A 144,179-nucleotide genomic window follows, 5' to 3' on the forward strand; every position below is an offset into this window, starting at 1 on the left:
TCCAAATGAATCAAAGAATGCAAGACTGTTCTGATTAATGCAGTATAAGCATCCAACTACTTGTGTACTAAATCAGAAAAGAAAAGAAAAAGCTTCTCCTCAATGTGGTTCAAAACAAGTATATTTGTTCAATTAGAAATAGGCTCGCATTAAGCACATCTCAGATGTAAGGATGATGAAAGGCATTTGCCTCTGTTTAACTAAATGATCCTATTTGGTTAAGATGCTCAATTATTCGCCGCCCACATTCCCAAAGAAGAGGGGGTTGATGGCACCTTTTGCATTAAGTTCCAATACAAGTAGTACAAATCAGCATTAAAAAGCAAAAGAAGAAGAAGAAAATCCCCCAAATAAAAGGTGCTCACTGCTCAGCTGTTTTCAGGAGGGAATGGGGGACCAGTAATTGCAAAAGATTTCTGAAAAAGAAAAGCAGGGGCAGTAATTTCACATGAGCGGAGATAGAACTAATGTAACCATCTCCATTTAGATATTCTTTATCATCCCAACTTTCAAAATGTTATACAATGAGGGACGTTGACAGTGCAGGCATTTGTTCAAGCAGCTTATACTGATTTCACCAGCAGCAGAAGACTTTGATAGACTTCTGATAAAATTACAAAATTAATGAATTGAAACAGAATGGAGTGTTTATCTTCAATTAGCAAACTATTTCAGTATTTCTAAACCTCCTAATGTTCAAATATATATACATAAAACATATCTGCTCTCAGATTTGATGGTATTGACAAAATAAGAAAGCGCCATGTGATCCATTTTGAGAATAAAAGAATATCCATAAAAAGCCAAATCCCATTTGGGAGTATGATAGCGGAACAAGTGATTGCCCAACACCCTTTATTGTCTCCTCATAAATGCCTATCACCATCAGATAGTTCGTAACTGAACTAAGCTGTGAGGTTGAAACTTCTAAACGCACCAGAGTCCATCAGAAACATAAGATGAAGGATGCCACAGAACATTAATCCTCCAGGACATGATTGTGTAATAACACGCGAGGACAGTGAGACGACCATGGAGAAAAAAGACATAATAAGCAAGAAGCTGTGTCCAAAGCAAATGAATTGAGTTGTGAAAGAGACACAACTATATCCGGATATCAATTAATTTTAACCAATTTTACCGAATCAATACAGCTAAACTCTATAATATCAATTCCATCAAATGTTATGTATTTACATATTCACTCTGATCTCCTAAAAATTCCTCTAATAGATAAATTTAACCAGTGTAAAACTTTAGATATTAATTTTGATCAATTCTACTAAATCAGCAAAATTAAATTTTACAATACCGAATTTTCATTTGCCGTGTTAACTTTGAAGCGATAATTTCAGTCTAATCTCCTAATAATTCCTCCAATGACTAATAAATAATTCAAAAATTCCGCCTTGATAATTCAAAAAGACAGCACACCAATGATTCAAGAGAAGCCCACCCATCAGAATAATCAAACAAAATTTTCTTTTATTTTTCTTAATATTAAACCAGCGTCAAAACACAATAGTGTTATTTTTAAATTCCATTGAACAAAAATTATTTAATTATTTTAAATTTTTTATAATTAAAATAATTTCGAAACAGCTTAACAAGGCCAAAACGTTGCTTGTCTTGAACGATTTTGCTGAATCTCCACGTCACCTCCTCTCTTGCGCAGTTGTAAATCTCCTTCTTGTGGCCGTCCTATAAATTTCTCTCTCTCTCTCTCTCTCTTCTTTGCCTCTGAACAGTAGACGCAAAATAAAACAATAATCACTGTCTGCTCCTGGCCAAGCCTCCGTCCTTCCAGTTTCAACTTTCAACCCATATCATTGGGTCAAAGGCCTAAAGGTTTGAATTTTGAACCGTTTTTAACTACCGCCATCCCCCCATTTTTCCCATAAAAAGACACCGCATCATCTCTGTAACAGCTCTGCATATCCATTTCTTTTTCTTTCCAGAAAAGCACCACCTACAACCACAAATCGCTATGCTTTCCTTTTTATCCTTCATTCCAGTTCCCTCTCTCTCCACAGTGCTACCCTACATAGTATCATTTGTTATTTTCCTTCTTTTTGTTGAGCAGATCTCTTATTTGATAAAGAAACGCCAAGCTCCTGGTCCGGCTCTTGTTCTTCCATTTCTTGGCAACGCAATCTCCTTGGTTAGAGACCCCACCAATTTCTGGGACGCTCAGTCTGCTCTCTCTTCTGGGTTTGGTTTCTCTGTTAACTATATAATCGGGAGGTTCATCGTCTTCATTCGCGACACTGAGCTCTCCCATCTTATTTTCGCAAATGTCAGACCCGATGCTTTCATGCTTGTTGGTCACCCTTTTGGTAAGAAGCTTTTTGGAGAGCATAATTTGATCTATATGTTCGGCGAGGATCACAAGGATCTCCGCCGTCGGATTGCTCCCAATTTTACTCCCAGGGCTCTCTCAACCTACTCCGAGCTCCAGCAGATCATCATTCTCAAGCATTTGAAGAAATGGGAAACGATGGCTAAGGAAAATACCAACGAACCCATTTCACTGCGTCTGTTGGCTCGCGACATGAACCTTGAGACTTCCCAGACTGTAATGGTTGGCCCCTACTTGAGCCCTGAAGCTCGAGAGAGGTTCAAGTTTGACTATAATTTATTCAATGTTGGCACCATGAAGCTGCCTATTGACCTCCCAGGTTTCGCCTTTAGAAACGCCAGGCTCGCAGTTGACCGCCTTGCCCAGACGCTAGCCGGATGTACTACACAGAGCAAAACCAGAATGGCCAACAACGAGGAGCCCACTTGCTTGGTGGATTTCTGGATGCAAGAAACGCTCAGGGAAATCTCCGCAGCAAAATATGCCGGAGAACCTATACCGCCTCATACCAGCGACGCCGAAATCGGTGGCTATCTGTTCGATTTCCTCTTTGCTGCTCAGGATGCTTCCACGTCTTCGCTTTTATGGGCAGTGGCTCTGCTCGACTCCCATCCCGAGGTCTTATCTAGAGTTCGAGAAGAAGTTTCGAGCATCTGGTCGCCAGAGTCCGACAATCTGATCACTGCTGAGCAGGTCAGGGAAATGAAGTATACACAGGCAGTGGCGCGTGAGGTTATTAGGTACAGAGCGCCGGCTACCTTGGTGCCCCACATCGCCGCGAGGGACTTCCCATTGACGGAGTCCTACACAATTCCGAAGGGGACCATAGTGTTCCCATCGGTGTACGAGAGTTCATTCCAAGGTTTCACTGAAGCAGACCGGTTCGATCCGGACCGGTTCTCGAAGGAGCGGCAAGAAGATCAACTTTTCAAGAGGAACTTTCTAGCATTTGGGGCCGGGGCTCACCAGTGTGTGGGCCAAAGGTACGCCTTGAATCATCTGGTGCTATTCATCGCCATGTTCTGTACATTACTTGATTTCAAGCGCCGTAGAATCGACGGCTGCGATGAAATTATGTACAATCCAACGATCAGTCCGAAGGACGGGTGCACGGTATTCCTCTCTAGACGTTGCACACGATTTCCCAACTTCTAAACAGAAACTGTGGTCAAGCATGGGTCGTTTTAAAAAAATGTTGGTTAAATAAGTAGTGTGTACTTTCTTTAGTGTGTGAGAGTGTGTGTATAGATGTGATGGACGGGTATGATTCTTTTGATTAGTAGTGTGTGGGAACATTGATTGGTGGAAAACTGGGGTTGGTGTGAAGTGGGAATCAAAATAAATGAGTGTGCAGTGGATTTATTTATATGAGATTATATTCTTAAAAAATAAAAAAATTATTTTTTATTTTGGGAATTTTTTTTGTATGTTGGTGCTATAGGGTAGGCTGCAACGAAAAGTACGTTGGTAGCCAATGTGTTTCTACTTTCATTGTCTGTACTGTACGCTCTAGAAGTTGACAGCACATTGTTCTAATGCTCTGGGACCTTATTATTACTGATATGCCCTTGGGTAAAAAGTCAAACAACAATTTTCAATTCTATCGAAAATTTGTATCCATCGTGATCATGGCATTGCTATCTATGATTAAATTAAAATTGTTGAAATTTGTATTTTCCGTACATGCTTTTTATTCATTCAATTATTTCACCCCATACCATTCCTGAAAAATAAGAGAAAAAAAATAATGATAATAAGATAGTGACTTATTTTTATTTGAGAAGGAGGAAAATTAAAAAGAAAAATAATCACTTATTTTCCTTTGGTACAATCTTCCCATGTTAGAGAGATAAAAGAATATATATATATATATATATACAATTAAAATGTTGTCAAAGAGAAATGTATTAATAACTCACGCATTTAAATCACTTGTTAATGTGAATTGCGTGTATTATCATATGATTTATATGTATTAATTTTATCGCTGTAATTGTAACTAGTACTCTTCAAATTATTATCAATACTTTTCTGTTATAATAATATATAAAATAAAAAAGAAATTGAGGAAACAATTATTAAATTTTTAATAATAATGTAGAACCCATTTCAAATATAATTGAATGGTGAATGAAATTTATATAGCAAATCTCAATTAATTTAAAATTAAATTGTTAATTTTGTTCTTAAATTATTGGGATAATGTTAAAAAAATCTCGAAGGTTGAGGTTTTTATAATTCTACCTTAAATTACTGTTTTCTAATAAAGATATTTTGAATTTTAAAATTTTTTATAATTTTATCATGTCATCTATTCCACTTTTAATTTTAATGATAAAAATATATAAAAAAAATCTCAAATTTTATATTTTTTAACAATTGTACTATAAACTAATTTTTTAATAAATATACTATAAACTTTTAAATTTACTATAATTAAACCCTCGCCGTTAGTTATTTCAAAGAATGCTAACAGAAGTGTCAAATTAGCACTATTAATCTCCAAATTAAAACTAATTAAATATAATTTATAATAAAATAAATTATAATTAATGAATTAATTGATCCTGTTTTGGGTTACTAAAGTGAGTCTGATTGAATTGTTGAAATGATATGTTAATAGAAAGTGAACTTGAGTCTTTATAAGGATAAAATTAGATTAAGCAGAGGTGAGCATCATAGAGGTGGTGACCATTGAGATGATAAAATAGTGGAAGTGATATTAGTTTTGTTGTAAATGAATTATCTATTTTTAAATTGTAAATTAAATTTATTCGGTATCGATTTAAGATTAGAAGTATTGACTAACACCGTTGTTAATTTTGAAAAAGGCAACAAATAATATAATTTAATTGTAGTAAAATTTAAAATTCAGGATATATTTATTAAAAAAAATTCAAAATTTAGAGTATTTTTGAATAAAAAAAATAAGATAAAATTATTAAAACTCAAAGTTCACGATTTTTTAAATATTACTCATAAATTATTAGGCTATTAGGGCTCCATTTTATTTTATAAAATATTTTTTTTATTCAGTTTTTGGTGTTAAAAACGTTATTACCCTAATTAATGCAATAATTAAACCGCTTTAAAAAAATTACTTTAGAAAGAAAAATATTTTTTCTAAAAAAAAGATAATTTTTTTTAAAATAAAAAAGAAATTAAGATTATCAACATGTTTATATTAAGAATGACATGATTTTAAACGCAACCACACTAATAACAACGCTTATTGTATATATTACACAAAAAACGAAAAAAAATCCTGACTTATTTGATTTTAATACAAATTTTAATTTTTATCTCAAAATTGAAGACTTTTATTTGTACAGAAGCCTGCTCTCTACCCAATTAATGCCTATGCTGCTTTTCCATGTTCCATTGGCTGCCAAAAATTTGCATAAATGTCGTGTTATATTCCCAACAATGTCTTCATTGAGCTCCTTTTGGTTTATTGCAAAAGACAAATTCCTTTTCCTCTCGTGTTTGTGGTTTCTTTGCTGAAGATCCAAGGGCCATTTACAATGTAAACCATGCGTGGGTTACAGTTGCACAGCCAACCACATTCCATGGGGTTTGGGTAAATACATATACAATGAAATTAATTAATGGCTCTGTTAATTGTTATTATATATTTTTAAATAGAAGGACATCATGACTAGTATTTGAAAAGTCCCTTTGCATAGTTTGGATTCAAATTCACTTCCTGGAGCAGCTGGAATGTTTGAATTCTTAAGGGGATTTCCCATTTTCATTAAGACCTAAGAAGATTTGATTTCAAAGTTTTTATTTTTCTACAGAATTAAATCAACCTTTTTGTTTTCTAGAAACATAGATTACTGTTTCCAAATAATAAAATATAAAATTATTCAAAATTGTTATGTGCCATTCCCAACTAATGTTTGACACGCAACCATGTCTTTTTTTATCCTTAACTAATTATAATTCAAATATTGTTTCATAAACTAAAAATTAAATTTAATGTATTTATTTTGTTCTTAATTACTAGCTATGGAGATTAAATTATTTTTTAAAAAAAACAGGTCTTTCTAGTCAGGAAAATACATATTCTCCAAGCATTTTCTAATCAATATTTATTTATTTATTTATTTAAAATAAGAAATAATATACATAATTGAATTAATAGAAAATTACAGAATCAAACAACAAGAGTAGTTGCGTTTATCAAGAGTGTGTATGTATGTATACGTATATTAAAGATCAAATTATGGGAAAGTAGTTGTTATAAATAGCTTGTATGTTAGATAGTATAGAGAGAGAATTTCTATATTGTTAAAATATAAGAAAGTGAAGGAATGACAAGAGTGAAATATGTATAGAATTATATATATATATATATATATATATATATAATTCAATATATATTATTCTATTATGGCACTTAACAAGTAGATGTGTCTGTTAATAGACAGACATATCAATTCTATACAAAACAGTCACAACTGTTTGTATAGGTATCTGTTAATAAACAGACATGTCTATTCTATACAAATAGTCACAACTATTTGTATAGGTATCTTTTAATAAACAGATATGTCTATTACATAAACAGTTGTATCTATTGGAGATAGACAGATGTGTCTATCTAGTAAAGGTGCCATGTCATTCTTTATAAATATGAATGAGTTTTTTCAATCTAGATATACTACTTCTACTTCTTCTTTTCTTCTAATCTCTCTAAATTCAGTTCATATAAAGAGTTCTAAGGGAAATCTTCAGGAGTTGCTGTCTGCAGATTTCAGGATTTGTTGTATCCTGGAGGTATAGTGGGGGCAATTAATACCTTAAAGATAGTGATTCATCACGCCTCAAAGCCTATTCTACACCCATTGCCTCAACAGTTGTTAGATTGGAATCTTTTAAATAACAATATCTCTTAAAATAATTTAGCTTAATATATATATAATAACAGAATCTATTGCATTCATGACTTTTGAATTATAGATTGATTTATTATATATATTTTTATATTTTTGTATGTATTGTATCCTTTTTTTTTATTGACATGCACATTTTTCTTCAACTTAACACTAAATAATGAGATAAATTATATTTATTCATTAATAATTTGAATAAATTATTTTTATTATTTTTTAATATAAATTTATTACGAGTAAAAAAACGCTTTTTTTTTTTTATCAACTAGTCTGTCGTAAAAATTAATTTCTCTAAAAGAATGAAAAACATGAACACACAGTAGCTTTTTAAATATTAAACCAATTTGATTAATCAACTGGCAGACACAACCAGGAGGGAGGGGTCAGCTCTCCCAAAATAAACTGAAAAACGCTGTTATCATCATACTCCACGAGCAGCTGCGGAATTTCCAAGCCTCAAGCTAACTTCAGACGCTCTAAATCAGCCCAAGCCTCAGCAGCAATAATAGAGCACCTCCCCAAAGTTGATTCTTTCAGTTTTTTTGTGCGGATCGTAGCCAAATTTTAAATATAATTAATCACATCTTAAAATTAAGAAAGTCTTCCTCTCCTTCTCCTTTTTTAGTTTCCTTATTAAGAGGTTTTCACTATATTTTTCAACCAAAAGCCATAAGGATTTTTCAATATTTATTCTGTATTAAGAAGAATTTATTTTTGAAAATACTGTATTAAGAAGATATTACATCAAAATTTAAAATCTCTACTCATATGGAAGTTAATTTAATACAGTGCGTACAGTTTAGACTGGAAATTTTTTTTTTTTTTCTGAAATTGGGGTAAAAGAATATGAAAAGAGAAAGCCCAACCCAATCCAATAGATCCCTCTAGGTTGGGCCCCAACAACACAGATTGTACATGATCTACCTGTGGCCCAATTTGGTCTAGGTGTGACCAAAAGTAATGATTAGGCTTGATAGGCTCATAGAGCTCTCAATTATCGTAAAAAAAAAAAAAAAAAAAAATCATTTATTCATTCCTTATATTTTTATTCTGCTCACTTTAGACTTTTTTTTTTTAATAGTAATACAATGAAGCCCACTTCGCATATACAACCATTCTAACAAAGGATAAATTAACATATAAAATTTGAACTGATTCATTTATATAGAAATTAAAAAAAAATGAATTGTGATAAATTGAACCAAAGAAAAATAAAGGGGTTTGTTTGCATATTTGATGAATGGGCTTGTGAATACATTTGGGCAAACAATGGATATTTAGCCGAGGTCCAATTGGCTTCCATTTTTATGTTTCATGTTTTAGCAGCCCATAATCTTTCATATTGCATATTCCATCTTTAATTTAATTTAATTTAAAAAAAAATTATTAAGAACTAAAACACTAATATTCTTTTTACGTATTTTTATTCTAATAAATTGCTTAATTTTAAAAGTAAATATTAAAAAAAAATTAAACCTAATCCCAACCAAGAAAATACCTATAAAGAAATCAGGAAAATACCTATTGCTTAATTTTTTTAAAGTGATTTTATAAAATTGTTTTTTTTTTGTCTTTTATATTAAACTAAAAATAAAATAATAAATATTAAACAGCAAACAGAACCTACATTTCAAAAATCATAAAAGTAATTATTAATTAAAAGAAAAATTAGAAATTCATATTAATAAAAAAAATTATTTTCTAAATTAAATTTACCATTAACTTAAAATATATATTTAAACCTACTTATTAATTTATAATAGATCAGTGTAACACAACAACTAAAAAAAAGCTTGAAGTGGTAGACATTTATGGTCCAATGAGAGACTTTCAAGCCATAGAAACAAGTGAAAATCATTGAAGTGCAAACTGTGGACTAATAGCGTCATACCATATGGATACATAATGAGCACACATCACAAGGAATCATTAACCCTTTCATTACATGACACTTAAAATTTTCCACAATCAAACAGAAAGCAGTGAATTTTGTTTTAAGGTATCCAATGCTCTTTCAACTTTCGATTTTCCTCTTTATTTTCAGGTGAAAAAATGGGAATCCTAAGTTCTTTGTCTGAAAAATGAAACAAAAGATGCAGAGAAGATAAACAACAACATTTTTTTTAACACCCACATGCATACACAAGCATTAACATAACCAAATCCAACCCCACCATGTGCAAGTTGGTTTGATGCAATTTCATTGGCCTCTTCTTCTGTGATAGTGACCTCTTTCTAATTTTTTTTTTTTAAATAATTGCTAATTATCCTTTCCGTGTTAAGATTTATTTAGGTAAAATATTTTTTTTTTAAAATATATTTTTTAATTTTTTAACATTTAAAACATTTCAAAAAATATCAAAAGAAATTTTTTTATTAAAGAAAAAATTAAATTATTTTTAAGAAAAATAATTTTATTTTTTTAAAGAGAAAATTATTTTTTATTTTTAAAATTTTAATAATCTTATTAAAATGTATATATATATATATATATATATATATATATATATATATATATAATTAATTTAACATTATAATCTAATAATGAAAAATATTTTTTTTAAAAAAAAATTTATATGTAAATTATTTTTAAAAATAAACAAAACTTTAATATAAAATTAGTTTCTTAAATATATTCATTAAGAGATATTAAAAATTAAATCTAAATGTTAAATTACTTTTCTATAATAAAATAATAACTTTTTTTTCAAAAATACTTTTTTAGCTTTTCAAAGTTAACTCAAATGGCCTAAATACTTTCTTTTTGGGTTTCTCCTTTGCATGTCTTTTCTTCTTGTGTCACTGCTCTGCAAGTGCGATAACTAGTGCTACCCACCGCATAACATGGCTCCCATTAAACTTAGGAGACCCAAGAGGTAATTGGGGAGGCATGTACTGCACTGAGCAGTGGATAGGAAAACATGCAGCAGTATTGCTTGGAAGTTTCTTAATTCTCATAAGTTGGGTAAGAACATACAAGAACCATTTATCTGTAATTTTTTGTTTTGTTTTGTTTTGTTTTTGAGTACTGAGATTTTGGGTTTTGATGAATGAAACTTCATGCCCTTCAAAAACCAAGTTTCCTGATTATTCTTTTCTTGGTAGTTTCCCTTTCTTATAAGAAAATGATGGAAAATATTTCAAGTTGTCCTCCGTTAGATCACCTGCATGGAGATCTTTGAATTTCTGAAATTCGAAGGAAATTTCCCTAATGGTTCCGTCCAACTTTAAATTGAAACCGGATAAAATTTTACGTACTCAAATCAAATTGAAATCATTTTACCCCTGAAATTGGATTAAAATTGAACCAGATGGTTTTGTTTTGATCCCATTTAAACAAGTTTTTTTTTTTTTTTTCGGTGTTAGAATTTTTTTTAAAGCCCGGTTTAGGATCTTCAATTCCGTTGACGGGACAGGTCCACGGTTTAAATTAGGATTTCCTTTCATTTCCTCGTAAATTACAATGTTACTAAGAATACCGTGGTGCCATGTCTTTTTTGTTCATTTTGTAAATTGAACATTGTCAATTGAACATTGCAATTGAAGGAGAGGATTGTTTGATTAACAACTTCCAAGCATTTCACACTATTTCTGCAAACAAATAGCTCAAAGAAAAAGAAAAAGGAGAAATGTGGAATATAGAAGACAAACCAAATATCTTGCAAATTCAACTATAAATTAGTACAATACACTTCTCAAATGTATACCCATCATCATACACTATATAAGATTAGGTAAAAACAAATAAGACTAGTATTATAATATAAGGGCTGCGGGCTTACAATTTTTGTTTAGCCGCTTCAACCCCTAAAAGCTTCACAACTTAGCACACCAAACCCACCAAGCATAACCTCAAAAATAACCCGTTTTCACTCTCTTTTTAGTCCGTTCCCCTGATGCCCAAATACCCATGTCAAAATAAGCTGCTGCTGCTTTAAAAAACAATTGAACCAAAAAGGGCAATAAATGGATATAGATTATGACGGGAATTTTTCTTTTTGGGATTTGGTTAAAATTAAATTAATTGAAATCAGACTCTGAAATTCTTTCCGGTGAACGTTTGACCAAACTGCCAGTGGGCTGGGACTATGTTCCATGAAGTGGAAGTGCGTCTATCACTGCCCGTCACCCTGAAGGAGAGTGACTGACCAACAAGAACAGCATTTGACTGCCAGTTTTGCCCCCAGTTACGGCTCATGCTCATCCACCCAGTCCTCGAACCCTTCACGCTAACCTTCACGATATCCCCTGCACCCGCGACATTGGAGATCAAAACCAAATTGAAGTAACGGAAACCGTTGATGGTGAACCTGATACCGCCTCTCTTTCGGCATGGCACCCTACGCAAACAAACCACAAACCGTAAGGACAATTTGGTAAATTAAATCAGAGAATATGTTAACATGAGACGCGGGGCGTGATTTTAGCGTGGGACACCAAACGTGGACCCTACTTTCTATCCTAAGGGGCTAGTAAGGATTTGGGGAACAGCGTTGGTGTTTGACGAATGCGGTGCTTTGATTTTATAGTCAAAAAGTGCGGTTCGCCCTTCGTAGTTACAGGGGGAAAAAATTACATATATGGATCGCTCTCAATTCTTGCATCATCAGCAAAGTAAATGCATGCTGATGTATATATACATGTGCATTGTCAAAAACGGCAGTGCTTTTTACTTCAACTAATGCAAATCTCTGTTCTGAGGGTAATCCGTTCCTTTATGGAGGCAAAAAGAGGGAAAACTAACAACCGAAAGTGACTATAAAGGGCCCAATAGCTAAACTCTAGTAAACGACGGAATAGGAGAAACGGCTGTAACCAACCCCAGCATAGGATTCGTCAACACCAAATACAGTGGGCATTTCAGTCATTTTAGCAGTAACTAGATAGCAACTTTTCCCGCGGCATAGCAAAAGCAATATACAAAATCCGACCCATACGGCTCCTCCAGACCCTGACCCACATAACCCGCTCCAAAAAAATAATAATTTTCTTCATTAACTCTGAAAAACGTGTATTAGCGCTTAAAAAACAATAAAAATATTTTGTCATGTAAAATAATGTGCATGACTATGTCATTTAGCTATTAATTGAAGTAATGGGAGAGTGTGCTAGTAATGTTAAAATGAGAAAGAAGAAATTGGCTTACCGGCGGTAGGCAACAGGGACGATGCCGGAACGGTACTCGGCGATCTTAAGGAACATGGGCATGGCGAGGTCGAAGTGGGGGCGAGGAGGGTTGCACCATCCACCATTGTCATTAGGAAGAGCATAATTTGGTGGACAAAAGTTTGTAGCAGTAATGAAAATGGAAGGGCTGCCTGAGTGACACCATTGTGGCTCATTTGCGCACTTGATTTCATAGCAAGCACCGCAACTAAGACCATTGTTGAACAGAGCTGTGCTCAGCGCTGCTGTGTTCACCCCATAGCCTTGGCTGTACAGGTTGCCATACCCACAAGCCCCACCTGAGGGGAAAAAAAAAGGATTTTAAGCTTCGGGTTTCCAGATTTTTAGAGAACGGTAAAAATCCAAGAATGTTGAAGAGAACATTATAAATGAAGTCAAAAGATGCTCATTTACAAGTATTTTCTCAAAAATCGCACAATGAAGGTACATGGAGGGAAAGAAAGGGACATACCCATGGTGCCGGAGGCATCAGCACCACCATAGAAGGTTGCATGAGCACTTTGCCAAGCACCACCACTGTAAACACCTGGAATTCTAGCTTCAGCCACCCACATTAGCGACATTACTAGAGTTGCAATGGAAATTACACTACCCACTGCCATTTTTTTCTTCTCTCTCTCTTTACTGCCAACACTAAATACCAACTCCTATTCTGCTCTGAGAAGGGGAGAGAGAGAGAGAATGCGTGTGTTAATGGAGATGTGAGGGTCTGAGGAGAGGAAGGGCAGAGTACTTAAAGAAAAGGCAAAGGGGTAGCCACAGCTACAGGGACATTAATTGGAAATTTCTTCAGACCTATCATTAACATTAATTTTTTTTCTTTTTTAGGGACGGCTCTTAGAATATTTGTGAAAATCAATCTACTCGTTTTTAAATTTGGTTAATATTTTCAAAATTTGAATCTATTTTAAATTTATTTAAAATTTATTCTTAATTATTTAAATTTATTCTAAATATGATTATTATTATCCAATAAATACCCAAATTCATTTAATTTTATATGTTTCAATTAAAAATTATATAAAAAATAATTTTAATTAATAATTTATATTTTAAAATTTTAATAATTTTATAAAATATTTTAATTTTATTTTATATAAAATAAAATATATAAAAATTTATAAATATTATTATAAAAATATATATTTTATATTTAATTAAATATTTATATAAATAAATATACATAACAAATATTCAATATATAAAATTTAATTTTCACCTAAATCTCTTATAAATATTAAATTTTAAATTCAATTAAATATTATCTAAACTTATCTTATAAAAAATTAAATTAAATTAAATAATGCAAAAATCCTACTTATTACCATCCACATATACTCCTTCTCATGGGTGAAACTAAAATGGATTTTTATTTTTAATTTGTCCGCTGTAGGCTTCTCCCACTCTCTTTTCTGGCATGTATTAAGTACGCACCTATCGTTTTTAATATATATACGGATAGAACTGGGTCTACCCTACATGATTTTAGTAGTACACCATCTCTGATCTCTCCCTTTAATTGGAATTTTCCACTCGCTCTTAATGCAAGTGTTCAACTAAAAGTTACTCTTTTTTTTTTTCTTAAAGAAAAAAAAAACTCTTTTAGAGGTTGTTGCCTATTTTCTTCTTCCACATCCAATTACTTTGTCTGCCATTCTCTTTATTGGCACATGATCTGTCATATGTACTATATAATTTTTTTCTAAAAAATTCTAATTAATTTAATTCTAATTATTATGATACAATTTATTTATTTTAATTTTAATATTTATTTAGTTAAGTAATTACCAGTTATTTTTTATTTTTAGGCTTCCAACTCATGATTGAAAATGTTTGCATTACATACATACATACGAAATTGCTTTTTTTAAAACTTACTAATAAGTTGAAACACACTTTTTAATAATATAAATAATTTTAAATTAAATTAATGTATAGTAATTACAAAAATTTTGAAATAATTAAATATTTTTTAATAATTTTTAAAATGATAATTTTAAAGAATATATATATATATATTTTATCAAACTCAATCCAAACGCGGTTTATTCTCGCGCAACTACCTAGATTGCGTGTGGGCGCCACCAGTCACACTGTAATGTAGCAATGCCCAAGGGGGGGAATATGTTTAATAAAATAAGAAAATCAGGACAAAAGAAAAATCAACAGAAATATTCATTTGGAGAGACACTTTTGCAGTAAGACAAAACTGCCCTTAGATACTATTGCATGTATGACATCACTTAAGAAACCACAGGGACAAAAGTGGATAGGAGCCGAAAAGAGCACATATCCTGTACACGATTAATTAAAAAAAAAAAAGTAAAGTAAAACAACAAAAACAAGGCGCGTGGAGGGATTAGAATTAGCGTAATCTACGGCTGTGATTGGATGGAGAATTTTGGTCCGGGGTCTACAGGAAGATCTTATGGGATATGAGATGGATGGATTCGGGCATTAAAAAGGTGGGCACCAACGAAGAAGAGGAAGAAGAGGCATCCAACGTAGGGGGAAATGGGACCCAGTGAAAGGAAAAGATAGCCGTAATCATCGGTCCATATACTCCGGTGGGCTTTAACTGGAAGTGGGGCACAACCTCGAGACGCACGCAGACAATCACTACTCTCTACGCCTTTTAAATTTTGGAATAATTTTGTTGATTTACGGATGCATGTTGTTTGAGGGAAAGAGTAAGAAGAAACCAGTGTCATTCCATTGGCTTTAGCTTTATGGCTTTAATAATGAGCTGCACTAAATATTTCAAAATTAGGTAGACAGATGACCAAATTTGGTATAGACAATTCAAATCAATTCTACTCATATTTATTTTGCCATTTTGCTTTGGTTATCATCTTTATCACTCTCATATTTAACAAATAAATAAAAAAATATTAATGCAAATGATATTTTCCAAAGAATGAAACCTTATTGAGTGGAATTGATTGTAAATATCATCTTTATATTGTTTTAAAAAAATAATATATATATATATATATTGCCTTAATATTTTGGACTTTGAACTCAGTAGCCTAAGGGTTTTTTTTTTATATATATATATAATTATTGGGAGGATAATGGCAGTTTGATTGCAATATTAATTTTATACAAAGTCAAAAACTTGTATTTAAACCAACTTTAGATACATCATCTTGATATATAATTTTTTTTATTGAAATCTTGAGGAATTTTCTACTATACAAGAGAGAATAGATTTCTTCTTTTAAAAAAAAAAATGTTTCACTCCTTAAATCCATGAATATTTAATATACTGAGATTTTAATTTAAAATTCCTGTATTTCACACATCTTCAGATATCTATCTTAGATTATAAAAAATATATATATATTATTTTTCTCCGCTTGATTGAATATGTCACGACCCAACCTATGGGCCGGACCGGCACTAGGACCTGGGCCAGCCTAAAGCCCCCGAGGCCCGTAGTAAGCCTTAACTATTCATTTACCCAACTCTAAGGCCCATTTGGGCCCAATTTCAAGAAAACAAATGGACAGAGTCCGGCCATAAAATGGACTTACCAACGGGGAGTTTTCGACTCACCCGACCTGTAAACACAATATATAGTCATTTGGGGAGCTCAGCTCACCCTCCACATACTCATCAACATAAAATAAATGGGAGCTCAGCTCCCTCATCCAATCCATCAAACATGCATAGCATATTTAGTTTACAGGTCCAACATGATAATAATATTACAGACCAAATTCAAATAATTACTACTAACACATGCGGAAATTCTAGGAGTAATTAAAATTACACAAATATTGATAAACAACCTGCGAGGTAGAAAAGCAGGTTAACCCAGAACAAAATATCCTCCTGTGGCCTGTAAAAATTTTTGAACAGGAGTGAACGTTCGACTCAGAGAGTAAAATATCAATTTTAACCATAATCTCTATAACTATCTAAAACTCATGCAACCTGTGGAATGAAATGCAACATCAGCAATAAATTCATATCATAGCATCAAAAAGGTAATTTGGAGCACTCACGCACCCTGTAGCATCAATCATAACATATGGGAGCTGATCCCTATCTGACTCTCTTAAATCCAACTTTGGTGCGTGAAGAACTCATGAGGGACTTTCGCTTAATAAAGCAAATGGAGGGTGACAGTTAAGAACTCAAGCCGTGACTACCCCTCGAAGGATCGGGTCCCAGCGAAGAACTCAAGCCGTGACTACCCGTCCTATCCATAGTCCACACCACATCACACGCACGCCAACGCACGCACACTGCTCCAAATTACCACAACAACATCACGGCACTTTAACATTTATCAATGCATCATAAATAGTGCCTAGAGTTTAACTACATAAATATATGCATATAAGTGATGCATGGGCATGTTGAACATATAATAATATCGAAATTACAATTAAAATAAATATTTTACTAACAGACTTGGTGGTCACCGAGGCGGTGGGCGGAGGAAGAAGGTCATCCGGCTCACCTGACAATTTTATTACAATCATTTAATACAAATGACTCAATACAAATCAAGAAAAGACCTAATACGTCCTAAGTCATGCCGAAAATCCGGCAGAGTCTCCCCTATACCTAGGACCTACCCAACCTGTAAAAGGGCTCAAAACACACTTCTATATCCACAATCCATATATCCACAACTCAATCACATCACACAGCCCCTACTGTTCCAATCAAATCAATCATCAATAAAAATATGTAAAATTTAAATTTAGTCATTATAATTGATCATTTTTGAAAAAACTGATCAAATAAGCTCTAAAAATTATAAAACTTTGCCTCATGGTCCTTAGAAATATTACTAAGGTATTGCAAAAAGAATCGTATTTTTATAAGATAACACGAATATTTTATGGATTTTAAATCCTATTTAAGGAATTGAAAATTAAGATACAGCAAGGTTCGGGTTTACCTTTTCCGATTCCTACTTCGGGAACTTGCTCGGGATGACTAACAATGGTGGGGTAGCCAAAATCTCGATCCAATTCAGAGACTTTTCCATAGGAAATTCACGAATCCGGACAACCGAATTTCCGCGAATTGAGGATACCTACACGAAGCCCAATAATAATATATAAAAATCGGGTGTTACATTCTTCCCCTAACAGAAAATTCGTCCTCGAATTTTACACAAGCGTAATAAAGTACATGATTACACATTGAGCAGATAGGGTACTTGCTACGCATGTCCCGTTCGACTCCAGTGCACTCTTCCACCGATGGCTCCTCTACAAAACCTTAACCATAGGGATCTGTTTTGATCTTAGTCTCACTTGGTAGTCCACTATGGCTACAGGTTGCTCCTCAAATGTCAAGTTCTCTTTTAGCTCTATTACATCTGATTGTAGTACATGAGAAGGATATGGAATGTATTTCCTGAGCATGGAGATGTGAAACACGGGATGAACGTGAGAAAGGTTGGGTGGTAGCTCCAACCGGTAGGCAACTGCTCCAACTCTATCAGTAACCTCAAAAGGTCCAATATACGGAGGTGCCAACTTGCCCTTCTTTCCAAATCTCATGACTCCCTTCATCGGAGAAACCTTCAGGAATACATAGTCGCCTACTGCAAACTCCATATCCCTCCGTCTGGGGTCTGCATAACTCTTCTGCCTACTGAAAGCTGTTTTCAATCGTTCCCTGATTAAAGGAACTATCTCTGAAGTGTACTGCACTAGGTCTACATCATGCACCTTCGCTTCTCCCATTTCTGTCCAACACAGAGGAGACCTACACTTTCTTCCATATAGTGCCTCATAGGGTACCATCCCTATGCTGGAATGGTAACTGTTGTTGTAGGCAAACTCCACCAAAGCTAGCTGCTCATCCCATTGACCTCCAAAATCCAAGACACTCATGCGAAGCATATCTTCCAGTGTCTGGATTATCCTTTCGGACTGTCCGTCTGTCTGAGGGTGGAAGGCCGTACTGAAGTTCAACTATGTGCCAAGTGCCTCCTGCAACTTTCTCCAAAACCGAGGAGTGAACTGGGGCCCTCTATCAGATATTATGGAAGCCGAAACTCCATGCAATCTGACTATTTCTCGAATGTAGAGCCGGGCGTACTGTGCCACAGAATATGTAGTCTTCACAGGCAAGAAGTGAGCTGATTTGGTTAGGCGGTCTACAATTACCCATATCGAATCATATCCTCGCGTGGTACGAGGCAACCTACCACAAAATCCATAGAAATCATTTCCCACTTCCATTCGGGATAGGAGCTCTTGCAACTTCCCCGATCTCTTGTGTTCAAACTTCACCTTCTGACAAGTCAAGCACTTGGACACAAAGTCTGCTATGCCTCTCTTCATGCCATTCCACCAATAGCTATCTCTCACATCATGGTACATCTTGGTGGAACCTGGGTGGACACTGTACAGTGTATAGTGTGCCTCTCGCATGATTTCATTCCTGAGGTTGTCCACATTGGGCACACATATCCTAGAACCTTGCACAAGGCGCCATCATTGGCAAATCCAAACTCACCACCTTCACCCTGCTGTACTCTTTCTATGATCTTCATTAATTGTTGGTCTCTGTGTTGGGAAACTCTAACTCTATCTCGCAAGTCTGGCCTCACTGAAAAATGAGCCAACAAGACCCCCTCATCTGAAAGATCTAGGATTAAACCTTGATCCATCAACTCATGTACTTTCTGAATCAACGGTCTCTTCTCTGCTGAAATGTGAGCCAAACTGCCAGAAGATTTTCTGCTTAAAGCATCTGCTACTACATTGGCCTTCCCATGGTGGTACTAGATGGTGCAATCATAGTTTTCCAGAAGCTCCATCCATCTCCTCTGTTTCAAGTTTAAATCCCTCTGTTGGAAGATGTACTTCAAACTCTTATGGTCGGTGTATATCTCGCACACTTCACCATACAGGTAGTGTCTCCAGATTTTTAGTGCAAAGACTACAACCGCCATTTCCAAATCATGGGTGGGATAGTTCTGCTCATGCCTCTTCAGCTGCCTTGAAGCATAAGCCACTACTTTTCCATTCCGCATCAAAACACACCCTAGGCCAACTCTGGAGGCGTCCACAAGACAGTGTATCCTTCACCGCTCATAGGTAGTGTTAACACAGGGGCAGTGGTTAGACACTCCTTATCCTCGTCATTATAACTGACTCTATCGAGCTCTCTTCCTGTCCTTTGCATCTTATCCACTTCCCTTTTCCTATTTTTGGTATTGTTGGTATCTTTTCAACCTGCTGTACTTATTCCTTAATTTTAGTCCTATCTCATCCTTACACCTTTTCCTTCAAAGATGTCTATCCCATCATCAACTTTAACTTTCTTTTTATTTCTTAGTCTTATCTTGATTACTAGTTTCATTACTGAGAGAATTCTAACCCTATGATTTACTCCTACCAGCACATTCTTCACCTTATGTAACACTTATAATTACCCATAGAAAATTTTTCTTGTATCCCCTTTTTTTCAACTTAACTATCAAAACATTATCATTCCCTACCAGCCTTAGTAGGAAATTGCTTATCCTGGATGAATATGAGCCCCATAAACTATAACTTCCATCTGAACTAACACGGCTGTAGGAAATATGTGTCATGCCTTAATTCCAAACAAGATACTTCACGTGTTCATTCTCCTTAATATAATCATATATACTGCCCATAGCTTTCTAAACTTCAACCTCAAATTACCCATCAACAACAATTTCATCTATTGAAACTCATCCATAAATAGTACTTCATCTAGCTCATAGTTTAAAACAGTCGCAAGCCTTAGTAGCTAACTCAATTTAACTCCTGTCATTACTCTGATCGTCCTTTCATACTTAACACTAGGTATGTACTTACTGTCATTCTCATATCAGGAAATTGTATATGAATTGGTGCCTATCAAAATCTCAAATAACTAGGTCTCCTTGCCTCGATCTGCTCCTTATATAACGCTCTGGAATCAAAAACACGAGCTAAACTTGAAAAGAAAGAAAAATATCCTCTATATTCAACTACGCCCGATTGTCCATATAATAACGTTTAACCTATGTTTCTTAGTCTCTCTTCAAATTTCATCATCTCCTAGCACAATTGTGCTCTACCTATAAGGTATCATCTGCATGAACCCTTTACTGTACCATCGTCCTTCCTGACATAATATTTTATAATTTATTAACTTTACTTATACTCGACCTATGATTCATATCTATCATCGTTTATATTGTGCCCTTAACCCTTGTTGAATCCTGAAAGATTTCTCTCGCTAATAGATTCTTTCAACACTAATTCCACCCTTATCTATGGTCATTAATTTGATCCTTAAACTTTCTAGTGATTTTTACCATCCATACTTGTTACTTTTTATTCTACCCCTCATTTGCTCTGTTGTTATTGCTTCACCGCAAAGTGATTACGTTGATCACACTAAAAATGTTTGCCTGATATTCATAACGAACCTCTAACTACCTTCTCACTATCTCAAAAGTCTAACCTAAAACCTATGTGTCATTATCTATCATTCTTTTCCTCTCATCATACCTATTTGATCCCTTAGACTGACTTTTATTCAACTTACTGCTTACTAACTTCTCTTTCTCTACCTATTTAGGTAGTCCGCAATACCATCGCACACCTTCTAACATTTACTCATTATTATTGTATTCCATACCTCCATCACTTTTCTCACTAATGTGGTCCCATTTTGGGTTTTCCATCCTTGTCATTCTCCTTGCCAAGAATAACACTTAGCCTATCCTATATCTTAACTTTGTTCCTTTTATTATGCGCTCTTTAGGTTGTCCTTTCATTTATTTCCTTTGTCTTACCCAAAATAGAACTTGACTATTCTATCCCTGGTTCCATTCTTTTTCCTAACATAATAGCTGTACTTGCTAACTATATCTTTCAGAGTCTCTACCACATTATCACATATCTGTGCTACTCAGATTTGGTCCTTTGATCACTCTAGCTAGTACTCCCACTGGCATTTAAATTATATTGTATCTGCAATCAATTGTCCAAACTTTTATTCTGCACTTTCTTTATCCATTGGCCTTCTATGATTTATCTTCGCTAATTTATTACTCTTAATACTATTATAATTAGATTATATTATTGTTTTGAAAAATATGAAGTTAGAAAGGAACTCAGGAAATTGCAGTCATACTTTTATCGTATGATTTCTATTCTTATCCTTTAGCTTACATAATACCCTTACTACCTCGAGAATTGATTCTGCAGTAATTTTTATTTATTATTATTATTATTTTCTATGTTTACTCAATTAGCCAAAGCTCAAGATTCCGGGCACCCAAACCCGTCATCCAATTCAAAGGATTTACATCCATCGTGATCTGATTATATATGATTCCTATAATGGAACTTGTATCCTCTGCAGGATACCCAAGCCAATTACTCTCTACCACACTCTACAGTCCCATCTGGGGCACTATTTGGTTGGTCACCATTATTAGTAATAACTTTCGATCCCTTCTGAAAAGATAGGACTACACCCTAACTTGCTGCAACAAAGGTACTACATTTACCACCTTGCCCAAACCATGTCAAATTAATGACTCTCCTATCATATCATATCTCTGTGAATCCTCAATTCATAGTTTCGACCTTCCCTAGGTAGTAGGGTTGCACTTTACATCTTGCTAATACACACAAGGTATTCTATTCTCACTAAGTTCTAAGCAAAACGTCTGTCATTCTGCAAACATCATCCAAAATTCCATACCGAAGACTAGATGGTCTCACTCTATAGGTGTCATTTTTTTACTTTGCAACTAGTCCGAAACCTCTGGTCTGATGGCAACTTTTACTGTAACTCTAGCTCATGCTGGGGTAACTGAGTCACTGACTCTAGTTATCACCCAACTGTGACATTTCAATATTCTAACTCTAGACCCCTATAATCAAGAGTTTCCAACTCCTCTGCAGATATAGAACTGCATTGCAGTATTATCAGCCAAAGCAGACGCTCGCAACATCCTCATCATAAGCACTCTGGAAGTACGCAGCTCTACACAATAATCCCATGTCGGTACTGTAATCTGCAGCTTACAGAACAGATATCGAGAACATTGTATAGTTACTACGATACGTCCTGACAGACTAGGTCTCCCAATTTCTTATCTCTCTTGAATCTTTTATTATCACAAACTTATTATGACTGGGTCATCTACTGATGACTGCCAGCAGTGGTATCCTCATCCTTATCTAGGGCAACTGTACTTTCAAGACTCACCTTTATGTATTCGTGACTTGCACGAAATGGGCACACCATTTAAACCCATACAGACAGAAACATAGCATTTCTTGGAGTACGTATCCTCATGATAGATCTCATATGTCTACTAACTCTATTTCACATTTCTATGAACTCCACGAAAATCAAGACACTAATTGAGGAACTTTTATATTTTCCGAGGTATAACGCAGAATCTAGAAACAAAGATACAGAAAAGACAAAACAGAATCCTATACTCCGCATGTAACATCCTAACAAGACTCCTTTTACACTCCTAATTATATTATTTCCCATGAATCTAGAGCCTAAGCTCTGATACCACATTTGTCACGACCCAACCTATGGGCCGGACCGGCACTAGGACCTGGGCCAGCCTAAAGCCCCCGAGGCCCGTAGTAAGCCTTAACTATTCATTTACCCAACTCTAAGGCCCATTTGGGCCCAATTTCAAGAAAACAAATGGACAGAGTCCGGCCATAAAATGGACTTACCAACGGGGAGTTTTCGACTCACCCGACCTGTAAACACAATATATAGTCATTTGGGGAGCTCAGCTCACCCTCCACATACTCATCAACATAAAATAAATGGGAGCTCAGCTCCCTCATCCAATCCATCAAACATGCATAGCATATTTAGTTTACAGGTCCAACATGATAATAATATTACAGACCAAATTCAAATAATTACTACTAACACATGCGGAAATTCTAGGAGTAATTAAAATTACACAAATATTGATAAACAACCTGCGAGGTAGAAAAGCAGGTTAACCCAGAACAAAATATCCTCCTGTGGCCTGTAAAAATTTTTGAACAGGAGTGAACGTTCGACTCAGAGAGTAAAATATCAATTTTAACCATAATCTCTATAACTATCTAAAACTCATGCAACCTGTGGAATGAAATGCAACATCAGCAATAAATTCATATCATAGCATCAAAAAGGTAATTTGGAGCACTCACGCACCCTGTAGCATCAATCATAACATATGGGAGCTGATCCCCTATACAGCTCTCTTAAATCCAACCTGGTGCCAGCGAAGAACTCAAGCCGGACTTTCGCTTAATAAACCAAATCGAGGGTCCCAGCGAAGAACTCAAGCCGTGACTACCCCTCGAAGGATCGGGTCCCAGCGAAGAACTCAAGCCGTGACTACCCGTCCTATCCATAGTCCACACCACATCACACGCACGCCAACGCACGCACACTGCTCCAAATTACCACAACAACATCACGGCACTTTAACATTTATCAATGCATCATAAATCGTGCCTAGAGTTTAACTACATAAATATATGCATATAAGTGATGCATGGGCATGTTGAACATATAATAATATCGAAATTACAATTAAAATTAATATTTTACTCACAGACTTGACGGTGGTCACTGAGGCGGCTGGGCGGAGGAAGAAGGCTGTCCCGGCTCACCTGACAATTTTATTACAATCATTTAATACAAATGACTCAATACAAATCAAGAAAAGACCCAATACGTCCTAAGTCATGCCGAAAATCCGGCAGAGTCTCCCCTATACCTAGGACCTACCCAACCTGTAAAAGGGCTCAAAACACACTTCTATATCCACAATCCATATATCCACAACTCAATCACATCACACAGCCCCTCCTGGGCCCATCAAATCAATCATCCATCACAATATGTAAAATTTCAATTTAGTCCTTATAATTGATCATTTTTGCAAAAACTGCTCAAATAAGCTCTAAAAATTATAAAACTTTGCCCCGCGGTCCTTAGAAATATTACTAAGCTATTGCAAAAAGAATCGTAATTTTCTAAGCTACCACGAATATTTTATGGATTTTTAATCCTATTTAAGCACTAGAAAATTACGAAAAAGCAAGGTTCGGGTTTACCTTTGCCGATTCCGACTTCGGGAACGTGCTCGGGATGCCTAACAATGGTGGGGTAGCCAAAATCTCGATCCAATTCGGAGACTTTTCCGGTAGCTGGTCTGTCTGGCCGGAAATTCACAGATCCGGACAACTGTCGAATTTCCGCGAATTGAGGATACCTACACGAAGCCCAATAATAATATATAAAAATCAGGGGTGTTACAGAATATTAAAGAGAAAAATAAAAAAAAAATTAAAACTAATTTTTAATAGTAAATATCTATTTTATTTTTATTTAAAATTAAAATAAGTAATTATAAAATAAAAATGTATAATTTCATAAATTTTTTACTCACTCCCTTTCTAAATTGAAAAGAAAGATCCTATACTATATTTTAATACCTTATTTCATTATCTTCTTTTTTTTTTCTTCAAAAATTTTTTTACATATGATAATTAATCAATATTACATAATTTTATAAAAAATTATGTAATAAAATTATATATATATATATATATATATATATATATATATATATATATATATATATATATATATATATATATATATATATAATGTATGTAATTTTAAATTATCTCAAACAATTGTAATATTATAAATATTTTTTAAGATTATGCATTAAATTTTTTTTTATAAGGGAATAAGAGAATGGGCTTGTCAAAATAAATTATGTGTTTTTAACTACGGAACCAAATCTGACTAAGTCATTGAAATCTCCCTATTAGCATTTATTTATTTATTTATTTTTGAAAAATTTATTTTTTATTTTTTTAAATAATTGAATTAATCCGTCAGTCACACCGGATAACACGAATTAATAAAAAAAAATTACTTAATTTTTGTATGCGTCGATTATTTATTTGATTCAATTGAAAATTTAGCTGAATCATCGGTCTATCAGGTCAAATTGGCAAACCAGACCGGGTTTATTGTCCCTTGTCACATTCATAAATCCCTAAAATCATACTCACTTTCCCGTTTCCCCCGTGTGCTTTCCACTAGGGGACTCAAAGTAGGAAAAAAAAAGCTTTTGTTAAATAAAAAAAATAATTTAAAAAGTAAAAAAAAAAAAAAGTGAAATGGGCGAATTGAATTGAGCCACGTAAGGGTAGGGTGGGATGCAGAGAGTGGAGTGTAAGTTGGAAGCATGTGATGTGAGTCCCAACTGCTCAAAGTCAACTTTGACTCCAACCTTTCACCTTAATCATTTGCAATTCAGCAACTTGCTCTAATTATGCTTTTATATACGCAATTTTCTATTAATTGTTTGCAGGGGTGAGAATGAAGTGAACTAATTTCCCAATTTTTTTTATTTATTATTATAAAGATTAATTAAAAATGAAAATAATTTTGCATTATATATTTTAGGGATATCAATGGACTAATACCATATTGATTAAGTATTTATTTAGCAATAAAAGAGGTTTAAATTTTAATAACTCTCTTCTGTCTTTAAACAATTTTAATATATCAAAAAGGTATATATATTTATAATTAGTGGAATTGCATAATCCAATATTAAAGCCTTTGACAACTCTATCTGAGGGTGGGCTTTAATTATGTTGTTATTAAAATCGCATTAGCTTAACAATATTTGGTTAGTTATAAAGAGGTGATTTATTTTGTCTTGGCTTACATAAAATGAGAGACATTTGCCTTTGATAGGGCAATTGGCTCATTCTCTTGGTTTAGCCATTTTGGATATATTATTCTTGCTTTCTAATCACTTTCCTATTGTTCTTTTCTTCTGGGGGTATTGCAAGTTTAACTTGTTAATTTGTCTACGTACCTTTTGACTTCTAGATCATCATCTCTTTCGTCTCGCCCTTATTTGAACTTGACTTTCTTTATATAACTGGTTTAACATTCTAAGTGTGTACCTAATCTTTGAATTCCTGTCTGTACCTTACCCACATTAATTAAAGCCTCAGAAGAAGATTAATACCACATGGGTTTGCTACCCTTTTTCTCATGGAAAAATAAGGCTCCAAATTGCGTTACTTGCAGGGAAGTGTTTTAGGTAGGTTGGTGATTATTTGGCAACTCTGCTGACTTTGATTTCTTTTAGTTTCTTCAAGAGAGAAAGAACAAATATTTTTAAGCTTATTAAATTTTCTTGACTCTCTTACATCTTATCCTCATGAGAATAGAAAAATGAGATCTCAAAGAGGCTTTGGTCATATGATTACCACCAATTTAGGCATGATTGCTGAAAATAATTAATTAAGAGCCTTAAATTATAAAATACTTGCAAATACACTTTGGTTACAACTGATCATGTATTTGCAAATACAAGGTTTCATAATTTCCTTTTTCAAATTTCCTTTTTCTTTTTAAATATGATATAATAAAATCAACAACTATATATTAGCCTAATAATTCACTAATTGACTGCCTATTTAACAGTAACTTAAATCCCATTAGTCCTTCCCTTTAAAAAATTTGCTTTGCATAATTAAAATTAAAAATACACTAACAGTTTCCCTAGCCTGCTATGTTGATGACCTATAAGAGTCAAGATTCTGCAGTATTTGGTAAGAGGTAGCCATCTGTTCTGCAGTCTTGGCAACTGGCTTGTTATCATTTTTCTTTGTTGTATTAGGCACCTTACCTGGTTCTTTTTGAGCTTCTCACATATGATTCTTTCCACACACACACACACACACACACACACACACACACACACATATATATATATATATATATATATATATATATATATATATATTTGGGATTAGGCTCAATTTCATGGTTATCTTCAGAAAAGAGTATTAATAGATATGATATCACATGAGATTGCAACTTATTAGTTCCTTACAAAATGTAAAGATGACCTTTAATTTGTGTGAAAGGGGGGCTACGACAGGAAGGGATGATATCACATGTTGTGAACACACATGAAGGAGGGTGAGAAAGAGGTCATAAAGCAGCAGGGTTAGGATAATAGAAGAAGCAAAGGTTGTATTTGCATGTGGGCGGAGACAACTTGCCAAAGAGGACAAGTGAATGTCCTCCCACCATCCTTGTCTATGGTCCTTCACTCCCATGTGATCTTCATACATAAAATAAATCCCTAATACATCACCTTATTTGTCAATTTTGGAGGGGATATATAAAAATATGACCCAACCCATGGTGCTATCCAACAGAATGTGACCTCATTAGGGCAATTTATTTTTTATAAAAAAAAAATTATGACAAATAATCCATATTTATTTTCAACAATCGGATCTTATAAAATAAAATAAAATATATTGGATGATGGAGATGTTTTAAAGATGTAAAAAAATAAATTTATTATGGCGCAAAAGAAAAAGATGGGATCATTTGGAACGGTGTGATTGTGAACCCATATAATTAGCAAGAAGAAAAAATCCAATCCCCACAGTTGATGCAGTGATGCAGCACGAGATCAAAATAATGCAGGTGTTGAACTGTTGGGTTACAGAAGCCAACCTGAGCAACAATCTTTCTGGAACAAAGTCTTACACTTTGGAATAAGTGTATAGGGACATGGTTCCCTTTAAAGTCAATTTTTGACTAATGAGTGTCAGCCAAAGTAGACTATTGATTGCTCAAAATTGAGACAGGAATTCCACCATGGAAAATATTATTTATGCTTGTTCCTGCACTCCCTCGTCTAACAGTATGGGCATATGAGGTTTTTGTTACCCAACTTTAGTCTCTAGGTGCAGGCTCAACTCCAAAATTTTGGCAGAATCAAGAAATGGGTTTTCCCCCCTATTTCTTTAAAGAAATAAAAAAAAAGAGGGAAAATCAAAGCAAATTTTTACTCAAATAATGTGGCAGAGACTGGTTAGAGACCAGGGGAAAAAATGATGGTCAAAGTGTAAATGATAACATGTCTCCTTGGAGAGTTGAGACAAGGGAATTTGATTTGGTAGGACTTCTCTTCTCTTGAGGGTTTCACATGGATGGGGTACTCAAGATTTGCTATGCCTCACAAACAAGAAAACACCTGTCAGCTCTACATTGGGGGATAAAAATAAATAAAGGGATAAGATAAAGTTAGCTGTTCTGTTAGCCTTTTAAAATCACAAGAGCATTCATACCGCCGCTGGAGAGTAGCTAGAAGAGGCATTTATTGAAACTGCTTCTCTTCCAAGAGTATATATCTTATTCACAGTATATGATGATTTTGATCTGTAAATAAGAAATATATACCTGGAAAGATGGTTCGTTCAGAATTGAATATCTTGCCATAAGTGAAATTTTCAATAGGTGTGTCAGGATTGTTGATAACTTGAAGTGGCACTTTGTCATAAATGAGAGATTATTTAAGAACTCATAATGTGTGCTTCAACATAAATCAAATGTCAAAATTTTCTTGTCCTAATTTTGATGATTAAGGGTTTGAAAATTGAATCAAAACCAATAATTACAACTAGCAACAATAATGATATTGTTTAATAGGTGAACTGAAAACAGCATGCAAGCTATCATGAACAGCCTTTGGCGGGTCTTTATCAATCTGTTAGTTGAACGTGGGGACCAATAGTCTAAATCGTGCAATTTCTATTTTTGATGAAACCATGCATGCCTCAAGAAACTGGTTTTCAACTTTACGCAATCTCTATTTAAAAAAAGGGCTTAAAATGTTTCACAAGCAAGAAAAGAAAAGATAGAATCATATCCAAGGACTTTCTTTGTTCCTACATACAACACTAGCTCCATCACTACATTACTGATCTTAATATGTTTTCTTTTGCTTTAAAGGCAAAAGTACGATATTCTTGCTTACAATATTCCTACACTGGCTTAGTTACAGGAGTAAAGACAAGACCAACCACTACAACTACCAGCTTAACTAACCATCATCATGTTCTACTAGCTCCAAAAGCTAAAAACACAAGGAAAAGGATTTCATGGCACAGGGGAGAGTGCTGCTAAAGTAATTGATCGAAATCATAGATATCCATGGCCAAAATGCATGCAAAAGAGAATAAATTATGGTCCAACCCAACTTTATTTGTACACTATTTATATGTTTGGATTGAGAGATTTTACTCATGGATTTGAGTAAATTTATTGTTTGAATATTGTAAATGAAAATATATTTGAATTTAATCAAAATCTCATGTATGAATAACAAGTTTAAAAATTAAAGATTTAACATAACCTTTTATCTTATTATTTCAAATCTATCCCACAACAATTAAATATTTAAGCTCTACATGATATCAAAACTTTTAGGCATTTTCATAAAAATTCCTTTTATTAGCCAAATAAAAGACTTTCAAATTTTAAAATTTTAAATTCTAAATTTTAAATCAAACATTTGAAATCTAAAATCTTAGACACAACCAATATTAATTCAAAATTTCTGATGTAGTATGACAAGAAATTCATTTCTTTCACCTAACTCTCAACAAAGTGGGTGTTAATTCATTTTAGAAGTACCTATATTATTTGTTGATGAATTATTATTATTATTTTGAGATTTTCATTAAAAGTGGGTTAAAGGTACAAGAAGCCTAGGGCTAGATATAAATCGCAAAGAAATGGTTCCTACATCATCAAAAAAAGAACAAAAATAATTCAGACCTAGCAGCTAGCCTAAAAAAAACGGCCCATAAGCCCAAGAACAAATGAACCCCAACGCTACCATCTCTACCCAGCAGGAAAAGAAACGCCGCAGTAGCTCCATCTGCGTTCTCTGTTGATCGGAAGAAAGCTGTTGTCGTCGCACCACCACCATAGCACACCTGATCCAAAATCAGCAGAGAGGGCTTGGGTTCTTTTTAAGGCAGCAAACGGTGATCTGCAAGAACTCTGAACGGCAGAGCTACGCGGTAATCTCAATCTCTTGGAGCCATTTGGGTCCAACAACCAAAATAGAGCAGGCCAATGGAATGACCCCCAAGATATCTTTCAGATGCATAAAGGGAGAGCTCTTTCTCATAGGGTTAACCACACTCAAGAAACAAGCCACACCTACGGGAGCTAAAAAGCTTATCCGCAACAGATCGAAATCGTCCCTCCTATGAAGTTCAGTCCGCATGCTAAAGAAACATACACAACAATCTATCTACAGTCCCGCCCAGAGGTGAGGAAGGAGAGACTCACTCCCTGGACAGGAGGGGAGCCATCCTCTGCCCTGATGGGGCAAAGAGCAGCCAAAAATCTCGTCAAGAAAAACTGGTTGAGTAGTTGTTTGATATTGAATTTAAAAGTTTAAAATTTTTTATTGGATAAAAGTTTTATTTTAAATGTTATAAAAAATAATTTCAAAAATTATGTTAAAAATTTATTAAATTTAATTTTAAATTATTTTTTAATTAATATATTTAAAATAATAATTTTTTCAATTACAGGTTTAATAATGTTACCAAACAAATTCTAAGATTGTGTTTGGATTGAAGAAGAATAAGGGAGCAAAAAAAATTTGAAAGTTTTCACTCACTTAATGTTTGGTTAGAGAAGAAAATAAAAAGGAAAGAAAATTTTAAAAAGAAAATAATAGTTAAAATTTTTTTATTTTCTTTCTAAATTAAAGAAGAAGTGAGAAAAAAATATTTAAAATTATAAAAATATTTTTATAATTTTTAAATTCTTTTAAATGTCTATAGTATTATAATTTTATTCTTAAAAAAATAAATTTTCTCTTAATATTTTTTTTCTTAATTCAATTATAAAATAAAAAAATTATTTTTCTCTTTAATCATTAAAATCTTTCATTTTCCTCATTATTTTCTTTTTTCCCCCATTATTTTCTTTTTTCTCCGTCCAAACGTAGTGTAAGAATGCAGAAAAGAAGGCGAGAGGATTTTTTCCCCAAAAATCTTGACAACAAAAACGGACTTTACTCTTTCTGTTGATGAATTATTTATTCACAAGTGCAGTAAATTATCATACGGTTCAAGTTATAATAAGTACATATTCTAAGAAAACAATTCCCGTGGGGTAGAACCAGGAATGGAGGGACAAACCACATGGAACAAGTGCCACCGTACAGTTGAGGGCTCCAGCACAAAAGTTGAACAATATTTTATCTTCTGACAGACTCTAGATTAGTCAGAGAGAAAAATCTTTGCCATATCAGGACTGTTCCATAACAAGAAACAGGCAAACACTTAGTCACAGACACTTGCTCACCATGGACTGAATTGTGGAAGAACATCAATATATTTACTTCTTCTCCTCCTTGTACTAACATTTGTGGCACCAATTGAATCTCAAGATAGAGGAAGCACCAATGTCAACGCCAGAGAGAAATTACATTTAGTAATCTCTTAACCAATACAAAGAACCTTAAGAGCTAAAACTGGAAGCTTACTAAACAACGTTTTCGAAGTATCAAAAGAAAACCAAATAAATTCCAGGTAAGAATATTATTACATGATGCTTTTAAGCTAGAGTATTTCGTGTTTCAAAGATAGTCCAAATTTTGCACTAAATACAGTCAAAAACTGAAACTAAGTAGACAGGCTTCATAACTAGTGGTATATTTTGGACTCAGGACTCGAGAAATTTCCACAAATTCAAGGTGGCTGCCACGAGTTTCATACTTTCAGAAATCTTCTGAGTTCTCAGTACCAGGATCTAGCACCAACATACCGATCATATAGACCTATACCATGTGGAGGAGAAGCAGGACGATGTAGTGTCCTTGTGTAAGGTTGGTATTCAGATGGCTGGGAAGCAGAATATGAGAGATCATGGTCCCTGTATAGAACATCGGGATCACGGTGTTCAATCTCCCCCCGATACCTCATTTCTGAATCTAGAAACCATCTATCATGATGCTCATGGAATGGGTACCTTGCATGCTTAATCTGCTCTCGACGCCTCAGCTCCAAATCTCGAAATAGTCCGTCCTGATGTTCAACAGGTGGATCCATTCTATAATCATTCCTTTCCAAGATCCGTTCGTAAGCATATGATTGTGGAGGGGGTACAAGAGTTGGTGCTCGGGGTAAAGGTACACACGATGGCAGAGGTGCAACAGGGGATGCATAAATTTCCCTTTCATAGGTGTCAAGGCGCCGCTTCCTAGTCCTGTCCTGATCTGCAAATTTATGGATTTCTGCTATGTGATGTCGTTTTCTACTCTTGTCTCGATCTGTAAATGTACGTGTCTTTGCTCCAGGATTTCTTTGCAACCCTTTCAACTCGGAGGTATTGCTAGCAGCTCGAAAAAGCTTGCACAAATTCTTCACCTATGGACAAGAAGTAATCACCATTTGTTGAATCACGAATGAACTAGACGTAGCATCATCCTGATACTTGATGCCAACAGCACCTTTTATTAGTATATCCATAATTAAATAAGGTCAAACCTGTTCTGATGTCAGTCGACAATCAAATTTGTTCTTCTGGTAGTAGTTGTCTTTGATAACCTTTTTAAACTTCTCCTCTGGCAGAGGCAAGCAGTCCTCATAAACATTGAACCGCACCTATCATAACAAATACTCTTATTGCCATTAATTTTTGTTTCAGGCCACTAAACCAAGTAGAGACATGGAAAACAAAAATATTTGATCACATAGCAGACAAAAAGCAATATCCTAAATTGCATTTAGGAAATAACAGCAGAAGTTATAGTTAGCCAACTTGCCATGCAGCCAAGATCCAGATTTATTATTTTGACTTTTATGCAAGTGAAAAAGAGCAGAAGATAGTGTCTAAAGCAAATCAAGCAACTCTCATCAGCAAAGCAATAAGAGAATTAAGTGTAAAATCAACTGAATTTAACTTTTTCATAAATGAGAAACGCTAGCAGGAAGCATTTCTTCTGACTTGATAAAACATCAATGCTTTTTTGGCACACATTCAGGATCCCTTGAGCTAATCAAACAAGAATTTATGCTATCTTCCAGAAGTAAGATGAATAAATGAGGTGCTAATGCAGCTTTATGTTGATAAAAGAAGAGTGAGTTAAGTTTTTCATTTTTTTTAAAAAAGGTTTTGTATGGCCCACAAAAAGGCCCCTTTCATAAGCACTCCTGATGAACCTAGCACAAATCAACGCCAATCTCATCTTCATTTAACAATGACTATTCTCCTTCTTAAACTGATTACTTTGAATTTGTTGAAATAATCAAGGAAATCAGACCAATTCAGGAATATCTTGTCTGGAACTACTAAATTCATACTGCTTCTTTAAGAAAGCAAGGCCAGGCAAAGGAGTTAAAATGAAAAATTGAACATTAATCTGCCAAACTGAAACGCCCATAGTTAGTATTCTCCTCCTAAACAAAAAGGCACAGTTCCAAACCTTATATAACCTTGGTTTACCTTCAAAAACTTCCATCCAAACCGTGTAAGGGAGAAATTGCAATGGCAAAAGCTGCAGAACTATAGCATTATAGTATAGACAAACATAAACTTTATTCTACGATGGAGTCACTTGGAATATGATATTCTTAATTTTGAAATCTCAAAAGACAAACCAAATCCTATTTGACCTAAAGATAGAAACTAATTATCATATACTCCCAATCATGCTAGGAGACAATAATATGCAATTGAAAAGATGTCATTGATGACCACAAAGTAACAATAAATAGTCCATGAACATAACATAAAATGAAAAGTTTCAAAGAATAACTGATTAAGAAGATAAAAAAAATAAGTTGAATAACATTAGTTAAACCAGTAAAAGAAAGAAAAAAAAATAGTACTACAATAACTCAGAAAGTTCAGTATCAAACATAATGAAAGAGAGAAAAACGATCTATATAACTGTTCTCAATTAATTGGAAATTGAAGCCTAGTTAAGTTAAACTGAGTCTACACTATGGCATAAAATAACAGGCACCATGTTTTATGCATCAAGTTCACATTGTTTCTAGTAAAATTTAATGCAAATGAAAACAAGAATTTTTAATGAAAAAAGTTCTTACAAAATGGCAAAAATAGTTAGACTGCACACCATATCCACATGATGCATGGAAGTGATTGTAACATAATTTAAATGGCCCACTAAAAGCATGTGAGAGTATGTTTAATGGAATTAGGCTCAAGCCAAAATAGTAACCTCAAAGTTTAAGCTTTCAAGTAGGCCTCTACATTTTCTCGGAAATTCAAATATGTCACAGTTTACTGATTAATAGGCAACTGAAGCTACAAGCAAGCATAGTTTACCATTTATGACACAAGATAATTGGCCATTTTTGTTAGTTGGACTCAAGCATAAGTGCCAAATATGCATAAATATTCAAGGTTCTATCTAGGCTATCTTCCACATTTTTCCATTAATTTGAAGTTTAAAAGCATCCTACATGCCAAAAAGTAACTTCCATATCTTTTGAACTAAAAATTGCTATAAGCATAAAAGAGACAAACATTGCTAGTATCGACTCCAAACTATGGTTCACTTTTTTAACTACTACAGAAATTATACATATATATTGATACATTGGAGCCATAACTTCATTAAGAATCATATTATTTAAAAAATTCTAAAGAAAATGGAGAGTTGGTTGCCTTCTCTATAAAAGGAGGCACTCCTTTTTCATCTTATCATAAAATAAATAATAATAATGACAATAATAAATAAGGGACTAGACTCCCACACTAGCCTTTGCCTATGGAAAGGTGCCACACTTCTATCTAATCTCATTGGCAAGTGGGCTATTTATAAGATAAACATGTTTAATAGATGGTGGGCTAAGTTCAAAACCTGAAGTGTAATGAATAAAAGAATATTTGAAATGATTGAACATTCTTGAATTGTTGAATTAAAAAGAAGAATTTGTGAATTGAATATTCATAGTTGCAAATTCATCTCACTTTCACTCTAGAGTAGACTACTCTACGGAGTTCATCATTCACAATAGTTCATTACTCAAGTAAATAAATCACATATCCTAGGTCAAAACACATCAGGCATCGTACAAAAGCTAAACATGAACCAAGCACATCTAAAGAAGGTACACAAGCGTCAAGAAAGGTTTAGATAGATTAGTGTTGGTCAATATGGTTTGTCTATATAGAATGAAGAGAAACATTGAAGTCCTAGTAGCAATATTTAATAAGTGATAACACATGGCCAAAGGTTAAATGTGGTCCAAAACAAGAGGAAGGCTAGCATATACTATGCAGTGAGTAGGATTCATGTTCCGTGCCATACAACTTGATGTAGAGAATATATCATGCAAGTAATGGAGATCCACTAGAATAAGAGGGAAAACAAGATTCAATTCCAAAAAATGTCCAACAGCAAAAATGGTCCAGTGACCTCCTGATTGGCATAAGTTCCTAATGCAGATGGGGAATTCAAAAAAATTCAAATTCCAATAATCAAGAAGCTTAGGATTATGGTTCAGTTTCAATGTAGGGTTTATTGAGGAAATTATTGATTCCTAGTTCTTTTAGAATTTTACTGGTGTCTATTTAAATAAATTAGCTGCTAGTCCTCAATTTAATTCTTAAGGGTAATTTTGTAACTTTCAGCTTTACTGGAAGATCTGTCTTGATATTTTTAGGAGTCTTTTTTTTCTGAGCCATAATTTGAGTCCTTATTGGTCTTAGAATAATAGTATTTCTTTTAGTTTCCCTTTAGGTGTCCAAATCTTTAAAGGATGAGGACTAGTTTTGGAGTTTTAACGTCTTAAGGTTTAGGATCAATTTGAATCTATAAATACCTATGTTTGTAATGTCTATAATTGAGTTCTTAATCAATAAGAATTCCTGCAAGTTGCTTCTAGAATTGCGTGATAGAATTCTAATCTTGGGTGTGATGCCAAAGGAAGTTTAGGTATGAAGCCTAGAGCCCTAGTACCATTTATTTCACTGTTAACAGTGCCTAACCAACACTGCAAACACTTTATAGCCCTCTACTTTTACTTCCTAAACCTATTCCTCTACAAACCCTAATTGTCCATCTAAATTCTTAATCACTTCAGCCTACAAATAAGCTACAAATTCAACCTCAAGCCTCAGTCCTGCAAGCTGCCCTGCATCAATACATATATTAGGAAACATGAAATCCAACAAACTATTAAAAGGTGTTACCAATTGCAACATCTTAGTTAATGTAAGCCACTGCTTAATAGTGAAATTCAAATGAGATAAGGATTGATACAAATCAATTCCTTCACATGAATATTACTTTAAATATGACTTCTCATGAAGAAAGTGTCACATTATTCTAATTGTTCATTTGTGATTGGTTCTGAAGAAAAAAGGATGCCCCTTAGATCTTCTTAGATATAAGTGCTTGCCAGTTGTCACACAAAAAAAAAAAGTGACCCATTACATGACACATCCCACACTTGTGTGCTCTAGAGAGGTACGTTGCTAGACCAACCCACAAGTGAGAACTAATGGTTTCGCCAGCCTCACGGCTCAGACCAGTTCCGATTTGCAACGGTTTAAGTTCATAATAGTTCCAGTTCAATTCACAGTTCGACCTCGATTCTAATGTAAAAAGAATTAAAGGGATCCAATAAAAATATGAATTGGGTTGGTTCCAGTCTAGTTTCAAGAAGGAGGGACGGAAACCGACCTCCTTATACCCAGTTCCAAGCGAGTTGTTAAAACGGGACCTTTGACCCAGTCCGATCCGAAATTTGACCAAACCTATCTAGCCTAGTTCATGGTTCAAACTAGCCTGTGGTCAGGTTTATACATAGCCTTACCCTTACTTTGCAAAGAGGCTATTTCCATGACTCAAACCTATGACCTCCAGGCCATAAATGGAGAACCTTTACTATCACACCAAAGCCACCCATACATAATTGTCACAATATATATATATATATATATATATATAAAGGCAAGAGCTTGCAACCTTTGCCTACAAAATCTTCACCCATCATAAATTAAAATAAAGTTGAAATGCAATCTACAGCCACTAACCTGTGAAGGGAATGCAGACTTGAAAGCCTTTGGTTCAATATTGTAACCCCCAGGTCCTGTAGCTTTGTAGATTCCATATAGCAATTTCAAGTCAAAATCAAACAAAAATAGCTTCATCCCTTCACAGATTTGTAGAACAACATCTCTCTTGCTTACTGGCAAACCTAAAACCTTGTAACGGTAGCAATCCTTCTTTGTCTTAGAGCTACACATAAATATCATTCCCATAAGTTTAGCATTTTTGTTTGAAGGTTCTTGCTCATTTGTATCCTTGACAGTCCCTTCATTGATGGCCTTCAAAGCTAACTTCTTCCTTGAGTATTTTCTCCCCTTTTTCTTCTGAGAAATATCTTCGACTTTATCTTCATCCTTCACCTTTTCTTTTTCATCTTCTTCTTGCACTAGTTCATCATCAACATTTGCTTTATTATTCAACTCCTCCATAGTTTGAAGGTTCTTCTTGTTTAAAGGTTTTTGATCATTTATATCCTTGACAATCACTTCATTCTTACCCTTCAAAGCCATCTTCTTCTTTAAGGCCTTTTTTCCTTTCTTCCTCAACTTATCTATTTTCTTGGAGATAGCTTCTATTTGTTCTTCATTCTTCACCTCTTCTTTTGTATCTTCTACATGTGCCACTTCTTCATTAGGATTCTCCTTGTTATTCAACTTCTCCACTGTATGTTCTTTCTCCTTGTCATGTCCTATAACCACATTTGACTCTTTTGTAAGCTCTTCCTTCCCTTTACCAACAGGAATCAAAATTGATTCTTTGCCATTCATCTTCACTGGCTCCAATAAAGTTATCTCAGTTTCAACATTGTCAATATTATCATTATTCATCTCTATTTGCATATTTTCTTTCTCCTCTTCACCCCTAATAACCATATCAAATTCTTTTGAAAATTGTTCCTTCTCTTCACCATCAAGAATCAAAATTGATTGTTCATCGTTCACCTTCACTATTTCTGAAGAAGCTCTATCAATTTCAATGGCCCCACTATTACCATCATTATCCACTTCTTCCATCTTATGTTCTTTCTCCATTTCACCTTCAATATTGCCGTTGCTAGTTTTTGGTGTTCCGCTAAAAGCATCCTCGCCAATTATTTCATCCATTGGAAGTTTGGCAACCTGGATAATCGAATAACAGTTTTAATCAAGTAGATCCCAATAGAGATTTGAAGTGCAAGCAACAGAAATAACTAGGGTAACAACCAATAGTATTGCCAAATTGCCTCCCCTTAAAAGGAGTTCAAGAAATTGAGCTTCTAGTATTCTTTCTAGAATCTCTCAAGATCTCAAAGAGAACCTAGCACATGTACAACAACAAAGAACCATATTATTATGAGAGATCATCCTAGTGATGGAGAAATAGGATGTAAATGCCATTTAGGCACTAGCAAAGTTTGTGCAATTTGCTAGTACCCTAATGAATCAAATCCAAAGTATGATATTTATAAGAGCATGGACTAAAATTCCAAAACATCAAAATACATATGCACGAGACAAGATTCAATAGGAGCCAAAAGGAAAGAAGGAAAGAAAGAAAGAAAAAAAAGGAGGAAAAAAAAGACTATAATTATAAGATCTTTGCTTAAGACAAAAAAAAAAAAAAAAAGATTACTATCCCACATACCATGACAGCATAACAAGGCAAGCACTTGGTACCATTTTGGTAACCATAAAAAGTGGTATATTGGCGCAAATTTATATTAAATGTCTACAACACCACCCAACTATGGTTGATGCTATGGTACCCTTACACAATAAAATTTGGAATATTACTCCTGTAACATGGGGAAGGAAGAAAATTTTCGAGTTGACAATTTATAATTTATTAAATTATGAATGCAGAGAATAGATGAAGAGAAGCCTATTACTCATTACATTTGTTTGTTCATCAAATCTCACATTCATGCTTCTTTGGAAGCACAAGACCTCACTTTGTTCATCAAGAATAATAGATCAGGAATAGGAATCATTCCTATGATTTAAGTTCTTAGTAAATGAGATTGAATGGAATTGGAATGAAATGGTCTTTACTGACAAATTTCTTTCCCATATATGGGCTAGGTATTAGGAATTAGGAATACAAATGAGAGACAAATCTCAATAACCAAACAAAACACAAGTATCATATGAGAATGATCATCATTTTGATAAAAAAAAAAGTTCTTTCACCAAAAGCCAAGTCCAATAATATAAAGGAAATTAGGGTCACAAAGCAAATCACCTAGATAATTCCATGCACAATTCTAATCCATCCATTAGATATTTGCATAAAGGGGCAACCTATGGAACCTCAATTTGTTTCCATTTCCTCGATGTATCTCCTATTAAATATGCCGATCCTTGTCAACTTTATTATTATGTCACATCACATGATATCCTCCACATGATTGCTATAACTGTGCTTTTTCTTCTTGCTGTTTTTACTCATTGACAAAGTAAGAAGCAAACGAGATGATATGAAAATGGAAAAAATACAAACAGTCAATCAAGAAAAGACACATCAATGTCTAGGAGGAAGAAATTTATCAAAAACAGGATTGTGTAGTTTTAACGTCACCAAATTATTTTTTTACTTAAAACTGAAGGGCACATTTATTTTCACAATATTTTCTAAGGAAACAATAAATTGTTAGAAAATGTGCCTAAAAAAAAAACAAAGTTCTTAGAAAATTGGCTTTTCAACTTTTCCTGTTTTAAATGGACTTTTGAAACTAGCTTTTCCAGTTCTCTGATTTTCCTTCTGAAGTTCATAATAGAAAATTAGAAAACGTTCATATCACCTATTGAATGTAGTTTTTTAAAATTTCCTCTCAAGTTAGGAAAATTGGAAACTCCCATTTCTTAAATTTGGATAAATAACTGAGATCATGTCAATTTGTTTAGTTTTTCATGTTTTCATGATGAAAAATTAATTGGAAAACATATATAGAAATTAGCAACGTCTGAGAAGAAAGCTAAAAGAATCTGTTGAAATGCAGGCTAGAATTTCTTCAAAAAGTACTGAGCTTTTCGCATGGAAACAAGCTAATATCCAAGCCAAAAGAATGTAAATTCAAATATTACCCAAATGTTTGAATAACTGCATCTTAAACCTTGATAAGAGTTCTTAGCAACTATAAACTATTCAAGGAACAAGAAATGTGGAATGCAATGAATCTACTAACGCATTATCATGAAACATAAATTACAGCAAAAGAATTCAAAATATGAATCTATTAAGAACAACCTTGGCAATATCTTAAGCACATGAATTAGCCAACTACGAGCCCACAGGATGAGAACACAATAGAAGTGACTAATTAAGCTCTGAATCTAAATTTCTTAAAAAATTAAAGCTGAAACAAGTACAAAACAATAGATCGAAACGAAATATATGACATCGCTAGGGAAATGAAATTCGCCAAGAATTTAAAAAGAAAGAAAAAACAAATAAATGGTAAAATCAACCCTCAGTGACATCGCTACCTCGCGATTAACAAAAAACTGCAATCAGAGGATGAGGAGGACTCACCTTTCTTCCAGTGAGAGAGAGAAAGAGCGAGAGAGATTGAGAATCACCCTATCGAGAGAGAGAGAGAGAGAGAGAGAGAGAGAGCGAGAGAGAGGATGATTGCAGAGAATTTACTTAAATTTGGGCTGATATTTATATAGTGGTAAGCATCTCTCAATTGTTGATGAAGAGCGGAAACCGTCTGATGCTCTGATCATAAGGGTATTAGCTGGGTCTTAGGCAACGGCAGTTGCAGATTTAAGGTGACTTCCATGCTCATTTTGTTGTCCGAAACTTTTAATTATTGTTCTTGAAATTATGGGATTAATGATAAAAAAAATAAATCCTTAATTAAAATTGATAATATATAATTTTTTAAATAGTTCTGGTAAAAAAAATTTAAATATTAAAAAAAATTATATATTATCAATTTTAATTTAAAATATAATATAAATAATAATTTTACCTAATTAAGTGGATTAAAATTGAAAATTACATATAAAATTATTTTTTCTTGATGATAAAATTAATGCATTTTCTTATCAATTACTAAAAAATATTACTACAATTAATTTTGAAAGAAAAAATATTTATATTTTTTAGGGGATCATGTAATTGACAAGTATGGCACCAGAAAATCATGTATTTTTTAGTGGACTACACAAATGTGTGATGCACACTAGAAGTGAGCATGATAAAAGACAGTGATGGTAGAGAGTTTTCTACCCTCTTCATTTCTGCAAAATCACTAGGTCACCATTTGGATTAGATCAAAGACCCATGAAGCTTTTGGCTGTTTTTCTACCATTTTGTCTAGCTAGCCTTGGCCATCAACAAGCCCTTTTCACCATTTGTCAAGCTACTTGTTTTTCTACCCTCTCTCTCTCTCTCTCTTTTAAATTCCAAATTTAGGGATTAAAGAATATAATGTAAAGTTTTTGAACAATTTTATAGCTAACTTCCTTTTAACAAAAATCTCAAACAAAATGAAATTAATTAATTTTTGGCCAAATGCATTTTCAAATTCACATCCTTAAATTTGAAATTTTCTATCCACATTTACCTTGCCAAACTGGTTTACAGGCTCACCAGTTACCATACATATTTAAGTAGCCTATGCAGCCATGCAATTGGTTATAAATAATGAACTCCTTCAACAAAAGAACCAAAAGAAGCAGCAGATGGAGGAGGGCTAAAGTTGATTCATCCAGCTATGACTAGTTATGACACAATTCTGTAAATTGTGTGCTAAATCAAACATCAAGGTCGTTTCTATTCTGCTAATGAACCAGTTCTTTCGGTTGCAGTTAACCCAATTTAAAATAACGGAAGCAATTAAAAAGAAATGAATAATTTTCATGAAATTAATCCATTACTTTGAGGTTACAGGAGAATGAATCATATACAACTTTTTTTTGTTAAACAAGAAGATTATACCAACCCTCTACAATCTTGCATCTGAGCGCGTCAACTGCAAAGCTGAGAGCACAACTGCTGAACTTGGGAAGACGAATCATCTGATAGTAGATAGAGGTGGCTTTTCCCATTGTTCAAGCATGTCAAGTTGAAATAATTTCCAAGTTGGCTTGACTGGAAGGACAACAATAAGGTACAGAAGTGGACAAGAAATCAGAAAAGTAAAACAACAATATAAGCACCATGAAACGCTAATAATTTTGTTTGATCAGAGATATAATTGACACAAGAAGAAGAATCAGACCCTGTAGCACCAAAAACATTGGAGAATGCACATCGGCCATATAAGGCCTGACTTATCTCAATAAATATATGGCTTTCAAAATTTTAGTTAAATGACAAATTAATTCCCTATATTTACTTTCAATAACAGTTTTTTCCTCTCTAAAGTCAATTATTGGGCCTTTTCCAAACCAACAAAGAACAAGGGAGCAGAGAGAGCGGAGATATCAGTTACCTCACAAGAAAAATTCTGCCACTTGCAGCTCCATAATGAGGTAGGGACACAGCTCAAATAATGACACCAAGAACAGTAATTATTCAAATCCGCCCCTCGAAGGAGTGCAAGCAACCCAGCAGTAAATCTGGAAAAGAGCACAATAAGTCTGTTAAGAAGACTCCTGAATATTCTACCAATGCCTGACAAAACATTTGTGAATTTGTCAATATGACGATCTCAATTATATATGGTAAATAACAACTAAGGAAGCCTTCTCTTAATCATCTCATTTTCGCAACATAATCAATTGGACAATCTGCCACAAGGTGACCATGCATGGTAAAAAAGATCCAATCAATGATAATATCAAAATCTAATTAAGAAGAGTAACTACTTGCTAGGCTTATTTATATCTCACCCGGCTAGTTTTATCCATATGCTAAAAAAGGAACTTTTTTTAATCACAGCAACCATTAAAATAAATATACATACAATCAAATAAGTAAACAAAATCCCAAACATAAAAATAACTTACCCAACAATCAATAGTATCAGAGAGACAACCCACAGTACATACTGATATGTCTTGTGTCTAGATTTAGATGGAGGTGCAATGTATCCTGGAGGACAAGCCTTTTGGTTAACCCATCCAAACTGGGGCCGAATTAACAACACAAATCCGAGAAGAAAACCAGAAAGAAATCCTCCAATATGGGCAAAGTTATCCACATGTGGAAGGATTCCAACTGCTAAATTTATTATGATGATCAAAACAAGAGTCAATAATGCTGCCAACTGCACATGAAAATCCATATATGTAAGTTAGCTTGGTCCCAAATATTGCATTCTTCAAGTGGTGAGATATTTACTAGGAAACTATGTTTCATTCCAGAGTAACTGAATGCACCTTATTTGCATATATGGTCCAGTTTGTAATCAGCTCTGAAAGCATGCCTCCAAGTAGGCCAAAAAGTGCACCAGAGGCACCAACGGAGATACCCATCTGAATAAAAAGAGCTGACAACAAACTCCCACCAAAACCAGAAATAACATAGACCAACCCAATTCGGACTGTAAAAATGTAAATCAAAGAAATTATAATTTGTGCTTGATAAGTGTTAGCTAATCTTCAACCAAAAATAACAAAAAGATCCAATGCTGCACACAAGTTCAGAGACTTCCTCTCCTACCCACCTCCTCTTCAAATTATCATCCTTTATACACATTCATGAAGCTGCTGATCTACTCTGGATATTTCTTATATATAAGCGCAGTCTGAAACAGCCCAGCCATTGAATGTGTTACTTTTCTAGTGTTTTTGAGTAAGTTTTTTATATTTTTAAATTTGTGCACTGTGATTGAATCAAGTATTTTATCAATGAAAGCAACTTCATAATTACCATCACAGGGTCAGATTAACAGATGTTCACATGACTGCAAATATCATACAATTTCTTCAAAAACTTCCGACTCAAAGTAGACAACAAATAACAGACAGCACTCAGATATATTTTCAGTATTTAAATTCAGTAGAGTACACAATTATGTTTCATTTATCCATCTATAAACCACCTGGTAACTTCTCTGTTATTAATTTGATACCTAAACTTAAAATGACTGAATGATTTATAATTAATTCTTGCATCCACCAGAAAGAACTGCTACTAAGGATTATTTACTTGTATTGTCATATACATAGATAATCCCAATGCACCTAGTAACTTCTCTGTTATCAATTTGATACCTAAACTTAAAAAGACCGAACAAATTATCATTAATTCTTGCATCCACCAGAAAGAACTACTACTAAGGATCATTTACTTGTACTGCCACATACATTGCTATACCACATAGCCACATACAACTGTTTCTGAGAGTTGCAACTACTAGAACGATAAATGAAGCAGGTTTCATGTAAAAGCATGACAAAATTGACAACAATGGTGAAAATGAGAAAGTAGATGCATACTAAACCCAAATTCTTGCTCAAGGCGAATTCCAATAAATACAAGACTCAACATGTTCGCGAGCAGATGGAAGACTCCTGCGTGCAACCATATGCAAGAAATGAGGCGCCAAGCCTGGTGCCGATGCACCACTTTATCCACGTCTAGAGCTCCCATCTTCTCTAATCTGAAGAAACAAACAAATACTAGAAAATATTAGACCCAGAAAAAACACACTTTATGCTTTCCCCAGACCCGAAGCAAATAAAACAGAAGATAGCTCCATCTATTATCTATAAGCAGTAAAGTTAGCGATGAAGAACTCTTAAGGGCACAATTTAAAGCGCAAACATTGGATAAAACATCAGAAAATCCTACCAACATTTCAAAGATTTTTGTGCTAAGTTAACAAATACGAAGTCACCAGAAATAATTGAAAAATGATTCATTTAGTTTTAGCATTCCAACTAAATGAGTCGGAAAATCCAGAAGAAGCTCATAGTAATTAGTGCAACTAAGTTCAAAATAATTGCAATTGGGATTCCTGCCCAACAAGGGAAAAATAAAAATCTCCAATATTCACCCACTACACATTCCAAAAACAAGCAATGCAAAATCAAATATTCAAAATTCAGATTCATAATATTCAAATCGCAACCCAAAATCTTGAAAGTTTCAAAGCAACTTCCATAAGAAGACGTGAACATAGCAAGCAAGAGAAAAGGCACTCACGTGGAAGAGGAAGGACCAAGAAGGGGATTTTCCTTGATGGGTTGAAACGAGAATCTCCCAAGAAACTTGCCAATACAAGACTCCGAGTTCTTGGGGCAATCATTGACATACATGGTAATAAAAAATAGAACAGTATTGGCTAGCACAAACAGCGGCACCAACCATGGCATCCACCGCCTGAACGGCCTGAAATCGGCAGATAACACATATTGCTGATGATGAGAATGATGAGAAGGCACCGCTGGCGACGGCGTTGATCTTTTGGGCAACAACGTAGATGATGCGCCTACCGGGTGCCCGGCGTTGTCCCCCTGCTGGGAATGCACCTTGACCTCCACACCATTCTCAGCCAGCTCTCGCTCTCTTCCCACCATAATCCAGAAACTAATGTCTTAGCTGATACCCTGTCATAAAGGTGAGATCACACAATGGGAAGAGAAAATGGTTGCGTGCGAGAGGGGAGGGGGTAAAGAACGTGTTCTGTTTGTTTATTTAACAATTAAATGGAAAATCTGAAAAATAAATTCAAAAAATAACAATTATTATTAATTTAACACACTCATTATTTCGATAATAACAAATATTTAGATGTAAATTAGAAGATGTATAGCCTCTGAAGAAAAAAATCATAGAAAAAATCAAAAAATTGAACTAATTATAAATAGCAACAACTAAATTCATATTATTATTATTATTGATAAGGTTTCTGATTTTGCAAGGATTCTACGTGTACACAACAAATATAAGAATCTAGCTATTGAATTGTAACGTTTTTTATGTGGGTTTCTTGCAAAGCATTAGTTGTGTACTTTCATTGAAAAATATAAGCCTTATCGATTTTGTTTTGATACAAAGATATTGTGTTTCCAAAATGGATTATCAATATCAATATCAAAATCGTATTTATTCTTATATTTATCTTTTTTTTAGAATAATCCAATATTAATCTTTAAAATAAATTATAATTATTACCTTAAATGATGATTAACTTGGATAAAAGTACACAACTATTGTTTCAATTATTTAGAGTTTGAGAATATTCTTATAGAAAACCATCAATTCATTAAGGTTGAAATGCAAAGTTAATTTCAAAATTTTTTTTCTTTAATAAATTATGTATTTTCTAAAATATAAATAACTAAAAAAACTTTCACATATTAATCATTTTATTTTTAAAAAAATTATATAAAATATATTCGGTACACTAAAAAATCATACACCACATATCCATATAAAAATAATTACACCATAAAACTAAAAAGATATAATCTGAAAGTGAAAATATAATAACCTAATAATTTACCTTAACTTTTTTAATTCATAAAAAAGTAAATTTATTCTTTTTTATTATCACATATTGAGTCTTTTAATTTTTTTTTTTAAATCCATTGATACTTTTATGTATATTATAATATATTAAACCTCATTATTGTATTTTTCATCTTATAGATTGGACACTTGAATGGTCATGAGTTACACCCTATCACACCCGATTGTATTTGATTTGTAAGAATTTTTTTTTACTAGGGTGGTATCATATTTTGTGAATTAATTTGATAAAGTTTAATAAAAACAATAAAATTATATATATTATTTAAAATATTTTAATTATTTATTATGCATATAAAAACAAGTAAAATGCATTCGCTTTTTACAAATTAAAAAATAATGTAAACGGTGTTTAGTTTAACTTATAAAAAGGCCAAATTTATTTATAATTAGAAAGTTACAAGTATTTTATTATTTAATTTAGCTTTTTAGTTAAACAAATTACTTAAAATAAATATTTTTACATAGAACTTATCTATTCATTTTAAAATAACTCTTTGAGAAAATAAAAGAGTATATTATCCTAACAACTTTTAAAAATATAAATATTATCTTCATTTTAATAATTAAACACTAAATTACATAATTTTGTATTATTTTAACAAATTAAATTACTTTTAAACACATTTAATTAAATACTTAAATTATTTAAAATTAATTTTTAAATAATTTTATCAAATAATTAACTATTTTTTTTAAATCGATTTATAAAAAAAATAAACTTTAAATTAAAAATTAAAAGTAAGTAAACTTACTAAACACTCTCACATTTTAAGAATTCTGTATTTTTTGTTTCCTATGATATTATGTTTTTATAACAAAGGAGTATAAGATAGTCATTGAACCAATTAGATTCTCCGCTAACATAACATAACAGGACAGGTATATAATTACAGAACATTCCTTAATACAATGGATCAAAATCTTGAATTCTTCAAAGCCACCATTTCCTTCCTTTATCACTCTCCTTTGCTTTCCAAGCAATTCTTGCTTCTCCTTTTCATATCCTTAAAACCCCGAAATTCCCATTTATTTTCTTGCTCAACAAACAAACCTTTTGATTCTATCCCCCCTTGTATTTACAAACGAGGGTTCGCTGCATCAACATATTTGATTGCCAAGAAAACTATATACATGCATGATCTCTAAGGACTAATAGGGAAGCCTATGAATGGAAAGGGCCTTAATAAATTCTGGTACTTTCGTTTTAGCCTCATTTCTTTGAAGGTTCTTGTTGCTTTATTTCTATTATTCGGGTTTAAAGATTGATGACAACCAAGTTACCTTGTCAAGAGACAATTCTGAAAATTTTGTTAATGCCCATGAACCTAATTCTACTCATGCACATAGAAAAGAAACAGGGGATACTATCGATACAAATGTAACTAGTAATCCCATTTAATGTCTTAATGTGTATGTATGTGCGAGAGGGAGAGAGGTAGGTTAGTGATGAGAAGAGCAGATTTAATTGTTGTTGGTGTTATGAAATTTTGGTAATTATTTGCATCACAATTGCAATCAAATGGGTATTGCTATATAAAAGCGAAATATTTCTTGAAGATGGTATAAGGATTTTGTTTAAGATGGAAGTGATATAAACTAATAAAATTATCAATCAAGATAATTTATGCATTTTCATATTATAAAAATAAAGCCAATTAAAATTAAATCTTGTAACATAGTCGCTTAATGGTTTTGTTCGGCCAAATTGGTAACTGTCAACTGTTGTATTAGCAGTTAGATATTAGCTGATAGTGGTTAATTATTTATATAATAATTTAAAATATAAATATTTATTAAAAATAATTATTGAATTAGCTATCAGATATAAAAACAGTTGTGTCATCTTGTTACACCTTTTTAAAATGCTTCCTTAATTTTTAAAAGTTAATAGGAGTAACTTTTTATTAACCACTCATTTAATTTAAATTTTTAAACACTAATATAAATTTTATATCATCAAATAATATAAATAAAAAAAATAATATTTTAACTATAATTAAAACACTAAACATTCGAAGAGCCAATATCAAGCACTAGCCAGAAGTACAAAATTTACATAATCACACAAATGCTTTAAAAAAAATAATTAAAAATCAAATTTTGTATTCTTCGGTCTCCTGCCAATGCAGCGAGGACGGCATTTAGGGGGTGTCATCTCTCTCTCTCTATACATATATATATATATATATATAGATATTATTTTTTTTTTTTGTAAATGTGCTGAAGAATTTAAGTAACGGGATCATATTGCAAGCGTTTGTAGTCCAAGGGTTAGGATAATTGCCTTCCAAGCAATAGACCCGGGTTCGACTCCCGGCAAACGCAGAGTGGCTAATTAAACATATGCGGCGTCGTTATATTGCATAAAAACCAAAATGAGCAATTGCCACATTTTGAAGCGATGGGTTTAAAAGAAAAGGGCAAAAGCTATGCCAAACCTCCAGCTACGAATTTACGAGCCAAAACAAGCAAAATATATTTTTGACTTCATGTTTGATTTTGGATGTATTTAATATAAGGTTATGCTTGATAAAAAGAACTAATATATTGTAATTAAAGTTATAATATAATTATTATTATTATATTTTTGCGGCGTAATTATATTACATAAAACCAAAATGAGCAATTGCCACATTTTGATGCGACGGCGTTTAAAAGTTAAGGGCAAAAGCAATGCCAAACCTCCGGCTGCAAATTTACGCGCCACAACAAGCAAAACATATTTTCGACTTCATGCTTGATTTTGGATACATTTAATACCACATTACATTTGATGAAGTTATAATTTAATTATTATCATATTTTTATGTTTAATTGTAAAATAAATAATATAAATAATATAATATAATGATAATTTTTATTTTAATATTTAATTTATTTATAATGTTACTAATAACTGATAATAATTATAATAATTGATAGTTGAATAATAGTAATGATTAAGAGATAATTGTATTAAAAAATTATTTAAATTCAAGAAAAAAGAAAATCAATTTTCAAAACTACAAGATTTTATTTTAATTAGTAACATAAAAATATTTTGTTTACAATTTTGACTAGGCACGGTAAGTAAAATTGCAATTACTTTATCAAAATAAGTGAAATTTGATAAAATTAAAAATATTTTTAAGAAATTGCAAATAAGACCCGCCAAGGTATACTCGACCTGATTTGAAATTAGAATCAAACCAGTTTAACCTAAAATCATAATTAAATTTATCAAAATTAATTTTAAACCAGATCGAAATTCACTAGTTCAATTTCAAATTAAAATCGACTTTTTCTTTTCTAAAAAGTTCCATTTTCATGCATTCGGCTTTGCATCACATTCCTTTCAAGCACTCCCAGAAAATACAATTAGGAATAGAAACCCAGTTGCCGTTTCCACAGATGCCTAATCTGGAAGAAAAACAAATAATACTTCCTATCTACAAGCTGCATTAATCATTCAAAATGAACCAATTCAGAATTTTGCTTGCCAGATGTGCAACCCATAAATTGCAACCTCTGGTGAGACATTTATGACAACCCTGAACTAAAACACTGATTTATCATCAACGAGAAGTTTGCATTTTTCATGCACCCCAAAATCAAGATGTTACACAATCATGGAATAGCTAAGTGATAATAATGGCAAGAACTTTCTCATTTTTTTCAGAGCATAAGTAACGGTGCCTCATACAACTGATTAAGATCACACAACGATTTAACCCAGTGAACGCACAAGCCAGCCAAATTGGTGTACCAAGCGAATCAGAAGTGTGCCAAGCTATATACTAGAATCCATGAGAGCTGAAGAACAGAGAAAAGATAAAGTAGGTTTGTTAATTTCATTACTAAATTTAAAATGCTTGAAGGCAGGATTACCTTGAAAGATAAAGAAATAATGAAGAAGAGCTCAAGTACCAGAAAGAGAGTAATAGAAGCAAAAAGCCCCTCTTGAAGGAGAGCACCATGACCACCAAAATCTTCCTCGTCAACCTTTAATATCATTGAATAATAACCATATATAATCCCAGAAGATATCAAGAGAAAACTGCCATACCAAAATCAGCAGCAGAACTTTAGCACAGAATTCACCATTGAAATAGAAAACAACAAAGATTTTTAGAAATGCAATCACATGAAATTTCCATATAAAATATTTACATATCTTCATGTGTGTATTGGTGCTTGGTGCAATGTCAGTATTCTGCATTCCCATTAGGTCAAACATACAATTTGAATTATTCCTACACAGGAAGCAGACATTTTAGCTCACATGAATGCCAAAAAAACAAACTCATCTACTCTATTTACGAAAACTAGCATCAAATTGACAATGCAAGTCTGAATATTGTCCACTGTGCCTATGTTCAATTTTAAAGAAGCTTGATCTGTCCAAAGGCAAGAACTTGAACACCACTCCAATTCATCCTCCTATTGCTAAGTTGCCCATCTAAAGATTCTAAACCACTCCAATTCACCCTCTTACTTGTACACCACAGAGGGAAAACACTCCCCATTGTGCATCTAAACCACTCCTATAATATCTACCTTCACCTTGTCCCATTATATTTAATGGTGATCCCTAATAAAATTTCTTACACGGTTCACCTCAATGTTACCTAGAGTGCAGTTTGTTATGGGATAAAAATATATGTTCTCCAAATAACTGTCTAACTGAAAAGAGAGGGAGAGGTGTTTCTGGGAAAAGAATTTCAGTTTAGTTCATTGCCCTGTTCTTGAAAATTTATAATTAGGTGCAGTAATATGAAAAGGCAGTAAATCAAAATACGGAGAAAAAGGAAAGTAGGAAATGATTACATTTTTATTAGAAATTTGCAATGTTTAAATCTGAAATAAATGAGGTGTATGCAGATTTATATCTGAGCAGTAATCTTCTAACTATTTACCATGTAATCTGATTTAAGCCATGTGTCCCTTATTCTTTTTTATTTAGGTCATGTTCCCCTTATAATGTTGCTATCAACACCGCCCGTGCCCCCCCTTTCCCTCTCCCCAATTCTTTCCTTTCTCAAAGATGATTAAAAAATCAAGCAAGATTTGAAGAATCAAGGTTCATTGCCGTGAATCACTGAATCTGTATAATCAAGGGTCCAACTAAACAATCTTCTGAACTTAAAGCACCAAAATCCAATTATAAAATCTTCATTTATCCTGCCAATAGAGGGTCTTTCTGAAACATTTTTCCTCACATCAAGAAGCATCACATGAAAAGGTAGTGAGAAAAAAGTTGCAGAAGGAAAACAATCCTATTGACAGGTAGATCTCCCACCTAGTTCCTATGTAGCTCAATTTTCGAGAGGCTAATTTTCCTTGACACCATTAGATGGGAGATTCACATTACTGATGCCTTTTGTGAACTCCCAAAGGCAAGCCCATACATGTAGAAAAGGCCCTCCAAACCAAGCAACTAACTTTCCAAGAACATATGAAGCCAACTTTATAATGCCCCAGTCCTCTACCCATAAAATATGTTGCTCAACCATCAAGCCCTAGCTAACTCTTATAGATAATTATGCATCAGATATTCAATTTATTATGAAAGAACTGTAAGCATCCATTTGGCTAGAACAGCTCCTATGAGAACCATATTATAGCCCCACGGATTTAAACTCCACTTTCTTTTATGCTCTTTTAACTCCTTCAAATTCAACTGTATCACAACTTAAATATGTGGAAATCTTTGACTCGCATGACCAAAACACCCCATTTAATACTTCAAGGACATAAGTTAAGTTTAATTTAATGGAGTACCAATGCAAGGATCCATAGGTAAAGCATTTATTCCTATTTCTCAAATATCTAGAATCTTGAGTAAAAAGTGAATTCTTCCAGCTTATTTCAGCTAAAACACTTGACTCTAGAGGTGTGTCTTCCTAGATTAATCCACGTGATTCAGAACTAGAGCTTCATTAACAAAATTAACATGAAAGCATAAAATTGAATCCTGCCAACATTATTGCATTTAGCTAGAACTAATGCCGTGTTATCATCACGTGAATGGCAACTTACTCACAGCTAGCTCTAGCAACTCATTTTATAATATTCAATTAACTAATTAATTTCAAAATTGTGCAACTTTTTTGCACTTTGTGCTTCAAGAAATAAAAAGACACATAACCTTGACAACCTTAACCCTTTTCGTAACCCTTTTTATTTTCAGAAAGAATGGGAGAGCCTCCTTCTGGAGGCATCCTCAACAGGCTATTGGTTTAGCTATCTAACCTAGATACAACAATCTGATTTTGGTGAAGCTAAATAAGGGCATCTGATTATCCACTCATATCATTAACTTTTCCATTTATCATTACCTTTTCCATGTATGGCTCCTATAATGATAAAAAAATCAAATCCCCAGATATACATGATAAAGATGGCATGAAACAGGTAAAATCATCCACAGTATGATAAAAATGTCCATATATATTCAAAGACACAACCTGGTGTCAGTCATTTTAACCTGTCATGTTAGAGGGCTTAAATAAACATTTTGGGATTTTTTTGATATTTATTTAATAGTTGTATTCAGTGGACCATCAATAGACCAAAAAACACTATCCCATAAAAAAAAACGAACTAAATAGAAGTCAAGTACCCTGGGCGTCTAAATACCATATTCATAGCCTACTACACCACCCAAACTTAACAGCAAGTTCTTCGAATACTGACATCAAGAACATAAACAAAAGTAACATAAATTTTTATGTCATCTGAGCTTGCAAGTTGCAATCTCAGCTTCAATACATATCCATCTCCTGACTTAGTTATATAGTATGAACAGTTAGGGGATTTATTAAAATTTCTTTGAATAGAAACACTGTGAAAGGTAACTGGAAATAGCATTTCAAAAAGAATTTGCAAAATTATACAGTTAGCAAACAGAATAAAAGGCTGTACAAGCTCCAACTTACACGGCAATCCATATGCCCCCAACCACAGGTATGGCACCCCAAAGCAATCCACACACAAGGGCCACTATTTGCCTAATCCAATGCAAGACATCACCCAATTGATCCTGAGAAAAAAAAAAATACACATATATATATATGCACACACACATTAATAATCAATAACTTCAAATTATGTTGATAAAGGCCCTATTCCTCACCATCCACTTTTGCACTCAGGCATTGTACATCTATCACAGATTCCCATTTGGATTAATGGGTTTAACTCCAAAACCACTATTACGCTAAAAGATACCAGACTGCAGACTTCAGTTGCGGAACTGGCACTTGACTCCACAATGATTCTATACCTAGTTATTTACTCAATCCCAATAAAACTGATTACTTGAATATTAAGAAATTAACAAAGAGAAATAATATATATATATATATATATATATATATATATATATATGTAGAAACTGAAGATTAGAAAGGAAGTAACCTTGTCCCAAGAAGCCTCTGGATCCAACAATTTAGCAAATTTGAAAGGAGACAAGTGGCCGTTTTGATGTTGCTGTAGCTGGTGATTATTCAATTTAGTCGATTTACCTTCTTTCATTGCTGGTCAAACCACCAAAAAATAGAACTTTCCCAACAAAAAAGAAAGAAAATCGAATCTACAGCAAACAACAAAGTCCTTCTAGAAATGAATTTTCAGTTTGGATTTGGGTATTGTGGGTTGAAAGGATTGTTGAAGGCGGCAGTGAAGACGAACTAGGGTTGGATTTTGTTGGAGAGAGAGATTGGATTTGAGGAAGAAAATAAAAATTGAATTGCCTCCCTGTAAATTGGGTCGTGGAGATTGGTTGCATTATTATTATTTTATGGGTTCCTTGGTGGAAATTTGTTTATGCACTTGGCATATTCCTGCTTTAGTGCGCTGCACGTGCTTTTATACTTAGCACCCTTAACTTTAGGTTCATTGTTAAATTTTTCACAAATCAATTCAATTCAATACCCATATTCTAATAAAATTATCGTGTTTTAACAATTATTCAATCATATTATTAACTAACAAAATGTCCATACTATAAATGAGTTAGTATATAATTTTAATTTTTAAATATTATTTCAATAATAATAATTATTATTATTATTATTAAATTACTTTTTATTTAAATTTCTCTCTTATTTAATTTATTTTAATAAATTTTAACTATTATGATAGTAAATTTTAATTAATTTATAGTATAGTTAATTAAAATACCTTATCTAATTCTTTTTATGTATTAATTGACTATAATTTTTATGATTACTATGTTTAAAATATAATAATTACTTTATTCACAAAAACAATTTAAACATTATAAAATTTTATATTTTATCTTATAAATTTATGTAAAGTAATATTTATTTTTTTAATACTTTACATAAAATATATTAAATTAATGAAAAATATTATTATTTCCAATAATATATAAATATAGTATTTTTTGTAATTAATATAATAAAAAATATTTTAAATTTTTTTGAGAATATTATTTTAAATTAATAACAATGAATTGAATTATTTAAATTTAATAATAATAAAAATGTATAACATTATTATTAATTAAAAATAATATTTTATTATATTATTTTCAAAAATACTATAACTTTATATTTTTGCAAAGTGTTAAAACTATTTCTCTGTTAATATGATATATTTTTTTGTGAAAAAATTTTTCAAAAAATTATTATTACTCTACATAAATTTATGATATAAAATATACAAATTTCATAAAAATTATATATATATATATATATAATCATTTCTATTAATCTAATAAATTTTACAAATATATACCTATAATTTTGATATTATAACTTATTTTTTCAATCAACTTTACTTATATTTATAATAATATTTATTATCCATCTTTGAAATGTTATGACTATATAAAAATATAATTGAGAAATGATTTCTGCATAAAAATATAATTATTAACTAAAATTGAAAAATAATTTTGTTGAACAAATAATAAAATGATAAATAATCAAAATATTAATTTGGGGCATAGTTACACTATCCTTAAATAATTTTGACACAAGTTACTATCTTTCAATATTCAACAGACTCTTTCTAATATTATAAACTATAAAAAATAAGTAGAAATATAAATAATTTTTTATGATTGAAACTAATAAATTTTGAATAAAAAATAATAAAAATAAAAGCAAATTGGAGAAAAAAAATTTAAGAACAAAATGTGAGAAAACAATTTTTTCTAATTAGAGAATTAATAGTTTTATCATAATGGAAAGTAATTAAATACTTATAATAAAAAATAGAGAAAATTTAATTAAATGAAATTAATTATATTTTATAATTAGAAAATTTATAATTTTATCATAATTGAAAACGATTAAATAATTATAATTAAAAATAAAGAAAATTTAATAAAATTAAATTAATTATATTTTATAAATAAATACCACTTGTAATCTTACATGGCAAGCTCTTTTCTTGTAATGCCACATGGCAAGCTTTTTAGAAGATTTTAACTTATATATTACTTATATATAAATAGGTTTAATATAAGAGATATTTAAATAGATAATATTATAATAATAATGTAAAATTATCTTTAAAAGTGAAATTAGATTTGAAATGGCAAAATGGCGTAAAGTTTATATTTACTATTTAATTAATATAAAATAAATTACAGTAATTTATTTTTTATAAAAAAATATTTCATTAATTAAAAATAAAAAATAAAAGTGAAATATAAATTAACATATAATATTTTTACATAAATAAATTTATAAAAAAATATAAAAATTTTTCAATAATGCATTTAATCTCAAAGGCTTCAATTTTTAAAAATAAAATTTTTAAGAAAATAATAATTTAAATAATAAAAATTAAGATAATAATATTACTAATAATGATATATTTTATTTTTCGCAATATATCGAACTAAATATTTATACTATATAAAATTAAATTTTTATATGTCTAATTTAATTTTTATTATTTTACTATTTATTAAAATTATTTAATATTGTTTTATAATTTGATTTTTCAATATTTATAGAATGTAACTACACTACTCTCACTTTAATACTTTATTTTCAATAGTTATATTTTATTATATAATGTTTATAATAAATATAAAAATTTAGTATTTAAATTGAACTTTTAAATAAAAATAATAATAATAACTCTCAATAAATTAAGTTTCTTAAATTAAATATCATAATTCTATTATCGATAAGAACGATTTTAATTATAAAATTTTAAATTATTAAATAATTTAATTTCTATAATTTATATCGTGGGGATAAATATCATATAAAGAGGAGTGAGTATATCTCAAATCTGTATTTACTTGCACTAAAGTTTTTATTTTAGTTAATGATAAATGCGTTGAATTTTTAATGAAACGATCATTAGCATCATTTTAAAAAATTATTTTAAATTAAAAAATATTTAATTATGATTTTTTTTTTATCAAACTTTTATATTATCGTAGTTTAACGTTAATATTTATAATCTAAACGGGAATAAATCCCAGCTGACAAGGGACAACGAAAAAGCGAGTTGCGAAAGCGCCAACCAGTTTCGACTTTCACAAGCAGTCGTTTATCTTTTGAAAAATCACAGATTCTTCTATTCTCCATTTCATTTCACACTCTTGACTTCTCTATTTCTTCTTGGTCCAAATCGACGACTCCAATTAATTTCTTTCCTTTTAAGGAGCCGGCCTTGCCTCTTTTACCGCCGGCTGAGCATTTGAGTTCGAAAAACTGATTTCAGAATCAACAAAACAAAGCTTTTTATTCCTACAGGAAAAAATGGCTACTCCTAATGACAATCAAAGTAAAGGCTTTTTTGCTGCCATGACCTCTGGCTTGTCCATGTTTGGCAACGCTATGCACAGATCTGTTAATGGGTAATTCCAGTTTTCCTCTTCTCTTTCTTTTGTTTTTGAACTTTTGTCAATTGCTAGTTTTAAGCTATTCATCGTGGGACACCAATTCAAGATTTAATTTTTAAGCTTTTCATAATACCCGTGTAATTGGGGTGTTAAGTTTTGAATTCAGTATCTGGGCTTTCTGTGCTTAACGGCCTCAATTGGTTGAGTATACTTTATTTTCAATATCTCCAGGTTACTGGGTTATGAAGGAGTAGAAGTCATAAATCCTGAGGGTGGCAAACATGACGCAGAGGAGGAAGCTCAGAAAGGAAGATGGGAGCAGGAGGTATGATGCCTTTGTTGCTTCCCCAATTCTTCACAGTTTAATTCTCTTTTTATCCAATCGGAGTCCTAACGTCGGTTATGTACACGATGCTCATCATCATATCATATACTGTGTTTAACACTATGTTTTGGTGTTGCCCTTATTTGTCAGTTTGAAACTAGCGTCGTGGTCTTTATGTGCTAGAGAAGTGCAGTCTGGCTTTTGTCCAGTCTTTTTTTTCCTTGCCCCCTTCTTTGCACCTTTTGTTTTCTGTTCATTAATCCTTTTCTGCTTTATGCTTGTTTGATTGTGAATTGACCTTGTACCCTATTTGTGGTTAGTACATGCTAATATTTTGAGCTGGATAATGTTCTATATAGGAACGAGATGGCTACTGGAAAATGATGCAGAAGTACATAGGCTCAGATGTTACATCTATGGTGACACTTCCTGTCATTATTTTTGAGCCAATGACCATGCTTCAAAAAATGGCAGAGGTTTGTGCCTATCTGTTTGTTTCATTTTATGATTCAATGTTATGGACACTCCATATAGTCTGCACTGTTTTCTAAATTGTCCTGCCTATCACAGTTGATGGAATACTCCTACTTGTTAGATCTAGCGGATGAATGCGAGGATCCTTACATCCGTTTGGTGTATACTTGTGAGTAGTTTGCTTTTGCATTGAATTTTTATGAGCCTCATTCAAGTATTGTTGGCATAATGAACTGACTTTGTACCATCCGGTGTAGCGTCATGGGCTATCTCTGTCTACTATGCCTTACAACGAACGTGGAAACCTTTTAATCCCATTCTTGGGGAGACTTATGAGATGATTAATCATGGTGGGATTACATTTATTTCAGAGCAGGTGAGTCTTCAATTTTTCACTTTTTTCTTGAACACCTGTTTCATTCCTATCTTTGCTTTAAATATCTGATGCATTCTTGCAAGTACAAGATTTGCAAAGGTGCCTTTCATCCAAATTGATTCATTCTGGATGTATTTGATCTGTATACAGCTCACGTGTCCAAAGAGGCTTCATTTAATGTTGTTTTCTATTCTGTATTGTTTCCATTGCTGATTATCTCACCATGTCTTAATATTAGGTGAGCCATCATCCCCCGATGGGTGCTGGCCATGCTGAAAATGAGCATTTTACTTATGACATCACATCAAAGTTGAAGACTAAATTTTTAGGGAACTCTGTTGATGTTTACCCAGTTGGAAGGTAATACCTGCAATGATACTTCCATTTTTTCCCTTGCATTTTGTCATGTCTTTAAGTTTTAAGTCTACATTGTGTTTGCATTACTTGATTAATAGATTGGATTTTGTGGGCCAGGGGAAAATTCTTTAGTTATTTGCTCTTACTTTCCTTTCCCAACATGTTCTCTCCACCTTCCAAACATGGTGTAGCAACTTTCTTAAATTTTTACTTTGTCCCAATTACTTTTTTCCCTAACATTGTGCGAGTATGCCTTTGGGCAAAGTAAGAAAACCAGTTGTTATCTGTTTATTGTTGTATTCATGTATTGGTAGATTTAAGATCCTATCTTGATGCGTGGCATCTGTCCATCTTATTTGGTAATTCTATTGGTTGACTTTCAATGAAGGGTTTCATCATAGTTGACAACATTTCTTTGTTTATCAACTTTTAGCATTGTTTGATGTTTAATTTGATTACAATTGAGATCTTTAAATAGTGTAGAAATTGAGATCTGTTAACTCTTTTGCAGAACGCGTGTAACTCTTAAAAGAGATGGCGTGGTTTTAGATCTAGTGCCACCACCCACAAAGGTTAACAATCTGATTTTTGGACGGACTTGGGTTGATTCACCTGGGGAGATGATAATGACGAATTTGACCACTGGGGACAAAGTTGTTCTATTTTTTCAACCATGTGGCTGGTTTGGGTATTTAACCTGTTTCTATCTCTGTCTATTTATGGTTCCATTCCCTCAGCATTGGCTTTTCTTCTATCTATATGTAAAATGTAGGTGTTTGATAAATATATCGTGGCATAAATACCTACATGCTTCTGAAAATGGGAAATTCTGGGATGACTAGAATTGGAATGTTTGAAAGCAATCATGTTGGAGTTGTATTTAGACTTCACCCATTAAATTGTCTGTCCATACTCTCTCTCTACTTGCTGTTATCTTTCTTTGTATCTGTATGAAGTTGGAAAATGCTTAATTTTGAATTCATTATATACATTATATTCACATTCAGTGATTTTAGGTCATCTACATGCTCTCTTTTATATAAATGTATATATGGGGGATGTGGGTTTCTTCAAGGATTTAAACCATCATTGGATTTTAATTTGCTTTGTTTATACTGGCCTTGCAACCTGCTGGTTGTGACTGATGAACAATTGTGCTTGATTTCAGTGCCGGTCGCTATGAAGTGGACGGATATGTTTATAATGCTGCTGAAGAGCCCAAAATATTGATGACAGGGAAGTGGAATGAGTCAATGAGCTATCAACCATGTGATCTGGAAGGTGAACCTCTTCCAGACTCAGAATTGAAAGAGGTAAGGACTTCCTTTATCACATGCTGCTTTTATGTGAAACAAAAGTCAATAACTATCTACAATGTTAAGTTCTATTAAGCAATTTTTGCATTTAGCCTCCTGGTATTATGCTTCTTTATACTTATATCAATTTGATCATGGCATGCCAGAATGGCTGTAATGGTGAAAGTGCTATTACTTGTAGCAAATGCTTACTTGAAGTGCACTAGATGCTTGTAGTCAGATAGATCATGGCAGTTACATACTTGTTTTGAATATTTTCTTGTTGGCATGTTGTCTACTAAGAATTGTTTCTCTATTTGCTTCACTGAAATCTGTTTTTAATAAAATTGCAAACCATTTTTTTCCTGCTCCGGAAAATAGGGTATCTTGAGAACAAGTTTTCAGATAAGTGTTTTCCTAGAATAGTTAGTCAGCCAAACAAGTTTTTCCATTGACAGTATTTTTTTTTCATATCTGAATTTAAATTTTTGAAAATAGGAACCAATGCCATTTTTTACGTATGAGCAGTCAGACAGAATGCAATCATATTTGTGTTTGCTTTTTATTTATTTACATTTATTCCCATCAGCATGCAAAGAATTTGACTTTCGAGGATGATGGTGACTCAGTTGTGAGCATGCATGGGTGTGTGCATAGATGTGTCTGTTGAGTGTTGGGATAATTTTCGTGATGGGATACGTCCTTTTTGGTAACTAACAAGGTGCTCTGAGTTTGCTGATATTTGACTTGGTAATTAGAAATACTTGGAACTACTTACTTCTCATCTACAGATTTTATTTAATTTTGCTATGCAGGTCTGGCATGTTGCTGATGTTCCAGCAAATGATAAATTTCAGTATACATACTTTGCACATAAACTTAACAGCTTTGACACAGCTCCTAAGAAGCTGTTAGCATCTGATTCTCGTTTACGCTCTGATAGATTAGCACTGGAGAAGGGTGATCTATTGAAAGCTGGTGCTGAAAAGAGCAGGTATGTCTCTCTTAACTCACCCTTGATTAATGCCCCGAATTGATTGTGGTGCAAAATCAGTTCTTTCAATTGTAAGGTGTTAACCCAACATTTTCTTAATCTTGTCAGGTTGGAGGAAAGGCAGAGAGCTGAAAAAAGAGAACGGGAGGCTAAGGCCCATAAATTTACACCGAGATGGTTTGATATGACTGATGAGGTTACACCTACACCATGGGGTGACTTGGAAGTCTACCAATACAATGGTAAATACGCAGAACATAGGGCAGCTATGGATAGATCAGATAGCATAGAAGAGGTTGATGTCAAATCATTTGAATTCAACCCGTGGCAGTATGGTAACTTGTCTGTAGAATGAGGCACTCTTGTCTTCATGTTTGCTCGGTTTATGCAGTTGTAACTCTTTGTTATGATGTGGAATCTAGCTATTATTTTTAGGCTTGTGTACAGTATATCTTCTTTTTGATAAATCTCTTTGCTGTTGGTTTGAGAAGTTCTATTTAGTTTATTAAGACTTAGAAAGCCTTTCTTTTGTCTCTTTTTCTGAGAAACCCATCATCCACACTCCTCTCTTGTTATTCTGCTTATAAAAATTTTGATATTTTGGGATGCCTGTACTTGAATTCATTGTTTGTAAGGTGTTGGCATATTGTAATAGAAATGATTCAATGTTCTTTATACCTTTCAACATGGCAAAATTGGAGGATGAAATGGAAAAAAACAAAGAGGGAATGATTAGTTAGAAAGCTATTTCTTGCAGGAAATTCTTATCTAAATCCCACTTTGTATTAATGGACTAACCACTAACCTGAAACCATGTGTGATGTTTGAGTAATTTAAGGTGGTTCTCCTATGGTGGACCAAGAGGCATATCAAAAAAATAGTGTATGCGGACCTGGCAACTTCCTTCAAATTTTATCCCTATTAAACAACTTGATCAAAGACGAAATTCAAGCGTGATGGGAAGGTTCTATTCTGCCTCTCTTGGGTGGGGGTAACTTGACATTTGCAAGCAAGTTTTCCATTAATTAATACACATAACCACACCTCAATTAAAAACGAGTTTTATCTTGTATGCAAGGAATTATCAGTATCTATAGTGGCACAAAATGGCTTTCAAAATTCAAGGTTTAAAAGAAGAAATAATTTCAACGGAACATTTGGGCAGAAAATCTCAAATAAAGGTGAATCCAAACCCATAATAGACCACTTCGCAGCTCTATATACACACTTCAATATATATATATATTGAAGTGTGTGCAGAGCATGCAATGCTGTATTGTTGATGCAATACAGCATATTTCAGTATATAAAAGAAAAAAAAAAACAATCATAAAAGAAATTCAACCTCATAAAAATGAGAAAAAAAAAAGTAATAAGAAAAATAAAAGTTGAAAGAATATATTTGAACTTGTTAAAAATAAAAAAAGAAAAAAATAAATTTATTAAATTATTTTGATAATATTTTTTAAAAATACGGCTTTTCACGTCGTCCATGATCCATCTTCTCAAGCATAGGAACATTGAACCAGAGATTTATATCTGATTTTTTTAAAATTATTTGAATAAAGAATAGAAAATACTTTTGACTTGAAAGATTTGTGGGTGTGAATTTAAAACACAAACCAATTTCTTGCTCAATTTAAAAAAAAAAAAAAAGACAATTTCGAATTTCGTCCCCAGTCCTTTTTCTTCCCAAAATCAGAGATCTCTCCCCTGTTCTCTCTGGCATTCCACAGTTCTCCATTACTTATTGGTCCAATTCAACGTCTCCCTCCCTCCCTCCCTCTCTCTCTCTCTCTCTCTCTCTCTCTCTCTCTATATATATATATATATATATATCCCTCACTGAATTGCTGCGATTTTAAAGAGCTGTTCTTGTCCCCTTGGATCTTCCGTCGAGGAATTGAGTTCAGAGCTGATTTCATAATCAAGAAATCACCTGGGGATATACACAGAGATGGGCACTCCTGATAAGAATCAAAGTAAAGGGTTTTTTGCGGCCATGACCTCTGGCTTGTCCATGTTTGGCAACGCTATGCATAGATCTGTTAATGGGTAACTCCAGTTTTTTTTTTTTTTCTTTTTTGCTTTAAGTTTTTATCTTGTGAAAATATTGTAGTTTGATAGCTTAATTTAATTGCGATCTGTTAATATCCATGTAGCTGATGTCTTGAGTTTTTGAATTCACTATCTGGATTTGTGTGCTTAATGTCCTCAATTTGACGAGTATATTCTTTTTTTTTTTTCATTGTTTTCAGCTTGCTTGGTTATGAAGGTGTAGAAGTCATAAATCCAGAGGGTGGCAAAGATGATGCGGAGGAGGAGGCTCAGAGAGGAAGATGGAAGCAGGAGGTATGCTTTCTTCTGTTAATCCTCACTCTTTAAATTTTCGGTCCTTTTTTATCCGTTGTAGTTCCTACTCTGGTTTATTTACACAACAGGATGCTGTTGATCTTCTAATGTATTGTGTTTTTAGTAAGTGAACTTGTTCCATTTATTGGTTTTGTTCTATATAGGAACGAGATAGCTATTGGAAAATGATGCACAAATACATAGGCTCTGATGTTACATCCATGGTGACACTTCCTGTCCTAATTTTTGAGCCAATGACCATGATTCAAAAAATGGCAGAGGTTTGTACCTCTCTTTTTCCTGCATTTTATGATTTTATGGGATGGCCACTTAGTATAGTCTACAAATTTTTTTTCAAAAGTATGCCTGCCTGCCTGTTACAGTTGATGGAATACTCCTACTTGTTGGATGAAGCAGACGATTGTGAGGATCCTTACATGCGTTTGGTGTATGCTTGTGAGTAGTATGCTTTTGCATTAAATTTTTATGAGGTTTATTCAAGTATTGTTGTGTAACTTAGTGAATTTATGTTGCCTGGTGCAGCATCATGGGCTATTTCTGTTTACTATGCCTACCAACGAACATGGAAACCATTTAATCCCATTCTTGGAGAGACTTATGAAATGGCTAATCATGGGGGTATTACATTTATTGCAGAGCAGGTGAGTCTTCAACTTTTTATTTTTTCTTGAATTAGGAACTGCTTCATTCCTATCTTAGCTTTATTTCTTAAATTTACTCTTGCAAGTACAAGATGTGCAAAAATCGCCTCTTTCTTTCTCCTTTCCCTTTTGTTCCATCCAAACTTCCAAAGTGATTTTGTGTCTGGCTATACTAATATGTATATGGGAGCTCAGTCATTGAAAGATGCTTTCATTTCATTTGTTTTCTTTTTTATATTGCTTGCAATACCGATTATCTGATCATATGTTTTATATCAGGTGAGTCATCATCCCCCAATGAGTGCTGGCCATGCTGAAAATGATCATTTTACTTATGATGTGACATCGAAGTTGAAAACTAAATTTTTAGGAAATTCTCTTGATGTTTACCCAGTTGGAAGGTAATATCTGCTTTGCAAATTTCCATTGTTTGTTTTCAATCTTTTGTATGCATCTTAAGGTTTTAGTGCTCCATTGCCGTCTCCTTGGATGCATTAGCTGTCAAGGAAGAACTTGCTCTTATGGCGGAGGATAGCCTTGTGTGGGGGTTGGGGGAAGGGGAGTTTGCACTTTGGAGTAACCTATTCATAATAGTTTTGCCTTTCTTAAAACTGAAGGTTTTTCCCCTATTTTGTCTGGACAGAAGGAAAATGTAAAGGCAAAATTACATTTAGTGGGACAAAGGAAAAATTTTGAAATAGATCCTGTCAGTTTCTTTTTCCCACATGTTTTCCCCACCTTTAAACAAGGTAAAGTAACTTTCCTCTCGCATTTTCCACTCAGCACATAAAATTTTCTTTCCTCGTAATTCCCCTTTTCCCAAAAGTAGTGTAATGCATCTTTCAGCAAAGCGAGGAAAACATGTGTCAGACTCACATGGGGCATTATCTTAGCTGACTACATTTTTCTTTTTTTAGCAGTTTTTTTTGTATCATTTGATGTTTCATGTGACTAAATTTGAGCTTTTAAGAAGTGTATAAATTTAAATTTATTTACTCCTTTGCAGAACACGTGTGACTCTTAAAAGAGATGGTGTGGTTTTAGATCTAGTGCCACCTCCCACGAAGGTTAACAATCTAATTTTTGGACGGACTTGGGTTGATTCACCTGGGGAGATGATAATGACGAATTTAACTACTGGAGATAAAGTTGTTCTATATTTCCAACCATGTGGCTGGTTTGGGTATTTGACCTATTTCTATCTCTTTCTAATTTTAAGATTCTACTTACTCAGCATTGGCTCTTCTATGTATAAAATGTAGGTGTTTGACGAATGTATGATATGTGGCATAATTAACTTCACAATTTTGAAAATTGGGAAATTTTGGGATGACTTGAAATTTAATGGTTGACTTCAATGAAGTTGGAGTCATATTTAGACTTTACATACTCAATTGTCCATGCTCCCTATCCCTCCATTCTTGCTGCTGTCTTTAATTAAATTGGTTATGCCATCTTCAGGTTCTCAGGGTTTGTTGAAGTGATTTTGACTCTCTTATTGGGTGGGGGATTGGGATGGTGTTGGCTCCATATCCTCAAATTTTATTTCCACAAGGATCTTAACCATCATTGCATTTAAATTTGCTTAACTTAGCCTGCTGGTGGTGACTAATGAACAATTACGCTCGATTGCAGTGCTGGTCGCTATGAAGTGGATGGATATGTTTATAATGCTGATGAAGAGCCCAAAATATTGATGACAGGGAAATGGAATGAGTCAATGAGCTATCAACCATGTGATATGGAAGGTGAACCTCTTCCAGGCTCAGAATTGAAAGAGGCGAGAACTTCTTTTACCATATGCTGCTTTATTTTGCTTTCAATTTCCTTTTTTATTTGATGTGAAACAAAAGTCAGCTATTCTAACATGTTGAGGTTTTTATGCAATTTTTGCATTTAGGATCCAGGCGTTGTGCTTCTTTAACATATATCAGTTTTGATGATGACTTAAAGGCTGTTATGATGAAATGTTAATTTACACCTTGTCACCTTCCTTGAAGTGCAGTAGTCACTTATAATCACAGGGTGCTCATGACAAATTGCTTGGAATATTTTCTTGTTTTGGCATATTGTCTATTGAGAATTTGTTTTTCTACATGCTACCATGAAATCTGTTTCTGAGAAAACCGCAAAGAAATTATTTTCTGTTCTTAAACAGGTTATTTTAAGAACAAGCTTTCAGAGAGTACCTAGGAGAGGGAAGAGGCATAGCATGAGTAAGTTATGTGTGTGGTAAGGGCTCCCGGCCCTATCTTGGTATTAGAGCATGGTTATACTTGTATGGTACATACTTCGACGGCGAGTAAGGAGAATCTCTCTCAAATATGTCTTGCCAAACACCTACTCTTTCTTCTCAAACAATTTTACAACATCCTATACCTTCTGAAATTGTAAACCTTACTTCTTCTCTCTCTTTCTCTTCTCCCCTAAGAAGAACTCTTTCTTCTCGTATTGATAACCTCATAGAAATAGCCACTTTGCCTCAAGATGCTCAGGTTGGGGAATCTCTCCTTCCCCTTCTCGGTCCTTACAACATTTATAGACGTTCTGGATCTCTTACCAGAAGTATCAGATCTCTTATCTCTTCTAGGAGATCTCTCTCCAAAGAATACGTCCAAGCTTCTCGCATGGATCAATGTTCTCTTCAGAGTTCCTCTGCTGAACAATATGTCACTTTAGAAAAATCCCTCCTCCATTGATTCCCAAATGGAGATAGGAAGGCTATTCTCATCTACACTTTGGGGCAGTAAGACTTGTTCTTAGTCTACATGGAAGACGTGGACTCCCAGTCACTGCTAGAGTATCACTTCTTGATACTAGATGATTCCTCCAGTATGAGCACGCGGTCATTGGAACGTGTCTTACCACCCTTCATGCTGGGAGTGTGGTATTAACGTTTTTTCCAAACTATGATCTCACACTACGAGATCCTCGTCTCTGCACCGCACTAAAGGTACAAGTCCAGCTCACAGGAGCAGAACAGGTGACGTCATCTATGATGGCCACCTTGCATCATCAAATTATCTACATACTACAAGATCATGCAGTAGGTCTGTTACAGCCATTTGTTTCAAATGATGCCTTGCTTGTCCTAGCAGACACTGAAACTACTCCAACAATAGTCCAAATACCTAAGCAACTGCCTAGAAGTGAGCTTGAGCAGCTCATTCCAAAAACCTGGTTAACCAACTATGAAAAGCTCCATGCAACTTCTCAGCCGATCCAAATCACTAAGTCTTCTTTTAGAAGAAACACTGATGGAATGGTACAAACCACTTTCCAGCCACCTCGGCATTCCACAGGATCTTTATCTGTATTTCAAACCATGATGGTTCAGCCATTAGAAAAGGAAGAAGAACACTTTCCTATCAGGATAGTTACACCAAACATTCACTATGTCTACCCTATAAAGATAGATGGTCACTGTCCTTGGGATCTCCTAGGATCTAGCATGTGCGACCCAGATTGTGACTGTTGTGACAATTATTGGGAAAATGAGTACGACCATCCTCTGTCAGACAAGAATTGGAAGAAACTTACAAAGAAGTCTAAAACTTCTTGCAAACCTCCTCAGACTCTCAGGGAGGATTATCCTGACAACAGCCTATGGATAGGCATCCATGAAGAAACCAAGCAAAAGAAGCCTCTTTCAATTTATGAACTTGCTTTGGAAATCATTAGAAAAGAAGAAGGACGGCGGCCTTCTCCTCCTCCTCTTTCACCTCTTGCATTACTATTGGTACAACCATGTATGATGTTTTCCCCTGTCTCATATGAAGCGGATTTTCCCCCGCTAGCCTAGTAGACAGATCAGCCAACCAAGATCTCCACAAGACCTTCATTCACTCAACCAAAGTTGATGCTGAAGGTCAAGTAACCCCGATCACTCAAGCTGAAGAAGTTCTGAACTGACAAACAAAAAATGTAGCGGTTCAAAACAAGACACTGCAAAGAATTGATTCTAAGATTGATTAAGTTCTTATAAGAACTCAGCACATTGATCAAAAGGTAGATTCCTTTACTGCATTTGCCCAGAGTATGTACAAAGATTTACAAAGAAAGATTGTACAACTTGATAAGGATCTCAAGTCCTTGATACAACAAAGAAGGTTTGGTATGGAGTTTACCCAAAAGGAAGCTGAGATCAGGAGACTGAAAAACAATAGGCTCAGGTCGAAGCAGACCTTCACAGACCAACAGAAGCACCCGCTTCTTACAGCCATTTCTCTGCCCCGAGATCACAAAATCCTTTCCTTGCAACACCTGAACCTACTGACTCTCCCTTTGGACCTTTCAACTACTCATATGATACAACCCCTGTAACCTATAACCCATCTCCCTTGTTTTAAAGACTAGCTCCTCCAGCACCCACCAGATATGAGCTTAGAAGTCCATCTTCCTTAGAAGAATCCCAGATCACCAAAAGAAAGATTGATAAGGGCAAAGACAAGATGCATCCTGAACCACCATCTCAGCACATGATATCAATTCCTTCTGATTCAGAAGATAACTCTTCTCATAATGAAGATGATTTTTCCAGTGATAGTGAATCTGGAAAAATGGATGTTACAACACTGTTCATGGCTGATCCTCCACCAACCTCCTCACAAACTGGTCATTCCCCGACCATGGATTCTACTAGCGGCACCACAGGTCCAACAGGGCCTCCCCAAGCCCAAGATCCGCATGTAGAAATACCTGAAAATGATCCAATACTAGACTTTGGTCTTCCAGGAGCCCAACAGCAGTCAAAGCCTAGCTCAGGCCCATGGTTCACATTGGATGTTGTCCCTCCATCTAAATGGAGAGATCGTCTTGCAGAATTTAAAGCCTGGCTTGATATCCAAATGCTTCGAGAAGGTGTTGATTCTCATACTGTTCTCAGGGAATTTATATCTCGAACCATTGGAACACTTCAAGATTGGTTTGCCTCCCTTGGAGAATATCACAAAGCTCAATTCTGCCACTTAAATATCCTGCAAGCAATCAATGCCATCTTTGCTGAATTCCTTGGAGATGCCTCTTTGTATAGTAAGCAGTTACGACAAGAGTTCTTTGATATGTGTTGCTGTTCTTTGAAAAGTACAGACATAGAAAGACATTATCAGCGTATGGTCCAGCGCTACTATTTATTGAATGGCTACAATGACATAAATCTGTAGTATACTTATATTGCCTCTCTCCCAGAAGCATTACAATCAGAGCTATACCGTAGCATTGCTGCCACCTGCAGAGCCATGAATGCTATAACCATTGGAGAGATACACCAGATGACACTGGCTTGTTTAGACAAAATGTGTGAGCAACAAAAGCTATTCAAAGGCATTGTTGACAATAGCAAGGCATTGAAGAATGTCTGCTAGAAATCCCACCTTGCTGTCAAATGCAAGGAAAAGAACTGTGAATGCAAGCCAAAGAAAAGGGGTTATTATAAGAAATATCCTGGTTCCTCAGGGTCCAAGCCTCCCTTCAAACATCGCAAGGGAAAAAAAGCCAGTCAAATACTTCAGAAAAAGAAGAATGGGTACAAAGAAGTCTGATCGTTATTACATTTGTGGAAATCGAGGGCATTATGCAAAAAAACTATCCTAAGAATCCTTACAAGGTTGTTAAGCTTTTGCAGCATATTCAACAGGCTTCTCATATCTCTCTGGAACATGATGACATTGAATCTTTATTTTCAGAACAAGATGAGCCAGATGAAGAAACTGTCTTCACTCTTGGGGAAGATACTGATTTTGACCAAGCCCAGTCTCTGTCTTCATAAAGCTCAGAATCCGACTCTGAAGCCTATTACCCATTCTACTTGGCCCAAAATATCCAATCTTCTCGAACTACCTGCAGCCCAGACACTATTCCTATCCCTCTGGTCCCATTACATGTCTTGCCCAGTAAATATGAACGGCCCATATGTGTTATTGGATTTCTTGACACTGGAGCTCACAAAAGTATGATGAACCCAGCCATACTCCCTCCAGAATATTGGGTTCCGCACACATAATATTTTAAAGCAACTGATGGGAATGTCTTTAAGACTAACCTAATCACCAAGCAACCCATCGGTATTCAGTTTTTTCCCACCTGCATCCTTTGGACCAAGATCATTGGGTCAGACCTCCCTGATAAAGACTTTTTAATTGGGTTTGACTTGTACCAACAAGCAAAACATTTGAAAATCTTGCCAAAAGGATTGAAATACAAAAGAAACTTCTAGCCTTTCACCTCTGTTCCTAAACTATATTCCTTAACAGATGCCTCAATAAAATTTCAAGAACACAAAGAACTTCTCCTAAAGTCTTGTGCAGATTCTCATGTACAGTTCCACCACCATCACCCCTTATGGAAAAATCCAGAGTTCTTTGTCCATCTCCCATTTAAGCTAAATGAAGATATAAACCCAATCAAGGCATCACATCCAGGGATGAATCCAACATATTTAGCTTTGGCCTAAGAATAATGCAAACAGTTACTTCAACAAGGCCTCATAGAGCCCACATCCTATCCATGGGCTTGCCAAGCTTTTTACGTGGAAAAAAGATCTGAAAAGCTGAGGGGCAAGAAGAGGCTCGTGATTGACTATAAATTTCCTTTACCCAAACCTGAAGTCCTGTTTACCCAACTCCACGAAGCCTATATCTTTTCAAAGTTTGATCTCAAAATTGGTTTTTGCCAATTGGGTATCAAACCTTCAGACAGGCCCAAAACTGCATTTTGCATCCCCACGGCCCAATACCAATGGACCGTTCTCCCATTTGGCTTAAAGACAACTCCTTTTGTTTTCCAAAAAGCCATGACAAAAATATTTGAGCCCATACTCCACAGTGCCCTTATCTACATTGATGACATCCTCCTGTTCTCAAAAGATGTCACAACACATAAGGCCCTGTTGACCACTTTCCAATCCATAGTAGACTCTTATGGTATCATGCTGTCTGAAAAGAAAAGTTCTTTGGCCCAGACTAACATTGACTTCCTTGGAATGAGATTCAAAGACGGAAAGTATCAACCAGGACCACACATTGCAGAAGAATTGCTAAAGTTTCTTGATAATGATTTGACGATAAAACAAATACAGCAATTCCTAGGCATTATCAATTATATTTGAAAGTTTATTCCTCATGTCGCCACTCACACCTGCAAACTTTCAAAGATATTCAGGAAGACTACACCACCCTGGGGAAACGAATAAACAGAGACAGTCAAAGCTCTTAAAGCAGTGGCTTCAAATCCGTCACCTCTAAATATTCCCAGCACAAGACATCGCACTCTCCAGACTGATGCCAGTGACACCCACTGGGATGCTGTCCTTATTTAAGAAATTCAAAGAAAAAAATACATCTGTGGACATGCTAGTGGTGAATTCCCAAAACCACAAAAGCATTATCACTCGATATATAAGGAAATCATGGCTGTCAAAAATGGAATCAAAAAGTCGGAGTTCCATCTCATTGGACACCACTTCACTGTAGTCATGGACAGCTCATCCTTCCCGAAGATCCTAGACTTCAAGAAAAAATCTCTCCCAGAACCACAACTGTTAAGGTTAAAGGACTGGTTTGCCAAGTATAAATTTACAGTCCAATACAGAAAGGGAAGGCATAACTTAATTCCAGATCTCCTGTCTAGGCCCAGGGAACTTCACCTCATTAAATCACACTTCACATTCCCTTTAATTTTTATGGCTTCCTCGTCCTCTCCAAATACTCCTGGTTTTCTCATCCCCACACCAGATAGTTTTCCACCTGGCTGTTCTCCTAACTAGCCCATCTCAAAGATAGCTCAGTTTGCAAAAGACCACTTGTTCCACTACCTGAGTGCTAGAAATACTTTAAGGGGATTACTCCCCTCTCAATCCCTCTTCATCCCTGACAATCATTTCTTAACATGCTTTAGCATTCATCCTGATAAAGATCTTATTCTCGAGGAGTTATGGCTCCTATGGTATATGGTCACTTTATATTATACGGGTATATAATTTCCCCTCTTGGCACTACATCAACATACTCTCAACAATATAAACAGAACCCTCCTGTTCAGGTTTCTTGAATGGTTCAAGCCCATTTCTGCATGACATTACAGTCTCAAACGACTCATAAAGGTCCATCGAATTGAAGAAAGGCCCATAAGAACTTAGCCCACTATCAGGACAATGTTTATCATGCATAGGCCCTTCTCCAGAAGGCTTGATGGACTCCTTTGGTCCCATAACTCTAAGTATGAATGGAGGACCTACGATGGCTCAATCTTGGAAAAGGACACTATGGGACCACTGAAAAGATAGCTAGCAGAACATCTCTGTGAGATAAATGGCTACCAGCCTCTGGCTCTTCCCTATGTGAATTGTACGTCTCTTGGACCCATTTCGACCCTTGAAAATGAACCTATAGATTGGTCTAATCCAATCTGGCAAGATTCTCAAGACCCAATGGACATTGAAGCACGTGAAGCCATTGAAAATGCTGACCCACCTTCTCCTACAGAACATAGTCAGTGGCCCAAGATCTTTTTTGGAATTGATGACTCAGATGATTCCGACTATCAGACACTCAACCTGTCAACAACTCCATGATTAAAGTTAAAGTCTATTGGCTATATTATGTAATTAGTATATCTTTTACTTTGAGTGTGAATCTTTTACTTTTAAGTGTTGGTAGCAGGTTGCTACCTGGTTTCTGGTAAAAGCTAGAGTCTCCCAGTCTACATAAGGAGACTCCCAATTCAATTGTAAAAAGCCAAGTTTTCTCTGAAATGATATCTCGGTTTTTCATCTATGGCTTTTTAATTCTTTTCTCATTCTCCTGAAAACCTTAGAACGTGTACTATACCTTTGTAATCAGAGATACGTATGCTCTACACTTGCCTCGTGAGAGGATCCTGTGTATCAGAAATATCTTTTGTTATGATATTGGATGCGACGGTCCCGTTATCATACACGTAATATTATAAAAGGGCACAGCCAGAGAATACCTAGGAGAGGGAAGAGGCATAGCATGAGTAAGTTATGTGTATGATAATGGCTTCCGGCCTATCTTGGTATCAAATGCTTCGAGAAGGTGCTGATTCTCATACTGTTCTCAGGGAATTTATATCTCGAACCATTGGAACACTTCAAGATTGGTTTGCCTCTCTTGAAGAATATCACAAAGTCCAATTCTGCCACTTAAATATCCTGCAAGCAATCAATGCCATCTTTGCTGAATTCCTTGGAGACGCCTCTTTGTATAGCAAGCAGTTACAACAAGAGTTCTTTGACATGCGTTGCTGTTCTTTGAAAATGACAGACATAGAAAGGCATTATCAGCGTATGGTCCAGCACTACTATTTGCTGAATGGCTACAATGACATAAATCTGCGGCATACTTATATTGCCTCTCTCCCAGAAGCGTTACAACCAAAGCTACACCGTAGCATTGCTGCCACCCGCAGAGCCATGAATGCTATAACCATTGGAGAGATACACCAGATGACACTGGCTTGTTTAGACAAAATGTGTGAGCAACAAAAGCTATTCAAAGACATTGTTGACAACAGCAAGACTTTGAAGAATGCCTGCCAGAAATCCCACCTTGCTATCAAATGCAAGGAAAAGAACTGTGAATGCAAGCCAAAGAAAAGGGGTCATTATAAGAAATATCCTGGTTCCTCAAGGTCCAAGCCTCCCTTCAAACATCGCAAGGGAAAAAAGCCAGTCAAATACTTTAGAAAAAGAAGAATGGGTACAAAGAAGTCTGATTGTTGTTACATTTGTGGAAATCGAGGGCATTGTGTAAAAAATTGTCCCAAGAATCCTAACAAGGCTGTTAAGCTTTTACAGCATATTCAACAGGCTTCTCATATCTCTCTGGAACATGATGACATTGAATCTTTATTTTCAGAACAAGATGAGCCAGATGAAGAAACTGTATTCGCTCTTGGAGAAGATACTGATTTTGACCAAGCCCAGTCTCTGTCTTCAGAAAGCTCAGAATCTGACTCTGAAGCCCATTACCCATTCTACCTGGCCCAAAATATCTAATCTTCTCGAACTAGCTACAGCCCAGACACTATTCCTATCCCTCTGGTCCCATTACATGTCTTGCCCAGTAAATATGAACGGCCCATAAGTGTTATTGGATTTCTTGACACTGGAGCTCACAAAAGTATGATGAACCCAGTCATACTCCCTCCAGAATATTGGGTTCCGCACATAGAATATTGGGTTCCGCAGCTGATGGGAATGTCTTCAAGACTAACCTAATCACCAAGCAACCCATCGGTATTCAGTTTTTTCCCACCTGCATCCTTTGGACCAAGATCACTGGGTCAGACCTCCTTGATAAAGACTTGTTAATTGGATTCGACTTGTACCAGCATGCAAAACATTTGAAGATCTTGCCAAAGGGATTGAAATACAAAAGAAACTTCCAGCCTTTCACCTCTGTTCCTAAACTATATTCCTTAACAGATGCTTCAATAGAATTTCAAGAACACAAAGAACTTCTCCTAAAATCTTGTGCAGATTCTCATGCACAGTTCCACCACCATCACTCCTTATGGAAAAATCTAGTGTTCTTTGTCCATCTCCCATTTAAGCTAAATGAAGATATAAATTTTTTGAGAACAGTATGAGAATCAGCACCTTCTCGAAGCATTTGGACATCAAGCCAGACTTTAAATTCTGCAAAACGATCTCTCCATTTGGATGGAGGGACATCATCCAATGTGAACCATGGGCCTGAGCTGGGCTTTGATTGCTGTTGGGCTCCTGGAAGACCAAAGTCTAGTATTGGATCGTCTTCAGGTATTTCTACATGCGGATCTTGGGCTTGGGGAGGCCCTATTGCACCTGTGGTGCCGCTGGTAGAATCCGTGGTCAGGGAAGGACCAGTTTGTGAGGGGGTTGGTAGAGGATCAGCCCTGAGCAGTGTTGTAACATCCATTTTTCCAGATTCACTATCATCACTGGAAAAATCATCTTCATTGTGAGAAGAGTTATCTTCTGAATCAGAAGGAATTGATATAATGTTCTGAGATGGTGGTTCAGGATGCATCTTGTCTTTGCCCTTGTCAATCTTTCTTTTGGTGGTCTGGGATTCTTCTGAGGAAGATGGACTTCTAGGCTCATATCTGGTGGGTGTTGGAGGAGGAGCTGGTCTTTGAAACAAGGGAGATGGGTTATAGGTTACAGGGGTTGTATCATAGGAGTAGTTGAAAGGTCCAAAAGGAGAGTAAGTAGGTTCAGGTGTTGCAAGGAAAGGATTTTGTGATTTCAGGGTAGAGAAAGGGCTGTAAGAAGCGGGTGCTTCTGTTGGTCTGTGAAGGTCTGCTTCGACCTGAGCCAATTGTTTTTTCAGTTTCTTGATCTCAGCTTCCTTTTGGGTAAACTCCATACCAAACCTTCTTTGTTGTATCAAGGACTTCTGATATATCAAGAACGTATCTCTGATTATAAAGGTATAGTACACGTTCTAAGGTTTTCAGGAGAATGAGAAAAGAATTAAAAGGCCATAGATGAAAAATTGATATATTATTTCATAGAAAACTTGGTTTTTTACAACTGAACTGAGAGTCTCCTTATATAAACTGGGAGACTCTAGCTTTTACCAGAAACCGGGTAGCAACCTGCTACCGACACTTAAAAGTAAAAGATTCACACTCAAAGTAAAAGATACACTAATTACATAATATAGCCGACGGACTTTAACTTTAATCATGGAGTTGGTGACAGGTTGAGTGTCTGATAGTCAGAATCATCTGAGTCATCAATTCCAAAAAAAGTCCTTGGGCCACTGACTATGTTTTGTAGGAGAAGGTGGGTCAGCATTTTCGATGGCTTCACGTGCTTCAATGTTTATTGGGTCCTGAGAATCTTACCAGATTGGATTAGACCAATCTATAGGTTCATTTTCAAGGGTCCAAATGGGTCCAAGAGACGTACAGTTCACATGGGGAAGAGCCAGAGGCTGGTAGCCATTTATCTCACAGAGATGTTCTGCTAGCTGTCTTCTCAGTGGTCCCATAGTGTCCTTTTCCAAGATTGAGCCATCATAGTTCCTCCATTCATACTCAGAGTTGTGGGACCAAAGGAGTCCATCAGGACTTCTGGAGAAGGACCTATGCATGATAAACATTGTCCTGATAGTGGGCTGAGATCTGATGGGCCTTTTTTCAATTCCATGGACCTCTATGAGTCGTTTGAGACTGTATTGCCATGCAGAGATGGGCTTGAACCATTCAAGGAACCTGAACAGTAGGGTTCTGTTTGTATTGTTGAGAGTATGTTGATGTAGTGCTAAGAGGGGAAATTCTATACCTGTAGAGTATAAAGTGACCATACACCATAGGAGCCATAACTCCTCGAGAATTAGATCTCTGTCAGAATGAATGCTAAAGCATTTTAAGAAAGGATTGTCAGGGATGAAGAGGGGAGTAATCCCCTTAAAGTATTTCTAGCACTCAAGTAGTGGAACAAGTGGTCTTTTGCAAACTGAGCTATCTTTGGGATGGGCTGGTTAGGAGAACAGCCAGGTGGAAAACTATCTGGTGTGGGGATGAGCAAACCAGGAGTATTTGGAGAGGACGAGGAAGCCATAAAAATTAAAGGGAATGTGAAGTGTGATTTGATGAGTTGAAGTTCCTTGGGCCTAGATAGGAGATCTGGAATTAAGTTATGCCTTCCCTTTATGTGTTGGACTGTAAATTTATACTTGGCGAACCAGTCTTTTAACCTTAACAGCTGTGGTTCTGGGAGAGACTTGTTCTTGAAGTCTAGGATCTTCGGGGATGATGAGCTGTCCATGACTATAGTGAAGTGGTGTCCAATGAGATGAAACTCGAACTTTTTGATTCCATTTTTCACAGCCATGATTTCCTTATACACTGAGTGATAATGCTTTTGTGGTTCTGGAAATTCATCACTAGCATGTCCACAGATGTATTTTTCTCCTTGAATTTCTTCAATAAGGACAGTACCCTAGTGGGTGTCACTGGCATCAGTTTGGAGAGTGCGATATCCTGTGCTGGGAATCTTTAGAGGTAGCGAATTTGAAGCCACTGCTTTAAGAGCTTTGACTGCTTGTGTTTGTTCTTTTTCCTAGGTTGGTGCAGTTTTCCTGAGCATCTTTGAAAGTTTGCAGGTGTGAGTAGCGACATAAGGAATAAACTTTCTAATATAATTGATAATGCCTAAGAATTGCTGTATTTGTTTTATCGTCAAATCCTTATCAGGAAACTTTAGCAATTCTTCTGCAATGTGTGGTCCTGGTTGATACTTTCCGTCTTTGAACCTCATTCCAAGGAAGTCAATGTCAGTCTGAGCCAAAGAACTTTTCTTTTCAGACAGCATGATGCCTTGAGAGTCTACTATGGATTGAAAAGTGGTCAACAGCGCCTTATGTGTTGTGACATCTTTTGAGAACAGGAGGATGTCATCAATATAGATGAAAGCACTGTGGAGTATGGGCTCAAATATTTTTGTCATTGCTTTTTGGAAACAGAAGGAGCTGTCTTTAAGCCAAATGGGAGAACGGTCTATTAGTATTGGGCCGTGGGGATGCAGAATGCAGTTTTGGGCCTCTAAAGGTTTGATACCCAATTGCCAAAAACCAGCTTTGAAATCAAACTTTGAAAAGATATAGGCTTCATGGAGTTGGGTAAACAGGGCTTCAGGTTTGAATTGAATAAAGGAAACTTGTCATCTTGGAGGAAATGGTTAAGAGGCTTATAGTCAATTACGAGCCTCTTTTTGCCGCTCAGCTTTTCAAATCTTTTTTCCACGTAAAAGGCTTGGCAAGCCCATGGAGAGGATGTGGGCTTTATGAGGCCTTGTTGAAGTAACTGTTTGTATTCCTCTTGGGCCAAAGCTAAATCTGCTGGATTCATCCCTGGGTGTGATGCCTTGGTTGGGTTTATATCTTCATTTAGGTTAGATGGGAGATGGACAAAGAACTTTGGATTTTCCATAAGGGGTGATGGTGGTGGACCTGTGCACAACAATATTTTGCTTGTCATAATTGAACTTGATTTTTGAAATTGGAAATGAATGCTATTTTTTTTTTTACAAATGAACAATCAGATTACAGATGAATTGCATTATTCTTTTTTTTTTCAATTTAAATTTATAACATATTAGCACAAATAGAACTTAGACGTTAAGGATGATGGTGGTGATTGGGTTGCCACTTGCCAGTGCTTATGTGAATATTTGTGATGGAATTGATAATTTTTTGGTCACTAATATGCAATTAGCTCTGGGTTTTCTGATATTGGACTCCATAATTAAACATTTCACTTGGAACTACTGCTTATTTTGGGTTTTTATTTAATTTTGCTCTGCAGGTCTGGCATGTTGCTGATGCTCCAGCAAATGATAAATTTCAGTATACACATTTTGCCCATAAAATTAACAGCTTTGACACAGCTCCTAGGAAGTTGTTAGCATCTGATTCTCGTCTACGTCCTGATAGATTAGCACTTGAGAAGGGTGATCTATCAAAAGCTGGTGCTGAAAAGGGCAGGTCTCTCATTCTCTCTCCGTCTCTTTGCAACTTTTTTATCACTTGACTAATGCCTAGAATTAAATGTGCTGCAAAATCACTTTTGTCAACTTTAGAGTGTTTACCCTGTGTTTTCCTACGTCAGTTTGGAGGAAAGGCAGAGAGCGGAAAAAAGAGAACGAGAGGCTAAAGGCCATAAATTTTCACCAAGATGGTTTGATATGACCGATGAGGTTACACCTACACCATGGGGTGACTTGGAAGTTTACCAGTACAATGGTAAATATGGTGAACATAGGGCTGTTGTGGACAACTCAGACAGCATTGAGGAGGTTGATGTCCAATCAATTGAATTCAACCCTTGGCAATATAGTAACTTGTCTGCTGAATGAGGTACTGATGTATTCATGTTTGCTTGGGTTATGCAGTCGGTTAGTTCCTTGGTATGATGTGGAATCTAACTGCTGTTTGTTGGCATATGTACATTGTATCTCCATTTCCACAACCACTTTGCAATTGGGCTTGAGACTATTTATTTTTGTTAGTCTGTTAAACCATTTTAGGGGGCTATTTTGTTTTCTTATAAAGATTCTGGTATTTTAGGGGTGACTGTGCATTAATGCATGATTTTTGAGCAGCTGGCATAATTCATCTTAAAGCATGCGATCACTTATTCCTGTTTCGTAAAGTGATGGACTAAGCAAGTGGGAATAATTATTTCTGGGGTAAATTACTATTTAGTCTTAATATTTTTATGAAATTAATTTTTTTATTTATTTTGAAAATATACTATTTAATTCTTATATTTTATTTTCATTAAATTTTCAATTCTTTGATTAATTTTTTCGATAGTTAATACTAGTCAAATTATTATTTAGTATTTCTATTTTAGTGAAATTAATTAGTTGTTTCTTACATTTAAAAAAAATACATTATCTAGTCCCTATAATTTGATTTTAGTAACTATTTAATTCTATAACTATTTTTTTATACCTAAACTACCTTAATTCTTTCATTTTTATTTCTCTCTTATCATTTCTTATTTCTTTCTCTGCATACTCCTCTACGGCACAAACTGTCTGCACAAGTTAATCAACTTCCTTGAATATGTAAATAATCAAGAAAAATTATTTCTATTAGAGAAAACACAAAAATAATATTCAAAGAATTAAAAAATTTTTTTAAAAATATAAATTTAAATTTAATTTTCATATAGTAAAATTTTTATTTTTATCTATTTTTTATAATACATAGACTAATTTGGTTTTACTAAAATAAAAAAATTAAATAATTGTATTTTTTAAAATATAAGAATTAACTAAATAGTTTTTTTAAAATAAAATGACTAAATATTAATTTAAATAGCATGAATAATGAAAATTTTAATGTAGAAAGTAAAATATAAAAATTAAATAATATATTTTTTAAAATATAAAAATTAATTAATATTATTAAAATAAAATAATTAAATAATAAGTTTACATCATTTCTCTTTTTCTCATAATATCTGTACAATATTTTGTCATGATGTGTTGATAGTTCAGATGCCATCATAAAAAATAGGATAGGAATAGGAAAGCAATGTCATAAAGGCGAGCCATTCCTCTTCATTGGTGAAGAGGGTGGGGGATAACTATATTTGTGTTCAATAGAAGGAAAATTTTTCTTGGTCTTTTGGCCTAGATAAAGCACTTGAAAGTTTGAAGAGATGAGAAGGGAGAGTCCTGCGAGCTAGGAAATGGTTTGGTCATTAATAGGTTAGATGCCAAAAGGTAGTGCTCACTTGCACACTGTTACCAAATGTATTAAGCTAGAGTAGAGGGCCTTGTTGGGCTGAACAAATAAAGGATCTTACACGTTTGCTTTATTCGCAACAAAACAGACCGAGCAAGGGGGAAATTATTGTCCTCCCTCAGTCACATGTATTTGAGATTTTGCTGTAAATGGTTCCATGTTGAGCATTGCAATAACTAATGGCTAATTTGAAGTAGAGTTTTAAAACTCCAAAAATCTAATGATTGACATTTTAAAATATTGACTAACAAAATGAGGAGTTAGAATTAACTCCATTTTAAAAAATTAAACCAAAATTATCTTTTATTTTTATTTTTTATTTTTTCCCATAAATAAATAAAGAAATTTGTTAGAAAGTCAGTGTTGAAAAATTCACATCAAAGTCACACCATGAGCATTGACCTTATTAATAATAAACAAAATGGATGAATGAGTAGTCATACTATATATACTCCCTTTTACGTTAAGAAATCTCTCTCTCTCCCTTCTTCTCTTCCAAAACCCTCGCACCAATAATATGCCTTCTTCTTTCTTTTCTTTTTTTAATTCATCTTTCTATCATATCCAATAAATATTATATTTTTAATTCTCAAATACACTAATTTGAATTCTCAAAATATGTCCAGCTCAAGTGGTATCTATCTATATATATAGATTATTATTATTAAATTATTTCTTTATTATTATTATTATTATTATTAAATGGATATTATTTGGAAACTGATTAAGTAATAACCAATTATATCTAGGCCTCTTATGATTTAAAAGATCACCATAATAATATACAGGAACAAGAATTTATGTCAACCGGTGCTTTAATTTAGTAATAACAGTCAACCTATTATTATTGAGTATGGTGGCTTAGTGGTAAGTCTTAAGAGTTGCAGGTATCCGACTTTGGTTCAACTCCTTGCATTGATATTAATGACTCAATATTGTCTCCGATTACAATGAATAGATGAATCAACTGCAGATAGTCAGCTCTTGTAACTCTTTAGAGACCCATTGTAGGTCGGTGATAGATCTTCCTATGCAAAGATTAATTAAAATTTAATAAAACCATTTAATAGCGAACTCTGGTTTCGGAAGCAATGACCGTCACGTCTGAAAATGTTTTTTTTTTGTTGCAATTCAATAAAAAAAAAGTCAACCTATTTAAAATTAAGTTAGGTGTAATAAAAATGAGTTTTTTGATAAATTTTTAATGTTTATTATTTAAATTTTTAAATTAAGTGATTTTTTAAATTTTAATTACTTTTATTTATTAATTAAAATATTATAATAATAGAGCAATTTTGGGAGCTTGTGATCTTATAGTTCAACAACACCACACCAGAAACAAATGGCAGTTGATTTAGCGTTGTTGCACGAAAAGCTGCTGCAAATCACTGATTTGTTTATAAATATATAGTTAATTACTTTTTAGTACATCTTGATGGAATTGTTTAGTTCTAACAATGATTTTTGTTGAATGGATTCATGTAAAATTATAAATTTGGAAAATAATAACGAGATTATCTTTTGTTGAAACTCTTTTATTGCGAGGTCCACATTTGCAAGCATCTCCTCTCCAGCCTCCTCCTCCTTCTCCTCCTTCTCTTCCCTCTCTCTCTCTCTCTCTCTCGTTACTCTTCAACCAAGTCTTTACTATACTATCGCCAACGCATTAGAAACCCCATTCCCTGTCCGCCACGTGTCTCCACAAAATTCATCTTCTTCTGCATTGGCAACCTGCCCCTCTCTCTTGCCACGTGTCAGTTTCTAGTCTTTTTTTTTCTTTTTTTTTTTATCGAGGCAAAATTAAAATTCTTTAGGACCAAAATTTTTTGACATATTATTCAAGTGATCGTTTTCATTTCATAGGGCCCACCACTTCCCTCGATCCCCACACAAGCCAAGCCTCTTATCCCCCGAACATAACGCCGTTATGTATCTTGGCGCTCCATATGCCACGTATCAACGTTATCTACACTGGAGAACGGAGATTCCCCTCTCGCCGTCACTTTTTTTAAATTTTAAATAAAATAAAATGAAAATTGTCACATCACAAAATATTATTAATTTTGCTTTCCTTTATCAGATAATACAAACCAAAAAGCAACCAATAAAGACCTCCTCTTAAGCCACGTAAGAAAATCATTTTCTCCCTTATGCTACGTGGCACGAACCCAACAAACGGACCCAAAGTTTCCTCAACATAACAATTGAGGAAATATATTTAAATTTGAAGTGAATTTTTTGTAATATTTTCTTTTTTATTTTTAGTTTTTTATTCAGAATTACTTTTATCGTTTAAAAAACAAAATATATTTTAATTTTAACAAAATAAAAATAAAAATAAATCCCATATTTAGTTAAATTATTTTTTAATATATAAAAAATACTGTTTGATAATATAGCAAATTAACTTTTGATTTCAGAAAACTATAAATGTTTATTTTTATATTTTAAGAAATATAACATAATATAATTAAATAATTTTCTTGCATTTAATGCCCATTTTATTATTAATAATAAAGGTAATTATCTCCGCTATCCACCTTTTTTTGAAGTACATTGATCGGATATAATAGGGAAGAGATTAATCTTTTCAAACGATAGACGTGAAAAGTGAGACTCTTCTCAACTATGATGAACGCTTAACTAATTCATTGGCGGTGAAAGTTTGCACCAAAATTGGGTAATTCCATGGAAAAACAAAAGATAAAACAAATAAAAAACTTCTGGCAAAAAAGAATGATGAAAAAAAAATTAAAAAATAAAAGAAAAAGACAAAGTTCCTTCTCTAGTGATCCAACGTTTTTTTCGATCCTATGGATCACAGGAAGCCACAGAATCCCAGTCCCATCCACGTGTCAAAATCTTGAGGCCACAGAAAACACTAGTGGGTCACCCAATGACGAAGAACCGGTCTTTAGGTGGTTTTCACTAGCTATAGCAGGTACACTTCCACGCACTTACCGATAGGTCCGGTGAGCCGGGGTCTATGTTATAAGAGCTGGGGTTTAAGCAAGGTTCGGCGGTTTTAGAGGGTTTTGCAATCAGAGGGAATGGAAATAGTGAGAGGTTTAACTTCTTGCTTTTCAAGGTAGAGGAAAATGGAAATGGGTAGTATTTGAAACTACGTTTTATTGAGAAAATATGGGATATAGAATATGAGGGGAAGCGTAATTGTGCTTTATTCTTTGATCTTTGCATTTGCTTTCAAATACTGAGAATTTCGCTTTGTAACGGAAAAAGGTTTGCACTTTGGAACGAACAACCCTTGCTAAGAGGTGAGACGTGGATTTTGGTTCGCCAATTGTGTCAAAGTTTGTGTTTTTGTTCTGGGTTTTTATGGGTGGGATGAGATTTTTCTGTTTTAGAACACTCTGTTTGGTTTCTGGGAAACGATGGGAAAGGGAAAGGAAAAGGGGAATTTGGAAAGAACATTCAACCACAATAATGTTACTTGACTCAAAGTTTTAAACTTTCTTTTTTTTTTCGTTCATTTTGTCTAACACGCCAAGTGGGTTTCTGGATTTGTTTTGTTGGCTTTAAATCAATTTTTTTTTTTTAATTTTGCTTTCTTCTGCTTTCTGTGTTTTCTTCATGGATTTGGGTCTTCATTCGCAATTTTGCTTTCAACGGATTTGATCTGATTTCCAGAGTAATTTGTCCTTTAAAACATAAAATTTGCTTTAAAAATTATAAAATTCCTGCCTTACAATTTTTTATTTAATGATAAAATTTTAATTTTTTATCATATTTTTGGACCTAGTATTTTGATTTCTTCAATCCGTGCTGAGGGTCTTAGATCTTTTAAATTTATTTTGGTGGAACAGAATTTCCTGCAAAAGTGTCTGAACTGATTTTTATTTTCTTTTTAAACTCTCTTACATGGATCCCCTATGTCAGGGTTTTGTAATGTTTTTACTTTTTTTTTTTTTAATTATTAGATTTTCCATATCTTTTCGTCTTTAAAATGAAATTTTTTTATCTTTGTTTCTGAAATTAACAGAAATCATGAAGTAAAAATTTGTTAGGCATATGCATTTTTTTTTTTAATGTTGTACCTCAAACTGTCAACATGACATCAAGTCTCGTTTTTTACGCTTTTCTACTTCTCTTTTTATTTTTAATTTTGGTTTTTTATTTATTATGCCCACAATTTGTATTATTTTCTCCTTTTATTTGATTCTATATTTTTCTGGTTATTTTCTGTTCTTCACTTGTTGGTTTGTTTAGATCATGACGATCTGATTATGAATTCTGCTCTTTGCTCGAAGTTTTTGTTTCTGTATCTGTGGATTTTATGTGGGTTGAATTGGGCTGCAAGGAATAGTGGCTTCAGACTGATGATCAGATGTCTCAGTTCTGATTGGAAGTTTTGCAAATTCCAATTTCATAGTGCCAATTCATTACCAGAAGCAAGAACTTTGGTTGTTGCAGGCAACAAAGCAGTTGCCTTTGAGATAATGTTTGTGATTTCTTCTTATTTCTCTCTCTTTATATTTTGCTGCTGGTTGATGGGTTTCACTGTGCTGTTTTTGAATCATGTGACCCATGTATTTTTTTTCTTTTTGGTATCATCTAATGGAGAGAGACCCCCCTTCTGATCTAAACTTGTACTGTTCTATGTTTTGTTGTCGAAACCTTCTATTTGTGAAATTTTTATCATTGGTCTTATATATATATGTCATCAATTGATGCTTACTTTTGCTGCTTGTCACTGTCAGGTTCTTCTGACTGGGTTCTGTGAGCTCAAGTGATTGGCAAGATTTGCATTTCAAAATTAGAGCGTGAAATGCTGATGTTTCTCTGCGTGTGATGTGTCCTTCTTGGTGTTATCTCTGAGATATGGTGTTGCAGAAAAGGTTAGACTACGGATTCAATGGCTATCAGGTTCCTCCGACACCCCGAGCTACCAGATCAGCAAGGGTAATGGATTCTGCTTTTCTGTTCTTGCTCTAATAATGGTTGCTCATTTTTATCTGCATATCTATATTTATGCCCTATTGTTTCTTTTATTTATTTATTATTATTATTATTATTTTATTTTTTTTTTTTTATAGAGGAGAGGCTCCTTTAAGAAGAAAGTTGGAGAGAACCAGATGTGTGCATTTGACTTGTTGGCCATTGTAGCTGGAAACTTATTGCTTGACAAAGAAAGCCCTCCCAGTTCTAGTGATACTTCAGCTGATAAAGATCACTGTATGGTTGTCAATGATAATGTTAAAAATGAATGGCAATATGATGAAAAAAATATGAAAATTCAAGTTCATGATCAAGGAAGCCCTGCTAGGAGCTTCTTTGTTTCAGAGCTTGTCTCACTAGGTAATGAACGAAATCATTGTTCCAAAGAATCATTGTATGCGCAGAATGGTCTCAATTCAGGATTAGCTTGTACAGTAGCTACTTCTGAGTGTGCAGAGAGGATTGATTCTGAGATGTTGGTGAACAGCAAAAGCAAGAATGAAATAGGAACTTTTGCTGGTAAGTTACACGTAGGCTCCTCTGGGCATTGGGAGTTTGATGACTGTAAACTAGAGCACGAAACTGGAAAAGTAATAAATGATGAGCCCGATAAATCTGGGAAGGTACAATGTGGCACTGTGGCTAACGTGTGCAGCTCTGAGGATCCAGTGGTCTGGGATGGAAAGCCTCATGCACTTGTCAGTTCAGACAGCAGTGCCAAGGTGCCTTTGTGTGGGAACAACATTTCCCATAGTTCTTACCCCTCAAATGGGGATGATGTAAGTGTAGATGGTAGAGATGATGACGAAAACTCCTCTGGGTGTACTCACCCTAGCACCACAAAAGAATTCTTTAGGCCAGCTCCACGTGTTGGAGATCGAAGAATAAGGAAAGTTTTGGCTTCTAAATACTGGAAAGTAGCTCCAAGATTGAATGATGTGACACTTTCTAACACTGGTAAGTGATTACCTTATGATTTAAATATGCATGCTTGTTCTAAGTTTCAAGTTGGCATTATGTTCCATGTTATTAAATTAATTTTTCAGTTTTTAAAATGGAATTTTTTTGGATGCATGCAGATGGTGCTGATTCAAAGCCTCTTTGCCACAAGAGGAAGAACTATTACAAATATCAGAAATCTGAAAGGTTATATCCTTTCAAAAAGAGGAAGCACTTTGCCTGTGGTTCACAATTAAATTCTGAAGGATGGATTAGTAATGAGTTTGTTTGTCATTCACCTAAGAAGGGCTGCAATGGAGATGCTGCTGGTTCCTGTTCAAAGATGCATGCTGGTCTTTTTTCTCATTTCTGCTCTGATATTTGCATTAGTTTTTGGGATTTACTTCTATTTATAATCTTTTAATGATGATCCTAATTTCTCATGCAGCTATTGGGGCCTCATCTTCTGTTGCAGGTCAGCACAGTTCATTCCGACCTAGGCATTCTCACGGTATGAGAACCTTGGGATGATTCATATGTACTCTTTTGACTTGATTGGTGACATTCAAAGAGGTTCTTACACAAAGATGTGTTTCCTTTTATTCAGTGAAGCTTAGGATAAAGTCTTTCATGGTACCAGAGCTATTTATTGAGGTTCCAGAAAGCGCAACTGTTGGTTTATTGAAGGTATAATGATTTTTTACTATGATCATTTTGATAAATGGAACTTATTTACTACTTTAAATGTTAAAGAAGAAATAAATATCATCTGTGCAATCAAGGTTTGGGGGCTCCTGTATTGTTCATTTCTCTGTGTGTTATTGTGAAGAGTGACTGCATATTGGTGTATGTGTATTTATGTTTTGTATGCATGCTTTAGAGAAGGTTTTGCACTACCCAATTCTCTGATGGGCCTTTTCATGGTAGGTCCTTTTCATTAGGATAGAGACACTTGGTCTCTAGTGTTCACTCTGACTAATAAGTAATTGTTCCACAGAGGACTGTTATGGAGGCTGTGACTGCTATCCTTGGAGGTGGTTTACGTGTTGGTGTACTTCTTCAGGGAAAGAAGGTTTGGGATGACGATAAAACTTTAGTGCAGACTGGAATTTGTCAAAATAATCAATTGGATGCTTTGGGCTTTAGCCTAGAGCCCAATTCTTCTCGAGCTCCCCCTTCTTTGTGTCCTGTAGATTCTTCCTTTCTGATTGACACAGCACAACCTGTAAGCAGGTAATTGGCACTGTGGCCTGTTGAGAATTTAATCTCATTTCCCATCAGTTATTTGTTTTCATATTCTAGGATTATAAGAGTTGTTTTGACAATCCACTTTGTTATTTTTTTGCACAACATTATTTAAGAAATTGACTTTCCACTGGTTGATAAATAACGAGAAATTAAGGACTAAAACATTGCTCAAGAATCAAGAATGTCTGCAAACTAACTTGCTGTTAGTTGTGTTTGTTTCATTTTCATATCTATGATGAACTTTTTTATACTGGGAAATATACCCCTTGTGCATTAAAAAATCGCTTTGCAGATATTTTTTGAAGTATATGACATGAAAGAATATGTTGAATTCTAAAGAAATATGATTTGATGCTGGGAGGAATCAGATTATTAAGTTAAATAATCGTTTTGTATTGTGTCATGAATTCTGAAAATTGTGAACAATAAGACGAGCATTGTGAATGGTCTGCTTGAGCTTTTCCTCTCCAGATCTAAATAATGAAGTTGGGTGCTGATGTACAAGTTCTTTTGCCAGGTATCCACCTGCTCCAAGTGTGGTACATCAAACCACATACGCGGCTTCTCCTGAGCCTCATGGGACTAATTTAGGGAATTTAATTGAAAGTGACCATGATTCAGCACCCTCTCCTACAGATATGTCATTTGATAAAAGCACAACAGATTCAAAAGCTTTGGTTCCTGTGCCAGAAATGAATATAGAAGCACTGGCTGTGGTTCCAGCACATCTGAAATCCAAACGATCTGCGATTGTGCAGCGCCGAATTCGTCGACCTTTCTCTGTTGCTGAAGTTGAAGCCTTGGTGCAAGCAGTTGAGAAACTTGGAACTGGAAGGTATATTGATTGTCTTGATGATACACAGATACAGTAACTAGGAGAAGCTGCTGGAGACATTTAATACTGGGATTAGTTAATATTTGGATTGGCCTATCTGGTGGTGGCTGTCTCATAGTAAATTTTAAGGGCTTGAATTTTTTAATGCAGTTTTCCCTCCTTCCATTTCTGTAAAAAAAATGGAAAATTTTAATGGATTTGTGAATCCCCACAGATGGCGTGATGTCAAACTGCGAGCTTTTGATAATGCAAAGCACCGAACTTATGTGGATCTGAAGGTGTGTTTTTTCGGTATTCACTCTTTCAGCTAATGATCTTCTGTTTATTTTCTTTTCCAGTTGGTTTCCTGTATTAAAATATATATGATTGTTACGTTTAGAGGTTTGTTTGATAATCTAGTCTTTTAAAATTCAAAAGTGTCCGATAGACTTTAAGGAGGGCATGCTGGTACTTTAATCTATTCAACAAATGGTTGCTTGTGTAACAGGGCAATGATTAGATAGACTTTATTACCTTTTGTTGTCCGTGTAGCTTTGTCCTATAAAATAACAACACTTGCTTTTATTCCACATTACTAACATCACCTTTTCCAAATTTCTTAATGCACAATGTCCTTCCTCATTAAAAGGGTATTTGAATCTTCTGGGGACGCAAAAAATGCAAAGTTGGGTTCTTGGTATTTTCTTGGCGGATTGGGTACGATCACGTGGATGTGGTGGTTCAATGTTTGACGGGTATTTTTGGGTTATGCTATGCAGGATAAATGGAAAACACTCGTGCACACGGCAAGAATATCCCCTCAACAAAGGAGGGGAGAGCCTGTCCCCCAGGAGCTCTTGGACAGGGTCCTGACTGCACATGCTTACTGGTCCCAGCAACAAGCCAAGCAACAGCTCAAGCAGCAGCAACCAGAGACTTGCCTTCTCCTCTGACAGCTCTTAATGAAGAGCCGAGGACAAAAATAGACTATTTCATGTGTATTCTTGTTATTTTCATGTGTAAATGAAAATATGAGTCTCAAAGAATTCTCATGTAGTATGTTCTGGCTCTCGCCTCGATTCTTTCCCTTCATGGAGAGGTACGGCACTTGTAAATCATGATGGAATAAGAGCTTTGAGACGGGATTCATTTTAAGTTTTTTTTCTTTTTTTTTTTTTTTTGGGGAAAATGGAATCTTGTAAAACCACATATGTAAAGGTTTAGCTAACTGGTAATTGGATGGTGGTTGCATTGGAAATTTGCTTCACAAAGAAAAATTACCCAATATTATTTTCGTTCCTTCTTTGTTATAAAGCCATGGGATTTAAGACCAAAAGAAAGACTCGTGCTTTCATGTGCTAAAAAATGGAGTCATTTAATTTTGGCTTTAATGCTCCGAAGCTTTCTTAGAAAGTAGGACTCTCATCTGGAATCTAGTTGCCCGTCCATGACAATTATTAAAGAGAATTATTAAAATGATTGATTTATTTTTTAATTTGCGAGTTCCATAAACCATTGCCAGAATATGAACATTAATAAGAAGAAGTAACTTGTCTTTTTTCTTTTTTTATATGGATAAATGATTTATATTATGTATAGCGTAATATAATTAAATATTATATTTAATTTTTTATTGATAATAAATTTTAATAATAATTGAAAAAGTTGGTAGGAGTTAGATGGAAGGTTATCTCAAAAAGAGAATCCAAGTAGACAGTTGAAGATGGAAGGAGGGAGATGCCATTTAATGAGATTAAAAGCCTCAAAATTTTGCCGAGTGGCCGTGTGATGCAATTTTGTAATTAAAAAAAAAAAAGCCTAAATTTCATTTTCAGTGTGTTCGATGCACAACTAATGTCAAATAATGCAAATGTAAGTCGCTGTCATATCTCTTTCACCAAAAGGGCATCTCTTGCTCTTGCACTATCTATAATTTGACAACATTATAGCCTAATTAGATGAACACATGATTCTTGCTCTTTTGGCTACAATTTTTTTAAGCCTTTTTTTTTTCAACAACAAAAGATTATCACTATCCTGCCATGTATGGCCAACAAAATTTTAGGATTATTTTTGTCTAATAAGAAATTTATCCATAATATGAAAAAAAAAAAAAACTAATTTTGTTTGTGGTTCAAGATTCATGATATGAATTCAGATGTGGTTGATAACACGCTGTAATATTGAATTAATTACTAAAAATTAAAAGGGATTTAATAAAAAAAATTAAAAGAAATATTTCCACCAAAATCCTCCTTCAACCATTGAGCTTGTTGTGTTTATAGTTGCGCTTTTATTGTTGTACTCAAGTTTGTGGATTTCCACTCAGAGCCCATTTGGCCTTTGGATTTGTGCTTTATTAGGATAATCCTTTGGTGCCATGAGCTTGCTTATAGTTTCTGTTACATTCTTTTAATCCCCGTCCCTCATGTACTGTAATTTAAAAAAAAAAAGTTATCATATAAATATATATATATATATATGTTTTAAATTCTTTTATTTTTTTAAGAATTAGTATAAAAAGAATACTGTAGAGGACATAATTAATGTAATTTCTTATCTGTGATTGAAAAGTGAATGTGAATAAAAGAATGGTGCAAAGACAAGAAGAAGTGGTTGATAAAGGAGATGCCCATATGTCTTCAATAACACAAGTCTCCAATTTTCATCTGCTAGGATTGTGTGTCCTTTTTCTTTTCTTTTTTTTTTTTTTCTTCTTTGTTTTCCAGGCTGCCTGCAATGGAAAGTCAATAATCAAATGATTGAAATCTCAGCCCAATTCCTCCACTTTTGATGTCCTTTTCTCCAAAACACTTAAACGATGAAAAATTTTTATATTAATAATATTTATCATTTATATAAAAAATAATTTAACAATTTCAATTAAGTTGATAAAACGTAAAACTTATAGTAATTAAGGGGGACTGTCAGTGAAGAAAGAAAGCAAGTGGTCCACGGAACGGAAGAGGACATGTAGTGCAGTGGTGTGCGCGTGGGTCACTGACGCATTGACTTTGTGTTTTGACCACTTGAATGGAACCACGTGTCTACTATTGGTGCAAGTGACGGAGTGAAGGTTTTGTTCGAGTCGTTTGATTAATATAAAACAAAAACGTCAGGCTCAACTAAACGAAACAGCAAAAACCGTGTAGGACATGGGTCCCACACCCCACCAAATGCAATTACCCTTCCTCCTGCGTAAATGGTGGGACCATATGTAATTCTTGGCATCTATTGATTGGACAATTCGTATTTAATTATAATAAAATTTTAACATGCTCATTGAAATTCATTTATTTGTACTCTCATATTTTTTTTAAATTAATTTAAATATTATTGAATTAATTTTTATTAATATTTAATTAATATTGTTTTGATAATCTTTAAAAAAAATTTTAACTTTATCATCATTTAAAGGCTTCACTCTGCATTTTTCACTTGTTGCTTTTTTTTTTCTACATTTGCATATAATAAATTTGAAATTTTAGTTTCTACTAAAAAAATATTTTAATTTAAATTTAATTTGAATTATTTAATAAAAAGTCTTAATTTTGAATTATTTATTTTCATAGATATTTTCTATTAAATATATACATAATCAACTAAATAAAATCCATATAGATTTCACAATCTTAAATCTCTTCATTTGCTAGTTTCTCTTTATAGTTTTTTTAGAGGGATTATTATGTAGTTTTTAAAAACATACTTTTTTAATATAAAATTATGAGAACCACTTCTTATTAATTTTATATATAAAAAAAAATAAAATTTAATACTCTTATTATATTATATAATTACCCGATTTACTTGATATGGCAAGAATTTTCAAAGGGGAAGAGATTTTAAACTAAAAAAATTAGCATTTACAAGTTTCTAAACATTCTTTAACAAAATGATTATAAGCGCGTAATCTTGTAAGAAAATGACAGGAAAGAAACAAAACAAAACACAACCAAAGTGTATGTATCAATTTTCTGCTGTGATTAAGGAAAAAGCTTAAAAGGTGGGTCCTATCCAAATGGCCGGTAACGTTGCTTTATTGGCTTCTTGATGTTTTTTTAGAGCCTACTGAGCACCCAGTCCCTGTAGCAAGAAATAGATACACAAACACAATCTTTATTCTCTTTTATTTACAAAAGCTAAATAACAAGTCCCTTGTTATAATGCTTCTTATCCTTTAGCTTGGCTTTTCTCTGTTTCTCAGGTACGCTGATGCTCTCAGTTTTTAGGTTCTTCGTTTAATCATTTAGATCCCTTTTTTTATAGCCCTTTCAATTAAGATTAGCACCTAGAATTATGGGTTGTCAATAATTCTTAGACCTTCGATCTGTTTTGCTTTTAAAATTTGGTCCTGTCCTGTTTCTGCTCTAATCTCTGTCTCTGCTAGCTCCAACTAGTGTTGCTTGTTAATTGGGTAAAAGATGAAGATCCCATTTTGATTGGTTTTTGGGTATTTTGATGTATCTACGTGTTGATTAAAAGTTTGGCTTTCTGGGATACAATTCTGTAGTGTTCCAACTTTGCTTTAGATTATTTGTAAGACAGTTCAATTTTGGATATGCAAAAATTTATGGGTATTTTGATGTTTCTTGACGACTTAAGTGACTAAAGTTTAGGTTTTTGCTTTGCAAAATTGGAGCTTTTGTTCTCTGTACTTAAACAGCTCATAGTTGAGTTAGTGGAGAACAATCAGTTCATATTTTGGATTTTGATTGGTTAGGGTTAGGGTTAGGGTTAGGGTTAGGTTAGAGTTTTATAGATGGGAACAGATTCGCGTTTTTCTGGAATCTCCGATTTCAAATTTGAGGATGATATTGTTTTCCCTGATTCAGATCAGCATCCAAACTCTATTAACGGGTTCAAATTCAAAGACACCCCTTTTGATATAGACTTCAACTTTGTAGACAGTTCACTTGTTTTGCCTGACCTAGACACCAGTAAGGCTTCTCATTCATCCATCACTACCACAGATGGAGACTCACCTTCCGATGATAATGATTTCTCAGAGACTGTCCTAAATTACATAAGCCAGATGCTTATGGAGGAGGACATGGAAGAGAAACCGTGCATGTTTCATGATCCTTTGGCTCTTCAAGCTGCAGAGAAATCTCTATATGATGTTCTTGGTGAGAAGAACCTGTCTTCACCCAATCAATCCTCTTCCTATGCTGACCAATTTTTGGTTGATAGCCCAGATGATAGGATTTTGAGCGGTTTCAGTGATTATAGTAGGAATAGCAGTTCTGGTTATAATACTGGCAGTTCTGTTGAACAACGATGTAATGGTGAATTTGGGGAATTTAAACCATCGTTTATGCAAACACCTCTTCCCACTAATTTCATTTTCCAATCGGTTGCAAACTCCAGTTCACAAGAGCCAATCAAATTGCAAAATGGGTTAGCAAGAAATGATAATGATGTGATGGGTTCCTCTATTGGTATGATTATGTTGCCAAATTGGTTCAGCGAGAATGAATTGGCATTGCAGTTCCAGAAAGGTGTAGAGGAAGCTAATAAGTTCCTTCCTAAGGGCAATCAACTGCTTATTGATTTGGAGGCTGTATCGATGCCAAAGTTGAAGGAAAAAGATACAAAGGTGGCAGTGAAGGTAGAGAAGGAGGATAGGGAATACTTGCCTAATATGATTAAAGGAAAGAAGAATCATGATCGAGAGGAAGAAGATTTGCAGGAAGAAAGGAGCAACAAACAGTCTGCAGTTTATGCAGACGAAAGCGAGCTAGCAGATATGTTTGATAAGGTGTTAGTATGCACTGGGGAAGAATGTGGACCTCCTGCATGTATTCTTAATGACACTTTGCAGAGTGGATCAAGAAAGACATTGCATCAGAATGGACAAACAAATGGATCTAACTCTAATGGTGGTGGCAAGAATCGGGTTAAGAGACAAGGAAATAAGAAGGAAGTGGTTGATTTGAGGACCCTTCTGATTCTATGTGCACAAGCAGTGTCTGCTGATGATCGCCGGACCGCTAATGAACTACTAAAGCAGATAAGGCAGCATTCTTCGCCTTTTGGTGATGGGTCTCAAAGATTAGCTCATTGCTTTGCCAATGGCCTCGAAGCACGTTTGGCTGGGACAGGAACCCAGAACTATACTGCCTTGTCTTCTGAAAAAGCTTCAGCTGCAGATATGTTGAAAGCTTACCAAGCTTACATTTCTGCCTGTCCATTTAAGAAGATTGCAATCATCTTTGCAAACCATAGTATTCTGGCTGCTTCAAAGAATGCAACAACACTTCATATAATAGACTTTGGTATATTATATGGTTTCCAGTGGCCTGCTCTCATTTATCGCCTCTCAAAAAGAGCTGATGGGCCTCCCAAGCTGCGAATTACAGGGATAGAGCTTCCACAAAGTGGTTTCCGGCCTGCAGAGAGAGTTCAGGAGACTGGCCGCCGCTTGGCAAAATACTGTGAGCGCCATAATGTTCCGTTCGAGTACAATGCCATAGCAAAGAAATGGGAAACTATCCAAATTGATGACCTCAAGATTAATGGTGGTGAAGTTGTTGCTGTGAATTGTCTTTTCCGATTTAAGAACCTGCTTGATGAGACAGTTGTGGTTAACAGTCCCAGGAACACTGTTCTAAACTTAATCAGCAAGATAAATCCAGATATATTTATCCATGCCATTGTTAATGGGTCCTATAGTGCTCCATTTTTTGTCACAAGGTTCCGGGAGGCTCTTTTCCACTTCTCTGCATTGTTTGATATGTTTGATACTAATATGCCTCGTGAAGATCAAATGAGGTTGAAGTTTGAGAAAGAGTTCTATGGTCGGGAAGCTTTGAATGTCATAGCATGTGAGGGCTCGGGAAGGGTAGAGAGACCCGAGACATACAAGCAATGGCAGATTCGAAACGCGAGAGCTGGGTTGAAACAACTTCCTTTGGACCCTCAACTCCTGAACAAATTGAAGTGTAGGGTGAAGACACGGTACCATGAAGATTTCGTGGTAGATCGAGATGGCCAATGGATGCTGCAGGGATGGAAGGGACGGATTCTTTATGCGTCCAGTGCCTGGGTTCCTGGATAGGAACAACATAGTTTGTTTCTGAGGGAATGGCTCCAGCAGCGGTTAGGCAGTATTATTTTCTTAGTTGAAGCTGCCTAAGATGAAGAGAGCCAGAAGTGGACCTGGTATCTCTATTTGATTGTACTAATAGAACCTTTAATGTTATAACTCCATAGGTGGCATGTTATATAATTAGCCAGAGCCCTTTGCTCATGGATGTGATTATTATGTTGTCAATATAATCATGTTGCTTTTTATTTGCTCTTTTGGGAATGCATTTCACTAGAAATATCCTTGGTCAAGGATTCAGTATTGGCTGTTTAATATTGGTCAGGGTTGCTTGATGTTCTCAACGCCCTAGTTTTCGTGACAAGCCACATAACTAGCTGTAATTCATCAGGGCTATTGAAACTTCAGAAGAATTTATCTATTGATATGCCACTATTGCACTTTCGATTTCCAGTACCCTTCTATTGAATTATAAAATTTTGCTGGTTGGTGACCCTTTTTGGGAAATTAAGATTGTCCTTTTTTGTGAACTAACAGTGCCTTCCAACCACCCAACCCAAAGAAAGATGGAAATTGTCAATGCTGCCATTAATTTCTGCTCATTTTTCTTCAGGAACAAAAGAAGCTTTTGTTGATGTCAATGTTTTCTTGAGACTAAAGGTGTGCTATATTTGTTGCTAATTGTGTCAATTCTGGCGCCGCAGCCAACAACTAGTCCACAGTCACTCTTACTGCTTCAAAACCTTGGCTACCAAGCAAAAGATTCTTCATCCTTTAATTTATTGAATCCCATGAACCCGGTCCAAGGTGAGGTGACTGATAGTGAAACTTTTTACTAAAGATTCAATGTATTAGCAGTAGTGGGGAACACTGGGTCATAATTGATGAGGATTTCTTTTAATTAACAAAACACTCCAATTTTGTTGACACATTTGAAGGTTGAAAGGTCAGAGAAAAATGGTGGAGAAAAGGTAATGACAATCTGGGACGATAAAGTTTGATTTAGGAACTCACTAGAGGACACATTTTAATCAACTTTAATTAATTGGATAACCTTGGTATGATTTTTTTTTTTCTAATCTGAGTTTACTTGAGGAGGTCTGGGTCAATAGATACAGAGTGGTTGATAGAAGGTGGCCAAGGGAGTCCAATAAAGCCAAGCAAAATCCCATTTTCTGCATCATATATACTTAGCTACTTAAAATATTTCAACATAATATTTCTTTTAAGAACCAAGCATCTCTATGCAATTATTATATAATATACTTCATTCCGGAAGGTGCTAGATGCCCTAGATTTACCAGATGCAATAATTTCTTTCATGATCCTAATTAAATCTAGAACATAAATTTAGTAAGATGTTTAAGCATGATACCATTTAATCTTATGTAATTAAAAATTAAATTTTTGCCTCGTTGAATTTCAGTATATGCAGTTAATTATAACGTTTATGCTAAATGCTCTCAAAATCAATCTTTTAGATTTTCACTTGAAAAAAGTATTGGAAAATTTTAATTTAATTTAATTTTCATATAATTATATTATTTTTTATATAATTTTTCAAATAAAGAGTAATAATTTAATATTTGAACACCGACTAATGATTCTAAAAAATTAATTGTCATTAAAGAAAAGTAATCTCAACTCCTCACTCAATAAGTTATGAGATAGCTATAGTTTACCATAATATATATATATATATATATATATATATATATATATATATATATATATATATATATATATATATATATATATATATTCATGCCGATTAACTAATGAAAAAGTCTTTACTCTCTCAAAGGGTGAAAGAATTGAATTAAATTCTTTTTTAATTTTTTTATAATTTAATTAATTTAGCGGTAATTTTTTATTTTTATTTTTATTAAATAAATTACACTGATCATATCATTTCTTTACTTAAATGATTATTTCATTTCAATAACTTAATTTTAATTTATTAAAATAAAAAATTTTCATCTTTAATTATTAAAAAAAAAAGCCTTTTAACCTACTATAATAGGTTTTTAAGTTTTTTTTTAAATTAATACTAAATTAATATTTAATTAAAATAAATTTATAAATTATTATTATATATTATTTTTTTTATTTTTATATATAAACTAAAATATTGATAAAATATCATATATTAATAAAATATTTTAAATTGTTGTTATTATTGTTATTCTAAGTTGTTACAAATTAAATTTTAATTAATAATAAATAAGATATATATAATTAATAATTTTATTAATAAATTTAATTAAAAATAAAGTAATTTTATTCATAATAATTATTAATTAATTTAGTTATAAAGATTAAAAAAAAAAGAAGGTCAAATACTTTTTTGTAAAATTAAATTAAAATTAAAATATTTAATTATAATAAATTAAAATTAAGTGATTAGAGAGAGCTAGATTTTCAGCAGCTTGGCTCCCCGCTGAGGCCCTGAGGGAAACTGTGGATTTGCTCGAGCGGGACCTGCAAGGCATTTAAAAATTAAAGTTTGACGTTGGACTTGGACTTGGTGTTTTGGAGACTGGAGGAGGAAAGTATGGAAATGAAATGCTTCTTCTCCAAGCCAAAGAATTGCCGCTGTGCTTATCCATAAAAATAAAATAAAATAAAATAAAAACAATTGCGTTTTGACTTCTTGTAACCTCCCCCCCACCTGCTGCTATTTTATGTGGTCCCCATTTAAAAGTGCGCTCTTTGACCGCAATTCTTCAATTCAATTGGCTGTTTATTAATTATTGCAAATCGTTGGTTAATAATTAAATATTTAAAGTTTATAACTAAAAATTATAATTTTATAAAAAAGATGAAGTTTGATTCATAATTATTTATCCAAACTTATAACTGGTAATTATTTCATTTTTCGTTGATATTATTTTCTGAATTACTATAAAAAAAATTATTTTAAGTATATTTATTAAAAATATTAAAATTTAAAACACCATTTTCATTTATATTAAAAAAATTAATTTTAATTCTAAACTAATTTTAAATTTAAAAATTTAAACAATTTTTTTAAAATTTTAAAATTTAAACAAATTATATCAAAATTATTATTTAATTTTTTTATTTTAAAAAATATACTATTTAGTCTTCTATTTTTCAGTTTAAAAACAATTTAGTCCTGTTGTTATTTTGAATCAAAATTTTTTCCCAATCAATTGTTCAGTTTCTGTAGTTTTTAATCAATCAATTATTTAATTTTTATAATTTGAATAACATAATTATTCTATCTTTTTTGACTAATTTAATTAAGGAAGATACTTTAAAATAATAGTAGAGACTAAATAATTTACAGAATAAAAATAGTGAGACTATATAATATATTTTTAAAAATAAAATAATTAATTTTATTAAAATATAAGAAGTAAATAATAATTTTTTTAATCAAGAAGATAAATTTAATAAGATGTTTAAAAAATATAAGCATGATACCATTTGATAGTATGCAATTAAAAAACAAGTTTTAGCCTCGTTGAATTTCATTATATGCAATTAATTATAAATCGTTAATGTTTTGTTTGGAAAAAAATTATAAAAAAAATTATAAAAATAATTAATTTAATTTTCATATAATTATATTATTTTTAACATAAATTTTATTTTTTAAAAATAATTTTTTAAATTAAAAAGAATTAAATTCTTTTATTTATTAAATTTTTATATATAAAAATTAATAAAAAAAATCAAATAAATTTAATTCTACTATTTAAATAGATAGTAACTATTTAATATTTGAAAATTGACTCTCATTCTAAAAATTTTAATCATGAAGTATGATTAAAGAAAGTATAATATCATTATTTTTTAGTCCTTACACTAACAACTAAAGTATATTCATGCCGCTTAATTAATGAAAAGCCTCTACTCTCTAAGACCAAAAGGGTAAAAAAAATAAATAATAATAATAATTAAATTATTTTTTGATAAGTGATTTTCTTTTTTTTAAGTTTGATTAATTTAGCTGTTATTTCTTCTTATGCTTTTCACTTGCTTCGTTCTTCACTGACAGTAATTATGGTTTGCTTTTTAAAATCAATATACAATAATTTATTATTACTATTAATTATGATGAATTTCACATGCATCCTATCATGATAAATAATTATAATAAAATTATTTTATTTGCATTAGTTTTATCAATTAATTATATTTATAATTGTATTTCAATGAGCTCTATCTTTGAGTAAAAAAATTTCCTTTGAATTAAATAAAAAAGGCAAAAAATTTGTTTGTAGGAATAGCAACGGCACAGGGAGAGGCAGAGATTATTAAAATTATAATATTTAAATACATAGATATATAAAAATAAATTATTTGTTAATAAAAATAATAATATATTATTATATAAGATGAGTTACATGAATTTGAAACAAAATTATTGGATTGAGAATAATTCCATCCCTATTTGTAAGGTGAATCCTTGACAGCATATTGTTAATAAATTAATTAGTATTATTATTTAATTTTGTGGTATAAAATATTACTTATTTATTTGTATATTGATTATGAGCTAGTAAGAGAGATGGTGGCATTAATCAATACATAATTATATGGAAAACAGAGTGATAATTATATAATTGAGGGGACAAGTATGAAGCAGGAAAATACAGAGTTATTACTTAATGGAGAGGCTTGATAGTAATTAAATCATTTAAATTATAATAAAGTACTACTTATTTTTACTAAATTATTTTTTACCTTATTTAATAAGAGAGTAAAGATAATAAAATAGATTTTAAAAGTTTATATAGAAATAAAAATAAAATTTTAAAAAATTAATTAATATTCTTTATTTTTATAAAATAATAAATAATTTTTCATGAAATAATTTTTAAAAAACAACAAATAAAAATAGAGGAAATAGTTAAAGCTTTACCTTGGACTTACAGTTGGAGTTGGAAGAAAGATATGGAATGGAAATGAAAAGGCTAGTATTATTGTCGTAATTATTGTTTAAAAAAATATTTTTTAAACTATAACGGTCAGTGAAAATTAAAAAATAATTTAAAATTAAATTAAATAAATTTTAATTATATGAATAATAAAATAAAATTTTAAATTATACATATAAATTTTTTTTTTTTTATTGAAAAACAATTTTGACCATTCAACGGTCGCTCTTTCTCTAAGCCAAAGGATTCACGACACAAAAACCACTGTCAACTCCTCACCTGCTGCAATTTCATGTGGTCCCCACGTACAAAGTGCGATGTTTGACCGGCGATCAGGAATGATGTGAACCCGATTAACATTTCCAAAATTTTAACACATCGTAAATCTATTTAAAATTTATTTTTAATTATTTAAATTTATCTCAAATTTAATTATTATTATTACTATTTAAAAAAATTTAAACTCATTTAATTTTATATATTTTAATTAATATTTTATATTTTAAAAATTTAATAATCTCATAAAATATTTAAATTCTATTTTATATAAAATAAAATATATAAAAAATTTATAAATATTATTATGAAAATATATATTTTATATTTAATTAAGTATTTATAAAAACGACTTCGGATGACGGATACCCAACATATAAAACCTAAACTTAACCCAAACTCGCTACATGTATTATTTTTTAAATTCGAACCCGTCCCGAATCCAATTATATAATACTCAAACCCGTCTTATTAGGGTTCGATCGGATCGGGTACCTGTAAAAATCCGACCTGTTTCCATTCCTACCAGCAATGGCTATTTTTTTTTAATAGATAGACACACATAAGACTCAATGACAGGAATGAATGTTAGTTAAAATTATAATAATTTTAATAAGGTTTTTATTCTCATATAAGCCACACACGCACACTATTCATATCCGACGTGGGATCTCGAATGACACACGCACACTGTCCATATCCGATGTGGGATCTCGAAAAATCAATCTATGGGCACGCCCGATATATTCGCGGATCTCAATTAGAATCACACTCAAACATTTAGCTTCACCTTTTGTTTTCACTTAAGGGTTCTCTTTTTTTTTATTTGTTAGTAGATATACACACATATGGCTCAATGGTGAGAATCAATGTTTGTTAAAATCATGTCAATTTTAATATGATTTTTGTTTACATATAAGCCACACACATACACTGTCCACAATCGATGTGAAATTCCAAAAGATCAATAGCTGTGATTAACTATTGTAAATTTTTGGCCAGTGATTAATAATTAAATAGTACTTATAATTTTATATTATATTTTATTTTTTAAATTAATAAAATAATTATATTTATCAAATTGTTAAATGTTCAAAAGATGAAGTTTGATCCCTAATTATTTATCCAAATTGAAAAATTGTATTCTTTCTACGTAATTATTGCATTTTTTATTTATTAAAATATTAAAATTTAAAAAACTATTTGAAAACCTTTTCAATCATATTTACAAAAAGTTTAAAAATAATTTTAATTCCGATTCTAAACAAATTTTAACCATAAGAAAATTATTTTTTTTTTCAAAGAAAACTTTCTATTTATAAAATTTAAGTCGAACTTGGTATCAAAGTTCTAAGGTTAAAAATTACTAAAAATGTTCTTAAAAAATATTTTAAACATTATTTAAAAAATAATTTAAAAGAGCTATTTTATTATTTTAATTTTTTTATTATTAAAATATATTACACTTAACTTTAAAATTAATTTTTAATACTTCTTAGTTAATGTATTTAAAAATATATTTTTATGATAATAACTTCAGCAATAATATCAAATAAATTCTTGAATTGAAAATTTTATGATTTCCACTTATGTGGAAAGATTGGGTAAATAAAAACTCTGCTTGTTTTATAAAAAATATTTTATTAAATAAAAAAAAATAATTTATCTTCAAGAGGATGTTATTTTTCAGTTTTTTTTTAATTTTGATAATCTTATTAAAATATAAAAATATTTATATATACAAGACATAAATATATATTATTAGTTTAATATTATAATCAAATAATAAAAAATATTTTTATCAAAAATATTTTTTAAAAATTATTTTTAAAAAATATATTTTTTCATATATAAGTTATTTTTTACAAAATAAATAGAGTATAAATTTAATAATTTCATACGATGTACACTTTCAATGCACCAAAAAATAATGTCTTTTATTCCTAAAAAAAATATTTTCTATACTATTGTAAATATGAAAATATTAAAAATTAAAAAAAATTCTATATTTATATTAAGTAATATGTTTAATATCTTTCTTTAGTTAAACACCTAAACAAAAAATTAATTTGACATTATTATTTAAGTTATTTTAAAAAATAATACCTTAAATATATTATTTAAATGATTAAAATTCGTTTCAAATGAAATTTAATATATATAAATAACTAAATAAAATTTTAAGCTTTTTTTTAACAAAAACACTGGCTTGCATCTCATATATTATATCAAATAAATATCTAAGTTTTAAATACTTTATTAAAGAAAATATTACGCTGCTCATTTATTTTAGAATCATTTCGAAAATTGTAATACATTGAATTTGGTTTCAATTAGATTTAAATGAATAATAATAATAATAATAATAATAATAATAATAATAATAATAATAATACTATCCTGTTAAAAACCGCAACACTAATAAACCAGGAGTCAAAAATTCAAAATATGTTTTGGTGGCAAGATAGAAATCACTTTGTCCTACCATAAATGGCTGCATGCTTCCTGGAAGGATCCTTTCATTAAACGAGATGTGCGCCCTTTCCTTCTGCTGACGGCTGCCTGGCCAACTCCTTACATAGCAGAAACCGCACAAAGTTCTTGCGCATACTTGGACTCCACGTCGCCTCTTTGGTTTCCTTCCTTCTTTAACGCTTCTCTCCCCACCCACAGGGACAACCTTTAGCTGCTGCTTCTTGGGTTTCTTTCTTTTTTTATTGCGTAGAAGTTGATTGTGGATGTCTGAAGTTCTTGATCTTGCAATCAACTCTCTTTTTGGCTTTGGTTTCTTTGATTGATTTCTGCTTTCTTTTTCATAGTCTTTGTTAATCGATTTTCATGTGTTCTTACTTTTAGAAAAATTTTAGACTTTCTTTGCTGCAAGAAATTCCTGTCATCTTCAGATATTCAAAGGTTCTTGGTCATAAATTGTACTGGATTCTGCTTGAAAGCTTGAATCTTTTCCTTCGTTTAACTCAGAATTGATCTCTTGGAGCTATTCTCGGTGGGTTTGACTTTTAGGCGTAGATAGTTGATCATGGATCCTAGACCCACAGTGGGTTCCATAATTGATGAACAATCCTTCTTTCCGAACTCCGATGGATACCCAGATAATGAAAGTGGATTTAAATTTGATAGCCCTTACTCTGATCTTAATTTCATGAATATTCCTTCTGATCCCCCTGATCCTGTTGCAAATGATTTGGGTCTGTCCTTTGCCTTTAGTCCTGGGGGAGAGTCATTTATCCCAGCGTTTAGTCCAGGCGGAGAATCCTTTGAACCGTCCCCTGGCTGGAGTCCGGAGGGAGTTTCTTCTTCCTCTAATGATAGTGATTCTTCAGATCCAGTATTCAAATACATAAGCCAAATGCTTATGGAAGAGAACATGGAAGACAAACCCCCCATGTTTTATGATCCTCTTGCTCTGAAAGCCACAGAGAAGTCATTGTATGATGTGCTTGGTGAGGAATATCCTTCCTCCCTCAAGTCCCCCCAGTTCCATATCAACCATGAGGGTCCTGACAGCAATCTTTCTGGTAGTGGTGGTGATTATGGTGGTATGACTAGCACTAGCAGTAGCACTAGCGCTAACACCGGTACCGGCACCGGGACCAGAGATTTTGTTGATCCCCAGTTGGTTGGTTATTTTGGAGAATCAAATTCAATTTTGTTTCAAACAGATGTTCCATATGACTACCATTTGCAGTCCAATTCACAGTCGACTTCTCAATTTTTGGGGAATCCTTCAAATGGTCTGTCTGATTTTGGCAATGGGCTTATGGGTTCTTCTGCGAGTGAGATGGTGCAGAATATTTTTAGTGAGACAGAATCTGTGCTGCAGTTTAAGAGAGGTTTAGAGGAAGCTAGTAAATTCCTTCCTAAAGCTAGTCAACTAGTTGTTGATTTAGAGAGTAATGTATTTGCCGCTGGGCAAAAGGAAGAGGCTCCATTGGTTATAGTGAAGGAGGAGAAAATTGAGAGGGCGAGCTCACCAAATGGCTCAAGGGGTAGGAAGAATCACGAACGAGAGGATTCAGATTTAGAACAAGGGAGGAGTAGCAAGCAGTCTGCGGTGTATGAGGAAGAGAGTGAACTATCTGAAATGTTCGATAAGGTATTGCTTTGGCCTTTGTTGAAAGGTAAACAAGGGTGCTGTGGCCCTGAAGTCAAGCAGGATGGAGCAAGCCAGATCCCAAAGCAAGATGAAAAATCAAACAGATCAAATGGTGGAAAGTCTCGTGCTAAAAAACAGGACAAGAAAAAGGAAACAGTGGATTTGAGGAGTCTACTGATTCTCTGCGCACAAGCTGTCTCTGCAAATGACTTCAGAACTGCTAATGAGCTCCTGAAACAGGTTAGGGAGCACTCTTCCCCTCTGGGTGATGGGTCGCAGAGATTGGCACATTACTTTGCCAATGGTCTTGAGGCACGCTTGGCTGGCAGCTGGACTGGAATGCAAAACTTTTATACTTCTATTGCTGCAAGGAGGATGACTGCTGCTGATATGTTGAAATCTTACAAAACTCATCTTCATGCGTGCCCATTTAAGAAGCTCTCAATACTATTTGCAAACAAAATGATTTTGCATGCAGCAGAAAAGGCAACAACTCTTCATATTGTAGATTTTGGCGTCCTGTATGGTTTCCAGTGGCCAATTCTTATTCAGCTGCTCTCAATGAGGTCTGGTGGGCCTCCCAAGCTACGCATTACAGGGATAGAGCTGCCCCAACAGGGTTTCCGGCCAGCAGAAAGAGTTGAGGAGACAGGACGTCGCTTGGCAAAGTATTGTGAGCGCTTTAGTGTTCCATTTGAGTACAATTCTATTACTTCTCAGAACTGGGAAAATATCACAATTGAGGACCTCAAGATTAATAGCAATGAGGTGCTTGCTGTGAATTGTTTGGGCAGGTTTAAGAATCTACTTGATGAGACATTTGAAGTGAACTGTCCGAGGAATGCTGTTCTTAACTTAATCCGGAAGATAAAACCCAATATTTTTGTTCATTGTATCATTAATGGATCCTACAATGCTCCGTTCTTCGTCACAAGGTTCCGGGAGGCACTTTTCCACTTCTCCTCTCTGTTTGATATGTTTGATTCTACCATACCTCGTGAAGATCAAGAGAGATTGATGTTTGAGAGAGAGTTTTATGGGAGAGAGGCCATGAATGTTGTAGCATGTGAGGGCATGGAAAGGGTAGAGAGGCCTGAAACCTACAAGCAGTGGCAGCTTCGGATTACAAGGGCAGGGTTTAAGCAGCTCCCTTTGGACCAGGAGGTCATAGAAAAGTGTAGGGATAAGATGAAGACGTGGTACCACAAGGATTTTGTAATTGATCAAGACAGCAACTGGATGCTGCAGGGATGGAAGGGTCGAATTATCTATGCTTCCAGCTGTTGGGTGCCTGCATAAGAGTTGTTGGTTGCATCTCCTTTGAAGTTGTAATGGAAAACTACAAATTTTTTCTTGAACTGGGTAGGCATGGATGATTACAAATTTGGGAAAAGGTATTTTTCATCATCTCTCTTATGTGAACAAACAGTCATGCATGTCAAGTATTTTATGCTCAAAACTTGAATGTTTTACTGGTATTTATTTGGAAACCAAATTAAAACACATGAAAGGAGCTTATTTTGTGCTATTGTGTTTTCAGATGCTCCGGTACTACCTGCCTTTACAGAAGACCATATACAGATGAAGAATTCTCATATTAAAGCATATTAACTTTGCTTACAATTAGTACATTTGATGGTTGGAGGCCTGTTGATCATGGTATGAAATACAAAGTGCCTATATCCTGCACATGAATGCCTTTTGTGAGCATTGATAAAGCCAGAAACCGTCCTTTTTGGGAAGACTGTAATATAGATCAATAGTGGCTACTGGCTCTTTTTTTGGAAATTTTATAATCAAATTATGGGTTTTCTTTCTTGATGATTTTGCAGTTAGTATGGTGACCTTAGTGAGGTGCTGAACCTGGGTTCTTGCATGAAACTGTTTCCGGGACTTCGGATGTATCTTTATGTGATGTATCAAATTAAATAGCTTGTGAAACTTGCGGTTTTAATTTACTGCAGATTAATTGATGGTACTATTGCTGTATTTTTCACATGTTTACCTTTTAGTCGTTGGCATTTTCTTCATTACTTCATTAACTTGTTGTCAGTACTGAATCATTAATTCTATTGCTAGCATATGAAATTATAGCAGGAAGAAATTTAATTTTCACTTGGGGAAACTTGAATGCATGCGTGATTTTAACGCCTGTTACTCACTGTGGTGGGAGAACTATTATTATTATTTTTTTCTTCAGTTGGAAAGGGAGTGTATGAATGATGACTACTTCAAGAGGTGCATATGGATGGGAGGTAGCATCTCAGTGGATACTTTATCCACGGTGAATCTTTTATACAATAATATATAGTTGAAAGTATCTTTGAAATGATAAAATATATGTTGGCAGATTCTATTCTCTGGACTGATATTTTATTTTTGCTTTATGAGCTGCTGCTACTGGTGGTTCTGATGCTTGGCTGCAGCTTAGCTGGTTTATTAACAGTTTCACCTTTACTGTGGGAATTATGAAATGGAAGGATTACACCCTCTATTAACTCCATTTGAAAAAGAAAAATAAAAAGCTATAACTCTTTTGATAAAAAAAACAAACCGGAAAATTGAAAACAAAGCATGATGCTTGGGAACTTCTGATAACCTGATAGTTTCTTCTATTTTGAGACTTGAGAGTGGCCATGATGTTGGTAATGGAGCACTTAATCTTTTAATAATGCCTTCCACCATGAAAAGGTTAGGGAAAGAAAAGTGAGAAAGAACACATACTTTATAATGTGATTGGTTTTTGGGTGAATTATTGTTAGAAATTAGATGACAAAAGATCATTAAGAGGGGAATGGAATTTGTCTTATTGTCCTTTTTCAAAAGGTTTCATTGGAATATTTTTGCTAGTTGAGGTCTAATGATTCTGTGGTAGGTGATCCTTCATAAGTGGGGGGTTAATTAGGACAGTAACATTACGACAAGTTTCTGTAACATTCAATAGAAAATCATTTCTTCAAACTCATGTTATGTCCTGATTCCTGAATTAAAATAAAAAAAAAAATAAATAAATTCAGACACCCCCACTTGCTTCCACTCATAGCTCTGATTGTCTGAATGTATTGTCTTCTACTTTGGGAAAACTAGCTGTAGGAACCTTTCCGCAGCTGTTTCTTGTAGTTCAAATATATACGCACGAGGCAGCCGGGCAATGATCTATCACAACTACTATTGCAGATTAGGTAGAACTATAATTTTGGATACAAAGAGGCTTGCCCATTAATTAATTATTTCCAATGTCTATGCTAAAACGAAAAGTTGCAGAGGCTTATATCTTACATTTTGTGTATATGGTTTCCCTTGGTCATCCCTATTCTGCATCTTTCAGCAAGACTCTGCTGCTTCCCCATTGATTCACGTTATTAAGATTTTAAGTTTGATGTGATATAAACTTAATGAGTTTGACGATTCTCTTACCTAATTGTTGAAAATTGCTTAAACATTGTTGTCTGTCCAGATGATCATCTACAGCAAGTATAATAATTATCATAATCTGTTAATTTTATTCAAATCCATTCAATAACTCGTAATCAATTTAAATGATTTGTAAAATTAAACATTAATTTAATCTAACCAATTAATCTCTCAACTAGATAAGTATTGAGCGAATTATATACCCAATGCGACTTTGAATGTCATATCATGAATTTAACCTCACTCACCAACAAATCAATTTGATCCGTCACAGACAAAAACAGCAGCCAACTACTGTTGGGATTACAACTAAATGACTTATCGGTAGTTTATTTTTGCTCTTGGTCAAAGCTCTCCTATTATGTAATTTTACTCTTTTTTTATATAATATATTAAATTTTCTATTAAATAAATTTAACACAAATAATATCTATAAATTAAATATATGAATATTTATATTGATTAAAAACAACAAATCATATAAAATTGTAATAAAAAAAAAGAGTATAAATTTTATAAAAATTGAAACAATAATTACTCTAAAGTCACCATTATTAATATAAAACTAAATACTAGACCCTATACTAAGCAAAGAAATTGGACTAAAATTCGTTTTAGAGTGTCCAATTAGATCTTAGACTCTAACTTTGAATGGGATTTGGATCTCAAATTCAATAATCACGTGTGGAAGCGGAGGCATACTGATGAAGACAAAAAAGTTTCTTCTTTTCAACGGAAACACCTGATTTGTCTCCATTAAGAAAAATGGAGACCTCAAACTGGTGAATGGTGATAGTCTTCTTTAGACAACAAAAAGAAAATTCTAAAATATATATATATATATATATATTTGTTATTTAATTATATAATTTTGTATTAGAGAAAGTGGTTAGTAAGGAAGCTACTCCCTCCGTCCCACGTTTTGTTGTGTTAGAATAAGTTTTGAGATGTGATAAATTATTATTAAAAAAATAATAAAAATTAAAATAAAATAATTATTTTATTTTACACCAGTATCATTATAAAATAATATATATATTTATTTAAATATATATAATTCTATATATTCTATTTTCTTTTTAGTTCTTATCTTTCTTATATTTTAACAATGTAAAAATTATTTTTCTTTTTACTATCTAACATATAAATTATTTATAACATTTTTTAAGGTTTTTACATAAATACAACGAAAATGATTAAATAACTTTATCTTTATATATAAAAAAATTAATAATTAATTAAAATATTTTTATATTTAATTAAAATAAAGGATAATTTAATTAAATTAAAAAAATTTATAATAATTTAAGTAATTTAATAAATATAAACGATAAATAAAAGAAGATGGATGGTGTATAATTTCACTATTAAAAAAACACACTATAATAAAAGGATTAGTATAGTGAATTTTTTTTGGATAAACTTTATGAAAATTTGAACTTATTTCGCCTTCCAAAAGATTTAGGGTCAGACTAAAAATTCGAATTTGATACTAAAAATGGACAGACAGGATTTAAAGTATAAATATTGTCTTTTGATTATTTGCATTTCCAATCCATGCTTTATTATGTTGAATTGACTCGGTTGTGGGGCCTAGCCTTCTAATCTTGTGTTGTGGGTCCTATTTGTGAAGATTAATCCACAAATAATTCAAATTTGTCCCATTTTATTTTTGAAAAATTATATAAATAATTTCATGGGTTTTTTGAAAAATACGTGAATTTTTTTTTCAATGTCTTCATTATTTCTAGTTTAATTTCATGGGTTCACATTGGATGATTAAATTCTAAGAATTTGTTTCATACTGGAATTAATTAATTAATAGGATGACACAAACAACTTCAAGACCTTGAGAAGCAGGGATTTGGTTTCACATCCATGATTAATTATTGTTCCTCTGCAATTCACACACTTGGGTCAAATTAATCTGCCCATCGAATTCTTATAAAAAAAAAAAAAAAATCCTGGTCATCTTATATCCCTGTGAATTAGACTAGTCATATATATATAGGCCTAAGTTCAAATCTTCTAACTTTTTTATTTAATTAATATTATTATTTGGATTCACATTAGGGAAAAGTGATATATTAGGATTGAATTCACAATTTACTATCTCCCATTTGAAATATAAGATGTTATAAAAATTTAATTTAATTGATTTTTTATTAATTTTTATATTTAAAATAAATTAATTAATTTTTTTAATTAAAAAATAATTATTAAAGAAATAAAAAAAACTAAGCGAATGAATTCATTTCAATTCATTTCTTATAAATTTATGTGATGATGTAAAATAAGCTAATTATTAATACAGGTATTGCAGTTGTGAATTTGATATTTAGAATTGAAGAAAAGATTTTCAGCAAAAGTAGAAAAATTATTAAGTACTTCAATACACATATATCATTTTTTATAATTATTTAGGACTTACTTTCAATATTGGATTCACTTTTAGAGTGTTATGTTTTAGTTCTTATAACATATCTAATAATTAGCAGCAAAGCTAATAGTAAATCGATGAATATTGTTCATACTGGGATTGCAGTTCAAATTGTCCGCACATGCAGTCGACAGTAGTGTACAACTGAAAGTGACAGAATTAATGAATATTATTGAAGAGAAAACAGGGTTATTATGTGCTCTTAAGCATGCATGGGCTCAGCTCTCTATCTTTCTATTAGATGCATTCTTGTTCACTTGCTTTTCAGTCTTCACAAACATCCAAATTACCAAGCTTTTCAGTTCTTGCTGATCATGATCATCTCATTTGTTTACTTCATATAGACCTTAATTTCCTAGCCATCATCCAAACTACATACTCGCCACTCCTGAAATCCCTCGATGAACTCAATCGTTCAAGATCCTTCAGCTGATGCTATTCTGAGGTACATCAACCGCACTCTTTTGGAGGAAGAGTTGGAGGAGGAAAGCTGCTGCAATTTACAACCCTCCACTCTTCATGCTGCTGAAAAATCCTTCCATGATATTCTTGGTCAGAAATGTCTCCCCTCCAGCAATATTTATTATGCACCTCCGTATCAAAATCAAGATCTAGAGAACCAGCTTACTACTTGCATGTTTGCTGCGAATTCTAGCTGGATGATTCGCGATGTTCATGAGCATGAATCCAACAGTATAATTGCTACGCCTTTGCCACTCGGTTTGCAGTCCTATTCATCCGCTTCTTTTCCTCCTCCAGGAATCATTTCTGCAACTGAGGAATTGCAGTCCATTATAGGATGGAGAGTGGAAACTGGGGAATTCCATCGGTATGGAAAAGAAATGATTCTTGATTTTGCAAACAATAGAGTGACTACTGTGGTGGCGGCTAAGACAACCAAAGGTAAAAGGGACATTGATGATTATGAGTATGATTTCTTTAACCCTAATATAGCTTCTGAAAATCCACCAACCAGCGGGATATTGCATCAGAAGGGACAATCAAGAGGATCTAATGGTGAAATGACTGGCGGGGTTAAAACCCGAAAATTGGTTGATCTCAGCACTCTTTTGATTCATTGTGCAGAAGCTGTAGCAGGTAACGATCACAAAACTGCGTTTGAACTACTAATGCAGATTAGGAAGCATTCTACCCCTTGTGGTGATGGATCCCAGAGGCTTGCCCATTGCTTTGCTAATGCTCTTAAGGCACGAATGGTTGGAAGTATGAGCGAGGCATTTGCTGCGACTAAGGTTCCAGCTACTTGCATGTTAGATGCTTGGAAGCTCCTTTTCTCAGCTTCCCCTTTCTTGAATATATCGAATTTCTTCGCATTCCATACCATTATGGAAGTTGCAGAGAAAGCAGATAGGCTCCACATCATACACTTTGGTGTTGTATATGGTTTCCTATGGTCCTTCCTAATCCAGCATCTCTCAACAAGACCTGGAGGGCCTCCTGTTCTTCGTGTTACAAGAATAGAAATCCCTGAACCTGTTTTTGATTCATCACCAAAGCTTGAGGAAACAGGAAGTTACTTAGCGAGTTTTTGTGAGAGACTTAATGTCCCGTTTGAGTATACTGCGGTATCGAAAAAATGGGAATTTATCCGATTTGAGGATTTCAAGATTGACAGAGACGAAATGACCATAGTCACGTGTTTATATCGGTCCAGGAACCTGCTTGATGAGACAACAGATCACATGGACATCAACTGCCAGAGGAATGACATTCTTAGCTTGATAAGGAGGATGAATCCAAGTGTCTTCATTCATGGGATAGTTAACGGGGGCTATAATGCTCCCTTCTTCACCACAAGATTTCGAGAGGCACTTTTCTATTTCTCATCGCTGTTTGATATGCTTGAAGCCAATGTATCCCACAATGTTCCGGAGAGGATGGTCCTTGAGCAAGAGATATACGCGAAGCGGATCTTCAATGTGATAGCTTGTGAAGGATCAGAGAGGCTTGAAAGGCCGGAGACATACAAGCAATGGCATCTTAGGAATTTGAGGGCCGGGCTGAGGCAGCTCCCATTGAACCAGGACATCATGCAAAATATGAAGGAACAAGTGAAGTTACATTACCATAAGGACTTTTTGATGGATGAAGATGGAGACTGGATGGTTCAGGGATGGAAAGGACGAATCCTGTTTGCTCTCTCTTGTTGGAAATCTGCCTAGCAATTTCCAAAGAGAATTAATGCAAATTTTGGATTTTAATTCATTCTGTTAAGGACTAGTTGCATTTTGGTCAAATTCCTTCTTTGAGTTGTACTTTGCTAGCTCTTGCAATTTCGCACTCACAAATTTGCACTTTATGGCACCTAGCTAAATAACAATTCTCATATGTTATCATTGCTGGGCTGTTTAATTTACTCTTAATACGTGATAACTAATTAAAAGGATGCTTCTTAATTTCAAATGAATTTTCAAATTTATGATAAAATTAAATCAAACACTATATAAGACTATTGCTTAAAAATCTAATTATAAAGACTGGGCTTAGGATTTTTTTCTTTCCCAAACTTGGTAGTAGTAATTCTATGTATATAATATAATCAACTGAGCATAAAAATACTTTTATATATTCTTTTTAAAATTAAGTTAGATCTAATTAATCTCTTAATTTTAAATTTTAAGCACAGATATCTTTTCAGTGTGAAGTTAGGTTGGATCCAATTTATTACTAATATATATAAAAATCAAAGCGAGAAAATACCAGAAGCAAAATATGAAAAAATAATGAAAGGAAAAATTTGAGAAAAAATAGCCATGCATAAAATTTTCAAAGAACAATAAAAGTAATAAAAATCAACCATATCGATTGTACTTTTTTCCCCATTGTCGTGAAGTTGTTCAAACAAATGAAAATAGAAAGTAAGTTTGAATAGAAAAGATTTTAATATAAATTAACGATAAATTTTCTATGATCAAGATTAGTCCAACAACTATTAAATAATAATAACTTAATCGCTAAGTTCTAGCTTCAATAATATACAATGGAGAAAGTTAATTAAAGATTTAAATATCAATTAACATTGGAAGTTTGAAGTTTTTAAAGTTATCAGATGGACTTTAAGGTTACCATAAACATATTGACTCATTGGTAGCATATTCTAATTTTTGTTTTTTTTTTAAATTTTTTTTTATTGAATAACTATATAATGAGAGGAGCTTTTCATTTTTTTTTTTACGTACTTTTTTTTTATCTGAACACATGAATCATATTTATCAAATTGGGTCTAAATTTTAATTTAACTGACAAATCAGATTGATGGGTTACTTATTTAATCAATGAAACATTAATTAAACCGATAAATTATAAAAAAAAATTAATTAAATATTACACTTACTAATATATATAAATTTAATTGGTTAATTTTAATTTTTAAATTAAAATTTCAATATTTATCAAATTATATATATATATATATATATATATATATATATATATATATATATAGTGTTTTTATATTTTATACAATAAAATTATAAAAAAGAAGAATTTTAATATATTTTATATATAATAATTTAATTGGAAATTCAACCTGATTTATAGCCTGAATCATTCATCAAATCAATCCAATGAGTTGGACTGGATGTAATAACACTGCCAGCAATATTTGAATACAAATTTAATTAATGTATTAATAAGCCTTCTTCCAACTAATATTAAGAGCAGCCATGAATAGAAAACTTACTCGTCATTATTACACAAAGATTAGATGCATCGAGGAAGAACAATTATTGTTGGGAAATTACAACGCCCATTTGTTTTCAGTAGATTCTCTGCTACATAATTCATGCTGATTTGCTCAGCACTCTGTTAAAACTTTCAATATATTCATGAACTTCCATAGAGAAAATTTTTTTTCTATGGTCCAAAAGCTGAAGTCACATAGTGAAAGGAAAGTTCCAGTTAACTCTAGAAAATATATGACAATCTTTAATATGGATTACAGGCCAGATGAAATGAATCTACTTTGTCTGTATAAAATAATTGTGAATTAATTAACAATTATATCGCTTTAATATATTATATTCTGATGGATATCAATACTTAGAATGGACTGTTGGATGAACCAATGCATTCATTCACATAATCAATCGTTTTAGGTTCATTTTCTAATTAGGTGTCTAAAAAAAATGATTATTAGATACTGCTGAATCTATTCTTTTTAGATGGATTTTTTATTTTGAAATTTAAATTATTTTTTATAAATTTTAAAACCCAAAAATCAAAACTTCGTTGAGATTAATGTTGATGTCTCCTTTAATTTTTTTTTATCCGAATAGATATTTCATTGATGAAATAAACTTACAAAGTCAAGTCCACTAAAAGATATAGAACCACATTAATTTAAACCCAAGCCCAGAGATCCAAACCTAAAAGAACATGAATTCCTAGACTAACCGAGTTGACCCGGATACCATTACCATTTTCAGCAGCAACCTTCTTGATTCAGCAATCATAGCCACCGATTTTTCACTAGCAACACAAGCTTTTTAAGGAGAAATAGGGAGATAGCTTGAAAAACTTACGCGGGAGCTTGAAAAACTTACGCGGGAGATACATATCAACATCAGATGGAGTGCATGAGCACCCACTTGACCCAAAAGTCTTCATGCTCACCCTTTCAAACTGATATGGAGAACGGGAAAATGCAGCAACCACCAAATAAGAGCAGGGACTTGGACCATGTCCAGATGAACAAGGAAGGGGTTTGTAGACACCATATTTTGGCAGACCTCCGAAGTCAAGGGTCTTTTAAAAATCAAAACTTTATTATTCATTCTTTACTGATGTCCCGATCACTATGTAGTTTTTCCAAACTTAACGATTGCTCGTCCTTAGAACAAATCAATATCACAGACAATTTGGTTGCGTTCCGATCTGTTGGTATTTGTCAGATGAGTTCGAGGCAATATCGGGTCTCCTGACCATCCAATCTTGCCTACCAATATTTTCCGATCTCTCTGTGTACAAACATCGCAGAGCTTCACTTGACTAATGTTATGGCCGGCCTTCTCGCTTGAATGCCCCAAATATTACTTAAAATTAAGTTAAGGTTTCTGTCCGGTCTAATAATGGTTCAGATCTTAAAAGTTCAAGTTATTATCAAATCTTTGCAATCCTAATATTTTAAAGTTTCATTCGGTATTTGGTCATGACTTAGTCCGATCACAGGTTCAAACCCATGGATCGGCTAATGACGATTAGATTGGATACACATATCAGAGATCGGAAAAATAACTAATACAATAACAAAACAAAAACATTCAAATAAAATTTCATTTCATTTCCAAAAGATCGGATTACATCATTTTGGTAATCTCAAAAGATCGAATTACATCATTTGGGTGACCTCAAAAGATCAGTACTATGTTCTACCTAGCGTGCTAGCCTATGTCAAAGCCTACTCTTGTGGCTGAATCAAAAGATGTGTTTGATTAGAAAGCCAATCACGAACATTGGATAGATGTGCAGCTTAGATGGGGTGACTATGACTCTCATGATATTAAGCGAAGTTATCACCGATGTTATTGACCAGAACTGAGCTGCAGTCAGGACGCTTGATATGGTTAGGAGCCAAATGAATTTCAAGAGGCGATCACCAACATTAAGATTGAAATTAGCAGTCCTCTTGTCCGAGATCAGTCTACCGATTGTACCGATAGACCAATTCGAGATCGGCACGACCGTCACTTTCGATCTTGATCGATAAATTAGTCTGGTTCCCTCACTATCATTAGGTGATGTTCTCATAGCTCTCTGATCGTTGAGGTCATAAATTTTTAGGTGAGGGGTGAAGGAAACAATCGAAAAAGATCAAAAGGGCCATCATAATCAGAATCATCACCGGAAAAGCTAGAATTGGAGAAACGGTGCATTGAGAACAAACTGAAAAAGGAAACATGAAGTGTGAAGGTGATTTCCTATTGCTGCATATATATAGGACCCTGACATTTATTGCATACAGAACCTGAAGCGGATGCATCGGTAACTGAAGAATTTATTACTTTGACCAATGTAAGTTAGATAGGGAGGAAAGATCAGAATAAGAGAGATCGGGAAATAAGAGGGACTCGATGCAAGAGAGAGATTGAAAAAGGGGATGGTCATAAGGGGAAGATCGGAAGGAGCAGAAGACGACCCATAGAGATCAGAGAATGTAGAGGGGATAAATAACTTCCAATTAACTCTTTTCATTGACAAATCTGAGTTAGTTAAAGCATTGCAGGCGTGATCAGAGCCGCTAGACGCTGAAATAGTTAAAGCAGTCCTGTACATTTCGATCTCCACCGTTAATCACAATCGTAAGGATGGATCCGGAGCCCTCAGATCAAAAAGCAGACGACAGGCTCGGCGCTTTTTATTCCCAGCCTTTAGATCCATTTTGTAAGGCAAGACCTCGAGCCATTGGATTAAGAAGAGAAATGACGGATATTATGAATGGGATCCCGGCCCTTCATTTTGATTCTCTTTAATTCTCAAACATCAAATTATGTTCTTTTGAATCTAAACTCTCCGTTTCCCCCTAGCAAGATCCTGACCCTACATTATGGGCACCCGTTCCCTATAAATACCTGCATGCAATACTGTAGAAGGGACGGACGAGAAAAAGGTGGTGGTGATTATAGTGGAAAAACTCTAAAATTTGATTCAATCTTGCTACTTGCCATGCTGAGCTTTCGAAGTGTGGAGAAACTTTAGAAACCAGTTTTCTTAAGTATTTTCATCAAAAGGAGCTCTAAGTCTTGAAACTTCCATTTTCAGTTTCTGTGCAACCATCTTCACTTCACCTCATTTCCACTGCTCTAGTATCTAGTATTACCTTCCGAAGTTCAACTTTGTTTTGACCTATTCCCATTACTCCGGGTAAGTTTGAGTTCTTCGGCTGTCAGCTATCACTTCTACAAGATTTGTGGATTTCGGAGTCAGCTCATCTGTCTCCTCGATTTCCCACAGGTAAGCGTCTAAACTGTTATTTTGTCAAGTATCCTTATGTTGTTTTCTCCAGTTTTCTTTTGAAATTTCTTTTATATCCAGTCGCTCTAAATCTCAAAATAGATTATCTAGGCTAATAGTTATTTCCTGAGTCTTCTTTTATTTCATTCACAAATTCCATTTATCGTCATTTAGTTTTCATTTCCTTTGAGAATGGACGTTTAAGTCATAGGCAACTTGTAAACACTCAAAAGAATATAGGTAGGGGTGTTTCGACATGAGAGTTTTCGGTCTAAAAAATAAAAAATGACAAAGGAAGATAGGTGTAGCATAAGTCGGATAGGATGGAAACAAGAATAGGTCAAACAATCAAGTTATGAGGTCGGGCCACGGAACAAGCCCAGGTGATAATGTAATAGATCGGAATCAAAATAAGCTTGGATTCCAAGCGAGCAACTAAAAAGAGATTCGGATCAAAGAGTTCGGATAAAGCGATCACGCGAAAGATCGGTAAGGAGTTCGGTCTTTCGTCCTCCATCTAGTTATAAGGTCTCATAGGCTAGGAAAAGCTGTACACGGGTCTCTTATGTCCTCGGTACCTCATTACCACAAAAGGGGGTCAAGAAGGACTCTTTACCAAAATCCTTAGTTTCAAGTTCATACAAAATGCCATTCTAATAAACACATTAAGAGTTTGGGGGAGAGTTCTTACCTGAATTCTCGGCTAAAATCTTAATAAAATATGTCGAGATTGGAGGAGAGTTCTTATCCGAAATCTCCCACTTAAATTTTAAATAGAATATACTAAGAGATAGGGAGAGAGTTCTTACCTGAATTCGCGGCAAAAACCTTAATAAAATATGTGGAGATCGGAGTAGAGTTCTTATCAGAAATCTCCCGCTTAAATTTTTAACAGAATACACTAAGAGATCGGGGGAGAGTTCTTACCCGAATTCTCGGCCAAAATCTTAATAAATATATGGAGATCAGAGGAGAGTTCGTATCCGAAATCTCCCGCTTAAATTTTAAACAGAATATACTAAGAGATCGAGGGAGAGTTCTTACCTCAATTCTCGACCAAAACCTTAATAAAATATGTGGAGACCAGAGGAGAGTTCTTATCCGAAATCTCCTGCTTAAGTTTTTAACAGAATACACTAAGAGATCGGGGGAGAATTCTTACCCGAATTCTCAGCTAAAACCCTAATAAAATATGTGGAGATCGGATGAGAGTTCTTATCTGAAATCTCTCGCTTAAATTTTAAACGAAACACACTAAGAGATCGGGGGAGAGTTCTTACCCGAATTCTCGACAAAAAATCTTAATAAAATATGTGGAGATCGGAGGAAAGTTCTTATCCGAAATCTCCCGCTTAAATTTTTAATCGAATACATCAAGAGATCGGGAGAGAGTTTTTATCTGAATTCTCTTAGCATTAATCCAAAGTAAAAAATCACAACCTCAATATCCGAATTAACCCCAACAAAAACCCATTATACAATAACTATTCACTGAAGAGTCATCTCATGTACTCGTGTTCTTGGGCAACCCTAAAATCGTGAAATATCAAATATTCCTTTTATCTGTATAAAGGATTAACATCACCATTCCAACCCCCTAATTATCAATTTTTATTTATGAAGAGCATAACATTAAATATGCTTACCCTCGTTGAGGGACGGGGTGGGGTGCCTAACACTTTTCCCACCCGTGCACGGACCCCAAACTTAGAATCTCTGTTTTCAAAGTGGTTTTTAATTTATTTTTAAAAATGGTTTTCTTTAATTTCCCTCAAAATTAAGGTGGCGACTTCTCACTTTTTCCACTTCGGTTAGAATTCGTCCAGGTGACCGCAAAATCCCTTGTGACAGCTTGGCGACTCCACTGGGGACGCTTTTCGCCTTTACCCTGGTTTAGAGGTCCAAAAACAGATTTAATTTTATGATCATATAAATTAAAACCGTAATTAGGGGGTTTAACTTATAAAATTCGAAAGTCTTGATGTAATAATTGTTATTATTCTTTCTAACCATTTTTGCTTATTTTGATTGTCTTATTCATCACAGCAGTCTTCGTCTAAGAAAAAAACTCCCTCATACAGGGAAGAGGTAAATATGTCCCTTCACACACTGAATACTTACACAATGTCCTCACACACTTCAGTCCTATACCCGGGCTTTCTTACCTTTTCAGGAAATAGAAGGGAGTCATGTAGCGGTACCCATGGGTTTTACCCTGTTAGTATCCGTGAAGGCTTCTGCTCAGATTGAAACTTGTTCCATTTACTGTGATACCCGTGGAATTCTCCCGTTAGTATCATGGTGGTGGAATGGGGCTCTACTATTTACAGTAGGGATAATTTGGAAACCTGTGGCTTTAGAAAATTAGACTTTGAGCTAAACTATTACATTAACTAAAAGCCATAGCGAACTACCTCGTAAGATAGAACTATACAATTAGATAGTACTTACCCGGTACGAGGACTCTCCCTTTCTTAGGATAAAAGGGACATACTTACTTTCACCTTATTCTGTTTGTATTTTTAATTTTTAAATGACTTGAGGGTAATTTTGAATCATACTGTTAGGATGATCTAAACACCTTCCTACTTTGATAGGTGTATAGATATTGCCATGCCAACAGTATAATTCAAAATTACTTGAATTTATTCTGCTAACCTATTTCCTCCGCAGGAATTGTAAATTAGAGTCTGTAAAAGAAAAACGAAAACTTTAATATGGCATCCTCGAGTCAGTCAACTGAAAGAGTTTTAAGGCAGGAACGGAATGCTAGACAATGGTTCAAACCGCTTCATAGTTCAGAGTCCCCACAGATTGATGGTACAGGGGCAGACATTGGCCTGTTACCTCCATTGGATCCAAGCAAGATTGAGGTTAGAATGACTGGTCTTGAGGATCTATCTAGCAGTTGGAAATCACTTCTCGATCATGTCAAGGCAAAGTTTGAGGAAAAGTAGGGGAGGATTGCAACTTTGATACGGGTCAGAGTACAAGTTCCGGCGTTAAAGGCCATGCTATCAACTTGGAATCCCAATTATGGGGTGTTCTCCTTTAACGATATTGATACAACGCCCACTATAGAAGAATATCAGGCACTGCTAGAAATCCCTTATGTGGCGTAGAATCGGATTTACCTACACTTTGAGCATAGACAGACCTGGAAACGGTTCGAGCATATACTTGGAATCTCTGTAGAGGAAGCAAAGGTGAAGGAACCGTCAAGGGAAGCACACATGGGTGGTATTGGACATACATCAAGAAGCATTTGAATATGCATATTTAAAACAAACAATGGGAACAGGCTTCGTTGACACTAGCTTTGGGAATTTACGGGCTGATCTTATTTCTCGAACCTTTGGGAGTTATAACTCATAGCGTCACAGAAATGTTTTGGGCAGTAGAGAAGCAAAATATTAACCCAATACCTGCAATCCTTGTAGAGATCCTTTTGTCTCGAACCTATTACCGATGACAGGGTAAGGGAACCATCAAGTGCTGTTCGCAATTGCTACATCTTTGGATCCTCATCCACATCTGTCCTCTGGAAACTAAGGGATTAACTTGGTATCCCAACCAGCCTCTCATTGAAAAAATGGCTAGATTGGCAGTAGGTCCAAAGAATGAACTATAAAGGCAAGAGCAGATTCTAAGCTTCAATAGTCACAACCACTGCTGGAGGAAGTTATGGACTGTGAGCCAGCCTATTTTGTTCAGTACAGGGGATAATCATTTGGTACCTTTGATCGGATTGACCGGATACACAAGTTACATCCCAACTTTGGTAATGAGGCAATTTGGTTCAACCCAGTTTTCACCCAATGTTGAAGGACTTCATCAAGTTCATTTCTATCATGAACCCGGCAGAGAGGAAGAGCTGAAAACATTTTGCAAATCCTGGGAAAAGGTCACCATGATTGAACGGTCACCTAAAGGGCCAAGCACCACGGAAGATTACCTCAGATGGAGAACAAGTAGAGGCCAAGGGTATCAGGTTTCCGAACTAGCAGAGCCTAAGGGAAGCATGACTCATTAGGAAGTTCTTTCAGAAGAAACTAATGCCAAGTTGGTCAACTCTCTACAAAGTTCGAACGCCGAGAACCAGCAATTGCTAGAACGCATAAGGCAGTTAGAAGACCAACATCAAATAATGAAAAAGGAGGTAAAAAGGCTCAGGGAAGAAATGATGGCAGAAAAAGCAGAATTTGAGGAACGAGAAACAAGGTAGGAAAAGGAAAAGACCTCTCTCCAAGGTGCAGTAAGGGAGGTAGAAGTCCAGACTGGCAAATTACGGGAGAGGCTGGAATATCAGGAAATACTTATGGAAGAATATAAATAGGAAAGCAAAAAGAAGAAGCTTAAACTGAAGGAGCAGGCATAGCTTATCAATGACATTTTGAAAGAATGTGCTAAAGAAAGGAAAGAAAAAGAAAGGCAAGCAACCCTTCATCAAGAGCTGAGAGAAAATGTTCACCAGCTAGAAAGAATGATAGCACAAGGGAAACAAGAACTCCTGCCAGAATCTGAGTACGCCTTGAAGACATTCAATCTTGCCAGACAAGAAGAAAGACTCTATGAGTACCTCAAAAGATGTCATTGTATTTTAAAGAGTCTTCCTACACCTAGACAATAGCAAAAAGTGCTATGTATGAACTGTTTGATTAATGAATTATTTTGAACCATGTTTAGCAAAATGTGAATGAATAGTGTAACTCCCGTAGGAACTATCCTCATTAGGGTTTTGCGAAAAGACAAATGCATCATATGGACAAGTATCATAGACGCACATACGATCCCGTCATTCGCCGTTGGACTATCAAGCGATGCCATGATAAAGTTGACACAATTTGCCTTCTGTAGACTCCATTTTGGCAGTTATCTGCCATCGTATCCTTTGTCTAGTTAGGATCTTTAACTCTAATAGAATTTAAAACTAATTTAACAATTCTCCCACAAAAAATCAACTTTGTTTCAGACAAAGCAAACCCGATCAAGCAAGTAGTTCAACCAAAGAGAGTGTACTTAACAGGGTCTTGAGCAAAGAAGATAATGGAAGACCAGGAACAAGTACAAAACCTACAGGGACAAGTTTTAGAATTGAGAGACCATGTCTCAGAGCTAATGAAACTAATGAAGGAGATATCCCAAAATAGACCTACATCAAAACCAAATTTGCCACTACCTCCCCCACTCCCTACAACGATTGATTCCCATCAAGCTTTAACCTCTTTTACTTTTCAACCTCCTATTCCTGATATAACGATCATTGTTAATTCGACATTCCTAAATAATGACTTACTCTTTTCTTATAATCTGACTGTCTCAAGCGCCAAATTGCACCCTTCCATACCAATCCCTCCAGTTCACCCTGCCACTTATTTCCCAACTGGGGGAATAGCTCATGCAGTAGGAGGAGAAAGTAGAGTAAGAGAAAATGAGAAGTTATCTGCTCTAGAAGAAAGATTAAGAGCAATAGAGGGTCTGAATATGTATGGCTCAGTAGATGTATCGTCACTGAGATTAGTACCGGATGTGGTGGTACTACCCAAGTTCAAAGTTCCGGACTTCGACAAATATACCGAAAATTCAGACCCCTGCATCCACCTGGCTGCTTACATAGCCAAGATGTCCACCCTCACAGAAGATGATAGACTTCGGGTTCACTTCTTTCATGAAAGCCTCTCCAAGGTAGCCTTGCAATGGTGCATACAATTGGATAGGAGCAAACTACGCTCCTGGAAAGATTTGGCTGATGCTTTCCTGAAACAATACAAGTTCAATTTTGATGTTGCCCCCACAAGGAGAGACCTCCAAAACCTAGTATAGAAAGAAAGGGAAGGCTTCAAGGAGTATGCCCAGAGATGGAGGGAGAAGGCAGCTGAGGTATATCCTCCAGTTACTGACAACGAACTTTGCTCTCTCTTCATTGAAACCTTGAAGGCCCCGTACTTCAATCTAATGATTGAAAACACCTCCAATAGCTTTTTAGGCGTCATCCAAACCGGTGAAAGAATTGAAGCTAACCTTAGGTTAGGGAGATTGTAGGAGTTTACTGAGAACTCTGCAAAGAAAACTTCCAATTTTGGAAAGAAGAAAGAAGGTGATGTACACTCTATCACTCGACAGCCTCAACCATCATTCCCTCATAATAACTATTGACCATACCCTCTAACTCAAGGCCCGACAATAGCGAACATTTTGCCCCCTTTTCTCAATTATCCTTACTCTCGCCCACAATATCTACCGCAAGCTGCTTACCACCCCAGACCACCTACCCAACCTCATCAATTGAGACCACTTGCTCCCCAAACCAACCTAAGACCTAAAAGGAACCCTGATCCACCTCTCCCCCTTCCACTCAGTGAAATCTACCGATACCTACTTGGTATAAATCAGATAGTGCCTATCCCCCTTGACCCGATTCAGCCACTATATCCTAGGTGGTATGATGCTAGTGCCCGATGTGAATACCATGGTGGGGCACTAGGGCATTCAACTGATAACCGTGGGGCTCTCCGGAGAAGAGTACAGGCCCTAATCAGAAACGAGTGGTTAAAGATTGAGGAAAATGGCTCTCTTCCCAATGTCACGTCAAACCCATTGCCTAATCATGGTACAGGTAATGGCGTGAACATCATAGAGCCTGAGGATGAAAGATCAATTTTGGAGGTAGATCAGCTGATTCCTCATTTTGAGGAAATTTTTGCAATGGAAGTAAGAGAGGGATACCTCTACCCTCAGGCATCCGGGTCGAAAAGTGATACAGGATGCCCCTACCATGGAGGAGCAGCTGATCATGAGCTACATAACTGTGACGAATTCCGGTAGGAAGTTCAGAGAATGCTGTCACTCAAAACTTTAAGATGTCAGCGGAGGTCGAGGATGGAGGGCGAAGTGAACACAGCCAGGTTTGGCTGAGATGTCTCTACCCCTAATCCAAGATTAATCTTCTCTGCTCCCAACACACCAATACCACCAACACCGCCAATAACGATCATCCGAACCCCGCCTCAACTCCCAGTCACCAACAACCATGCAGTGCCCTGGAATTACAATCTCTGAGTGTTTACTCAGGGTGCATCGAACAGCACTCCAACCCCTACCCTCAACCATACCCACACTCAACCCATTAACCCTCCTAAGCCCTGCTTCGCTCCTCACGAGCATTTTAAAATGACCTACACAGGACCCTCCAACAATGCTACTCCCCAACCTAACTCAAAACCTGTCATAACCAGCAACTCCTTTCCACAAGATCAGGAAATAGAGTTCATAACTCAGAGTGGGAGATGTTACGGGAATGATGAGGCTGAAAAGAAGAAAGGAAAAGTAAAAATGGGAGAGCCACAAGAAAATATGGAGGATGGGGCTGTGAGGGTTGAGAAAGGGGAACCTGCTAAACAAAAAGAAGAGGAAGAACTGCTGCTACAAATAATAAAGCAGAGTGAGTATGACGTCATTGAGCAACTGAGAAAGATGCCTACTCGAATTTCCTTACTGTCACTAATTCTAAGCTCGGAGGTGCATCGCCATGCCTTGCAGAAAGTTTTGGATCAGGCCTTTGTGAACCCCAATATCACACCGGGGCAATTTGAGAAAATAGTTGGGTAAATTCAAGTGTCTAATTTTATCACTTTCTCTGAAGATGAGATAGACCCGACTGGCTTGAAGCATACCAAGGCTTTGCACATGACAGTCAAATGTAAAGGGTGCATAGTTGCCAAGGTCCTGATTGACAATGAATCTGCTCTCAATGTTTTGCCTAATATCACCTTGGCAAGACTGCCTGTTGACCAATCAGCCATACGCCAAAGTGTCATGGTGGTAAGAGCCTTTGACGGTACAAAAAAAGAGGTACTCGAGGACATTGATTTGCCGCTGTAGATTGAGGCATGCACTTTTAACGTCATATTCCAAGTGATGGATATTGAGCCGGTATACACCATGTTGTTGGGGAGACCCTGGATCCATTCGGCAAATGTGGTGCCTTCAACTTTGCATCAGAGGATCAAGTACATTATGAGCAGCAAAATCATCATAGTGAGAGGGGAGGAAGCCATGCTAGTCACCAAGCCCCAATCGGTTCCTTATGTGGAAACAACTGAAAGGTCCTTGGAAAGTTCTTTCCAAGCACTAGAATTACAAGGAACCACCCCGAAAAATGAAGGAGCTGCAACTATGATTGCAAATGTGATGTTTAAAAGTGGCTATGAGAAGGGCAAGGGATTAGGCGCCATGTTACGGGGAATTGTTGAACCAATACATGCTATTCAGAGGATCGACCACTTCGGCTTGGGGTATGGGGAAGATGCTTTGGTGGATGGGAGATTTTGGATGAGGAATATGCTCCGAGATCAAAGGTTTGACCGAAAAGTTAGGAAAATGAAAGTTGTCTCAAAAATCACAGATGTTTTCACCAAACCGATCATCGAGAATCCAGAAGAAAGTGAAGAATCTCCTGAAGAAACATCCATCGATGTCATACAACTGGACTCCCTGTCCGAGGCACTGATCTCACCAATCACTAAGGGGCAAGAGCTGGATAATTGAGAAGCAGAAGACATTCCTGTGCTCAATCTCGAGTAAAGTATATTTGGTTATCAACACTTGATCATTTTGTCCATGGTGACAAGTGTAGTGCTGTAAATGGACCCTTTTCTTATGATTAAAGTATTAATGAATTAATATGTGCATTTTGTGTCCAAATCTCTTTTTCTTTCACCATTAAAATTCATTTTTTTAATATGCTCCACTTTCATTTCTTCAGGACCATTGACCAATTCACACCTAATAATTCAATTGACTCAGAAGTTTCTTATGTTAACTTTGAAACTCCCATAACTGTCATTGGTTCAAGTGATTCTGAAGAAGAACCTGTAGAAGAATGGGGTGAAAGAAATGAACCTTCCCTGGTGCCTTTTAGGGATGAAACTCACACCATAAATCTAGGGACCAAGGAAATAAAGAGGGAACTTAAAGTCGTCAATAACGGGGAATTTGAGAGTATGGTCAACTTGCTCGAAGAATTCATTGATGTATTCTCATGGAGCTATGATGATATGCCCGAATTGGATCCTCAGATAGTAACGCATAAGATCCCCCTTATTTCTGGGACAATTCCAGTAAAACAGAAGTTGAGAAGAATAAACCCCGACACACTGCTCAAAGTTAGAGATAAAGTCAAAAAGCAGTATGATGCTGGATTCCTAGAAGTGGTCAAATACCCTTAATGGATAGCTAACGTTGTTCCAGTAATGAAGAAGGATGGAAGGGTAAGGGTATGTGTTGATTACAGGGATCTTAATAAGGCAAGCTTGAAGGATGATTTCCCTCTCCCACACATAGACGTGCTAGTAGACTGTTGCAGGACTGGGGAGATGTTCATGTATCGACGGGGCATTCGGGTATAAACAAATCCCCATGGACGAGGAGAACAAAGACAAAACTGCTTTTATCACCCAGTGGGGGGTATTCTGTTATCGGGTGATGCCCTTTGGGTTAAAGAATGCCGGAGCTACCTACTAATGCGCTATGGTCACATTATTCCACGATATGATGCACAAAGAAGTAGAAATGTATGTGGATGATATGATTATCAAGTCCAGAGAGGGAGAAAGTCATGTACAGGTGTTGAAAAAGGTGTTCAAAAGGCTTAGAAAGTATCAACTGAAGCTGAACCTAGCTAAGTGTGTGTTTGGGGCCAGGTCTGGTAAGCTATTGGGATTCATAGTAAGCGAGAAGGGAATAAAAGTGGACCCAGAAAAAATTCGAGCTATTCAAGAAATGCCATCCCCAAAGACAGAAAGGGAGGTGCGCTGTTTCCTGGGAAAGCTGAACTACATCTCGAGGTTCATCTCCAACCTCACTGTTAAAGCTGAGCCCATTTTTAAATTACTGAAGAAGAATAACACCTCCCAGTGGGATCAAGTTGGTCAAGAGGCTTTTGAAAAGATTAAACAGTACTTATTGAATCGGTCAGTATTGGTTCCTCTAGTGATAGGAAGGCCATTGATTTTGTACATGACAGTTCAACAGAGTTCGATGGGGTGTGTTCTGGGATAGCACGATGACATGGGGCGAAAGGAAAGAGCCATTTACTATTTGAGTAAGAAATTCAACGATTGCGAGTTGAGATACTCATTCCTTGAGAAAACTTATTGTGTATTAGCCTGGACGGCAAATCGACTCAAGTATTACATGTTGAATCATAAAACATGACTCATCTCCAGAATGGACCCAATCAAGTATGTATTTGAAAGCCCATTTGTGCCAGGGAGGATAGAAAAATGGCAAGTCATACTTTCTCAATATGACATTGTCTACATGACCAGGAAGGCAATGAAGGAGAGCGTGATTGTTGATCTCTTGGCAGAAAACTCGATCCAGGATTATGAAGCTCTGAATTTCAAATTCCCCAATGAGTATGTTAATGAAGTCAGCAGCGATGACAAAGAAATAACTAACGTATGGGAAATGTATTTCGATGGAGCGGTCAATTTGTCTGGTAATGGGATTAGAGCAGTTTTGATATCCCCTGATGGAAAACACTATCCAATAGCTATCAAGCTGAGGTTCGACTGCACCAACAATGTTGCAGAGTACGAAGCCTGTGTGATGGGTCTACAGGCTGCCATCGAAATGAAGGTCAGGAAGTTAGAGGTGTACGGAGATTCAGCTTTGATCATTTATCAAGTCAAAGGGGAATGGCAAACTAAAAACCCAAAACTGATCCCGTATCAAAAGTATCTCCTAGAATTGATCAAAAAATTCGAAGAGAGTTCCTTCATTCACCTCAACCATGACAGGAACTAATTCGCTGATGCCTTGGCCACTCTAGCGACCATGGCTCAGATGGAAGAGGGAAAGACAACATAGGTGTTACAAATCAAAGCGAGGAGTGAGCCGGCATACTACTTCATGATCGAAGAGGAAACTGATGGTAAATCCTGGTATCATGACATCTAGGTCTACATCCAAACCAGGGAATACCCTCATGGGGCAAGTAGGAGTGAAAGAAGGATGATCAGAAGATTAGCACTAGGATACTTCCCCAGTAGAGAAATTTTGTACAAAAGAAGCTCCAATGGCGAATTGTTGAGGTGCAAGGATGCAAAAGAAGCAAGGAGGATCCTTTTTGAAACTTACGAGGGGAATTGCGCTACTCATGCCAATGGACATATGATGGCCAAGAAAATCATGAAACAGGGATACTTCTGGACCACTTTGGAAAAAGATTGCATCGAGTACTTTCGAAAGTGCCATAAATGTCAAATCTATGTTGATCCGATAAATGTCCCACCTCATCAGCTTTTCAATCTCATCTCACCTTGGCCTTTTGCAATGTGGGGCATAGATGTAATCAGTCCTATTAATCCCAAGGCATCCAATGGGAACAAGTTCATCTTGGTGGCTATTGACTATTTTTCCAAATGGGTTAAGGCAACGTCATATACGCATATCACGCAAAATACATTCTTCAAAATTTTCAAGAATAATATTATCTGCCGACATGGTCTCCCCAGTGAAATTATCACGGACAATGCTAAGAATTTGAATGGCCTAAAGATCTGAAATTTGTGTGACCAGTACAAAATTTGGCAGCTTAATTCTTCGCCATACCGTCCCTAAATAAACGGAGTAGTGGAAGCCGCTAACAAAAATCTCAAGAGAATAATCAGGAAAATGACCGTCACTTATAGAGATTGGCATGATATGCTTCCCTTCGCCCTTCATGCTTACTGGACCTCCGTAAGGACATCGACTGGGGCAACTCTATACTCATTGGTCTACGGAATGGAGGCTGTTTTACCTATAGAGGTGGAAATTCCCTCCCTAAGAATTCTGAAAGAGTCGGGAATCGACGAGTCATAATGGATTTAATCGAGGTTGGACCAGCTGAATCTACTAGACGAGAAAAAACTAGCAGCAGCATGTCATGGGCAATTATACTAGGGGAGAATGGCTAGAGCATTTAACAAAGGCATTCACCAGTGTGAGTTCCACTAGGGAGATCTGGTTTTGAAGAAGATCCTTCCAAATCAAAATGATCCTTGGGGCAAATGGTCACTGACTTACAAGGGACCCTATGTAGTTAAGAAGGCATTTTCTGGCAGTGCACTGATCTTGACTCATATGGACCGTGAAGAATTCCCAAGACCCATGAATGCAGATGCTGTAAAGAGATATTATGCCTGAGTAAAAAAAAAATGTAGGAGTGAAAACCCAAAAGGGCGCTCCTAGCAAAATGTGTAAAAGATGGCGAAAACTCGCAAGGGCGCTTTCTGCAAAATGAGCAAGGGGTGAAAACCTAAAAGGGCACCCTAAAAGTGAGTAAAAAAAAAAAACTCTAGGGGTGAAAACCCGAAAGGGCACTCCTAGGACCAGAAAACAGAGAAATAAGGAAGGGAGCCCGAGACCAGAAGAGGTAATAAGTCACCACGTCACGAGAGTTCATCGGAAGATTACTTGAAATAGTGGCAGTCAATAGTGTTCAAAGTTAGTTACAAGGAATTTGTAAGATCTATTCTTGTCCCCTTTCCCTTTGAAATTGTACCTTTGTTTTTTTTAAGCCATAATAAAATTGCTCATTCACTCTAATTTATTTTTCTTATCTACCATTCATTTATGCGCTATTAATTCGTTAAAACTTTATTATAAGATCAGGGTTTGAATATTGATAACCCTATATACTTTGCTATGAGATTTGCAAGGGATGAACGATGGCCGAGAAAAAAAAAAAAGGGCAGGAGTGAAAACCCGAAAGGGCACTCCTATCAAAATGTGTAGAAAAGAGGGTGAAAACCCGCAAAAAGTGCTTTCTACAAAAAAAGTGAGGAACCAAAACCCGAAGGGGCATTCCGGAAAAGTGAGTAAAAAGAGGAAATTGTAGGCCAAGCCTTAGGACTCGTTCTGACCTTCTCCATTAATCATCTATCTTCGGGACCTTATTAAGTATATTTTTTATTGGACGAACATCTTGTGTCAGGTTTGCTTTGCTTTGTTAGTTTTAATTTCCTGCCATCAACCTCTGATTCCTTGATCCAAGTTGATTTTAATTTTCAGCATTTTAATTTCCTACCATCAATCTCTGATTCTTTGATCCAAGTTGATTTTAATTTTCAGTATTTTAATTTCCTGCCATCAATCTCTGGTTCCTTGATCCAAGTTGATTTTAATTTTCAGCATTTTAATTTTCTACAATCAACCTATGGTTCCTTGATCCAAGTTGATTTTAATTTTTAGCATTTTAATTTCCTGCCATCAACCTCTGGTTCCTTGATCCAAGTTGATTTTAATTTTCAGCATTTTAATTTCCTGCCATCAACCTTTGGTTTCTTGATCTAAGTTAATTTTAATTTTCAACATTTTAATTTTCTGATATCAATCTCTGGATTTAAGATCCAAGTTGATTTTAATTTTCAGCATTTTAATTTTCTTTTATCAACCTCTGGGTTCAAGATCCAAGTTGATTTTACTTTTTGGCATTTTAATATTCATCATTTCATTTTCATCATTGATCTCTGGTTCTATTATCCCAACCGCCCAAAATATGAGTCTGAATCTTTACATAATTCCTATACAAGAGAATTTTATCCTCTCTAATAGAAATTATGTAAAGAGGGGTAGCTGTAGACACCATATTTTGGCTGACCTCCGAAGTCAAGGGTCTTTTAAAAATCGAAACTTTATTATCTGTTCTCTGCCGATGTCCCGATCACTATGTAGTTTTTCCGAACTTAACAATTGCTCGTCCTTGGAACGAATCGATCTTACAGACGATTTGGTTGCGTTCTGATCTCTTGGTCTTTGTCAGATGAATTCGAGGCAATATCGGGTCTCCAGACCATCCAATCTTGCCTACCAATGTTTTTCAATCTCTCTGTGTACAAACATCGTAGAGCTTCACTTGACTAATGTTATGGTCGGGCTTTTCACTTGAATGCTCCAAATATTCCTTAAAATGAAGTTAAGGTTTCTGTCCGGTCTAATAATGGTTTCAATCTTAAAAGTTCAAGTTAGTGTCAAATCTTTGTAATCCTAATATTTTAAAGTTTCATCCGGTATTTGATCATGACTTAGTCCAATCTAAGGTTCAAATCCATGGATTGGCGAATGACGATCAGGTCGGATACACATATTAGAGATCGAAAAAATAACTAATGCAATAACAAAACAAAAACATTCAAATAAAATTTCATTTCATTTTCAAAAGATCGGATCACATCATTTTTGCGATCTCAAAAGATCGAATTACAACATTTTGGCGATCTCAAAAGATTGGATTACATCATTTGGGCGATCTCAAAAGATCAGCACTACGTTTTACCTAGCGTGCTAGCCTATGTCAAAGCCTAGTCTTGTGGCTGAATCAAAAGATGTGTTTGATCAGAAAGTCAGCCACGAACATTGGATAGATGTGTAGCTCAGATGGGATGACTATGACTCTCATGATATTGAGCGGAGTCATCGCCGATATTATTGACCAGAACCGAGCTGCAGTCGGGACACTTGATATGGTTGGGAGCCAAATGAACTTCAAGAGGCGATCACCGATATTAAGATTGAAATTAGCAGTCCTCTTGTCCAAGATCAGTCTACCGATTGTACCAATAGACCGATTCGAGATTGGCACAGTCGTCACTTTCGATCTTGATTGGTAAATTAGTCCGGTTCCCTCACTGTCATTGGGTGACATTCTCATAGCTCTCTGATTGTCAGGATCATAAATTTTCAGGCGAGGGGCGAAGGAAACAGTCGAAAAAGATCAAAAGGGCCATCATAATCAGAATTATTACTAAAAAAGCTAGAATTGGAGAAACGGTGCATTGAGAACAAACTGAAAAAGGAAAAATGAAGTGTGAAGGTGATTTCCTATTGTTGCATATATATAGGGCCCTGGCATTTATTGCATACAAAATCCGAAGCGGATGCATCAGTAACTGAAGAATTTATTGCTTTGACCAATGTAAGTTAGATAGGGAGGAAAGATCGGAATAAGAGAGATCGGGAAATAAGAGGGACCCGATGCTAGAGAGAGATTGGAAAAGGGGATGGTCATAAGGGGAAGATCGGAAAGAGCAGGAGACGACCCATAGAGATCGGAGAGCGCAGAGGGGATAAATAACTTCCAATTAACTCTTTCATCGACAAATCCGAGTTAGTTAAAGCATTGCAGGCATGATCAGATCCTCACCACACATCTCATTTTGCAAGGACGCCCTCCTAGTCGCCAGACGCCGAAACAGTTAAAGCAGTCCTGTACATTTCGATCTCCACCGTTGATCATAATCGCAAGGATGGATCCGAAGCCCTCAGATCAAAAAGCAGACGACAGGCTCGGCGCTTTTTATTCTCAGCCTTTGGATCCATTTTGTAAGGCAAGACCCCTAGCTGTTGGATTAAGAAGAGAAAGGATGGATATTCTGAATGGGATCTCGGCCCTCCATTTTGATTCTCTTTAATTCTCATACATCAGATTATGTCCTTTTGAATCTAAACCCTCCGTCTCCCCCTGGTAAGATCCTGACCCTACATTATGGGCACCCGTTCCCTATAAATACCTGCATGCAATATTGTAGAAGGGACGGACGAGAAAAAGGTGATGGTGATTATAGTGGAAAGACTCTGAAATTTGATTCAGTCTTGCTACTTGCCATTCTGAGCTTTCGAAGTATGGAGAAACTTTAGAAACTAGTTTTTTTAAGTATTTTCATCAAAAGGAGATCTAAGTCCTGAAACTTCCATTTTCAGTTTCTGTGCAACCATCTTCACTTCACCTCATTCCCACTGCTCTAGTATCTAGTATTACCTTCCGAAGTTCAACGTCGTTCTGACCTATTCCCATTACTCTGGGTAAGTTCGAGTCCTTCGGCTGTCAGCCATCACTTCTACAAGATTTGTGGATTCCGGAGTCAGCTCATCTTTCTCCTCGACTTCCCACAGGTAAGCGTCTAAACTGTTATTTTGTCAAGTATCCTTGTGTTGTTTTCTCTAGTTTTCTTTTGAAATTTCTTTTATATCCAGACGCTCTAAATCTCAAAATGGATTATCTAGGCCATTAGTTATTTCATGAGTCTTCTTTTATTTCATTCACAAATTCCATTTATCGTCATTTAGTTTTCATTTCCTTTGAGAATGGACATTCAAGTCATAGGCAACTTGTAAATACTCAAAAGAATATAGGCAGGGGTGTTTCGACATGAGAGTTTTCGGTCTAAAAAATAAAAAATGAAAAAGGAAGATAGGTGCAGCATAAGTCGGATAGGATGGAAACAAGAATAGGTCAAACAAACAAGTTATGAGGTCCGGCCATGAAATGAGCCCAGTTGATAACGTAATAGATAGGGAATCAAAATAAGCTCGGATTCCAAGCAAGTAACCAAAAAAAGATTGAATCAAAGAGTTTGGATAAAGCGATCATGCGGAAGATCGGCAAGGAGTTCAGTCTTTCATCCTCCATTTAGTTATAAGGTCTCGTAGGCTAGGAAAAGCTGTACACGGGTCTCTTATGTCCTCGGTGCTTCATTACCACAAAAGGGGGTCAAGAAGGACTCTTTACCAAAATCCTTAGTTCCAAGTTCATACAAAACGCCGTTCTAATAAACACATTAAGAGTTCGTGGGAGAGTTCTTACCCAAATTCTCGGCCAAAATCTTAATAAAATATGTGGAGATTGGAGGAGAGTTCTTATCCGAAATCTCCCGCTTAAATTTTAAACAGAATACACTAAGAGATCGAGGGAGAGTTCTTACCCGAATTCTTGACCAAAACCTGAATAAAATATGTGGAGATCGAAGGAGAGTTCTTATCTGAAATCTCCCACTTAAATTTTAAACAGAACACACTAAGAGATCTTGGGAGAGTTCTAACCCGAATTCTAGGCCAAAACCTTAATAAAATATGTGGAGACCGGACGAGAGTTTTTATCCGAAATCTCCCGCTTAAGTTTTTAACAGAATACACTAAGAGATCAGGGGAGAGTTCTTACTCGAATTCTCGGCTAAAACCCTAATCAAATATGTGGAGATCGGATGAGAGTTTTTATCCGAAGTCTCTCACTTAAATTTTAAAACGGAACACACTAAGAGATCGGGTGAGAGTTCTTACCCGAATTCTCGGCCAAAAATCTTAATAAAATATGTGGAGATCGGAGGAGAGTTCTTATCTGATATCTCTCGCTTAAATTTTTAACAGAATACACTAAGAGATCGGGAGAGAGTTCTTACCCGAATTCTCTTAGCATTAATCCAAACTAAAAAATCACAACCTCAATATCCGAATTAACCCCAACAAAAATCCATTATACAACAACTATTCACTAAAGGGTCATCTCATGTACTCGTGTTCTTGGGCAACCCTAAAATAGTAAAATATCAAATATTCTTTTTATCCGTATAAAGGATTAATATCACCATTCCAACCCCCTAATTATCAATTTTAATTTATAAAGAGCATAACGTTAAATCTGCTTACCCTCGTTGAGGGACGAGGTGGGGTGCCTAACACTTTTCCCACCCGTGCACGGACTCCGAACTTAGAATTTCTGTTTTCAAAGTGGTTTTTAATTTATTTTTAAAAATGATTTTCTTTAATCTCTCTCAAAATTAAAGAGACGACTTCTCACTTTTCCCACTTCGGTGAGAATTCGTCTAAGCGACTGCAAAATCTCTTGCGACAGGGTTAGGCATAGGTGATCTATATGGTGCCCATCTTTGAATCTGCCAACTAACAATGCTCCAAAGAGCTTCACAACACATAGCAAGGGAGATCGATTACAATATGGAAGCTCCCATAGAAACCCAACAAAAGACCCATCTAGAAGAGGGGTACTATGACTCCGTATTGAAGATTGAAGAAAACTAGAAAAAAAAAAAATGAAAAGAAATCCATCTAAGAACTAAAAAAACTTTCTAAAGAAAACGAGAGAGGGGAGGATCGACGGTAAGACGGTCGGAACCCCCTCCCCCCGAGCTGCACTGCGTTGAAGAAATCTTAAGAGAAGAAAGAACTATAAGAGAAGAGAGAGAAGACTTCTGTTACACTCATTCAAAGTTAAAAATAAAGAAACAAACATTGATGCCTCCTTTAATTAAGTGTTATCGCTTGCTGAGTATGAAATTATTACTAGAAGTATAGGCTTATAATTGATGTACGGCATGAACATATTCTAGTAATTGTTGCATATATATTAAATATAAAAGACTTAAATTTAACTCTATTCTACCCACATATAAAATAAAAAAAATTAAATATTAAAAGTAAAATATAAAAATATGAAAACATTTTAGATTATTAATGTAATTTGATCTTATCTGTATCACATAAAATTAGTGAAGTGTGATTTTTGAGCAACAACTAGAAGTTCTCTTTTACATAAGCATGGTAGGGCTGGACCTTACGAAAATTTATGATTCAAGCTGGGATGGCCCAACTTAAACTTAAATTTGTTAGCTCAAAGCCCAAATTTGCTTGTCTTATACGTAAGAAGTCTAAATTGGCCCTTAATTTAATTCCTCAATTTCAACTGCAAGCTATCGAACTTTCTTTCTCCATCATCCTCGACCTTTTCCTCTATTTCCACTTTCATAAGAGGGACGGAATAAAAGTCAATAAATTTCCCTTTCTTTTTTCTTTTCTCAATATCAGCTAATTTCACCAATAATTTTTATATATTATATTAAATTTTCTTATAAATTATAAAGAAAAATAAATTATCTATATTAAGATTAAAATTTTTTATTTTTAAAATTTTATATTATTTATGGATTTAAAATAAATATTATTTTATTATAATCACACTTTTATGTCACTTAAATAACAATATTAGAATACTTATTTTTAGAGTATTGGTAAAATTTATAATATAATTTTATTAAAAAATATAATATAAAATTTTAAATATTAAAGCGTGAAATTTTAAGTAATTTTTATTCTTTCCACAAAATAATAATAAACAAAAATTTAACTAAACTTCTAGTGAATAAATTGGAATTAAAAATTTATTACTCTTGTCCTTAATTTTAGTAATTAGATAATGACTACGTGCGTGATACGCGACTCACGCGTGCTCATATGTGGGTACGCCCGTGACAGCGCATGTGCGCGTCTTTGGAGAGTGCTCAACCGTGTGTGCACGTGCGTAGAGCTTCTGAGTCCTGAGTCAAGCGTGAGCGTGAGTGAGCCAAGAACGGAATTTTTTCCATTCCTTATATATATATATATATATATCAAATAATTTTTGATATGGACTTAGTCAGGCAGGTAGGGAATCTTAGATTAGTACAGTTGGCAAATCTCATTATTTTATGAGTTAAAATTTAGGGTAAATTACTCTAGCATCTTTATAAAGTTCTTAAATTTTTTAAAAGTAATTAAAATGTCTTCCACCTTTTAAAAATGTAACTATTTATTTATTCTGCCTAAATTTTTAATGATTCCCATTATTCAATTGCTAAATTGCTAAATGTTTAATCAAATGAAGGAGATAAAACTTAAATTTTTAAAATACTCAATTCACACAGTCCCATCCTTTCCTTTTTGTCCCTCGAGTTCTATGCCTCCCATTCTTGATCCGAAACCTTACCCTCTGACAAACACAATCCCATCCTTCCTTTGGCTCTCTGCCTTTCGTGTAATATTCTGAATTTTTAAATAATTATTTTATGTGTAATTATATAATTTTTTTACTAGTTTAGTGAGCCTAGGAGAGGCAATATAATGTTATTGTGATGTGGGCCTGAGGTCATTGAATATAGAAGTGTTGTTTGAATTGCTTTATAGGTTGGGTAGGTCCTAGGTACAGAAAAAAATATATCGAATTTCTGACGTAAATTTAAGATATCTTTGACTCTTTAACTTTCTTATTTTATTTTAATATTAATAAATTCATGGATATAATTTTTTAGGTGATCCGAGTCAACCCTCCTTCTTCGCCCAGCCGCCTCAGTGATCTCCAGTTAATCTGTGAGTAGATATTGATTTATTTTTAATTTCAATATTGTTATATATTAGAGTCATGCCCATGCATTCACTTATAAATATATGTATATAGCTAAATCTTAGGCACAGTTTGTATTGCATCTTTATCTGATGAAATTATTATGGGTGTCGCCTTAAGGTAATTTGGAGTTGTGTACGTGTGTCGGCGTGCGTGTAGTGTGATATTGGATATGGGTAGGACGGATAGAATGGTTGGAGCTTGACTCGCTGGGACCTGATCCTTTTTGTGGATAAGTCAGGGTGAGTACGAATTTGAGTTGATCTCGCTGACCTCCACATTTGGATTATTAAGAAAAAGTCCAGCTTGAGTTGAACTCGTTGGCAGGTATTAGAGTAAGAAAGCTTTATAGGGGATCAGCTCCCATATTTATATACACTGATGTGACATACAGGTGTGTGAGTACTCCAAATTATCTTTTGTGCAAGTATTGTTTAAATCTAGTTGAATATGTTTATATATGTTGCATTTTATATTTAGGGATATATTAGCCTTAGATAGTTATAGCAATTGTATTTAAAATCAATATCTTACTCAATGAGTCGAACGCTTACTCCTGTTCAACTATTTTTCCTCAGGTAATAGGAGAGCTCTTTGAGTTTAACCTACTTTCTTCCTCGTAGATTTACTAAAAGCAGATTTATTACGTTTTTATTTTCTTATTTATATTATAGAAAACTAAACATGTACCATTAGTATATTAAACTTTCTGGGGTTGTAATAACTTATTATATTGGATGTTGTAAATGTTATTATGTGGTTGTACTTGGATGAGAGAGCTGAGCTCCCATTGGATTATATGTATTTCTTTGAGGATTATGAGGGTGAGCTGAGCTCCCAAAATGAAATATATTGTGATTATAGGTTAGGTGAGCTATTGCTCCCCGTTGGGCAGCCTAATTTATGGCCAAACTCTATCCATTTATTTCCTTAAAATTTGACTATAATTATGGGCCTTATAGTTAGGCTATGAATAATTAGGCTTACTACGGGCTTTAGGAGCCTTATGCTGACTTAAGTCCTAGTGCCGGTTCGACCCAGAATTTATGTCGTGACAAAGTTGATATCAGAGCTTAAGCTCTAGATTCATGAAAAAGTATATACCTAGAGTTGTCACATGCAGAGTATAGGATCCTGTTTCATCTTCTTCTGTAATTCCTTATTTCTAGACTTTGCATTATTCCTTAGGCAGTATAAGAGTGCTTTAGTTGAGTGTCTCAATTTTCATGGAATACATGGTGATATGAACTAGGGCTAGCAGACGTGTTGAGGTCTACCATGAAAATACATACTCTAAGAAGTTTGTATTTTTATCAGTACAGCGCTAGGTGGCGTGCTTATCTAGCACAAGGCATGAGTACATAAGGGTGAGTTATGGCAGTATAGTTGCCCTAAATAGGGGTGAGGGTAACGTTGCTGGCAGTCGTCAGTGGATAGGCCAGTCAGAGTAAGTTTATGATATTAGTGGGTTTAAGAGAGATAAGAGATTGAGAAATCTAGTCTGTTGGGATGTACCGTAGTAACTATGTAATGTTCTCAATGTTTATACTGTAAGCTACAAATTACCGTATCGACATGGGATTATTATGCAGAACTATGTGCATCCCTAATGTGTTTCCTAAAGGTGTTTGCAGATAGCGTCTGTTTTGATGCAGTTATGCCAAAATAGAGTTCTAATTTTGCAAAAGATTTTGGATCTCCTAAATAGGGGTTTAAAACCCTTGAGCTAGAATGTTAAAATATTACAGTTGGGTGGTAACCAGAGTTAATGACTCAGTCACTCTCACATCAGCCAGAGTTATATCAGGAGTTATCATAAGATTAGAGGTTTCAGTATAGTCACAAAGTAAAGGTAGCATTCACAGAGTGGGACCATTTGGTCTTAGGTATGGGATCTTAGATTTGTCATTACAGTGTACTTTTTGCCTAGAGTTTGATAAAGATAGTACTCTTTGTTTGACAGTGAAATGTAGAGTGCAGTTCTGCTTCCTAAAGTAGATTGAAGGTTACAAATAATGTTATAGCCCATGAAAAGATGTTTTAGAAAAGTTTGTAGTATGATAAAAGAGCTGATAGCCTTACGTAGTTATGGCAATGTAGTAGATATGATACCTCTTTTACTGTTAGTTGTGCTACAGAGTATGGTAATATCTTTCAAGAGAGACAGCAGATTGCTACCAATGTTGGTGACCTACCAAATGGCATCCCAGATGGGACTATTGTATGTGAAAGAGAGTTATTGGCATAGGTGTCCTAGAGGGGCACAAGTTTCACTATAGGAAACATAAATGATCAAATAATGATGGATGTAAAGTCTTTCAATTTAATGACAGGTTTAGGTACCCAATATTTTAAGTTTTGGCAAATTGAGTGGAAATGAAAAAACAGTATCCTTGTAGATCTCCTCGAGGTAGTAGAGGGTAGCTTGTAGTGTAATAAACAGGAACAAAGATTGCACAGTGAATGTGTGACTGCTAATCCCTGAGTTCCTTCTCATCTTCTTACTGCTCAAGATAAGAGTATATTCTAAATAGAGGAAAGGGTAAGGGTAGTAGGTCAACAAAGATAAATCATAGGATATTAGTAAATAGAGGAAATGTAGAAATGAAAATTTTGACAATTAGTTGAAGATGCAGCATAACTCGAATGCTAGTGGAAGTACTAACTAGAGTGATCAAAGAACCAATTCTGAGTAACATCAAAGTGTAGATGAATTGGTAGAGACAATGAAAAGGTACAAGTTTCTGATATGACAGTTATTTCAAGAAAGAGAATAAAGCTAAAGAATAAAAATAGTCAAAGTTCGGATTTGGGTAAAAGGAGTTGGCTAAAGAATGAACTGAAAGGCCCAAATTAGGATAAGACTAGGAAAAGTAGAGTCAGGATGCAGAGGAGAACATTTGTCATGATATAGAATCCAAAAATACAAAACTCAGAGCAGGTCGTAGTTTGTGCAGTGTTAGGAGCTATAACATGAAGCTAAGAGTCATAGGATTTAGAATAGACTTTCTCTATTTTCTGTCCCTACGGTAGAATAAGGGGCAATGGGATAAGAACCTTTTAGATTATTGACAGTATGAGGGAAGTTAAGTAAAGTATGCAACTAAAATAGGTAGTAGCTATAGTAGGGGAGAGCAGTTTTCAGTTTAAACCGAAAAATCGAACCGAACCGAATCGATTCAATTTGGTTCAATCATTTCGATTTTAAAATTTAATCGGTTCGGTTCGATTTATAATTTTGATAATTTTGGTTAATGAGTTCGGTTCGGTTATTTTCATAAAAAAATCAAAAAAACCAAACCGAACCAAAATTATTAATATATATAGGAAATAAAAAAAAATCGAACCAAACCGATCAAAGAAACCGAACCGAAACTTAAGATTTTTGAGTTTTGATTTCTAATTTTTTTTTGTTTTTTTGTTTTTATTATTTAGATTTAATGTTAAAAATATGAAATTTTATAATTTTCAGTTCGATCGGTTTAAAACCAAATCGAACCGATATTTATCGGTTCGATTCGATTTGATTTTTTCTTTTTAATCGGTTTGGTTCGGTTTTTAAAATTTTTTATTTTCGATTTTCGATTTTATCAGTTCGGTTCGGTTCGGAACCGAACCGACCGTTTGCACACCCCTAAGCTATAGGATGTGCAGTGGTAGTTTGAACTGTCCTATTAAGCAGAAAAGCAAAGTCAGTAGGTAGTAAATTGAATAAAAGTCAACCTAATGAATTCAATTATGCCTGATGAGAAAAAAATAAGGGATAATGACACAAAGGCTTTAGGTTAGACTATTGAGATAATGAGAAGGTAGTTAAAGATTTGTTATGAATATTAGACGAATGTCTTTAGTGTGATCAACAGAGTCACTTTGCAGTAAAGCAATAATAACAGAACAACAATAGGGTTAGAACGAGAAGTGATAGGTATAGGTGGTTATAAGTCATTAAGAAGTTCAAGGATTAAAATAATGATTATAAATAAGGGTGGAGTTAGTACTGGAAAGATCTATTAGTGAGAGATATCTTTCAGAATACAGTAAAAGTTAGGGGCACAATACGAATGATGATAGGTATGAAATATAGATTGAGTATAAGCAAAATTAATAAATTATAAAATATTATGTCAGAGAGGATCGTAGTATGATAGAGGGCTGGTGCGGCTGATACCTTATAGGTAAAGCACAATTTTTGCAAGGAGATGATAAAATTTAAAGAAAAGGACCATGAGACATGGGTTAAAATATTATTATTTGAAATCATATGTAGTTGACTGTAGGAGAATATTTCTCCTTCTCTTCAAGTTTAGCTCATACTTTTGGCTCTAGAGGGTTATGTAAGGAACGGAGACTAGGTCGAGGTGACCCAATTATTTGAAAGTTTGATAGGCACCAGTTCATACACAATCTCCTGATATAAGAATGACGGTAAGTGTATACCTAATGTCAAGGATGGATGGACGATTAGGGTAATGACAGGAGTTAGATCAAGCTAGTTACCAGGGGTTGTAGCCCTTTTGAACTCTAAGCTGAAGGGAGTGCTATCTACAGATGAGATTCAATGGATGAAACTTTTGCTGATGGATAATTTCAGGTTGAAATTTGGAAAGCTATGGGCAGTAGATGTAGCTATATCAAGGAGAGTGAACATGTGAAATATCTTATCTAGGATTGTAGTACAACACATATTTTCCACTGCCATGTTAGTTTCGATGGAACTTATAAGTTAAGGAGCCTCTAACTAATAATGATGAGTAATTTCCTACAAAGGGTAGTAAGGAATAATAATGTTCTAATGGTCAAGTTTGGGAAGGAGGAGCAACGAGAACTTTGCATGGTGAATTGCATGTGTTATAGAGCACGAGTAGTAGGTCAACACTACAGTGTTATACAACATAAAGGATGTGTTTGTAGGAACAAATCGCAGCATTAAAATTCTAGAAGTAGTAAAGCTAGTAATTATGTTAGACTAAGAAATAAATAAAGGCTCAAATTTGATGATGGGATGGACATCTTCAAAGGAAGAGGCACAAAGATAAGAAAGGAAAACTTATGGAAAATGATAGGTTAAAAGAATAGTGGCGCCTCAATCTAAGTGTCAATGTGTTGGAAAGTATGTCAAAAAGTAAGAAAATTTCAGGTTGAAGTAAAAAAAACTCTCATTCTAGAGGAATAGAAAATGATAAAGTCATGCTAACTAAGTTATTCTGGATTACATAGACTTTTTTCAGGTTGGAGAAGGGACCCATTCCACTTTCCAATATTGATAGATTGCATATGGATATTAGGCATTTGGATGGAGTTCTACGTAGCTAGTTACACAAGATAGGTAGGAGTTGGTACAATGACCTCATGGGAAAAAGTAGACTAGAAGCTCATAATATCACGAAACTAAGAAGTACAGGTGCTTTTGTCACAGAGAAAAGTCTTGCTAATGCTTTAATGGCCAAATAGGATTAGCAATAATTTCCTATAAGGTGCATGCAAAGGTAGTTATTTCAGAAGGGTGCTTCATGAGGCATTATATGACAGGAAGTGTATATTCCCTCTGTGTTAGATAGAAGTTGGAGAGGCGAGAGTACATGATTTAGATTTGGTATAGTACACTTCAGAAATGATTCCTTTGATCAGGAAACATTTAAAGACAGCTTTCAGTTGGCAGAAGAGTTATGCAGATCCAAGGCGAAAAGATGTAGAATTTGCAATGAGTGACTATGCATTCTTGAAGGTTTCTTATATAAAAGGGGTTATGAGATTTGGAAAGAAATGCAAGTTGGCACCCCGTTATATAGGACCTTTTGATATCATAGACAGAGTAGGAGCAGTCGCCTATCAGTTGGAGTTACCACCAAACATTTCTCATGTTTACCCAGTATTCCACATTTCTATGTTTAGGAAGTATGTTCCCAATCCTTTTCATGTGCTGTAACTAGACACAGTGGAGTTAAATAAGAATTTGACCTTTGAGGAGCAACCAGTAGCTATATTAGACTATCAGATGCGACAGCTTTGGTCAAGGAAGATCCCTATGGTTAAAGTCTTGTAGGGGAGTCAATCTGTAGAGGAATGGACTTGGGAGTCAGAGCGGGATATGCGCAGCAAGTACCCATATTTATTTGATATATAACTCTGTGTCATTGTTCTGCCTTGTGTAAAATTCGAGAATGAATTTTTTATAAGGAGAGAAGAATGTAATATCTCGAATTGTTAAATAATTATTTTATGTATAGTTATATGATTTTGACTGGTTTGACAGGCTTAGAAAAGGCAATATAATATTGTAACACCCCTATATGCATAGCCTGGTACATTTTACTGTTCCGGTGACCGATGTCGGT

The 144,179-nt window shown here is 34.4% G+C and overlaps 11 protein-coding genes and 1 non-coding gene across 16 annotated transcripts; 8 read left to right on the forward strand and 4 right to left on the reverse strand.

The window, feature by feature from the left end:
* The first annotated feature begins 1,735 nt into the window (after positions 1–1,735).
* On the forward strand, positions 1,736–3,766 carry LOC110640583 (cytochrome P450 710A1). Its single transcript, XM_021791930.2, has one exon. The coding sequence runs from the start codon at positions 1,988–1,990 to the stop codon at positions 3,512–3,514; it is 1,527 nt and encodes a 508-aa protein (XP_021647622.2). The 5' UTR covers positions 1,736–1,987; the 3' UTR covers positions 3,515–3,766.
* A 7,130-nt stretch (positions 3,767–10,896) lies between these two features.
* LOC110640609 (expansin-A4) lies at positions 10,897–13,185 on the reverse strand. Its single transcript, XM_021791978.2, has 3 exons — positions 12,896–13,185; positions 12,404–12,722; positions 10,897–11,597 (listed from the first exon to the last, which is right to left on the reverse strand). Exons 1-3 carry the CDS (start codon positions 13,044–13,046, stop codon positions 11,288–11,290), a joined length of 780 nt encoding a protein of 259 aa, XP_021647670.2. The 5' UTR covers positions 13,047–13,185; the 3' UTR covers positions 10,897–11,287.
* An 18,670-nt stretch (positions 13,186–31,855) lies between these two features.
* Positions 31,856–41,189, reverse strand: LOC110640618 (uncharacterized). 2 transcript variants are annotated; one of them, XM_058152986.1, is made up of 5 exons: positions 40,901–41,189; positions 39,611–39,803; positions 37,375–38,508; positions 32,850–32,966; positions 31,856–32,729 (listed from the first exon to the last, which is right to left on the reverse strand). In XM_058152986.1, the coding sequence occupies exons 3-5, from the start codon at positions 38,491–38,493 to the stop codon at positions 32,100–32,102; spliced, it is 1,866 nt and encodes a 621-aa protein (XP_058008969.1). In that variant the 5' UTR covers positions 38,494–38,508; positions 39,611–39,803; positions 40,901–41,189; the 3' UTR covers positions 31,856–32,099. The 2 variants fall into 2 exon arrangements, with proteins under 2 accessions (XP_058008969.1, XP_058008968.1); XM_058152985.1 differs by lacking the exon at positions 39,611–39,803.
* Positions 41,190–42,120: 931 nt separating this feature from the next.
* Positions 42,121–46,063, reverse strand: LOC110640593 (RHOMBOID-like protein 1). Its single transcript, XM_021791940.2, has 6 exons — positions 45,473–46,063; positions 44,764–44,927; positions 43,702–43,865; positions 43,330–43,589; positions 42,813–42,939; positions 42,121–42,469 (listed from the first exon to the last, which is right to left on the reverse strand). Exons 1-6 carry the CDS (start codon positions 45,844–45,846, stop codon positions 42,347–42,349), a joined length of 1,212 nt encoding a protein of 403 aa, XP_021647632.2. The 5' UTR covers positions 45,847–46,063; the 3' UTR covers positions 42,121–42,346.
* A 2,994-nt stretch (positions 46,064–49,057) lies between these two features.
* Positions 49,058–49,129, forward strand: TRNAG-UCC (transfer RNA glycine (anticodon UCC)). Its single transcript has one exon. It is a non-coding gene; the product is annotated as a tRNA-Gly (tRNA).
* A 1,075-nt stretch (positions 49,130–50,204) lies between these two features.
* LOC110640608 (uncharacterized) lies at positions 50,205–54,595 on the reverse strand. Of its 2 annotated transcripts, none has more exons than XM_021791975.2 (4): positions 54,203–54,590; positions 53,722–53,825; positions 50,711–50,840; positions 50,205–50,596 (listed from the first exon to the last, which is right to left on the reverse strand). In XM_021791975.2, the coding sequence occupies exons 1-4, from the start codon at positions 54,317–54,319 to the stop codon at positions 50,558–50,560; spliced, it is 390 nt and encodes a 129-aa protein (XP_021647667.2). In that variant the 5' UTR covers positions 54,320–54,590; the 3' UTR covers positions 50,205–50,557. The 2 variants fall into 2 exon arrangements, with proteins under 2 accessions (XP_021647667.2, XP_058008970.1); XM_058152987.1 differs by lacking the exon at positions 50,205–50,596 and adding an exon at positions 50,954–51,036 and having other exon boundaries at positions 54,203–54,595.
* A 2,626-nt stretch (positions 54,596–57,221) lies between these two features.
* On the forward strand, positions 57,222–62,051 carry LOC110640594 (oxysterol-binding protein-related protein 3C). Of its 2 annotated transcripts, XM_021791941.2 has the most exons (10): positions 57,222–57,635; positions 57,852–57,945; positions 58,305–58,421; positions 58,516–58,588; positions 58,677–58,795; positions 59,034–59,155; positions 59,664–59,840; positions 60,321–60,465; positions 61,263–61,441; positions 61,550–62,051. In XM_021791941.2, the coding sequence occupies exons 1-10, from the start codon at positions 57,538–57,540 to the stop codon at positions 61,794–61,796; spliced, it is 1,371 nt and encodes a 456-aa protein (XP_021647633.2). In that variant the 5' UTR covers positions 57,222–57,537; the 3' UTR covers positions 61,797–62,051. The 2 variants fall into 2 exon arrangements, with proteins under 2 accessions (XP_021647633.2, XP_058008971.1); XM_058152988.1 differs by lacking the exons at positions 61,263–61,441; positions 61,550–62,051 and adding an exon at positions 61,037–61,248.
* Positions 62,052–63,015: 964 nt separating this feature from the next.
* On the forward strand, positions 63,016–79,531 carry LOC110640595 (oxysterol-binding protein-related protein 3C). Its single transcript, XM_058152989.1, has 10 exons — positions 63,016–63,496; positions 63,700–63,793; positions 63,958–64,074; positions 64,177–64,249; positions 64,337–64,455; positions 64,735–64,856; positions 65,462–65,638; positions 66,091–66,235; positions 78,772–78,950; positions 79,075–79,531. Exons 1-10 carry the CDS (start codon positions 63,399–63,401, stop codon positions 79,319–79,321), a joined length of 1,371 nt encoding a protein of 456 aa, XP_058008972.1. The 5' UTR covers positions 63,016–63,398; the 3' UTR covers positions 79,322–79,531.
* A 4,201-nt stretch (positions 79,532–83,732) lies between these two features.
* On the forward strand, positions 83,733–89,835 carry LOC110640600 (telomere repeat-binding protein 2). Of its 2 annotated transcripts, XM_058152990.1 has the most exons (11): positions 83,733–83,998; positions 84,992–85,182; positions 85,442–85,643; positions 85,778–86,636; positions 86,759–86,971; positions 87,067–87,129; positions 87,226–87,305; positions 87,616–87,851; positions 88,384–88,701; positions 88,916–88,979; positions 89,460–89,835. In XM_058152990.1, the coding sequence occupies exons 3-11, from the start codon at positions 85,563–85,565 to the stop codon at positions 89,631–89,633; spliced, it is 2,088 nt and encodes a 695-aa protein (XP_058008973.1). In that variant the 5' UTR covers positions 83,733–83,998; positions 84,992–85,182; positions 85,442–85,562; the 3' UTR covers positions 89,634–89,835. The 2 variants fall into 2 exon arrangements, with proteins under 2 accessions (XP_058008973.1, XP_021647640.2); XM_021791948.2 differs by lacking the exon at positions 84,992–85,182.
* A 2,920-nt stretch (positions 89,836–92,755) lies between these two features.
* On the forward strand, positions 92,756–95,973 carry LOC110640598 (scarecrow-like protein 14). The gene has a single exon (XM_021791946.2). It carries the CDS (start codon positions 93,440–93,442, stop codon positions 95,735–95,737), a length of 2,298 nt encoding a protein of 765 aa, XP_021647638.2. The 5' UTR covers positions 92,756–93,439; the 3' UTR covers positions 95,738–95,973.
* A 7,402-nt stretch (positions 95,974–103,375) lies between these two features.
* LOC131183081 (scarecrow-like protein 14) lies at positions 103,376–107,014 on the forward strand. Its single transcript, XM_058152991.1, has 2 exons — positions 103,376–106,419; positions 106,566–107,014. The coding sequence occupies exon 1, from the start codon at positions 103,949–103,951 to the stop codon at positions 106,322–106,324; it is 2,376 nt and encodes a 791-aa protein (XP_058008974.1). The 5' UTR covers positions 103,376–103,948; the 3' UTR covers positions 106,325–106,419; positions 106,566–107,014.
* Positions 107,015–110,998: 3,984 nt separating this feature from the next.
* LOC110640586 (scarecrow-like protein 9) lies at positions 110,999–113,237 on the forward strand. The gene has a single exon (XM_021791932.2). The coding sequence runs from the start codon at positions 111,281–111,283 to the stop codon at positions 113,060–113,062; it is 1,782 nt and encodes a 593-aa protein (XP_021647624.2). The 5' UTR covers positions 110,999–111,280; the 3' UTR covers positions 113,063–113,237.
* The last annotated feature ends 30,942 nt before the right edge of the window (positions 113,238–144,179 follow it).

Source organism: Hevea brasiliensis, chromosome 9 (assembly GCF_030052815.1).
Source record: "Hevea brasiliensis isolate MT/VB/25A 57/8 chromosome 9, ASM3005281v1, whole genome shotgun sequence".
Lineage (NCBI taxonomy): Eukaryota > Viridiplantae > Streptophyta > Magnoliopsida > Malpighiales > Euphorbiaceae > Hevea > Hevea brasiliensis.

Excerpts from the sequence above, each read along its gene's own strand:
- LOC110640600 (XM_058152990.1), top strand. The coding sequence starts at position 85,563 with ATGGTGTTGCAGAAAAGGTTAGACTACGGATTCAATGGCTATCAGGTT. Across the intron at positions 86,637-86,758 it reads TGTGACACTTTCTAACACTG|ATGGTGCTGATTCAAAGCCT; the intron begins GTAAGTGATTAC and ends GGATGCATGCAG. Across the intron at positions 88,702-88,915 it reads GAGAAACTTGGAACTGGAAG|ATGGCGTGATGTCAAACTGC; the intron begins GTATATTGATTG and ends GAATCCCCACAG.
- LOC110640586 (XM_021791932.2), top strand. The coding sequence starts at position 111,281 with ATGAACTCAATCGTTCAAGATCCTTCAGCTGATGCTATTCTGAGGTAC.
- LOC110640594 (XM_021791941.2), top strand. The coding sequence starts at position 57,538 with ATGGCTACTCCTAATGACAATCAAAGTAAAGGCTTTTTTGCTGCCATG. Across the intron at positions 58,422-58,515 it reads TGCTTCAAAAAATGGCAGAG|TTGATGGAATACTCCTACTT; the intron begins GTTTGTGCCTAT and ends TGCCTATCACAG. Across the intron at positions 59,841-60,320 it reads CAACCATGTGGCTGGTTTGG|TGCCGGTCGCTATGAAGTGG; the intron begins GTATTTAACCTG and ends GCTTGATTTCAG.
- LOC110640618 (XM_058152985.1), bottom strand. The coding sequence starts at position 38,493 with ATGGATGAAATAATTGGCGAGGATGCTTTTAGCGGAACACCAAAAACT. Across the intron at positions 32,967-37,374 it reads AGTCTGCATTCCCTTCACAG|GTGCGGTTCAATGTTTATGA; the intron begins GTTAGTGGCTGT and ends TTGTTATGATAG. Across the intron at positions 32,730-32,849 it reads GTCGACTGACATCAGAACAG|GTGAAGAATTTGTGCAAGCT; the intron begins GTTTGACCTTAT and ends TCTTGTCCATAG.
- LOC131183081 (XM_058152991.1), top strand. The coding sequence starts at position 103,949 with ATGGATCCTAGACCCACAGTGGGTTCCATAATTGATGAACAATCCTTC.
- LOC110640595 (XM_058152989.1), top strand. The coding sequence starts at position 63,399 with ATGGGCACTCCTGATAAGAATCAAAGTAAAGGGTTTTTTGCGGCCATG. Across the intron at positions 64,857-65,461 it reads GATGTTTACCCAGTTGGAAG|AACACGTGTGACTCTTAAAA; the intron begins GTAATATCTGCT and ends ACTCCTTTGCAG. Across the intron at positions 78,951-79,074 it reads GCTGGTGCTGAAAAGGGCAG|TTTGGAGGAAAGGCAGAGAG; the intron begins GTCTCTCATTCT and ends TTCCTACGTCAG.
- LOC110640593 (XM_021791940.2), bottom strand. The coding sequence starts at position 45,846 with ATGGTGGGAAGAGAGCGAGAGCTGGCTGAGAATGGTGTGGAGGTCAAG. Across the intron at positions 43,590-43,701 it reads GGACCATATATGCAAATAAG|TTGGCAGCATTATTGACTCT; the intron begins GTGCATTCAGTT and ends TTTCATGTGCAG. Across the intron at positions 42,940-43,329 it reads CTGATACTATTGATTGTTGG|ATTTACTGCTGGGTTGCTTG; the intron begins GTAAGTTATTTT and ends GCTCTTTTCCAG.
- LOC110640609 (XM_021791978.2), bottom strand. The coding sequence starts at position 13,046 with ATGGCAGTGGGTAGTGTAATTTCCATTGCAACTCTAGTAATGTCGCTA. Across the intron at positions 12,723-12,895 it reads TGATGCCTCCGGCACCATGG|GTGGGGCTTGTGGGTATGGC; the intron begins GTATGTCCCTTT and ends TTTTCCCCTCAG. Across the intron at positions 11,598-12,403 it reads GTCCCTGTTGCCTACCGCCG|GGTGCCATGCCGAAAGAGAG; the intron begins GTAAGCCAATTT and ends TTGTTTGCGTAG.
- LOC110640608 (XM_021791975.2), bottom strand. The coding sequence starts at position 54,319 with ATGAAAGAAGGTAAATCGACTAAATTGAATAATCACCAGCTACAGCAA. Across the intron at positions 53,826-54,202 it reads CAGAGGCTTCTTGGGACAAG|GATCAATTGGGTGATGTCTT; the intron begins GTTACTTCCTTT and ends TTTTTTTCTCAG. Across the intron at positions 50,597-50,710 it reads CTTCTATTACTCTCTTTCTG|CTCTCATGGATTCTAGTATA; the intron begins GTACTTGAGCTC and ends TCTGTTCTTCAG.
- LOC110640583 (XM_021791930.2), top strand. The coding sequence starts at position 1,988 with ATGCTTTCCTTTTTATCCTTCATTCCAGTTCCCTCTCTCTCCACAGTG.
- LOC110640598 (XM_021791946.2), top strand. The coding sequence starts at position 93,440 with ATGGGAACAGATTCGCGTTTTTCTGGAATCTCCGATTTCAAATTTGAG.